General features: G+C 46.3%; 2 protein-coding genes and 1 pseudogene across 2 annotated transcripts; 1 reads left to right on the top strand and 2 right to left on the bottom strand.

Moving 5' to 3' along the window:
* Nucleotides 1-7,809: 7,809 nt before the first annotated feature.
* On the bottom strand, nt 7,810-11,133 carry LOC146194394 (uncharacterized; annotated as a pseudogene).
* A 21,479-nt stretch (nt 11,134-32,612) lies between these two features.
* On the top strand, nt 32,613-107,775 carry LOC146194395 (glucose dehydrogenase [FAD, quinone]-like). The gene is made up of 11 exons (XM_084596049.1): nt 32,613-32,736; nt 60,279-60,481; nt 71,269-71,458; nt 72,180-72,311; nt 73,233-73,363; nt 73,728-73,895; nt 89,307-89,451; nt 91,085-91,248; nt 96,290-96,467; nt 101,273-101,489; nt 106,696-107,775. The coding sequence occupies exons 1-11, from the start codon at nt 32,613-32,615 to the stop codon at nt 107,009-107,011; spliced, it is 1,968 nt and encodes a 655-aa protein (XP_084452175.1). The 3' UTR covers nt 107,012-107,775.
* A 7,612-nt stretch (nt 107,776-115,387) lies between these two features.
* On the bottom strand, nt 115,388-120,952 carry LOC146194396 (uncharacterized). The gene has a single exon (XM_084596545.1). It carries the CDS (start codon nt 120,449-120,451, stop codon nt 119,243-119,245), a length of 1,209 nt encoding a protein of 402 aa, XP_084452671.1. The 5' UTR covers nt 120,452-120,952; the 3' UTR covers nt 115,388-119,242.
* Nucleotides 120,953-124,057: the final 3,105 nt, after the last annotated feature.

Genomic DNA, 124,057 nt, shown 5'->3' on the forward strand with positions numbered 1-124,057 from the left:
ACCGACAGAGTTATTTAGAAGCAGCTACTAAGAAGACAGGAAAAAAGGAAGAAGTAATTTGGAATGAAAATCCCAGAGAGAAGGATACAGATAACCGAAAGCAGGAGCTACACAGTTGGGAGAGAGAGAGAGAATGTCCAGGTGCTTATCGCCGGGGATTCCAATATGAGCAGGTGCAGGCGATGTATCATGGAACGTGTAAAGGGAGATAAGCGAGTGTTAGTTGGGACCTTCCCAGGGATGACAATGAGGGCAGTGCTGAAAGAGAATGAAAAAAGGCTGTTGAAAAATTCTGCAGAGCGCGATATGGTGATCGTAGCCGCGGGGCTAAACGATCTCCTAAATGGTGACGCTGCAGGAGTGGTGGAATTAGCTAAAGAAGTTGTTGATATCAGGGAGATAACACAGCAAGCACAGATAGTTGTGTGTACAGTACCGGAGGTGCTAGGATCAAACGGAAAGCTGGAAAAGGACGTTGTGAGAGTTAATCATGGACATAAGCAAGTTCAGCCTAGAGAAGCGTTTCGAAAAGAGAGAGAGAGAAAGAGAGAGAAGGCAGAGAGGTTAACCAGGAAAGCTTCCGGCTTGCTACCCTGCACTGGGGAAGGGGAATGAGGAGTTTATAGGAGAAAGATAGAAGAGAATGATAGGAAAGGTAAGGCGGCGAGGAGCACAGTCACAGTTTCTCAATCAAGTTTGTGTCTCTCATAAAACACATAGGTGCTTTGAAGGCTTTGCCGTTAGACGCCTTCTGTGGCCATGGGCCGAGGCTTTTCTCCTCTGTGAAAGGACGGCTGTCAAGATGGTCAGAGCCGAACGCAGCGCATATATTTCGCTTGAAAAAGCAGGGCACTCGCAAAGGAGATGCTGTGTGGTCTCTTCGCAGCCGCATCTTTCACAGTTAGGGCTATCCGCCATTCTCATCACATAAGCGTATTTTTTGGTGAATGCAACACCGTTTCGAAGTGTTTGAGGTAAACAGGGAGGTGCATAAAGCAGGTTTTGGCAGGGCTTTTCAGCGAGATGGCATCCATTTTAACAGAAGGGTGGGAGCAGAGATCGGCTGGCACCTGGCAGGCAGGGCTGTAGATTTATTAGGGGGTCCGCGAAGGGTCCGTTCACAGGTGTAGTTAGAAGTGAAGTAGAAGAAAGCGTAATAGTGGAGACTGAGCTCCAACAAATTGCAAGGAGGAGTCGAGAAAGTAAAGTAAGAAAAAAGAGATTTAACACTAGGGTCAGCTACATAAGCATGCAAGGAGGTAGAAAAAGAGCGAAATGGCTAGAGATAGAACAGCAGTTGAAGGATGACAAAAAAGGTTTGTACGCTCTATGCGAGGCTCATCTCAGGGATCTAGAAGATCCGCCGTTTAGAGAAGGCTGCGTCTGGGAAGAGTGCAACAGAACGAGAACGGATAAAAAGGGTGGAGGGGAAGGTATGATGGTATACGAGGGGACAAATTGACAAAGAATAAAATCTTCTCGTAAAGAACATATCTGGGTACCAGGAACAATTGCCGGAATAAAGACATCGCTAAGGGTAGTTTATTTAGGAACAGGACACCAATACAGGCAAGAAAACAAGGATGTCATTCTATGTCTCAGTGACGATATAAGGCGATTTGGAGACGGGACCGATATAAATCTGCTGGGGGACATGAACGGCCACATCAACGATATGGATGAATACACGGATAGTTACGGGAAGCGAATGCTAAATTTCTGTGAGCGACACGATCTAGTTATAGTAAATAGAGAAACAAAATGTGAAGACCAAATCACGTGGGAATTCCGCAACAGGCAGACGACCATTGACTATTGTCTAATGTCGGAGGACATTAATAGCAAGGTCAGAAAAATGGAAATAGACGAAAAAGGGGAGTGTAGTCTGGGAAGTGATCATAAACGTATTAGTCTGCAGATGGGGCCCTTGATGAAACGAGAAATGGAACTTAGACAAAATGTAAACGCAAAATTAAATGACGATCGAATAGCGCGGATAGCAGCAGACATAGAAGAAGCAATAGAGAAAAGCCCCATGGAAGACTGGGATTATGAACAGGTAGAACTACACCCAAGAGAGCATATTGGCGGGCTAGGTGGTGCATAATAGAGGTGAAGAAAAACAGCGCGAAAACGAAGAAGAGACCACAAAACACAGGCGCTGACTAGCAACTGACATTTATTCACGAACAGAAGGAATTTATAGTCACAAAACGAGTCAGGTTGTTATCAGAGTGATACAAGGTATCAGAGTGATATAGGGTAGACTCCTTGACGCAGAAAAAGTGCGTGTCAAAAAAGATTTAAAACATCAGCAAAATGAAGTTTGTCTCATTTGGAAACAAAAAAAAAAAAATAACTGGCACATCCCTGTGGCCGTCAAAAGTGACGAAAATGCTGGAATTTTTTTTTTTTTTTCAAATGAGACAAGCTTCATTTTGCTGATGTTTTAAACCTGGCGCTGTCACTGTTCCTGAAGCTCCGAAGTTTAGAGATACCAGTGGCCGGGTGAATAAACCTGCGGTGGAAGCTAGCAAAAAACAATTGGAGGATTGGTGGCTTAAAAACAGAAAACTTGCATAATGTTAGTAATGTAGAAACAATAATTCAATATATAAAATGAAGGTATAGGTAATCCATCTAAAACAATTATTAAGATATCAGGAGAAAAATGGGCATGATAGCAACTGCTACCACACCGTTTCAAAGAGGATGCTCCTATATTCCATCCATCGTTGCAAGGGTGGGAAATTTCTGCACCTAAAAACACTGTCCATCGCTGTCTATCATCCCGCCGTTCTCTTTGTGTGTTGTTTATCAAACACGTACATAGAGGAAAATTTGTAAAGTCTCTATGAATCTATTATATCTATATAATGTCGATGTGTGTGGTATATGAGCAGCATTTAACCTCGAAAAAAAAAGAAAAACTAAATGTTTTGAAAATTGAGGAGAATTAAGGGTTTTTCCTTATTGATCGTGTGGCCATCGATTGCGTCGCTAGTAGGCGGCTTATACCAATGTCAATCAACGATGTGTGAGCGAGCGCACGAAGTGCGAACGTCTTGTGCTAATTTCTGCCGCACTGTGCGATTTTCAATATGACCGATGTTACACTAATGTGTAGGCATGTGTTAAACGCAAGATACTCGCCGACACGCCTGAAATTTTCCATTCTCTCAAGCGATTCAGGATCAGTTTAATGTTCACTGAGGCAAAAAAAGCTTGTACGCCTTTTTGAATAATAATAATAATAATAATATATATAAAAATATAATAATAAGATTAATACAATCAATCAATCAATCAATCAATCAATCAATCAATCAATCAATCAATCAATCAATCTATCTATCTATCTATCTTTATCTAAAGCGCGCAGGAACAACCATGTGGTCTTCGTACTGCCGCTCAAATAAAAAAATAGCAAAAAAATGAAAATGCACGAACAAGTTTACATTGTGCAACACAAAAGACAAAAACACAAAAGAAGAAATAAATAACACATGAAATGAAATAGACGAAAAGTGTCACGGAAAGGAAGCAACCAATGAGTAGCATATCTTATATACACAGTGAGAGAATTGTTGAGCACATCACGAAAGAAAAAGAAAAAAAACGATATATAGAGAGAAAAAACAACAAATAACTGACATTGATTATAGTAATATAGAAATATACATAAAATAAACAACCATTCCAGGCGCCGTTACAAGTGCGTCGTACTTAAAACACAGGCTAGAAATACAGGAAATTACAATAAAAAGAGAATTGAACGCGGGACAGTAAGATTCGAATATCAAGTTTAAAGTTAATATAAGTAAGAAACGGATAAAAAGCAGTTCAAGATAGAGACAGAATTGAACAGGAGAAAAAGCAAAAAAAGTGTAGTAAATACAATATTTTAGGCTAGAAAGTGGGAGTTATATGTGTTAAAGTACTATTTAGAATAGAACGCTACGAACATCCAATATAAATGAACAGAGCGAGTTTTGGAAGATGTCAAGGTGAGGACAAAAAGAGTTAAATAACCACTGCATTCTGTCCAGAGGGGAATGGGAATGAAGAGACGGAGAAACTTAAAATGGTCTGAATTCCCTCATGCTCTTTCGCAGAACGCGAAGTAGGATGTACTCTTAGAGCTGAGGGCACGTAATGTGGCCATGAAGGAGTTTGTACAGAAAAATGATATCAACTCTGACACGAAGGCAGTTAAGAGAAGGAAGATTCAGTGGGGTACTCTTGGTGGAGCGAGAGGAGGAAGTTGCGCAAGGAAAGCGATATCAAAATATCCGTAAAAATTTTTTTTTGTACTCTGTCAACCTTGTCCAAGTTCGATTTGCAAGTGCCATTCCAAACAGCCGACGCGTACTCCAAGAGCGGCAAGCATATGGACAGGTACATTTTTAAGAACGAAGTGGAGTACAGAACTCTCTCGAAAATCTACAAATGAATCCAAGTGTGTGCATAGCCCGCTGAGCAATGCGTTTAGTATGAGAGGAGAAGCTGAGGGTGCCATCAAAAAGTACACCAAGGTCATTAATTTCATCAACCCTGTCCAACAGCACAAAATGCACAGAATAATGGTATAGAAAGCTGTGCGTTTTACGAGTAAATGAGACAACCGTAGTTTTGGAAGAATTGAGGGTAAGTCGATTCTTCAAACACCAATCAGAAAAAGCAGATATGTCCGATTGCAACAACAAGCAATCTTGAAAAGAATGTATTATCCTGAATATTTTTATATTGAAAGGGGGTGTTTACTGTCCTTTAACAGGGATAATAGCCCTCTCCAAGTATATCCTCGTGTAGTTCACTACAATATCACCAGCATAAAGAAGAAACTAGGAGTTCTTTATCGCCGAGGAAACATCATTAATAAAAACGGAGAAGAGAAGCGGGCCTAGTACTGAACCTTGAGGAACTCCACTCGCTGCAGGGTGAATGAAGGAAGTCTGTCCATTGACACTGACAAAGCAGGAGCGATCAAGGAGATAGTTGCGTAGGAGGGCTACGAGTGAGACTTCAACGCCAGATAGTAGAAGGTTTTCAAGAAGTAGTGAGTGAGTAACAACGTCGAAAGCTTTGCTCATATCACAGTACAGTGTCAACCTGACCTTTCTGAAGGACAGCTGCAGAGGCATACGTCATAAACGTGACTAGGCTGATAGAAGTAGAGCGACCCGACATGAAGGCATGTTGACCCGGTACTATGATATGTTTGATATGGAATGAAAGTACGTTGTGCAAAGCTAATTCGAAAAGCTGGGAGGTTGCACATAGAAGAGAAATCGGACGGTAATTAGAAACATCAGATTTGTTTCCTGACTTGAAGACAGGAAACACAAAATAATAATAATAATAATAATAATAATAATAATAATAATAATAATAATAATAATAATAATAATAATAATAATAATAATAATAATAATAATAATAATAATAATAATAATAATAATAATAACTGGTTCATGGCAAAGGAAAGGCACTGTATCTGTCACACATGTTCTGTGGACACATGACCCGCGCTGTAAGAGAAGGGAGGAAGGTGGAAGTGAAAATGAAAATAGAGAAAGGGGAGCTGCAGTTGAGGGCCAAGGAGTAATATCGACAACCTGGGGGTCTTTGACATGCACTTACTGCATTGCCCGGAAAGTTTTGGGAGGAATAAACCTTGTGTCAGAAGGCGTTTTGCTTTGGATACCAGCTAGCCGATATTCATAGCTTTGCTAATGATAGCTTCACGCCAGAATGCTTGCAATTTAACGCGCCCGTATCGAACATTATAGAAATGAGGAAATGAAAAGTTTGTTTCCGCAATATATTGACAATGCATTCTAGCGATGCCGCCAAAGTAGCACGCTGACGCGGCGTACAAACATGTTTCCATAGAAGATTGCACGCCACCTAAGCCGAGGTCCGCGGAAGCTACGTTAATGTCGATTGTAGTGTGTGTTCATCGCATACCTTTCTTCTTTCACTAGCTATCACTTGCTATCATACAAGGCGAACGGTCTGGCTTCCATCTGGTCAATGAAAGTGCGATGTTGCGAAGTGCATAAAGTCTTCGATGGTCGTGCGCACGTAGCAGTCGCGCAAAAATACACTTGGCACAAACATGCGACAGCAGCTTTACGTCTTCATGAATATGAGGAAAGCGCATCCACAGCAAACAGCCTCTCCACCAAAGTGCTGAAGATTTAGGTGAACTTTAAACACGTTTTCCATTTCCAGCGGAGTAATATAAGAAACGCATAATTATGACGAACAGCACGGAATAAACTTTTACAAGGCTGAAAAGACAAATAAAAAGGTAAGGGCGCAGAGGAGGTTAGGGTGGTCTCGGCGGGTAATGAAGAGAACGTGAAACCAGGTCGAAATTTATTGACAAGTTTCACATTATTAGGCAATGCATTCGAGACTTTTGAGCCAGAAAACTTAACTCTGCGTCCCCATCAGTATACCTTACGCAATGCAGGCAGCCTCAAATAGCCATTTAGTGTATGCCTCATGTTAAGCGATGGTAATTCGACGATTCATTTGTAAACGGATATAACCATAACAGTTATTTGCTAGTATATTTTATTCGCATTAAGGCATCGAATCAAAGCGCGGCGCTTAATGTTCCCCCTAGAGAGTAAAAGTGTCCGCCTCCGACACTTTCTCTGCTGCGCTCCGAGTGACCCATAGTAGCGACTAGTGAAGCAGCGCTACAGCACAAAGCCGGGAGGTGACAGAGGGACAAAAACACAAACTGAGAAGAAAAATTCATTCAAGATATTATCATCGTGTATACTCTAGAAGCGCAGAATAACCCTAAAAACTAAAAAGGGCAAAGCAATTACAAGCAGGTCCCATCATGTCATTATGCAGACGCGTATGCTTTGGGGTTTTCGAGGAGCGACATAACACCGGACGATGACAAGCTAATGATCTCGTACGACGTCAAGCCGCTTTTCACATGCGTTCCCGTTGACCTTGCCGTACAAGTGTGTTCTGCTGCTCTCGAAGATGACAAGGCTTTACCTAAAAGAACCCCTATTGACGCTTTGGGCCTCCGCAGGCTTCTACAGTTCTGCTCGAATAACACTCATTTCGTCTTCCAAGGACGCTTTTACCATCAACTCCAGGGAACACCAATAGGTGTCTTTATATCTGGGACTGTCGCTAACTTCAGTATGGAATCCGTCATGTGCCGTGCCCTTGAGACGTTCGCATCACCGCCAAGAATTCTGCTAAGGTATATAGACGACTGGTTTTCCTGATTTCGTAAAGTGGACTTAGCCGCCTCGTCGTCCCATTTGAAGAAGCAATGGACTTCACTACTGAAGAAAAAGCGAATGGTGCTTTGCCCTTTCTGGACATTTAATAAAAAACGGGACAGCAAGAAGCTCAGATTCAGCCTTTACAGAAAACCGACCCCCGCCTCAACTTTATTTCTGTTCACCCGGCCACACAAAATAAATCGGTCGCTACCATCATCATCATAATCATTATTAGCCTGACTATATCCACTGCAGGGAGAATGCCTCTCCCATATTACTCCAATTAACCCGGTTCTGTGCTAGCTGCATCCACTTGACCCCTGCAAAATTCTTAATCTCATCCGCTCACCTAAATTTCTGCCGTCCCCTGCTACGCTTTCCTTTCCTTGGAAATCGGTCGCTATGTCCTTGTTCAAATGATCGGAACGCATCTGCAGCTCCCGTGAAGACCAGGCAGTTGACTTACAAACTACACGACAAGAACGTTCAAGCAACAACTATCCGACCTCATTTGCGCGATCTGTCGAAAAACAGTTACCTCTTAAGGCAAGGGAAACTTCCACGTGCCGTCCTGCCCCATGGCCCCCGAAATAAGGGAGGCCTTGGCGCGCGCTATGCGCACCTTGGAATATGTGTCAAAAACAGCAAGAAAGGCACCAAAGCTGCGGCTATTGCGTAAAAAAAAGGAACAGATCGTCAGCGTAAGCTGATACCACGACCGCTTCCTGCTCCGTCAACGGAAAGCCCCGCATGTGTCGATCACAGGCAACTCTCCTCAAGAGCGGATCCGATGACGGGAAAAAAAGTGCAGGCGACAAGGGGCAACCCTGGCGAACCGAACTCCCCTTGCAAAAGAGCCAAATCGCAGTGCGCGGCTTTTACTGGCGTTCAACTGCGCTCCAGACAAATTGGAATATGTGTCAAAAACAGCAAGAAAGGCGCCGAAGCTGCGACAAAGTCCATATCACCCCGCCGGGGTGGTGCAGTGGTAAGATGCCCGACTACTGTGCCGGAGTACCCGGGTTGTAGTAGTAGTAAAAAACATTTATTTTAACAGAGGATTTCGGGGCGCGCAGGCCCCTGGGCCACCGCACGGCCCCACTACACTCAAACGTTCATGTTCCTACGGTTCATGACGTCGCCAGCTCGGTCTGTGGCGGTCTTTTGCCGGACCGGGTCCTTAGAGCGTAGCAGGGTCTCCCCTTCCTCCCAAGTGGTGAAGTGCTCCAGACCCCGCGGGGGAGGATCCACCGGGCATTGGAATAGAATGCGGGCGAGGGTGGCAGTGGGGTGGTTGCAAAGGGTGCAGGAGGGGTCGGTGAGAGTGGGGTGGTAACGGGACCTAATGTAAGGGGATGGGAGGGTTCGCGTCTGGAGGCGGCGCCATAGTATTTGGTGGTGATTGCTGAAGGAGGAGTGAAGTGGGGGGTAGATCTGTCTCTACCCGGTAGGCCTGAGTCATCTCTTTAAACGTGTGCATGCGCTCCCGGGAAAACTCCGACGTGGGGACCGCCCGTGCCCGGCCTATTAGACCTCGGGATAAGCTGTTGGCGGCCTCGTTGCCAGGGTTCCCCGAGTGCGCAGGCACCCAGATAAGCTCCACGTGGCGGGGCGGGTTGGCAGTGGGCGAGGCGCCCACGTGCGAAATTTAGTAGTGCAGTTTTTGAGTAGGTGAGTATATATTTAGCTTCCGTGTGGGCAATTGCAAGGGCGATTGCTGCCTCCTCGGCCACTTCTGAGGAGGTAACAGAGGGGAGGGGGAGAGTTGCAATGGACTGAAGGGTATTGTTCACCGCGGCTGCCGCCGCCTCATCGCCCGAGCATGCGGCGTCCACCCATATGTCATCCGTCTCGGGGCCGTAATATTTGTGCAGCGCCTTTGCCCGGGCCCGGCGGCGGGGCTCGTAGTGTTGTGGATGGGAGTTTCGGGGAAGGGGTTTGACAAGGTTAGAGGAGATAGGGCGTAGGGTGGAGAGGAGTGTGGGGCCGTTAGATGTGAACATCGAGAGTTCTGAGGATGTGACGTCCTTTGCCCGTCTGTGTCAATCGGATATACTGGGTCTGTTTGTGGGCCTCCACAAGCTCCCCAACAGTATTGTGGAGACCCAGCTGAAGTAATTTCTCTGTTGAAGTGTTGAGGGGTAGGTGGAGGGCGGTTTTGAACGCGGTACGAAGCATCGCGTCGAAGGTGGAGATCTCTTCACCTCTAAGTCTGAGGTAAGGAAGCGTGTATAAGGATCGGCTGATGATAAAGGCATGAATGAGACGACATAGATCGTGCTCCCTCATGCCCCTATGTTGCCCGAAACTCTGCGGATGAGGTGCGAGATTGCACCTGTCACCCGCTTGAGTTCCTTTATATTGAGGCTGTTTCTACCGTTGCTTTGGATATGAAGCCCCAGGACCCGGAGAGTGTCCACCTCTGTAATGGGGCGATCATCCACAGCAACGGTTATGGGGGCGCTGGGAGGGTTACGGGTGGTGGGGCGGAGGATGAGGAGCTCGGACTTTTCTGAAGAGCATGAGAGTCCGATGCTTCGTGCGTGTTCTTGTGTTAATGTGGCGGCTTTTTGTAGTGTGCCGTCTATGTCGCCATCACTGCCGTGGGTGGTCCACAACGTTATGTCGTCGGCATAGAGGGTGCGCCGGAGGTGTGGTGTCGTGGTAAGTTTGCGGGCGAGTGAGATCATTGTCGCGTTGAACAGGAAAAGGGAGGGGACAGAGCCCTGGGGAGTACCGACCCCTTTAAGGGAGTAAGGAGGTGTTGTGTGTGGGCCAAAGTGGACCTCAGCCGTGCGGTTGTTAAGGAAAGCTCTGATAAAGGTGTGCGTACGTACACCCACATCAAGACAGGAGAGGGCTGTCATGATCGCGGTGTGATCAACTCAATCAAATGCTTTAGATAAATCCAAAGCCAGGACGGCCTTTGTATGGCCCGGGATAGCCGGGTCAAAAATGGCGGTGGTGAGCTGCAGCATGGCATCCTGCGCGGACAAACAGGGGCGGAAGCCGACCATGCTGTGGGGGTAGAGGTCATTGTCCATCATGTGCTGAGTGAGTCTCGAAAGCACGACGTGTTTGAAAAGTTTTCCCAGGCACGAAGTGAGGGAGATGGGTCGGAGGTTTGCTAGTGTGAGTGGTTTATTTGGTTTAGGAATAAATATAACTTTGGCATGATGCCAAGACTGGGGAGGGTACCTTCCGCCCAGCATTTGTTAAAGTAGTCCGCAATCTGGGTGATCGATTGATCATCCAGGTTGCGAAGCATGGAGTTGGAGATTTTGTCAACACCAGGAGCGGAAGAGGTGCGGAGAGTCAGGAAGGCTGCTCGGACCTCGGCTTCCGTAATCTCAACATCGAGAGTAGAATTTGGTTGGCCTGTTTAGGGAGGAAGAGGGTCGGATGTGCCGGGTGATGTATGTGTTTGTTTTAGGTTGTCCAAAAGGACGTCCGGGGTTAAGTCCGTGTTGTGTATGAGCCGAGTGGCGTGATGTTGCGCAGCTGTTTTGGACTTTGTAGAGTCGATGAGATGCCGATGGAGTTGCCAGGCTCGCTTGGTGGACAGATTGCCGGCCATGCTGTCACAAACCTGTCCCCAGTTGCACCTGCAGAGCTCCTCTGCATGTTGGGTGATCTGTGACTGCAGTGTGGCCAGCCTCTTTTTCAGCTTGCGGTTAAGTTTGTTCTTTTTCCAGCGCTCTAGGAGGCTGTGATAAGCCTCCAAGAGGTGGGCGAGTCTAGAGTCTAATGTAGGAGTGTCCTGTGTTGTTTCGATGTGTTGGGTGTGTGTGGAGAGATAGGTCATGAGTGAGCTTACCCATTGGTCGATGTCTGTGATGGTTGAATCTAGGTAGTCCATTCGCATTTTGCGGATGGCATCCCGGTTTGTTAGCTTGTGTGTAAGGAATTTCTTACGAGGCTGTGTACACGGTACCGCGAGAAAGATAATGTAGTGATCGCTGCCTAGTGTATGGTGTGTCCTGTTCCAGGTGATGTCCACGAGGTGGCGGCTGAGTGTCAGATCTGGACTGGTGTCCATGCAGATGCTATTGCCGATACGCGTGGGAGTGTGAAAATTATTGTGCATAGTGAGACTACAGTGTTCGTGAGACGGAGCCCACGTACCAAGGACCAGAGGCGTTGCCCTCGGCTCGAGTTGGCCCGATAGCTCCAATCTGTGTGTGCACAATTGAAGTCCCCCCCAATGATCAATGGATGCTTCCCTGCGAGTCGTTCTCGCAGGAGCGTTTTCAGTGAGGACATTGGGCGGGAGGGGGGATGGTATATGTTGGCTATAAAAATAGATGGCACAGTGTGTGTGTGGTGTATAATCTCGGTGATGACGCAATGCACGTCCGATGTTATGTCATGGGTTTGAAATGTGAGCGAGCGGTGTAAGAGGGTAGATGCTCGAGGGGTAAGGGTAGTGTCGGAGTGAACTGAAACATGACTATGGAGCGTGGCGGGTATATTGGTGTCCTGTAGGAGGAGGATTTGGGGTGTGGGGTTGAAGGTGGGGAGGAAAAGTTGAAGGGATGCGCGCTTGTCCCGGAAGCTGCGACAGTTCCATTGCAGGAGAGGTAATATGTTGGAATTAAAGGTCTGCCCCGCCATATTGGAGCGTGGGGGGTTTGAGGATTGGGGGTTGGGGAGGTACTAAGCTCATTTCCAGCGTCTGGAGCATTCGGGTGAATAATTGTTCCATCTGCTGTTCAAATCGGTGGTTGAGCTGATTTATGATGGAGCTAAATTTTGCCTCGAAGCGCGCCTCCATTTATTGGAATTTTGCGTTGAGGCTTTCTTCTAGGTTCCTGTGATCGTCTTGGGTGGTCTGAGGGGATTCTGTTGTGCGTTTCTTTTTGGCGGTTGGGGGGTCGGGTTGAGAGGTTGGTTGGCTAGGGACGGGTGATGAGAGGGCTTTTGTGGGATGGGATGAGTGAAGAGTGGTAGGAGAGTATGGGGGAAGGGGTTGAGGGGATGAGGAAGTTTGTGTGGGAAGGGGTGGGGCAGCAGCGGTTTGAGATGGTGCTGGGATCAGGGATGGGAGGCGGCTTACCTCCATCCTTAGGGCCCGTACGTAGCTCCTCGTCTCTGGAATCCCCATGGGATTCGCTGGATTTCTTGCCTGCAGCTCGGTCGGCCCATGAGAGTTCGTGGGACGCAGTAGATGGCTTTGAGGAGTCCTTTCTCAGATGTGATCGTGATCTTGAGGCACAGGAGCGATCTCTGGCATGGGTTTTCTCGCGTTGCTGTGGAGTGTCCTTGCGGGATGTGTCGGTTGATTGTCCAGCTTGGGTGACTCGGCGACCAGGAGCCTTGCACCCAGCAGTACCCGTCATGTGGGGCCCCTCACAGAGGATGCATACTGGCGTGCACTGAGGTGTGTTTTCTCTGGGGTGTGGAGTGCCGCATCTGGGGCAGTTGCCCGTGCAGGGTAGTGCGCAGACATCTGTTCGAGGTCCTGGCTGTCTACAGTTAGTGCACGCGTCCATATGGCCTCGGTATGGGGTGCACAGGTGCAAACCTCCTCCATATATAATTTTTTGGGGGACTGGCCCTTGTCGAAAGGTGATAAGAATGGAGGTTGTGTTGCCCATTCTTCTGGCATCCACTATAGGGGCCTGTGGGTTTCCTGTGACCAAGTCATCCAGGAGCTCAGTAGGGGACTCTTTCCAGAATGCATTGCTAATTACCTCACGTACAGACCCGTCGGGGGGAGCAATGTATGCCTCTACTGCATAGCTAGCGGCTTGGAATTCAAGATTTGTTATGGTGACCATAGCTATGGCATCTTCTTGGATGGGCGGGCTCGCCGTGCACGTGTTGTTAGTAGGGTGAATGCGTATTTGTACCTTCTCTGGCGCCTGGAGCTCTGGTGCTGCGAGGAGAAGGGTGGACCGTAGTTGGCGGGGGGGGGGGCAGGTTGGTGATTTGGAGACCTCCTCTAGAGCGGAAAACTACCTTGAAGTCAGTAGGTGGGAGTGAAGGCTGCTGTCGTGACCTTTGGGCCATTAGGCGTGCAGCACGCAGTTTTTCTGGTGTTGGAATCTGGGACGGCGCGGGTGGCAATCCGGCTGTCGAGCTAGCGCTCACGGCGGCGTTCGACCCGGCTGTCGCACTAGCGTTCATGGTAAGTACTTCTCTTGACGGCGTTGTCTGGCAGGCAGCCCGTCTGGCCGGGACACTCAAAATATGGGTCCTGTCCCGGGGGTCGTAGTTCCGCTGATCCAGGGTTTCACCTGGCACATGCACCTTCATGTTTGCGGCTCCAAGCACAGGCGACGATTACAGATCAGAGACGGCGGCAGCCGCCGGGCGGAGGAGGCAGCAGGCCTGCCTTCACAGCCACGGCAGCGCGAGTTTCGCCAGACGCAGACGCTTTTCCAGGAAACTGTCGCGCGCGTTGCGCAGGGGCCCGGTGGCAAACGCCGGACGCTAGGCTTAGCGCGTCGGTGGCGTGGCAGAGCACAAAACGTTGTCCAGAAAGTTCAGAGATGGACGGAATCAAGCACCGAAGGTGACCAACGGATCCTCTCACCTTCACAGATTCATCGGTGGAGATTCGAGTGGAAAGGTTGGGGAGAACCGGTAGAACAGGTCAAAAGTCCTGGAGCCCATACAAAGTACGTCCGTTCAGCTCCGCGTCTGGCGATTATCTCCTACCCGGGTTCGAACCCGACCTCGGTGGCTGCGTTTCGATGGAGGGGAAACGAAGAGGCATCCGTGTGCTGTGCGATGTCAGCGCATGTTAAAGATCTCCAGGTGGTTGAAATTACTCCGTAGCCCTCCACTGCGGCACCTCTTTCTCTCTTTCCACTTTCACTCCCACATTCCTCTCTTCCCTTACGGTGCGGTTGAGGTGTCCGCAGAAAACGAGTGAGACAGTTACCGCTCCTTTCCCTTCCCATAAGTAAATAAGTTTTTTTTTTCAAAGTCCATATCGGCCAAGTTCCGACAAGAGAACTGCGACATGCGTTGGTAAACTTCCATTCCCAAGGGAAAATACTCTGGCGTAGTGTAGAAAATTCCTCGTTCTGACTGTGACTATATACATTGGCGAAACCACGTTAACTTCGAGAGGCGCTTAAAACAACATAGTAACGACATAAAAAATAAAAAGCGAATTCAAATGCTATCGCAGCTCGCCGTATCTACAGACCTCCCTAAAGCTATCGCTGATTTCTGTTTCAATTAATAATGTACTTATCTCTTCAGCTGATCAACCTGCATGTTTAAGTACCAATTTCTAAGAGCTGCGCCTTGAATGTCGTGGCCTTCATGAACATCCGCTCATACGCAATGCATCCAAACACACCGCTCTCGCATTGCCCTCGTTAGATGTTTTAAGCGGTCCCAAAATGTCTACAGTGGTCTACAACCCCAGTCGCCCATTCCACCTATCTTTGTAAGACGCCTGAACTTGAAACAGTAGTTTAGAAAAACAAAACATAAAACAAAATTAAACATCAAGTCAGCTAAATCAGATGCAGTTTTTGTTACCTTAACAGTTCTGCAGTCGAAACAATTTTTCTTTCGAAATAAACCGCGCCAAAGGACACAGCGCCTATACAGCCTTCTACTAAACGAGAATGCACAGGTTCTCTGAGACGCTATTCAAACAAAGGTCAAGGCGAACGCGGCTAGAGAATCCAATTCGAGAGGTATAGTGGTAGCGCAGAGAACGTGCGTGCACTCGTTGCGACAGTTTGCCAAGGTAACGTGCGTTTGAATGGCCCAAAGAAATTGTGCGCAGCCGTCGCATGCGACATTTCATTGCATCTCTGTAGGCTTCCGTTGCTGTTGGATGGGCAACGCGTGCGAGGGAAAGCAGGGTGGCGAATGAAAGCTCCGCGGCGCTTCCTCCACGTTTCGTATATTGCGCATGCCGCTCCATCCGGGTTATAATTGCGTCGCCAGGCCATCTTTACGTGGTGTAAGCTTCCAGCAACGGCGCAGTTGAAACAAGCATTGTTGCTGGCAGTTGCCGATGACTTACTTGAACGCGTTAGGCTAAACACGCGCAGTGTCAGCAGTTTTCTACTGTCAGGCTTCGCAGGGCTTTTTTTTTAAAGTGTTCACCGGACTTCAAATGCGGCCGTACAGAAAAGGATGCTGAAGACTGCCTTGCATTCACAAGGCGCTGTGTTTCACTTAACGCTGTGGAAGGGACCACTGCCGCGAGTGAACAACCTATTTAGATTGCAAAGCTATTAGCACCTAATCGTTGTGTACAGGACAACGTCACAGCAGTTGCGTACCCTGAGCCATCAGCATTACCGAGGTAGCTGACTGCGAAGGTGGCACGTTCTACCCCATCACGATTTTTATTGCGACAGGGAGGATGCATCACATCTAGTTTTGGAAGACCGCAGATGTGCTGAAATTAGACGATTGAAACGTGAACACAATTGTAAGGTGGCGAGTAAATATGACACCCTGTGTTTACGAAATTCAGGAGGAAAATTAGGTCCTCTCCACGGGCATGAACCATTGGGGATTTTAAGGATTGTGTCACAGTGTTTTGGTACATGAATATTAACTGAAGCGAGACTTCTTCAGAGCGACTATTCGCATGAGGGCGCTATGAAGAAGGCATTCTTTTACACATTCTTCCGCAGTGTTAAACTGTATTCACCTCTTTGCCCTCCTCATCATTACAATTATGTTCGGAATAGCTACTTGTATATTTCTCCTATAAACCTTCTCCTGCATCAGCTGCGGACACACTAGCCTAGCAAATGTTCCACCTGACTTGCAGCTCTAGCTTCACTTGGTTGTTCTGGAACCTTTCAGGAAGGAACTGTAGATTACCTTTCCTTCGAAATACACGCACTTCAATAAGTACATTTCTTCTGCAGTCCAGCTGCGGTACCTATCACACGGGTTTCTTCCCTACACCACTCTGTGCTTTTGCATCTTATAACAATCCGACCGCAAGGCGCCCGTGTACTTCGTAATATCAGCGCATGTTACCGAACCCCGCGTGGTCAGAGCCACCCGGATCCTTCCACTGCGGTGACTGTCATAGTCTGAGTTGCTTTGGAAAGTTAGGCCTCATCACGCAAACCAAATAAAACCACGCAACTCCTTCTAGCTTTCCCATCTTCATCAGTTGTCGCGTTTCCAGCAAAATAATCCGAAGTATATTCTTTGTATTTAATGTTCAATCTTGCCCTTCGTTCTGCGAAATCTGCCTTTGCCTAAACTGTTTTGCTAGGCAGCCACCGACTTCATAGAATAGCAATTCGAAAGCAAAAGTTATGCAGTTTGAATGTGTATCTGAACTGAACGGAAGCTTGGTTACGGCGGCAACGAGTGACATTGGAGCTTTGCAGTCGCAGTCAAAATTCTAGGGCCCTGGAATCGGGATAGTCATCAATCTCGCGAAATCCGCTTTCTCAGTTCTTGTGTTGTTCTCCGTCCTGCGTGAAGAACGCAAGAGCAAAAAAAAAAAAAAATTCTCGCACTGGAGGCAAAGGATGTGTTTAAAATATTGGGCGAAAATCAAGAGAGCAAATCGTCACGACAGTACTTATTAATGAAATGTTGGTGTTTTCTTTGTTATCCTTCTTCAATATTGGGGCAGAAAGCACCTTCAAGTTTCGAACGCATGGCGAGACAATGAAATTAAAAAGGAATCTTTTAATGCGAGTACAGGTTTTTGATGAAATGGGATCGTTGATTGGGACCTTTAGATGTCGAAAAATGGTTATTTTACGTTAAGCGCTATAATTGTTTTCTACGCACAGCATGAATAACACGAGGATACCAAACTAAAACGTCATGTGTTGCGAAGTCCGATAACTTCAACTAAACTAAGAATCCGTACTTCTAAATTCGACGCCACGCTAGAGCAAACACTTCCTCTACAATGAAATATGCAGAACTGAAGGCAGCTCACAGAGAAAAGCCAGAGTGTCAACACGTGATCAGTTTGTGAATGAAGGCGGCCAGCAGCGCGTTCAGGACATTGCGAACAATACTGCGAACAACTCGGCGCTGGTCGCACTGCCTCTCCTGGAAGAAATGAAAAAAAAAAAAAGGACGCTCAAGAAATAGGTGCTCAAGAGTCAGTCCTGACGGTGGCGAAGGTCTATAGTGACCTGTAAAGCTTAGCTTTTGTGTTGGGGGGGGGGGGTTCCGGCCGAGAAAGACATGCATGCCATGTTTTGCCAGGATGCGCTATTGTCCAAGTAAGTTCATTGGGATTGTCATTTTATGCCCACTAGCTTCCCATCACTATTCCATGTTTGTTAGCTTCACGCGGTAAGTATAGCGGCGATATCTTGCGCCATTTATTGGCCAGCTGCTGCGCTCTCGTGATGCTGGGAAGTCACGGTCAGTGAGTCTGATGCCGCGTCGATGCACAGAAAAGTGAGTGTAAGGTGGACGGTCCGTATTGGCAATCGTGGAGATGTAGCGCCGCCGCAGCACCTGTAACTAAGATTTATGATATACCTTGGCATACACTAGTGAACTACTCCCAACAGGAGCGGATGTAAACATGTTTAAGGAATACGAGTCCGTTCAAAGCTCCTTCCTCAGGGCCAATGATAATGATGAATCGACATTTATTTCGCCCGAGATAAATCAGTGGTGCATGCAGGCACCAGACGGGATGGTTCCCTAGTTACGGCACCCATATGTTTCCAGCACCTCCTAGCCCCTGTCCATCAGGGCGAGCTGATCAATAGGGCGGGCCTGGATAACAAATCGCTCAAGCGGTTGGAGAGGGGGGGGTATTGGCGGAAAGAGAAGAGCGGGGTCTTCAGTTTTGTGCAATCTGCCAAAACGTACGGCAGGGCGCCCTTTTCTTTTTTACAAAAAGGACAGAGCATATTGTGTTCCGCAGGGTATATGCGGTTCAACAGTACGCGATGCGCAAGCGATCCCGCCTGCGCTCGACGCAGGATCGCCGGTTGTCGCCTGGTGAGTTTGAGGTGCGGTTCTGGCAGTCTGCACCTTTCCTCTCGGTACATCCGGATAATCTCCTGAAGCGGATGACCGGATAAGGTAGCTCTTCCGGCTCGTGCTCGGCCCGAATTGACATTTCTCGGGCATGGTAATCAGCGATGTTGTCTGCTACCGGCGAGTGAGCCGGGACCCACACGAGCTCTATGGCTCTTCCCGGAGGCTTGCACTTGGATAGAATGGCTCTGGCCGCGGAGAGGATTACCCCTCTGCGGAAGCTTCCATAGGCTGTCTTTGAGTCGGTAAACACGGTGTCCACGCTCAGTTGTGCGAGTGCGAAGGCCACGGCCGCTTCTTGGCAACTGCGGGGTCTGTTGCCTCGATCAGCCCGTCGTTTGGCGTAACCACCACTGCTGCACGGTCACTGTGTTTTTGAAGCGAGGAATCCACGTAGGGGATCATGGGTTTTCCTTCAAGCTTCCGGGCTATGGCTTTGGCCATGCACCTCTTGTCGTCCTTGCCCGGCATCATGTTCTGGGGAAGGGGTTCGGTCTGAACTGTCGTCTTCCAGTCTCCCGGAAGGGCCGCCTTGAAGGGTGCTGTCTCGATCTGCCGTCCTATCTTGCGTAGGATAGCTGGTCCGTGCTGTACCTTATGTAAGAAACAAAATCAATTTTGAGGAGGAATAAGAACAAGTTGACGAGAGAGATTTTGGAAGCCTTGGTGATATTTTTGGCTGGTGAGGATCGTGTCAGCACGCCTTCTGTTCTCTCATCGAAGAGAAAGACTTTTTAGATCGTGTAACTGAGCCGGATTCTCTGAATAAAAGGTGGGCTTCAATGAGCTCCCCCTCCGTGTTGTGAGCGTCCATGTCTAGCAGTGTTTCCGTGGACGAGTATATGAGCATGCCCAGTGCTTGCTTCGTTGCCTTGCGAAACATCGTGCTTGGGGTGTCTCTATTCGCCTTTGTCATCTGGAGATAGGCGGCGGAGTAGGCAACCCGCAACACGACGAATGCGGGTATTAGGCGCATGGAATCGTTTTCTTCAAGGCCACGGTTTCTGTTAGATACCCTTCGAATCATACTAAGTATCTGTTCTTTTGTAGTCTTGATCTTTGTGACGGCGGTATGTGCCTTCCCGTCTCTCTGAAGTATCACGATATGGGTCAACCGTAGCAGCGATGGCCAGCTCTAAGTTTCGCTGCAAGAAGTGATAGGTGTCGTAGAAAAATACCTGAGTAATACGGGGCTCCACTGCTCGCCCAAGAAGTCCGAGCGCCTGCTGTACCGCCCCACGCAGAAGGGACGACCACCCAGCGGACCAAAGAAGAGAGAATATGAAGAAATCAAGTTAAACACGAGTGACGGCGGAACCATCCCCATCGTAAAAAAAAACAAAGTTCTAAGCATGATCATAGAATCCAACGGTGTAAATGGCGAGACAGTGAGTACTCTTATACACAAGACTGCCAATGCAATGAGATTACTAAAAAGAGTCACCAGTATGAGAAGTGGCATGAGGGAGGAGAGCCTGATACGGCTCGTGTACTCCTTTGTCATAGGCCATATAACGTATGTGGCTACCTTTCACAATTGGTAAAAGGCGAAGAAGAACAAAATAGACGTAATTATAAGCAGGGTATATAAGACGGCGCTTAGACTGCAAAATTCGACTAGCACCGAGCTCCTCCTACAATTAGGAAATCACAACAGTTTGGACGAACTCGCAGATGCGTAGCACATAGCGCAGCTAGAAAGACTGACGACCACCGCAGCTAGACGACACATACTCGAGCGGCTTGGTATTGGCTACCATCGTCAACACGGAGAGAAAGAAGAAATCCCCGCAGAACGTCAAGGACGTCATCCGAGTCGCACAAGTTCCAAGAAACGTACATCCGACGTATTATCAAGGCTGAACACAGGCCAGAGCCGCGGCCCTGCTGTGGAACTACGGAAAAGCGAGGGAAGAGGGCTTCGTGGATGCTGCCGAGTATCAAGACGATCGACGATACGCTGTCGCGGTTGTGGATACCGCCGAAACGTTTGGCCACTCCGCCAGCATAAAGTCCCGACATGCTGAAGTGGCCGAAGAATTAGCCATCGCATTTGCTATATCTGATCCCGATTGCGGGGTCGTTGTCAGCGACTCGCGCACGGCAATAAAGAATTACGTCCAGTGGAGAATATCCGTGGAAGCCTGCCAAATACTCAAGCACTTGAAACCCTCACCGGACAACAAGGTCGAGTAGTTTGGTTCCCGGCCCATATGGGGAATGTCTCTCCGCATATCACCAACCTCAATGATGTCGCTAACGCCGTAGCACGAGGTCTTGCTTACTGTGCCGGAGAGAGTCATGGCGAAGAAGGGGGAGAGAGAGGATGACAGCTTTAATGACTTAACCAAAGCATTTTACCTGGCCCGCCGGACCTTCCTTCCGCCTAGCAGCAAACTATGCAGAGCTCGGGCAGCCGCGTGGTGGCAATTACAAACAAATACATACCCGAACCCACTGCAGTACAACAGGATTTACCCTGAAATATATGACACCAACATATGCAAGGTCTGCAAGGCAAACATAGCAACACTTAAGTACATACTCTGGGAGTGCAAAGCACAATTGAAAGGCGTTAATGCCGAAACCGTCTCGTCGAGGTGGTTATCACTCTGCGCAGCTCCAGCCTCAACGACCAACTCCAGGCCGTCCAGCAGGCACTCATGGCGGCGAAGAGACAAGATCTCGACGTTCCCACATAGGAGACCTAGGCCCGGTCAGGTTAAGCCCAGCCGGACATCAAAAAAAGTTATTCCTCCTCGTTAAAGTTTTTCAAGCTCAAATTGTCTTCCACGCTGACGGCTTGAGCAAAGTTTTCGCTTCAAAAAAAAAAAAAATGCATCGACCGCCGATAGGCGTTGAAATTAAAGCACGTAATCTGTTATTCATCGCAATTTTATTTCATATAGATCTCACCGGGCCGAATCGTTTGATACCACCCGCATGTATCTATGACCAGTGGATCGCGAGATACGCATCCTCCTGCAAACGTGAATTTTGACCATTTTTGGCTCCCAAAGGTGGATGGTACGACTCCCTCATCAAAATAAAATTACATTTAGAATTGCATTTTACATGTACGAAACAAAGTAATCGTTGGACACCATGCCGGTATCTCCGCCACCATCCATGGGGTCACAATTGTAGCGTAATGACATATCTATACTAGTATATAAATTTGAGTGCGCCACCGGTCGGCGTTCTATTGAAGAACATTAGCTGTACAGAGCGGTTCTCCACTGAGAGGTAGGCACGTTTAAATTTCACACCTAGATTCCAGCTTCGGGTAGCAACATTATGAGCGTGTAACGACGACTCTTCTACCATCCGCGTCTTCACGCCGCGGTGGATCTGTGCTTAAGACAATGAGTTACTGAACCGGGCTACTCGGGTTTGATCACGATTGCGGTGGCCGCGTTTCGATGCACACAAATCGGCTTCGGCCAGTCCGGGAGCACTGTCCAATAACCCTGCGGCATATGAACAGCTGCCTACGTGGTGCGTAACGGCCCTCGAGCGGGCGCGAAGAGCGGAGTGCATGAAAACACGTCCGTCTTCTACGGCAGCTGAGCGAAGAATCCAGGCAAAGCACAGAGGCGTTCGTTTGCATTACGATGTCAGTATCACTTTAAATATCCCCTTTATGCATCGCCTAATGAGTGCTTCTAATTTTCTTTTTTCATCTGCTCTAAGGTTTAGAGGGCCCTGGGCCTACCAATGAGTACATCCACAGAGATGTTGCTCGCTATGGGGGTGCACAATACGTGGGAAGAAATAGCAGAAGCAGTCAGTGTCGCAACTCGAAAGGCTAAGGAAGACAGCAACAGGGAGAGCCATTTTAGTCAGGTTGTTAGTCAGCGCCTGTGTCTGTCTCTCTTTCTTCGTGTTTCGTCCCGTTCGTTGCGCTGTTTTATTTCATTATGCAGTACCAACTAGCCCGGCATCTTGCACTTCTGAGCCATTTTAAATATGATAGGCCTGCAGATAGACAGAGGGATGCAACAAAAGTCGAGCATCTCACAGATATACCGAGATAAGCTAACCATCTCCCTTCTTCCTCGACACATGCACTCCATATACAACAAGGAAAGGAGGCAAAAGAGAGAAGAAGCATTCAGAAAACGCTTCGAGCCAATGGACAGTAAGACAGTTGCATACGTAGATGCGGAGAGTGGGAAGTCGGGTGCGGTGGTAGCCTCGGTAGTCGACGGCCGAGGCGCCCCAGTATCAGCAGCCACTATCCGAAGCTGCAACTCCGAAACAGCTGAAGAAGTTGCGATAGCGCTCGCTTGCGTAGGAACGGAAGCAAAATTCATAATTAGTGACAACAAAACAGCCATCTACAACTACGCAAAGGGCAGGATCGCACCAGAAGCGGTGAGAATCCGGATCGGGATCCGGAACAGCTGAATAGAAAAGTCAGTTTAATAGGGACTCCAGCGCACGCGTCTGTTCCTAGTACCGAAGCGGCAGAGGAATTAGCCCGAGATCTCTACTTTCGGGTGACCGTGGAGCCGCTTGATTGCCTGAACATAGATGAACGTCTATTAAATTACACAGAAATAGTCGAAAATTGTAGACAAAGCAGAAAACTGGTGCCACCACCAGATAAGCATCTGAACAATAAAGAGACGATCGCATGGCGGCGTCTGCAGGCAGGAAATTACATTCACCCGGTCTGGGCCTATCACGTCCAGAAAGATGAGCGACAGGATGATAAATGCAAGCAATGTGGGGAGAGAGGGACCCTCAATCACGTAATTTGGGAATGCGCTAGCTCCCTAGGGGCTAAGACAAAATACTTAGTAGAGAAGACTGGCAAACCTTTCTACGGAGCGAGGACCCAACTCTTCAGGCGAAAAGCAAGACGCCTGTATGCTGTGCGATGTCCGTGCACGTTAACAAACCCTAGCTGGTCGAAATTTCCGGAGTCCTCCACTACGGCGTCTCTCATAGCCTGAGTCGCTTTGGGACGTTAAACCCCACAAACCAAACCAAACCAATCTTCAGAAGCAAGCCGTCCGCCTGGCGGAAGAGGCCGCAAGGAATCAAGACCTCTCTGCCTGCCTCTAATCGCGGATGTCCCGGCCCCTGTGTGCTGGAGGCGGGGAGTAGGGGGCCTCCATTCTGGTGGAAATAAAAGTTGTTCACACACACACACACACACACACACACACACACACACACACACACACACACACACACACACACACACACACACACACACACACACACACACACACACACACACACACACACACACACACACACACACACACACACACACACACACACACACACACACACACACACACACACACACACACACACACACACACACACACACGCGCGCACGCACGCACGCACGCACACACACACACACACACACACACACACACACACACACACACACACACACACACACACACACACACACACACACACACACACACACACACACACACACACACACACACACACACACACACACACACACACACACACACACACACACACACACACACACACACACACACACACACACACACACACACACACACACACACACACACACACACACACACACACACACACACACACACACACACACACACACACACACACACACACACACACACACACACACACACACACACACACACACACACACACACACACACACACACACACACACACACACACACACACACACACACACACACACACACACACACACACACACACACACACACACACACACACACACACACACACACACACACACACACACACACACACACACACACACACACACACACACACACACACACACACACACACACATCAAATATCCCCAGGTGGTCGAAATTACTCCGCAGCCCTCCACTATGGCACCTCTTTCTCTCTTTCCGCTTTGACGCCCAACCTCCTCCCTTCCCTTACGGCGAGTGTCAGGTATTCACAGAACAATTGGCCTTTTGCGGGAAGATGTGGCGCCGTTATGCGGGAGCGGCGAGAAACACATTGCACGACAATATAGCAGACGACGCGAAAGCGCACCATACGAAATGGCCACGCCAACGCAGGTAGAAAGCGAATGCTCCCAATTTTTTGCCTTCGGAGCGGCAAGTATAGTGACAGTGATTGCAATATCATGTTCACGCAGTATGGGGGAATGCTGCTGAGGAAGAGTCCATTAAGTTTTCGAAACATCGCATGATATACAATGACTATTTTAAGTACATATAAGTAAATATTTTATGCCGGAGCTGTCAGTTGGCACCAAGAAATACTAAGCCTCCCCTGCCTTGCATCAGCTAAGGATTCCCACTTGTAGAGAAAAACTTTCTAGGGGCTAATTGTAAAACAGTGACCAAGTGTAATGGCATGTCACGTAGTTGCCAGGCCAGCATGCAGGCTTGATAGAATTTTCAAAGGACAGAAACCAATTGTAGTGGCATGTAAACACAGTGCAGTTCTCCAAAAGAGTCATGATAAAACTGCACCTTCTGATATCAAATAAAATATCTCCTGTGAGAATTCAATATTCCTTTGAGAAAGAAAACTGTGCTTCGAACTCTGAACTGTCAAATAAAAGAAAAAACGGAAGAAAGCGAGTGTGTGTGGATGTCAGGAGCCTTGCCCCGGGAGGCTAAATGCCTTGCAAACCCAGATGATTCGCACTCAGTAGCTCGTGTAACAAGTAACAAATGCTAGGACACAGAGGCAAACAAAGCAGCACTGAATGGCAAGAGGTTTACTAGCTCAATATTGTAATTGCATATAATAAGCAAGCTACTGGATAATCTTGTAAGTCCAAGAAAAATGCTTTTATTGACGGTTTAAAATTACCTGGCCTGTTTGAGACTGATTAACAAATGCTGGCGATGCCCACCGTCGAATTGAAATTATGGTTGAATTTTGTACTTACACGGAAGGATCTACGGGATGGCGGGACAAGCAGTCAGCGTCTTGGCCGGACTTGTATACCACAATAAATTCGTACTCTTGTATTCGCAAGGCCCAGTGACCTAAGCGGCCAGTAGGGTCATTAAGGGAGGACAGCCAACAAACTGAAACTGGCAGTGCGTTTTTTCCTCAATGCCACCTATGCTTTAAAAAACCTTCTAATGAAGCTTTGTGTTTTGGATTGCTCATCTCACTAGATGTTCTGTATTTAATGGCACATGGAGGCTTCTGGGTCATTTTACAATATCACCAAGCTGTAGGTGTATCGTAAAGAACCCATTGCATGCTTTGGCCACCCGCTGCAGGATCCTTCGTCAGGGAGTCTGTCGCTACAAAAGCATTCAATGTAAATGTAAGGACAAGTGAGGCTTTACATAATTTCCAGAGGACGCATGCATATGTAATAGTCATTTGCAACTCATCCATATGTGTCATTTAGTAACTCAAATAGCATCTGCCTTGCAATGAAAACATGCCGCTAGGATGCTACATGTGCTGACCATCTTATGCTTGTAGAAGTACTTGCTGTAGGGCCAATGGAGCGGCGCAAGGACATGATAACAGGAAAAGAAGATGGAAAGAAAGGGCGCCTTTAAATCCCTCTTTTTTTCCTTTGATCGCGTTCTTGTGCTGTTTTATTGATCATGTTATGCTGGGTTACTATTTCTTGAATGCGTAACGGCGCCCTCGCTTCACTGCCACTGGAAGGTTCTAGTCTGTGCCTGGTTCAATAGCCCTTAGTTTAGATCGCCCCACCTGATTCTGCTCGCCAGTAGAGGTCATGCTGCATGATATGTCACCCTGTCACGTGTTAGATGCGTGTAGGTTTCTATATGCATTCCTGATTGTATTCTTTTGTATTTTTTTCTTTTTCCTGTGTTCCAAAGCTTCTTTTTAGATGTTTTCAGGATCATGCAGAAATTCTTGATAGGCTTCATGGATGCGTTAATACCTACGCTGCAATGTGTTCGTTTCCTTCTCTGTCATTGTCATTTTTGTACTTGTCATTTCCCCTCATTCACTTTCCAGGCCTTTGGGTTGCATTAAATAACAAAGGCCAGCACTACTGCTTCTTGTGCGCCTTGTTTTTTGCTTTTCGTTTCAACTTTGTTCCTCTTAAAACTGGATAGAGACTAGTCCATGCAGTTTCACGCTTGGCAGAGCCTGTCTGCTTTACTGTATAGTCCCCAGGGGGACTGTTGCAATGTAGCAGTGATACATAGTATTACGCACAACATATAATAGTGATAGTCGTACCGTGTAAACTAGCTGTTTCCCCTTTGAGCAGTGTGGATGGCCATTTTGCTGGGTTCTTGTCTGTCATAAATTGAATAAATAGATAAGTTGGCAAAACACTACTCTTGCTCACTCATTGCAATTATGTTTTCGTCATGCATGCAGCCTTGTACTGTAGTCTCACTTCTTCACACTTGTGCAGTGTTGCATGTGCAGACAGGCTCTGTAGAATTTCCTATACAAAGGGGTCCCTGCCATGGGTGTATACAGTGAGAGCTTCATTTAGAGGGACATTATAAAATTAGGCCAGTGAGCTCAACAGGGAAAGATAAGTACATTGCTCTGAAAGGACACATAACATGCTGTAAGGGGCTGTGTTCCAGAGTCATGAAGTGCACTAAGCTTTCGGTCAGTCCGAGATTGCTAATTAGGTACATGGTGTCGCAACTGCATGAATGGTCACTTGACAACCATATCTGTGGAGTACTTAGAAGCACTGCAGTGATTTTAAACGTGTGTAACATGGCTTTTTTGAGATCTCAGGCTCTTTGTGTTGCCTGATAGTAATACTGCGCTGCTCTGGTTTAAGCCAGGAAATTCAAATGGGCAAAAGATATTTTATCCATATTTCTGCATGTCATACCATGAACAAAACATCAATTTTGCCTTCTGTAGGAGCAAGCTTAAGGTGTTATATGCATATCCCTAGTTGTAGCATCTCGCATCTGTGCTACCGGTATAGTGAACATTGAAGCCAGAAAAAAAATGTTCATCCTCCCAATTTTGGTTTTCCTCAACATGTGGTTCTTGCGAAGTAATTTCCATTTTTTTTTGCTACACTAAGCAGCATCATTTAACCTTCTCAAAAATAATCTGTTCATGCAGGTCAAGGCTATGAAAGGTAATGTGGTTGTGCGACAGGACCTCACCCGAATTATCATGCTCATCATGCTCTACAGGGTTGACGCTATCGAACCTTCATGGTTTATTCTCAAGGAAACTTGTTTTAAAATTCATCTTGCTCAGTTGCAACTCATTATTTGAATTCATCTTCCCCTCAGTGTGATCAAGGGCCCTGCCCTGATAAAAGTGTGCAAGTACCTGTACATAGTTGTATCATTGCAAATGGGAGAATGTTGCAGCGATCTTTGACTGACATCGATAGTATATTCCAATTTGGGCTGTCTGCTCATTATTGGAAAGTTTGTGGAGGTATAATGAACCTTCTTTTCATAGATTTTGTTAGGATCGATATTACAGAGTGGCAACCTATGGTATAGAAGTACGAGAAACGTGAATGACGAATGAAGGTAGGAATATTTTCCAAAAGACACCGAAACTGCTGCACATATAACCAATTTCTAGGAAATGTGCACGTCACGTTACGCACAAGGTGGGATAACAATGCCGACTCGCCTCGAATGGTTTAAGACGGTGGCGAGACACGCTTGCTTTTTCGTTTGAAGCGCACGTCAGCGACACTTCTCACGCACTGGGCTGAGACAGTCAAAGCTTTTGTGTCGGCGGGGAAATTCCCAGCGGCTTGTTGTTTCACTCTCTGCTTCTAAAACAGCGCTATGAAGGACCTGTCTAAAATGTGCCTCACCATTTGAGGACTTCTTCGCCGATGGAAACCTTTTTTTGGTTACGAATCAAACAATCCTTCCGTTCTCTTTTAGCGGTGCGCAATTTCGTGTGAGCTATTCTCAATCGTATCCTTTACACAATAGCAAACGCAAGGGGGCGCCCCATATGGGATACCGTATTGAATAATACATATTGCAGCATACAACCAGGCCGCAAGTAATATCGAACTGCGGCTGGCTGTGCCAGTGTTTCACTTGCCTACGGTCTTGCTAAACATTTTGCGATGCTTCTTCTCTCAACGGTAGGTTATATTTCGGGCTTTTTTTTAATAGAGATGTTTTTGCCGCAGCCCGAATTCATCTGTCAAAAAAAAAGGAGTCGTGACAGAAACAGTGTTTTGTTTTACTAGCGGAGAAAGTGAGCGCAATGACCACTGAGAACAACAAGCCAAATTTCAAAGGCGGATAAAATGGTACATTAACCTTGACATATTGCTCTGAATGCTTCTTATCCATGTCCTAAGGTATATGAGCGCTTCGTTTTAACGGGAAACGAGTAAACAATTCGCAGGAGTTGATTATGGAACAAACGCTTCGGAGAGAGCCAGTGTAAGTATATGAAATCAAAACAGTAAGGCTTGATCTGTTTCTATCCCGTCCTGATTTTCATTAACTTTGCGCTAACAGGTTGATGCAAGGACGTATTTCTCCAACTCTGGAAAACGGCTGCCGCGGTGAATGAGGTCACTGCCGCGGTTCCGCATTCAGCAGCTTAATTCCGTTGGCAAACTGAGCAAACGCGTCAGAGCTGCAGCCCAAAGTGCGTCTGTGAGAGGAGTTTCAGAGACTGCAGTTATCACTCTTCCGTGGCTGCAGAGGTATATGACGAAACAGGGGGTGTGCATAAAAATGTACGAATAAGCACTATCCAAATTCATAGGAGTATATTTTCAATTTCCGTCGTCGAATTACATAACATATTACAATACTTAAACGATAAACGATGCCGAAATAATAGCATCATAAAGCTAGTGTCTGACGCGCTCTAAGCCTACTAGTTCAAATTCATAGGCTTTCATGCTTTTTTTATGCTTTGAATGTTGACTGTATCCAGCGGGTTCCGTTGGCTGACGGCGGTTGTTTTTGATGCCTCGGTGGGCTTAGAATTCTACATTTTGTAGGCAGCACATTTTTTGTTCTACTTGGTCTGGTGAAACCATCCAACAACTTTATTTATTTCACAGGTTTGGCCGTACATCCTCACTGAACTGCGTCAATGTTGCGTCAAGAGCAAACATTTTATGCTTCGGGACGGCGCTTGCGTTATGCGTTTCTGTGCGATAGGAGCCGATACCCTTGGCTGTGATTTGTATAATTACGCCTCAGAAATTGTTGGCACCGATGTTATGTTTCATCCGCGTGGTTGATATATTGCGAAATTTCGAGAAAGTCTCCCCACGTCGAGCCTTGCCTCGTATCCTCCGTAATGAATGCGGAGTGTCACAGCACGCGTGGTGGCTGCACGTGAGCCACATTTATTTCAACGCTTTCCCACCACTGAGGTGTTAACAACCTTGGCCTTCAATGCTGTAACTTGGTTAACGTGCTACGCGTCGCTTCATTGTGAGTTCTTGCTATGTCTTACCTTGGCCGCGTCTAAGCTCTAACGCCGTACGGTGGACTAAGTGTCGTATCATACGCACTTTTCGCTTTGGGCCCTCGTTTACGTCTGACGATAGTTGGTACAAACTTGTAAAATTATTTAGCGAGACGACCTTGGCAACGTTTCTGGTTGCGTCTTTGTTATTGTCTCTTGTCCTTCTGTCCTCTGAGGGCAGTTTCAATGTAGGGACACCGCTAAAGGGTTGTAGATTTTATGCGAATCGTATATAGCTTGTACGGCCAAAAAGCCGTCGTCGTTAGAGTGGACGAAACCGAAATTGAGCAAAACGGTGTCCGAGAAATATCACCTGATTTGACCACGGGACGCCACCGTTATTTGTGCAGCGTTCAGGGTGGTGTCATTAGATTACGTTTTCCGTTTATCGTCCACCTGCTAGTTAAGTTCGAGGATTTCGTTGTGACAGAGGTTCGAATCGACGACACCTTCACCCCTGACAAGTGTAGAAGTCGCTTGAGAGGGGAGAGAGACACTTTGCCTTTACTTCGTCAAAAGTCAACTTAAACAGGAAATATTTAAATAATCGCTCAATTAAGAGAGGGTGTTAAAGGCCCTATCTCGTGTATTCTTAAGACGAAGCCTGAGTGTCCCCCTGATTCAAACCACCAAACCGTGTACAACTTGATAAAGCAAGCAAATCATGCTTAACAGGTATTTTGCTTTTATAACTACTTGCAAGCCATTTTTGCTCAAATGTAGAGTTCTGAAGCTTGTCATGGAGCTCCGCGAACGTTTTACCGTTTTGTGAACCGGTAAAAAAAGATCAATTTCATCAAAATAAAGAGTGAAGGATGAATTTGCTCCTGGACTACAACAGTCAAGGGGGAATCCTTTTTTCCTTGGCTTTATGGCGAGCCTAATTCTTGCTCAAGTCAAAGTTTAAAACAGACAGCTTTTTGTTTGCTACAGCTACACAATGGCAACGCCAAAGAAAAGAGCTGAGGCAAGGGACAGAGCCCAGATATCTGTTTTTCAGTTGAAGCTAGAATGACAGCGACTTGTTCTTATATGATGAGGCCTATCATGATAGTGAAATAGCTTATTCGCGGCAAGATTATTTATCATATTTTTGAGTCTTTGTTTATAGTTTTGACTGAAAGAAACAAGAAAGGAAAATTCTTCGGGACTCGTGTCTGTAACTCTTGTCATAACCCAGTGCAATAAATGCAGTTGGTTATTTTTATACGCATAATAGTTGCTTCTAATTGGGGTTGTGTTAACGGAGCTTCAAGACCGTTTGTACTAAAGCATTCCAAAATGAGCAAAACAGATTAGCCCGTTTTATTTTGTTCGCTCTCTGTACGTAAGCACACTATCATCACAGGTACAGGAACAAGTAGACCGTCATTTTGCACAGCTGTGGCCGCACCTGCATGCACGTAAAAAATGAGTGAAGAGCGGGAGGCGTTAGAAATGAGAGATGTGGTGAAAGAAAAACTATCTGCGTTGTACATCTCCCGTATTCATTAGCAATGAGGGCGCATGCCTAATGAAGGATTCTCTGAAAATGTCGATTTTCCTGATGTAGATATACGATTCTTTGAAACTCCTCCGAACACAGGCATGGGCATCGATTGGTATTGCGGGCGGCACCTGCTGGACGTCGGAGATAATAGTCGGGCTCGAGTTTGCACAACAATGAATTGAGCAGTGGGTCGACATTCACGCCTGAAGATTGGCATTCAAACCTCAAGCGGTCTATATCCGCTCGGCTGTCGGCGGGAGCCTCCTTTGCTCCTCTGTATATTTCATAGCCGCGAACGGTGACAAGAGTGGACGCAAAGATCTTTATCAAAGGCGGGCGTGACGCCGTTTGCCGCTCTTTGGGACACCCGCTTTTCCTGCTCCGCATCAGCGAGTTGGGAGTCGGGCAAAGAATAGAGAGGAAGGATATCATTTATGGCCTTCTTAGGCCGACCACATTACGCGTGTCCGCGGACGGAATGCTGCTCAAGGATTGCCCCGACAGCGGGCGGAGGCTCATTGTCCGCGGGCCGCAGCTCCGTGACTGCTGCTGCGTCCACGAAGCAGGGAAGGGAGGATGCTCAAATGAGGGGGATAGCGAGAGAGAGGAATACAGTGAAAGCTTAGATGTGGGCACATTTCTCGGGAAGAGAATAATTGAGGATTGTCTAGCCACGTAAGAGACTGCGAGAACTCGCGGGAGAGAAGACGAATGCTCGCACAGAGAGAAAGAGATGGAAAGGGAAAATAAAAAAGGGCAAGCGCGAGAGGTTCACTTCAATGAAAGAAGGCCAACTTTTTACTTAAAAAGCGGGGAACGGAGTAGGGGTGAGAGAGAGAGAGAGAAGAGGGCAGCGCGTGCATAAGTGTTTGTTTAGTGAAGGGAAGGGCAGTGATCATGTTATATAGGCTGCCATGGCTCGCTGGCCCGCGGTCCGTTGCCCACCACGTGCGTCCCGAAGCTGGCTCAATAGCCGGCGCTAAAGCGTTTGAGCGTGCGGGACCTTCGCCGCACGAAAGGACTTCGATTCAGAAGCTGTGACCGCGACATCGGTCTTCTCGACCAGCTGACGCTACCTCCTCCATCCCCAGGAAACGTGGGAATATCGCCGCTTTTTCTCTCTCTCTCTCCGTAGTGGCGCTGTATTGCTCTCTGTGTTTAAATTTCTGCGAAGGGTGCGCATCGGAGAGAGAAGTAGACCTTGAGGGCACAACAGTCGGCGCGACTTCAACACCCGCAGACATATTCGGGTGGCTGTGGCCTGTGTGAACACTTCAAGGCTCTAGGATTAGAAGACGCGTAACCCTGGAATAAGTGCTTGTGTGCCGCAAACACATATTCGAACATATCGTAACCGCACTATCGCTTCGGGCTGGTTCTTCTGCTTCCTACGTCTTTCTGAGCCTGGCGAGTACGCATCACTGTTAGTGAGCGGCACCATGCTGACCAAGGCGGACATCCTGGCCGTGACGCTGCTCTTCACGCATCTCAAGGTGGAGCAGCAGCCGGAATACTTCGACATCTCACCGCCGGGCATGTACAAGGAATACGATTACATCATAGGCAAGTAGAACCTTTCATCCCTACTCGAGGCCGACAAACCGAAGAAGCAGGATTTCGTTTCTTTGCGCATTCGAAATTTGGCTTGGGCTTATTAGCTGCGGCAGATGCTTCTTCAGCGGAGCAATTGCGATCGGCTGGTATTTACATTGGCGCGGTGGCCAATGTGATATTAGTTGAGCACAAAGTAATGCAAATTGAATCTGTACGCATTCCCTCACTGAAAATGTGGAAGAAAGGAATAGTCGACAATGTCGCTTATACTCCCAGATTTCTTATCATATAGAAAACACCTTTTCTGGGCGGCGTCTTTCCAAGAGAGAAAAGTGCAGATTTTTGTTTCATAGCTAGCCTAGAAAAACACTCCACTATGGATTGCATAATACGGAAGTAACAGTCAACTAAACCGGCTATTGTTAATTAGCCTCTCAGGAAAGGGCATTGCTAAACAGAGAGGCATCTAGGGGTGAAGGAACAAATGGAATTTTGGCAGGCCATTATGAAATATCGTGGTGGGACTTAGTTTAATTGAGCGGTTTGGTGGCCTAAAGCCAGAGCTACTATGAGCAGCGCTCTGGTGGCGGGCTCGGTAAATTTCGACCACCCCAGATTTTTTAACGCGCATTGCAATCGTACAGAGCGCGGGCACACTGCTATTTGCCTCTATCTAAACGCGGCCGCCGCAGTGGGACCCAGACCGCATTCTTAGGATCAACAGCCGACCATCATAACAAATGAGCCACCTCGGCTGAGCTGAACACGATGAAAACATCCCAGAATATCTATATGGCGCGCTCACTAGCTAACAACACGCCGCCTTGTGCAAAAGCGTCATTACAAGAAATAGAAAACGACTGAGTTTTGCTGCGCTTGGTAACAATCAAAGAGACTCCTGTTTATTCATAACAACTGGCGTTTTAAAGTAGGACTGCCAAAAAGGCAGGCTTTCTTTAGAGTTTCAAGAAAGTCACGCGGCCGTTGTTTAATTCCTTTCTTAGCTCACAATTTTTGTGTACAAAATTGAGACCGAACGCCACCTGGGAAACGACACTTAAACATTTATATAGGACAAAGTGGTCTCATCGGTAACTGATAGAGAGGCCAGCTATAGCTTGATGCTTTAATAGTATTAGGCAATTTCTTATCACTAATAATTTGGTTTCTTTCCTGTTCATATGAAAGCGATAACTGAAGGGCGGCTTCCTTGTGCATATGCCCGTTGAACGCCCACAATTTAATGTAAAGACTTTTGACTTCACAAAAACGCGAAAGCGAATTCGACCACACGCTCCGAGCATAAAGATACTCCTTACTCTTAGCACGTTTATTTCTACGGTGTGCCGCGACGTGCTCAAAGCCTCATTCCGTGTCTGTGCGATGCTCTTGGAGGGCTCTTGTTATCCACAAAACAACGTAGTGGTCTTTTTTCGCCGCGAGCAGCACCGGAAAAAAGAAAACATGCAGGACTAACTAACGTCTTATGAAGGAGATCTGTTTCCTGCGTGAATTCTGCCGGCTAGAGCTGGATCGTTTTCAAGGAAAGTGCGCGAGCACTGATGAGGAGAGCTGAAGTTTTGTATATTGTTTCATAAAATTTTCATAGAACAGTCCTAATAAAAGCCATAACTATGAAACTTGGTTTCAGCCTTCGCTATAAATGCAACCTTTGCTCACTGATAGTAAGGAGAATTACAGTTTGCAATATATTGTATATATTTGTTTTAATTTCTCGTACTCATACATATTTTTCTCGAAGTACACTGGGTCACGTGTTCTGAAATTTTATGATAGAATAGAAGCAGTTATGCTGTACTAAGGCTGCTATAGAATTGATAGCGTTTTGCAAGAAAACACATATTTTTTCCTCCTATAAAAGATTTAACTGATATGAACAAAAACTAACTCAACCCATTGATTTTACTTGCAAACATGCAAAACATATTTATTGCCATCTCATCAACATTTCTTGCCCCGCAGGTGCTGCGAGAAAAGTGCTAAAATATTTAATTATTCTTTTCTGAGAAATTCAGATTACACCTCTGAGAAAACTCTCACATTTACACTCGACATGACCATTTACAAGAATGCAAAAAGCTTTTCACTATTTCACAAGTGTAATTTTCTTAAGGCTAAATAAGTTCTCCTGGTGGTGAAATACAAAACGCGATTTTTTTTTTTACATAAAAGAAAATAAGAAGAAATGCTATCAGTATGCAACCTTTTCGCCCAACGTCACCATAAAAAACGATCCCAAAACATGTTTTAGATTGCAATCACCTTAATGTGAAAGATAAAGGAATGCTTTTTGAAAGGTGGCAACTTGTAACAGTCTCAACTTTATCAAAACAAATTCTCAGCGCACCTTCAGAATAGGGAAACACAGTACTAGATGCTTCAATTATTTGAGAATATCGATGCCGACGTAGCCATATGGGCATTCCTCCTATTTTCAGCAGACTGCACTGTCTGCCCATTCTATTTATTTTTGGCACTTCTTTACTAACTGCAGAGGCGCATCATTGCGCGAAATGTGTTCTACGTAAGTAACTAACTAATATGGCCTAACTGGCGCCGTTAATCGGTAACTAGACCGAGGCACGGGCTGTTGATGCTGCATTGTTCTCTCTTGGCCTTCTTTGAGGTGCTTCGTCCATTTTGTCCGTGACCATGAAGAGTCTTGGTGTCTGGAGAGAGCGCGTATCACGCACCCGGGAAAGTAAGGAGGGCGAGCATAAAGCAGTTTTCCTAGGCCTTGTTTAGCTTGTTTTGCATAGTTACGCAAGAAAATCGACGTTAACCTGGAGGGGAGTACGTTTGTTCTGCTACAGCGTGTGTCTGGCAACCATGCAGATTCTGTGGCGCTTCGTCATATACTGTACACCGTCCAATAAGAACATCTAGAGTGTGTAAAAGAATGAGCTTACATTCTTGTTCTGAGAAAAGCGGAAACGAAACTTTATAATTGATGGTAACTGAAGGCACCTGCCTTGTCTCCTCGGTTGTTGCGTTAAATGCGCGCCTCTTACTTATTTTCGTTTTACTTTTCGTAAGACACTGCAAAGACTGAAGGTGTGGCTAGGAATGCTTTATAATTCTCCGCCTCGATTAGAACAATATTGCTGGGTCTTATTTAATTTATCTACGTTGTGAACGTTGTTGAACTCGCATTTTAGAACGCTACTTGCCGTGTTCAGTACCCTAACGGAAACGCTGGACGCACTATTTGGCCTGCAAATATTTTTCTATTTTTCTTCAGCCAATTTTACTTCATACGCCGCGGACAAATATAAAACTCTTGTTCTTCTGTTCAAACCCGAGCAGTTACTGCGTAGTTGAGAAACGGGCAGCTAGTCAGGCGGGGGCAGCTGTACACTGTGCCTTGTCTGCTTCGTGGAGAAGTTTTTTTCGCCGTGCATACTGAAGCGATGCTCTACTGCGCCCAATGCGCTATCGTTCTAAAACTTTGCACATGTATGGCGGAATGGCGAAGCACGAAAGCAAAATGCATATGGTTGCGTAGTCAAGGCTGAGATGTGGCGGACCTTGTCGGAGTGTTTTTGGCCCTCGTGGTTCGACATTCTGAGAGATGCGACACAACTTAGTATTCCCCGGCCTTGCTTTCACGTTCCTTAATGGCCATCTTTTGAGTAAATCTGTCCGCCTAATGAGTATCATGAGCAGGAGATCCAGAGGAGCAACAGAGTTAGCCCCATTATATGCGCTGACTGCCATTCTCGGTCGTGCATAAGTACATGGCTTTCCGAGCTGCCAAGGGCACAGCTGCCCATGGTGATCGTCTCTGGCATCGGCAGGGTTGAAAGCTGCGCAGGACTGACAAAAGACTTTCGCATCAGGAAACCAGGCGCAAGTAAGGGTTAAAGCAAGCTGCACTAACTGAGAACCGGCGTTGTATCCGTGCCATAATGCCTTGACGACGTTGCACGTTGTGTACTGTTACGCCAAATATATCCTTCGCTCTTGCTTCGGGTTCAATAAATGTTGAGAGAACTAGACGTACATGCAGTTTCTAAAAAAAAAAATGCTCACTTTCGGGAACGGCGAGAGAGTTAAACATATGTCAGTGTTGAAAAAAAAAAAAACAGGAGTAAAAGTGTCCAGCCCATTCCGCTGGTTGGCACAAGAAGGTACCAGAACCAACGCTGGCTCTCTCTCACGCGTTACGCGCCCCTCTCACAATTGTTACAGTGGTCGTAAGGACTTCAGAGCCAGTATAACGAGTCCATCAGCGCCCACTGGAGCGTCTCTCGTGCGCTTCCCTCCCACCGCTCACAAAGACCGTCGCGAAATTCATTCGGGGGATAAGGCGCCGCATCCTCTTTAATGAGCGTCACGTGAGGCAAGCTTTCTATGTGTGCGCAACTGCGCTCGTTTACCTGCGGTGGTTTAATCGTTGTGTGTGTGATACAGAGAGAATGATTTGCCTAGTACGGTCGCAACGAATGCGTCGATGTTTTTTTTCTTATTTCTTTTCCGGACGCAGTCATTTCACGGGAAAGTGACAGTGAGGGGTGTGCCTTCGTTCATCAGTTCGTTTTGAGCAAGCGGAGCAGTGGGCAGATATTAAAGGAGGCTTATGTCCACATAGCCGTCACTTTGAACTGGACTGAGTACTGCGAGCTGCTTCCAGATACAGGCACAGCCTTTGTCAGAGATACACATTCTGCAGCCTTTTTTTACCTTGCTGCGCGGCGCATAATGCTTCGCCGCAGTTCCAAACCGACAACAGATCTCTTCCTCTTTCACATGCGACTACAATGGATGCGGTACAGTCTCTCTTATGGTCGTTTTAAGTAAGGTTCTTGGACAGCATATTTTATAAGAGTAAAGCGTATATGCATTTTCAGGCTTTCTATGTTTCTCCGCATTTTGCAGTTTCAAGCCTGCTTTCCTTCCCTTATTTCGGGTTGTATGATAAGAAATATTTTATGTGAATGTAGGAAATGAGGCAGTGATTGCTGCTGTATAAGATTGCAGTTGCTGAGAGGAGTTCGATCTGTAACTTCTCTTTGATGAAAAAAAAAAACAACGCAAAGCTACTTTCATGCGTCTGTCCGTATAATGCGAAAGAAAGTCTTTACTGAATATCGAGGAATCAAAATTTTTATTTTAATTTTGTTCTTCCTAAAGTACTGGTTAGTTGAAAAAAGGAGACGTATGAATGTTTTCTATCTTTCAAATTCAATTATCGGTTCTCATAAATAAAGTTACAAAGACCTGCATCAGAAATATTTTAGGCATGCTAGAAGGCTTTTATGCATACAAATCTTATCTTGCTGCTTTATCGGCAATATATAGGTTCATTTCACATTACTTCATCGCACGAAAGGGGAAGTATCGTCAGCCATTTTTTGTTAGTCATGGGGGCGACGCTGCCCGCTCGTCGCATACCTAGCTGACGTGTGGTGGATTCACACGACGGACAAAATCGCGAAGCGCTATCGCGGTCTGTCATAACGTGACTATAATGAGCTTGAATATTCTAGCACTCTGTAGACGTGACCCTTATGTCAGCGATTTCCATTGCTTTGCTTCCGTCCGCGAGCAGCGTTTTTGCAGTTCCGATTGGTGCACGAACGACACTTTCATTTTGTTTTTATTTTTTGTAGCGGAAAGCTTTCCAGCCAAACCCAAGCATGTAGCGTAACATATATTGTACTAAAACGTCGGCTTTGAGGGACTGACTTGTATGGCCGCAAAGCAGGCATGATTGGGCGTACCGTTCATCTTTGCCCGACGCTTGTTTGTTGCGCAGCGGTATGTCTGGTCCCCACAGTCACAAAAAAAAGATAGCGAGAGAGCTAATTAGTCACGTGCAACCGCTTGGTGGTATTCGTCGCTTACCTCTAGCGCTTTAGCGTGCTTGCAGTTACGCTGCATAAGCTTCGGCTTTTAACACGTGCGGGAAACACAGGGGCAGCAGTCCAAAAGGTTCTCCCCCAATTGGGTTGAAAGTAGCATTTTTGTGAAGTTGTCATTGAGTAAGCACGATCACTGCACATACACAACCGCGTGTATATCATATTGAGCGGGACAGTCAGCACGGGCTTCGTAAGCAAAACGACACAGCAGAAGCAACAGTGCAAGACTCGCCACAGCAGGCGTCTCTCCCGAAAAAGTTGACAGCTGTACTGTTCTCGGCGATTTTACACCAGGACCTATTGCCGAATCCGTAGACAGCGCAGTTAGCCGCTATTGTAGCAGATTACAGGTTCACAGCACCTTGGATCTTCCGAACTACCCACATAAAATAACCTCAACAGACGACGACGATGATCAAGGCTATGGTGGACCAGAAGCGGAAAACGGCTTCATTTTTCCCGTCGTCCCCTGCGTGGTAGCCGACAATGAATACTACCTATACCTCATTCGCGGCGAAGCAGACAAATCGATTGCCTTTTATAAAACGGCTTATCTAAAATGGGAAAGTCACGACACCAAATAGAAAAAAAAAGCAATTTGTAGTTTTCGTGACTCGGAAGGTAACCTTCTCTCCCACAAATGAATGGATATGGTTTCAAAGGGATGCAAATATCAACCTGGTTTCTTCACTACGCAGGTGAGAGCCGAGCTTCGCGCGAGCCAAACTGGTGAGTTATGCGGGTGCACGAAATCGAGTGACGTCACGCAGGTGGTCGCTCCTCGCCATTATAAATTGGGACGTAGATTGGTACCCCCGCCAGATGTTAGCCTAAATAATAGAGAAGCTGTCGCGTGGCGACGGCTAATACGTTCATGAACCTGGTCTGGGTGTTTCAAGCGCTACCAGACCTTAGGGATAATGATCTGTGCAAGCACTGTGGGGTGAGAGGGACCAATCTGGGAGTGCCCACAATCTCCAGGGATAGGACAAAATATTACAAGTAGCCTGCGATACCCTGCTGCGAAGCGCGGGCCCTGCGATCCAGCACCGCACCGTCCATCTGGCGGAAGAGGCCGCAACAAGCCAAGGGCTACCTGCCAGCTTCTAATCCGCGGCGCAAGACTCCCCGTCTTCCCCGGCACGCGTGCCGGGGGCGGGTAATAGGACGCCCATTTCCGATGGAATTAAAAGTTGTGCAACCACCCAACCAATCGCCGCAGCCGTCGCCTGACCTTTCGGCGCGTCGCGCGCTACTGCGCATGTGCGTCGCCTTCGCCTCCTGGCCCACCGCTTGACTTTTCGTTGCAGCCGCATGTTTACCACAGATGCCCTGCGCGCTACTACGCATATGTAAGGAGACTATATAATGCGCTTGCCAGAGAATAGGCGTGCGCACTCGATATGGAAATGAAGGATGATGATGATGATGAAGAACATTTATTTTTAATATACAGGGAGGTTACGAGAGCGCTCCTTAAGGTGCCGCCCCTTACAATTACTTGATGGGTTCCCTCTTAAGCGAGCCCATTGGCGTCGGCCGCGGCCAGAGCCCGTTCGACCAAGGCTCGTTGCGCCGTCAGGTCAGAGCAGCCGAGCAGGGCCGCCTGCCAGTCTTCCCGAGAACTGTTGGCTAGAGGGGGGGGGGGGTTAGATTGGGGTTTTTTACATGCCCACGCCATGTGGAAAATGTACGAGGACATTTCCTCACAGTCCGGGCATTTCCCCGTGCAAGCAGAAATATTTTAATACTGCCGGGCACAGTATAGTTTCAGTGTAAATGTGATGGAGAATGCGCTCCTCCGTCTTTTTGAGGTGCTTGCAGAGCTTAGGATAGATTGCATGGTTGGATTGATAGAATTGACTTAATTCTTTGAAAGTGTAGGCGGGATTGGGTTCGGAGTCCGGATCGGTGGAAGATGAGGTTGGTGCCTGGAAAGTGAGCACGCCGGTGGCGGCATCGGCCGTTTCGTTTCCTTAGTGCCCCAAACGTGCGATTCAAAATTATTCGAAAAGCCTTATCCGCCCAACCGCCGCGCGCATACTCCGCGGCCGCACTCCAGATCACAAAATCCACCTAGTCTGGGTACCCACCCATGCGGGGAACTCTGGGAACAAAGGGGTCGACCGACTAGCGCGAGGTCTAACAAACCAGGCTGGAGGCTCCGCGGATCTATAGGCCTTCGCCGAGGCCTCCTTGACTTCTGCAGAAATCACTAACCTACACAGAGAGACGAAACGACGCTTCCCGCCTCCCCATCCTGACGTTAACAGAGCACAGGCCCCCATGCTGCGTAAACTTCAAATCCTATTCTCAGCTATTCGAGACTGGCACTGATTACGGACGGGGACTAAGACCCTATTTGCCGCGATTGCGGCAGTGCAGTAACGGCCATTTTGACACACATCCTTTGGAAATTTAGGGGAAGACCATCCGCTCGTATTTTACTGCCAGCTCCCTCCCAGGAGAGCTGGGACCACCTTCTTACGTGCTCAGACAGGAGTACGCAGCTGGCGTTTGTCTCGTGGGCCCAGAGCGTCGATCGGCCCCACCTGGGGGCCACGCAAGGCCGACATGCCTTAATGATTGCCCTTTTGGCAATAAAAGCTGTTTCTCTTTCTCTCGTTTCCCTCGAGGTCAGTGTGGAAGGGAAGAAGAGTGCGGCTGCTGCTACACTACGCAGAAAAGCTGAGAAACTGAATTCGTCCGATCCAGAAGTACTCGCTTGGGAGGTGGCTGCACAACAGCGAAAAAAATGATAAAAAGCCAAAGCTAAACTCCTAAACATATGTCATTGAATAATCATGTGCTAAGCTACAAAGCATAATCATGGCGTCAAACCAAGCATAACTGAAGTTTTTCGCTTTTATATCCAGGCTTAACCGGGCTATGCCACTGCCTAATTGTTTTAATGCTACAAAGGCCTTTCTAAAAAAATTGCCAGGCTTAGCTCAGCTTTGCCGGCATATACGTAGCGAGAAGTACGTTTCCCTGGATGAGCTTGTTGTGGTCATTCAAGTTTAACAATGAGAGCCAACTTTATTTAGGCCATAGGAGCCACTTTGTACCACTGAAGAGCGATGAGGCGAAAGCGTCTGTTCCGAGGTGTTCTGAAGCCCTCCACTACGGCACTTCTTTCTCTCTATATTCACTCCCACCTTCCTCCTTTTCCTTACGACTCGGTTAGGGTTTCTATCGGAGAATTGTGACAGATACTTTGCCTTTTCTGTAAACTGATTTTAAACGCCGCTGATGTGCGCTGGCTGCACTGAGTCTGCTTCTATATGCTGTGTGGTGCAACGTTCGAGGAAGCGCCAAATGAATGGCGCCACACGGACACCTGGATCGAATCACCTGGTGACATCATCACCAGTCTTACGTCATTACCAAATGTGACGTCATTAAGACGTCACTTCTAGTTTTTGGACATGACCGAATGTGACGGCATGATGACGTCACCGTGTGATAACGTTCTAGCCAGTCATTTTCATTACTCGTGACTACTTAGTCATGTCTAGTGCCGAATCAGTACTAGTTAGTCATTAGTTAGCACTGGTTAGTGACTAGTTAGTCATTAATTAGCACTGGTTAGTGACCACTTAGCCATCAGTGATTAGCACTGCACCCCTGATGCAGCTTGCCACATATGATGGAGTGGTGCAATCACGGCTCGGCCACTGCCACAGCGAAAAGGCGACTTTGCGGCCAATGTAGCTCTCGTTACAAAAAAGAAAAAATCCTCCAAATACGTAGCTATCGTGCCCAAGGGTCTTTTATTCAAAATATTATTGGCACTTAGGATTAATACCGATTCGGCTACTAGTAAAAACAGGTTATTTAGATGCCCGGTCACTATCAAGTGAGGGGAACGATGCTGCTCACGCGATTGCTCGAGCGCTTCTCCCCGGAGGTATCACTGAATCGTCCGATTCTGCGGCGCCAGGCCTACAATTCCGTTTTTCTCTTATGCGGAGATCATGAATCATTTACGCCTCGGCAGGAGGGCACACCCGGGACCCGCCAAAGGTCTCGACAGATCTGAGGAGGGCAACCTTAGACTGCTCCAAACCGGTTCTTTCCTAAATCCCGCTATAGTAAACTACGTGGATGCGACATTCAGGGGTAGGTGCGAAATCTGCGGACAGTACGTCGATGTATAGCTTTTGGTGTTGGCCTCTCAGCGTAAGTAAAATACAGAAATTATGTCAGCCAACCGAGGAGGGCTGAGGGGCAGTTCTTTCCGACTCGGACCTGGAGGCCCTTCTGCAGAGAGCGCGGGCAGCTTCGGCAGCCAATGGTGACCTGGAACAAGGACTGCCGCATAGTGAGAGAGCAGTTCTTGATGAGTGTCTTCTACGCCTGATAGTGATTATCCTGATGCAGGCACATTCAATATTGAACCTGCAAAACTCGGGCATTTTTTTTTTTTGCAAATCTGTCGAAGGCTGCAAATACTATTCCGTTATAGAGTGCACGACTCCCACCATCTTCATGAGCATAGGCGTTAACACAGGTGGTGACGTTTTTTATTTTTGTTTTGCCGAATTTCTAGCAACACATTCACCTTCGAAGCAGAACGTCATGGTTTCATAAATATTCCCGTGCCTTCCTTACGGATCGCCGTGTTTCGTTGTAAAAATTGCTAAGCGTTCACTTTGATTTTGCACATCAGCGTTTTGGCACTTTAAATCAAATAAAAAAACCGTATTGATGTTTTGCATGGGAAATTTATATTTGCATCTTTTGGCAGGCAAAACAAATTTCAACAGGATAAATAGGTGATTTGCCTTAGCATTCGAGACAAGCCGATGGACTCAATTGAATCGTATGAGTCCTTGCTTTTACTAGATGCGTCTTATAGTATACGCAGTCTCAATGCAGATAAAAGAACAACTCTTTCCAGGCATTATTCTCAGTAAAATTTCATTTTCTGGTCTTCTTTTTGTCGAGTTCCACTGTTTATCTGAAAGCAAACAAAACGCGTAAGATTTAATACATCCCAACATACAAGGACAGCTTTTAAGTGCATGGCGGGGCAGCATATCCTCTCTGATGCGCGCAACGCCGGACGTCGACGCACAAGGTGCCCTTCCGAAATTATCCTGTTTTGTCTTTACCTGAAATCTTGTTTGCGTTCGCTTCTAGTTTATAATAGATTTATTTTCATCAACAGTGGTCCTTTGGTCGCTAGGATCCCGTACAAGCTGTTATCAACGTCCCTTCAAGAAAGTGGCCAAAATGCGGTGCAGTGCCGCTAGTACCACGGCCGCTCGATGTGCGCTGCCATCGAGCGGCCGTGCTAATGCATTCGTTTGACTGGTGGCATTCAAGTGTCTAAATATAGAATTCTTTCTCATCACGTTGTTGAAACTCAGATATCTACTATGGTGCACTGGAACTCCTCGTTTGTACTCTTGGTTTGAATGTAAACTAGAGTACGAGGAGAATTCTCGGAAAAATGGAATAGATGCCGTGAATTTTTGGAGATTATTTTTCTGGCTGTTTCTTTGGTGTGCAGCAATTCTTGGATTTCTTGACCGCTGCCATTAGCCGCAAGCACATTTATATTTTTCGCTAGTATCATATTCCTAATGATAATCCTGGTATTGAAAAGTCTATGTGATTGGAAGAGAAATAATGCGCTCCAAAAATTAATTCGTTTCTTGTGCGCAAAGTTTGATAACGTTTCTATGAATTGAGTCATATTTTAAAATTCTGAATGAAGTGTAAATCTTGAACCTCTAAGAAGTGGAAACATTATGAAACCCCTGTCACTGTCGCCGACTTGAGACTTCGTAAATGAGCTATGTTGTATTTTTATTGCACTCGAAAGTTCAGTTAGTTCGTTTGTGCGGTGTGCAGTTTGAAACGACATCGTAGCTATTACAAAATGATCAGCTTAATGTTTGCCACGGACGTTAATAGCTCCTTTGTAACTTTACATGTAGAATTCATGCAGTAACAATTGGAACAATTTTATATATTGAAAGCGATAAAGCCCAACCTACAAAACTAAAAAAAATATGTTATTGTCACAACATTCAGAACTTCTGTGCAGGTTTTGACGGTGAAAACGTTGTGATAACCGCAAACCTTTTTCTAATCCTATCAACATTTCGTGTAGTTTCAACAGAAACTACAGAAAAATAGTAGGTTTCAAAAAAACTACTGAATATTTCGTGAAATTTTAGACAAAGTTTTGTAGTTTTTCCGACTAGAAAGGATTGACCATGGCAGCAAAGTTAGCTAACTTGGACCTGTTGGTTGGTTACTTATGCTAATTTCAGTGCAAAAATTTAGTTCTTATAGCAATTCTGACAAAGTATGTCTTACTAAGCCTAACAAAATCTACTCTTGTACGCATCGATGCATTGAAGTAAGTAAATGACACCATTTTCGCATTTTACCTTCTAACAAAAGTTGTTGTAGCTGTTATGACTATTATCTGAATGCATGATGCATACCTCACTAGGTTCTTATGTCGTGTATGCGTCTGTGTATATACGTATGTGTATTAGTTTTGGTATGTTAACAGACTGAAAAGCTACACATTTAGAGTGATCATGTCCAGTTCATTTCAAGCGACCAAGGGGGCACATGCACACAAGAAAAATTCTCTGTTTGAAGCATGATGCCTTATTAAGCATGAAACGCATACACAACAACAATATAGATTAAGTAGCCTCACTCAGTGAGCGAAAAGCTGTAAAAAACAAAAAAAGAAAATAAGAAGCGCGAAAGTTAGAGGTCCCCTAGGCACACGCTTACTGCATACACCCGCGATAACCATTTCCTCCTTCTTTTGCGTGTCATGTGGTAGCTGCGATTGGTTAATGGAACCCTACCCAATCCCCTTAAGAACATTTTCAATTCTAAACATGTTATTCCAGAAACGGTTAACGTTTACCTGTTCTCGCGGTTATGAAGACATTTCGATAATCATGCTGATCACACCCCTCGGGCCTACGTCGTGCCACTGCCTTTGCTGGAAAAAATTTCTTTTAGTACGCTAGTGTGGTTGAATCGCACACACAAAATATGAATGAAAGTGGTAGTTACAACCGTTGAACAGCATCTACTCGGAAGCACCTCGTGCGTAAATCTACTGCACGTGAAATTTATGGGCAGTCCCCGTGAACAAACAGGTTGCGCTTACCACACTGATACTGGCTCTCTTGACGAAACATTCCTTCACCAGAGGTACATACTTCGGTGAAATGCTCGTTTTAGAAACTCGCAGATCGCCTGGTTTTGTCCATCGCAAGTCTATAGTGCGCTTTTAGGTTTCACGTGTTGTGGCCCTAAGGCGCTTTTCTGTTGCCCGAGAACTCTCACTGCTCGTCACAACACACGCGCTCTGTGAACACGCTCGTCCGCAGCGACGCAACGGGGCACCTCCCCTTCCAGGATTACTGGCCAGTGCGCACTCGGATCCCGGCAGCTCCGGCAGCGCAGGTCCGAGTGGCCGTGTGCCCTTTCCCGCCAAGCGGCGCAGCAAGGAACGCTGGCGCTTTCGCGCGGTCGGCCTCTCGCCCCCCTCCCGAATGAATGGGGTGCTCGAATGGGTCCCCGTTTATCGGCCAAGGACGCCCTTTCCTCCCTCCGCTCTGAGGAAGTCCCCGCAGTCGCTGTAAGGAGCCAAGTGTGTACGCCAGCTGCGAAGCGCTCGCGTGCCAATTAGGCAGGGGCTTAATCTTGTTCTTTTAATGCGTAGCATTCTTTGGCCCATGCGCGCCGTGCACGGAATGTAGGTAGACAATGTGTCCGCAGTTACATTGTAGGTTATGTCGAGCATAATAGCCGAATTTTGAATACCAGCAACTGATATATCGTCCTGCTTATCTCGAGTATAATTCCACTAGACTAATTATGGCTCTCAGTGAATTGCCGTTAATTATTTCTGATAAAGTCAGTATCGCTGGGCAGCTTATGTTTACTGTAATGGCAGTGGAATAATTGCGATTATTATCATTTTTCGCAATTTTTTTATTTTCAGTAGAAATTTAACTTTGTGCTATAGCATCGAATCATGTGCCATTGAATAGCCTTTCATCTTATACCAGGCAAAAAGACAGGACACAGAGAAGAGAAGCAAACAGGCTATGACGACATCATATGTTTTGTTAAAGGTGTGAATGAGTCGAATCTACAATGAGACGCTAAACCAAGCAACAACCATGTAAAACCTTATGTGCTCATAACATCCTTGAAGTATCATCCATGTTTCATTATTCTATTGGCATCCTCGTATTTAAATTCATGAATGGGTCACTTCCCATCTCAATAATTAATAGTACCCAGCTCCCGAGACATAGCTTCACTCGGTTTTCATGCCAAAATAATATTTTACTGCCAAAACCCAGAACTAATTACGGCAAATCCACAGTTAATTTCTCTGGCTCATTTCTGTGGAATTCATTACCATTCAGAATTAAGCAATCATCTAATATTCATGCCTTCAAGCGTAATTTTCGTACTTTTCTGCTATCGGGCTCAAAAAATTAAAAAAAAAATTTAATTGATAAAAATACTTATGCCACATACAATTGTTTTCCACTGCTTTGCATTTATATAACATGTTCTCAATTTATATTCTGTTTATATTACGCTATCATGTATTTCTGCGTGTTCCACATTTATATTATATAACAGTTACAGTTTTCATCCGCTGTTGTTTGCACTTAATTATTTTTGTTTTGTATACTTGTAACAGGAGGTCCCCTGTGCAGCCATTGGCTTTGGGACCTCCTCCTGTACTTACCAATATTTGTATTCATTCGTTGCATTGAACCAATAAATTCAGATTCTAGCTAGGCTCGTGTAACTCGGTCAAAAAAGGATCGCAGAAGCGAAACAGTAGCACTTAATACTTGCGCAGCCACAGGCCGTAATGATTCTAAAGAGCCCCCGGCATTTTAATTAAGCAAGTTACCCCTAGGGCAGGTGCTTTCTTTTATTCTTTTTCTTTTTTAACGCGTTCCCTGTAATACCGGAGTGAGTCCTGTGCCGCATCTCGCGTCCCATGCGCAGCTCAGTGATGTGTAGCCATTACACGATACCTGCATCACTTCGGAGCACACTGCTATAATAAACTTAGCAACATGCACAGTGTTTAAAACATTATATGCTCATTTCCTCAGTTGAACGTGTCGTATTTTCGTGACTGGTATAGTGTGATGTTACGAAACATATAATGTCTACAGTAAGAATCTAAATTCTATAAGGATGCCATTAAACAGCCATAGATGAAACTAAAGCTTTAAGCGATGTACTACAATTCGGTGTGCAGTGCACATGAACTACAAGTAAGCGTTACCACAGACAACCGTTCTAGGCCCCGCCCCTTTTTACTCCGTGGACCGAATGTAGCCGGGGAATTAAGCACTGCTGCTACAGCTCACTTCGCAGGAGCAACTGCATAACGGGCGCAGAAAAAAGCGGCTCAGTTCATTTGTAATAATTTCTCCTGCGTCTCAGAAAGCGAGCTCATAAAGTAATCCAGTTTGCCGGAATAACACGATCTAACCAGGTTTCCCGCTGAAATTTTTGTATTGGTTTGTAAACGGACATATGTTAACCTATTTTATACAATCACGTTTGCTTCTTGATATCCCACCATGAACGAATCATCAAATAAAAATAATACCATTCCATGTAAAAAGGAGTTATTCTCTTTTTCACAGGGTTGCAATTTAATGGAATGCCTACACAATTATAAAAGTAGCTGAAGCCTTCTTGGCATCATAAGCACCCTTCTTTATTTACCCTTAACGGCCCTAGGTTTAGGGCAGTAGATAAGAGAGAGGGGGGGGGGGGGGAGGAAGCAGCAGCGACATAGTACCGTGGACAGTAACATCAATTAGAAATACAATGTATACATGTTCCACAGGGTAAATGTACACAAAGAGAGTACATGTTACAAAAATGATTAAAGAAAATAAAACAACCAACTGAATTCATTGGTATATTTTGCAAACTAGTTTCCACTCGTTTCTTAATTTTTATTCGCTGCCTTGTGCTGTGGAAGATGCTTCTTTTTATTTTCAATATAACCAAATTACTTTTTGTTTGCAGTGCCTTGTTTTCTGATATTACTTTTATTTCATTTATTGCATCCTTAAGGGCCCGAGGGCATTACATAAGGAGGGGCTACAGTTGGGGTAAATACAATCTTGATGAAGGCAGGCACAATTAACACAAACACTACAAATTGTAAAAGGCAGGAAAAATAAAATAAATAAAGAGCATCAAGGTATCCTTGGGATCATGCAGAAAAGCAACAAATGCACGTGCGGCGGCAAGTAAAGTTGAAAGCCAATGAATGATTGATGGTAACACAGATGAAATCCTTACACATCTTGAAAATGACTAGCGAGGTTTGTGCAAAATGATTTGCGATCGTCGCATGTAACTATGTCGTTAGGTAGGGCATTCCAGACAGTAATCGCGTTGGGGAAAAAAGAACTTTTCATAGCTGAAGCTCCGCTCCTGATACCTGCTATGGGGAGGCTGTGGCTTAGGCGATTGGACGTTCTGAGTGGTGGTTGCAGCAAAGGGTGTCTGGAAGCAGGGTGGTAAAAGAACTGTGCAGTAGCAAAGACGGGAGATGATGCGGCGCGACTTTAGAGTGGGCAGGGAGATAGAGCGTTTAAGTGCAGTAATGCTGATTTCTTTGGAGTATTCAAAAGTGATGAAGCTGGTTGCACGATTTTGGATGGCTTCGAGTTCGGCGGTGAGGTAGGCTTGAGATGGGTGCCAGATTGATGATACAAATTCTAGCTTGGGACGGACGAAAGTTTGATAAGCCAGTTTTTTCACTTCCGGGGATGCTGATTTGAGGTTTTGCCGTAAATAACCTAGAACACATGAGGCATCAGAGCATATTGTTCGGACGTGATTGACCCAAGATAACGAAGATGAGAGATGTAATCCAAGTTACTTGTAGGATGATGTTTCGGCAACCAGGGTAGCGTTGATGGTGTATGAATGCTGAATTACTGTTCGTTTGCGAGAGAACGACAAGAGTTGGCATTTGTCGAGGTTCAAAGGCATGAGCGAAGTGTCACACCATGTGGCTACTGCATCAATGTCTTTTTGTAGTAGGTGGCTATCGGTGAGGTGACGAATGGGACTGTAGATGACACAGTCGTCCGCAAATAGTCTTAGTTTATTATCTATATTAGCTGGGAGATCATTGATGTAAATGAGGAAGAGTAGCGGGGATAAGCCGGCGCCCTGGCGGACACCTGATGTAACGTCAGAAAGGGATGAGCGGTAGCCATTGCTTGATGTGAATTGTCTGCGTCCAAGAAGGAACTGATTGATCCAGGTTATTATGTTATCAGGGATACCTAGAGAGGGAAGTTTTGCGAGCAAGTATGAGTGCGGAACACGGTCGAAGGCCTTGGAGAAATCTAAAAATATGGCGTCAATTTGAAAGTTTTCGTCCATAAAGTGAAGGATGTCATGATTGAATTCAGCCAGTTGAGTTTCGCAGAAGTAGTGTTTTAGAAAACCGTGTTGATGGGGATAAAAGAAGTTTATGGAATCAAGGTGGCTCAATAGGCTGGATGATATAACATGTTCAAGTGATTTGGAAGGGATGCTGGTTAAAGAAATAGGGCGGTAGTTGGAAGGATTTGTGCGGTCACCTTTTTTGAAGACCGGGACAATTTCTGCTATTTCCCAGTCGTCAGGGACGTCTCCGGATTCTAATGATTGGGCAAATATCAAATGCAGTATCTGGCATGATACTGCACAGGTGTTTTTTAGTACTTTACTGTTGATCTGGTCGCAACCAGCCGATGAAGAAGTCTTGAGTGAACTGATTAGATTAGCTATGCCTTCCGGAGTGACTGTAATTTGGGGCATGGCTACTGTTGAGATGGCTGGAAAAGGATTTGGACTGCCAGCTGCTGGGGAGAACACTGAACAGAAATAGTCATTTAAGATTGTCGCGCTCTTATCACTGTCTATTCAATTCTATTGGATCGTGTTTTAGGGGAGAGAATGCGCCAAAATTTACTGGGGTTTGTTAAAAGGATTGAATGTAAATTGGAGGAAAAAAACCTTTTCCTTGGCGGAGGTCAATTTTTCGTTATATATTTTTGCGCACTGATGATACCGTTTCCATGCTTCGGGATGCTTATGCAAGTTAGCTGTTCGATACAGTCGTTTTTTCCTATTAAGAAGCCTTTTTTCCTTAAGTTCTCTATTGAACCATTCGTTGTTAGAATCGGATTTTACAATGAAGGACGGAATGTGCATGTTTTTCGGGTTAGCATAGTGGTCTTAAAATATTCCCAGTTGGCATTGACCGTGTGAGAATGATAAAAATTCTGGAAAGAGCTGTAGAATTCTAATAGTGCACGGTTGATAGCGTCAAAATTAGCCCTTTTTTGTAGTCGGTTATTACCTTTTGCATTGGGGATCGTTTTTTAATGGGTAATGAGAGGCGGATGTGAAGTAAGTTATGTTCGATAACGCTTGGTAACGTGGTTATACCTTTTACGTCGTCGGGGGAAGCAGTAAGGAGTAGGTCGAGAATGTTGTTTCCTCTTTTTGGCTTGTGGTGACTTGTCCAGGTTAAAGTCAAGTGTTAGGTGGAGGAAATGTTTTATGTCGGTGGAAGGTGTCCTATTAAGCACTGAGAGTAGGGGCCAGCTAATGTTCGGGAAGTTGAAATCGCCAAATAAATATATGGGGGAGTTTGAAAAATTATTTCTGATACTGGTTAAAGAGCAATACAGAGCATCACAGAATGTTGAATCGCTATCCGGTGGCCTGTAGCAAATGCCAAGAACAATTTTTCTAGCCCTGTCGTTCAAGCTTGCCCACGTGAGTTCAAGAGTGTCGTCGCTATTAATGTGAGATGATGATAGGGTGTTCTTGATAGCTATGAGGACGCCCCCACCTTTCTTGTTTTTCCTGTCATGCCGGTATATAGTGTAGTTAAGATTAGGCGAAAAAAATTCGGAATCTCTGATATCTGCGTTCAGCCAAGTTTCTGTTAATAGCACAGCATCAGCATCAACATCCGTTATGAAACTTTCAAGCTGCTCATGTTTTGGGATTACGCTTCGGATGTTCGTGAACGCGATATTTAGGTCAAGGCATGGCGAAGGGCGCCGGATGGTGAGAGAAGATAGTACCTGCTTTTTGGAGCGTCATGTTTTGCTTTCAGAAATGCTTGCGGATGAAGGTTCTGCGCTTCTTCGCGTGCTGGTTGCCGAGTTGGTGTTTTCTATTACGCTTTCACTGCCGGGGTCTTAAATATAGCATTTATTGCCTACGTAAAGGTTGTCGAAAGCCAGTTTAAAGGCACATTTCCGTGGGCGAATGAACTGAAGCAGTTTGGATCGTGCCTGCCGGGTTGGAAATTCAAAATCTTCTCTTATTGCGTAGCTGGTCCCTTAAGTTTCCGCCCACAGGACAGAATGCTTTCTTTGGTCTTAAACTGCATGAATTTTACAATTATGGGGCGCTTTCTGTCATTGCAGTAATTCCCAATGCGGTGGGCACGTTCAATGCTGTTTTGGTCAAGATGAAAGTCGAGGTGATCGGCACAAAGTGCCACAATTTTGTTTTCTGATTCAGACCATGATTCTGTGCTTGTGTCATCGAGGCCTAAAAAAAGCAAGTTGTTACGGTGCATTCGATTTTTTTTTGTATCAATGCTGGCAGCTTTTAGGACTGCTATTTCTCGTTGAATGTGGTTTGTTTCGCTGGGGGGTGTATCGATGTTGGGTATTGACTCTGATGACTCTAATTGGGCTATACGATTACTTAAGGACTGTATTTCTTTTTCCTGTGAAGCTTGAGTGGCGTTGAGGTAATCTATTTCAGCACGCAGTGCTCAAGACTTTCTTCTAGCCGCTGCACGCGCGTTTCAACGGGGCCAGGGTTCAGTTCAACATCGCCTGATATCAACAGCAGCAGTTGCGACAAGTAGTTGAATGCTAGCACATCAATTAATACGCGAAAAGCACTACGCCACTCAAAGTCGTAGGGGCACTTGGTTCTTGGTTTTATTTGCAGTCCGCTCAAATTTTCTTCATCTGCAAATAAATAATAAGTGAAAACGCGTAATTTACACTTGGCAGACGACGATAATCACATGGGTTTATTTCCTGTATTACATTCTGTTAGTGATTATCACCTTTTGTGCACAATACACGGCAAATAGATATAAATAACCCCCTTCCAGTAATTAAAAATGAAGGTAAGGCTTAGGCTCATAACTCCTCTTAGGTACTGTAGACACTCATGAGGGAGAACTGAGCTGGGGAATGCTCGTAAGTATGCATGTTTCTGAGCGGAAAGAAAAGCGACCTCCGCTACCAAAGGTACGGTCGCCGCTTGCAGCGCAACAGAGTAAACTCCCTTCATAATTAACGTATTTTTTTCGTCCCGCATTAGCAAAGTAGCACGTAGTGTGTAATGCATTTATCACGCAGCCTGCACGTGACCAACAGGTACCGTCTTTGCCAAACGTAACCAGGCTGCGTGTTCCTCTGCTCAGTCGGGTAGTAGAGAGTTCGTACCCCTTTTTAAGCTTTAAATCTGAGCAAACTAAAGACGAGCTCCTGTTCTTAACGAGTTGTGATCCTCTGGGAATCCATGCTGGCTTTAGAATACAAGCGAGAAGCAAAACATGCGGCCTTGTTACTTTTGGCAAAGACGTAGGTGACCAACTAGGCCTAAAGAAAGTGTATTTTGAAAATATTTGTCAACGTGGTCACTAGTGCCAACGGAATTCAATTTGTCTCATATTTCTCTGAAATGAGAGACATTGCTAAAATAAACTGAAGCCCTTCGTAATTAATAACTCAATTACTTCCGCTGGCCAATCGCTGCACAAACAAGAAAGATTGCACAAATCGATGGAAAAGCAGGCGTTAGGTCAAATTAAGTGTTAGAACGAATGCACATTTCAGCACTCGTTCTTCGGCCATGAAGATGAGCTTTGTGCTTATATAAGTAGGTCGATCACTAATCCAGTAGACAAAGATTGGATTCGGGAGGCAGTGACAGCGTTTCGATGAAGGCTGCTCGTGTAATGTCGATGCGCACCATAAAGCCCCCCAGGTGGCCGACATTAGACGCAGCCCTCCATTGTCTCTCTAGTGTACGTCGCTTCGGGATGTTATATCCCAGAAACCGTTTACAATTTTTTGCTTTCGTTTTATCGTTTCGTTGTGTCTTGCCCTAGTGTTTTGGGTTCCGCATTACTACATGCCATCAGCTCAATGTTCGTCCAACTTTAACTGTCTCTCGGGGGCCACTATGGATATTCTATGATGTGGTATGGACAGATTCTGGATGCAATTCCTTCCGATTCAGAAATGACCAGGCGGGTGCTAACAGTCCAGTCGGACGTGACCTCGACGCCGTGTGCGTAGCTGCTTCCTGTAGCTATTCGATGCGGCGTGGAGGGCACTTGATATTGTCCGTTTGCAGCCTCGCGTGGCGTGCGATGATCAGTCGAGGATGACGGGTGTAAACAAAGGCCTCCGCCGCGTGCAAGGCGCAGCAGATTGTCCGGATGGGGTTGCAGAGTGAACGTCTCACCGTAAACGTCCTTGAGCGGACGCGGCCCAGGGATAAAATTGTAGTGCCGATACTGGCTTGCTTCATGAACGAATGCCGGACTATCAGCGGTGCAACTGTCCATTTCGAACTAACGAAGGCGAGAATGCTTTGTTTACATAGATATGTGCAGCCAATGGACGAGGTGTTTATTAATTTATTGATACTGCGGAGTCGCTTGACTGCTAGCAGGGGTGGGCACAAAATGGCACAAAAATTCAAAACTATACAAAGATAACTACAAACACAGAGATGTGATATCCTTATTCACATGTTACGTTTTACACATACATATGACGGCATAATGAGCAACATATATACGTATGAATTTTAACGGACACCTGCGGCCGAAAACCTTCCTTTACAGAGCTGGGGATCAAAGGAAGAAAAACCACGTGACGAAACGTGAAAACAAATGTCAAATAAGTTCTTTGTTTTCCTACTGGAAACTTTTGATATGCTTCTAAGAAGCAGGTATATCCAATGTTCTAACCGATATTCGTCTAATTGATCCAACATTTCCTATTTCAAGCCCCGTGCAAAGCCAGGTTACACTTTGCTGCAAGCTATGAGAAAGTACGTGCGCAAGAATTTGCAATGCGCATTAGGCTGAGCCCCTGGAGTGAAGTATCGCTGTCTTTCAGTGCCAGCGACTTTCGCTGAGTTCCTTACTGCGCCCAAATAGCACGAACTCGAGCACATTTGAGTGGCATTCACTGAAAAGCAACACAGATCAAGGGGGTGTCCTCTTATATGCGGTGCGGCGAATCTTAAGCAAGAAGTAATGTTATAACTTGTGCTAATTATTAAAAACAAAGCAATTAAGCAGCCATTGATGTCCAGAAGCTCTAGTGGACCCAAGAACCATCAAGTTTGAACTTATGGGCGTTTGTGTACAGGTCGTTATCCACTTACATATGGGTAGAGAATTGGACGAGTTGTTAAGGATTCTTGTTGTTTCGGCAACGCTAGGACAAGGACAGATGCGAAGGAAGAGAGAAGAAGTACTCACTATCAACTGGCGAAATGTATTGGAGTACGAAGTATACAGAAACATGAATAAAGACCAAAATCAAACATATACCTTTCTCCAGCTGTGGACGACACGGCTGAGAAAATGCGGTACGCTCAAGTACAGGTGCACACGTAATCCTTTGCTAGCTGATATGGGCTGAAACTTGGAGGCTAAATAAGAGGGTTCTACTTAAGTTGAGGACAACGCAGAGGGCTATGAAACGAAAAATGGTACGGGTAACATTAAGAGATAGAAAGCGTGTAGAGCGGGTCAGAGATATAACTCAAGTTACCGACATTCTAGTGAAAATTAAGAAGAAATGGGCGTGGGCAGGGCATGTAGTGCAAGGAGAGGATAACCGATGGTCGCTTAGGGTAACAAACTGGATTCCAAGGGAAAGAAAGCGTAGCAGGGGGCGGCAGAAATTTAGGTGGGCGGATGAGATTAAGAAATTCGCAGGGGTCAAGTGGATGCATGGAGCTAGCACAAAACCGGGTTAATTGGAGAAATATGGCAGAGGCCTTCGCCCTGCATTGAAGGCCGATGGTGATGATGATGATGGAATGAACAGTCCTTTCTCTAGTGTTCTGCAAGTTCTTAAGCGGAGGCTTTGCTAGCCTCGTCGAGCTACGCTCTCCAGCGATGAGAATTTCACTTCAGATGTGGCACGAGGAGACGGCGACGTGCTTTTTTTTTGCGAAGTTTTTTATGCCTCGATCGGGGCATAAAAGGAGCGTTATGACGGATGAAGGGTGTGGTCAAATGAATGCAAAAAGGTTAGCTGATGGAATGAAATCGAGGAGTGAACGATGATGCGATCCCAGCTTCCAAACGGCATATGACTGCGGATTATGGGGGAAAGGCCAGCTGCCACCAGGTGCCGGATCCGCGTCGGCTTCAACGCTGGACATTCTCACAGCAGGTGATGGATGTCAGCTTCTATATTTCTAGACTTGCAAACTGGGAACCCAGGGTGTGGCTATAAATACCGAAATTGTGGCCACTTTCGGATCACTGCTGGTGTTAGGGCCACCCCAACTCTAATCCTCCGAAGCGCCACCTCCTCTGCACGGGTTAGACCGTGGGGGAGGCTCGCCGTACACGGAGGTATAAAAGCGCGTGTACGGCGCCGGAGATGCTCCTTTCTTGCTAACAGCAGGGTAGCGTTGTCCAATTTTATGAAGTTTGGTGATGTCGAGGTCGAGGGCGAAAGGCGAGTTGCAGAATCCGCGTGGCTTTGAGCACTTAAAAGGTCACGCGGAGTCCATTCAATACGAATTAGATGGGGTATGCGAGCCGCTAGACTGTATATTTTTGCAGATTTCCGGGCTGCTTCTAACGCATCTAAGTAGCTTTGTCACCTGGAGGGCATCAGTACTTATGATAATACGGGCCGTGGGAAGCATGGGAATGGCGGTCACAGAGCGAAGCGCCTCTTGCACTGCAAGCAATTCCGCAGAAAAAGAATATGGAGGTTCCGGTAACTGAAATGTTCATGTCTTGTTTAGTGAAGCCTTGCTAGGACAGTAAACTGCTGTTATCACTTCGCAGGCGTGAATGCTTGCGTCCACGTAAATTATAATGGGACAATGTGGCAAGCGGGCGTCCTGTTCCATGATTCGGTCGCGGAGTGACGACGCCGTTTCTTGTGTTCTCGGTCGTCGTAAATCAGTTGGCTTGTTATCGCTATGCTGTACAAAGCGCCAATGAAGAAGAACTGGCAGTGGCGGTAGTAGTAGTGAATGTGTCGAAGCATAAGCCCTCAGAGCGCACGTTGCGTGAGAGAGTGTGGCCTTAAGCCTGCGTGCATCACGTCGTTGCTGCACTAGTTCGTCTAATGTCTTTAGCTGTGCGTTTTCTTGGATTGCCATGATTGGTGCAATGCGAGGAAGGCAGGTGATGACCCTCATTGCCTCTCGATTTATCGTCTCAAGTTAATCCCATTGTGTCATTCTCAAATGCTGAAATTGGGCTTGATAAACAAGACGCGGTTGCACAACTGCCCGCACCAACTGTCTTGCAACATCTGAGCGAGCGCCGCCCGTTTTTGGAGCAATGCGTCTAATCAGACCCAAAGTATATAAAGCCTGTTTTTTAGCGCCAGACAGCCATGAAGTTCCAGTTCCTGACTCATGAATTGTTAAGGCCAATATTCTTGCTGTTGAACTTTCCTGAAGTGGGGTTCCGGACAGAAGTAGACGAATAGGTGTTGCCGATAGTTTATGGCGGCCCCAGCGGTTGGCGACTGATATGAAGGTAGTTTTACTGGCGGAAAGTTCAAGCCCAATGGAAGATGCATATGTACACGTAATGCCTAAAGCTAATTGCAGGGCAGAGGATTGAATCATTAGGTCGTTGTGCATGCTCTACACCGTGATGTCATCTGCGTATATTAAAAAAGTTTGCAGCGGAAATTTCATGTAACCGCCATGCAAGAGAGATAAACGCAATATTAAATAAGGTTGGTGATAACACAGATCCCAGGGGTACGCCGAAAAAAGGGACAAATAATCATAGCGCCGCGCCACTGAGGTGTATTGCAAATTGTCTACCTTCAATGAAAGATTTTACAAACTTGCTTACTCTTAAGTGGTAAGTGGAGCATGTCAATTGAATCCAGAATGGCAGCATGACTGATATTATCATAAGCCTTTTCTACATCCATGTCGAGGACGGTGCGTACATTGTGGGTGCGGGAGGATTATATTACTGAAGGCTTGGCCAAGACAGCCAATCCGTCTTCTGTGCCTATAGATGGTCCGAATCTAATTTGGGCCGGGTGGTAGAAACCGTGATGTTCAAGCCACCACGAGATTCGTGTAGCGAGAATTTTCTCGGCAAACTTGCAAATTGTTGGCGTTAAGGTAATAGATTGAAAGTTGCTTAGGTCTGTTGGTGTTTTCGCTGGCTTTGGAATAGGGATCACATAAGCTGATTTCCAACTGTTCGGTAAATCGCGCTCTAGCCATACCTTGTTAATGGTGTCAAGGAGTTGAGGCAGTGCCTTACCACTGAGGTTGTTATAAACATCTTACGTAATGGAGTCCGGACCGGGCGCTGTCTTTCGGTTGGCTTCATCTATCAGTTCAGTTCAGTCGTTAAGTCGTGTCCGACTCTTCGTGACCCTATGGAACATGTCACGCCACGCTTTCCGGTCTCTCACTATGTTCTTATAGCTGCAATTAATTCGGGCATGGAAAATGGGCGCGCGATTCCCTCGATGTCGGCAGCAAATGGCAGCTTATCGACATGGGCTGGCATGCCCCACAAGGAAGTTCTTTTAACTGGTGCAGGCAACACGTCTTAATTGGGGAAAAACTTGCGGGCTGTTTGCCTTGCAAAATCATCCGAAGACACGTTTGCTGCAAGGTATGCTGTGGCCGCTGCATCAAGACGATGACAACCGTGCTCCCTGGCATGGAAGGTTAGGCAAAGATAAACACTCGATGAATGTATGGAGAACTCATATCGCACCACATATGCCATAGTCGTCGTGAGAGATCACGCTCAGAATTTCGAGCCCTAGCAGTAATGTAATTGAATCTTGTACGTGCTTGCGCAGACGCTGGGTCTCTATGCAGTCAATTCCGCTTGTCGACGAGCAGCCCACTAGTTGAGCTGAGGCACATCCGGTGTTGGTCGACCAACATCCACCCAGGTAATGGTTGTAGCCTCATTTGTGCGCTTTTTATGCGGTCTAGAAGCGATGGTGTCGACTGCACAGAATGAGTTTGAAGAATGGCGCGAAAATTGTCCCAATGGAAAAATGAACACTTGCGGCGTAATCGTCGGGCCTGTAATGGATAGAGACCGATGACGATAGGATGAGGGTCACTCCCCCAGGAGTCCGGCTCTGAGTGCCACGAGGGAGTGCCGGGTCCTGACCAGCACGTAAAATCTGGAGCGTATGTTCCACTGCGAGTATGAAGCACAGTCCTCGTTGGTGTATGTGGATGGTTCAGGAGAATAAACAATTCATCCGTAAAGGCGTCCCGCACTCGCCTGCTGCGAGGAGTTAAGGTGGGGTATCCCGAGTTCGGGTGAGGTGCATTGAAGTCACCACCAAATAAATCTGGACATAGCGGGTATTGTTGCCTAAGATTCAGTAACCATCCCAGGTTTATGCGGGGGGAAGAGCCACGGCCAGGTCTGACACAGACTGACACAACTACAACAGTTGCCTTACTAAGTTTGACTGCCACTGCAACTACCTCCTGATATGGGGTACACCAGTGTTGCTTCGCTTGCTCTTCTGTTTCGCACACCTGCTTCTTCTTCTTCTTCTTCTTCGCACACCTGGAAAACTTCATTAGTATACGTATCTGCACAAATATACATCATTCAGGTAGGCGCGCTAAACTTTAACATAAAGGCGACTCACTTATATACAATATACAACAAATATACAACATTGCTGACGTAATGCCACACAGCCTTCCAATCTTGATAACAGCGCTGCGACAGGACACAGGGAACAAGCAGAGACGAACGGACCCTTGTTCCCTGTCTCCTGTTGCAGCGCTGGTGAAAGTGATGAAGCTGAACCACTTCAGCTTCATCACTTGGAAGGCTCACATATCCATGTTAGCCTTCCAATCCCCTGCCTCTCCTTTCCTTCCATAGTGGTACCACAACTGCCCCACTGGCTCATCTCCTTGGACCCCCTCCTCCTTCCGCCTTTCTACATTAAAAATGCTCTAGGTATATATTTGTGTCGGCTAGACCCGACTGTGGTGTCTTTGAGGTTCCACAGGCAGCCATGGAGAAGTCACGCGCTCGAACTGTGCAGTGTTTCGGCGTTTCCTTGACGTTTGCAGACAGCAATGGGGGAGTTAAACAGCAAACCGTGTCTGACGGTGCTTAAGCAAGCTTAGCAACACAGCATAACCAATCATAACAAAGCTTTCACTTGCATATCAGGGAATTTTTTATTGATGCTATCTGCATTTTTGATATTCCCTCCACCCTCTAGTGTGCTGCGCACTTTGAAGTTAAAATAAGAAAAACGTGAGGAAAAAACTGCTAAGTCACTACATGCTACCTTCCTGGGCGGTGATTTGCAGTGGGTGGCGGATCGGCGGGTTCAGTACTGGCCAATCGGCTCTCCAAGGACCCATCGACGAGGGTACTTCTGCTGGAGGCTGGCGGCCTGGAGGACACAGTGACTGACGTGCCGTTCTTCACCACCGTGAGCCAGCACTCGGAAATCGACTGGGCCTTCTACACTGAGACGCAGGAGAACTGCGCCTTTGCCACTGTCAAACAGGTGCGCGTCAGTTGTTTTGCTTACCAATGTAAATTTTAAAAAATCAAACAGGTTGATTTTATGCAACTTTGCCATACCTGTGCGGAATCCCGCACGCACCACATGTGCCGGGATAACTTTTCTGTGTGTCTCTTCTTGACAGACAAGTTCCGGTTTGGCTCAGGATGCACTCGAAGTTCATTAGTTGATGAGTTGTAAACCTTTGCCGCATTTCTGGTTCAGGTTCCTTTCGCGCAGTTAAGCATAATTCAGAGCGCTACTCAGAGCGAACAAATCTTGAAGTCTCACATGCATAAACTGCACAGAAATGGAGCTGGAGCGTCACGGCGCCTGTGTTTTCGCGCTGTATTTCATGTATAGCTGTAAAATGCTCTGTAAGCGTGAAAAGGCTTCTAACGCCTAACTACGCGATTGCATACGTTGATGCCAACGGTCCTACTGGCGAATAAAACGCGCTTTGTTGTTTACGGAGCTACGCAGCTACTGCAAGAACAGCCACAGGACATGAGAAATGACTCATCACCGCCAACCAAGAATCATGTTGCTTCTTGTTTTTGACGTCTCTCTGATTGGCTAAGCTGTTTTGTGAGATCATATCTACCTGTCCTCGCGCGGGTAATTCAAATTCAGTTCTATATAGCGACTACTAGGTGACGAAATAAACGTTTTGCAACCCAATTCTACGCGAGAGTCTAGCCGACAGTCCGTTAAGTTTGGCAGAGAGCAGTGGAGCATATATATATGACTAACAAATTACTAACCATGGCCTCTTGTAGTGCTCTCACTAACAAAAATGGCAAAAAAAAAACATCGAAGCAGATTGCAGCCAGTCGGGTACTCTTGTTTAGTAGCCGAGGCTCAGGACCTCTGAGCCACCGCGGCGGGTGCTTTCGTTTGTTATAACCTTGTTCGACTAAATGTAAATAACCGTCATTACAATGGCGCTACATTTACTGCTGAAACTGCAGCATACAAAGGCTATAGCCACAGAAAGTTTGTATCAGTAAGTATCGCGTAAAAAAGAGTAATTACATCGAGTTAAAATAAGTAAGATGAATAACAAATAGCTCTGGTATTTTTTTTTTCTCGAAGCCTGTGAGAAACATCTGGGCGACACTTGAGCTAAGTGTGTGACGCGGCAGTTCTAACGGCTCCTCTTTTCCGGCTCCCATTCCAGATCGCCAATCGTGCACACACGATTTTCAACTCGCTTAATCGCTAATCCCTTAATATGTCTGTTCTATTTAGCACAGAGGCCTGATCTATTCCGTAATGCGAAATACCGCTTAACATAGATTAAAAGGCCAGCTTTAACAGATGCTTACCAACGTGTCTGCGTGACATTCACACTGAAGTCTTTCATAATCGTTCACAATCTTTAATCAGCCATTTTTCCGCCATTTAGAAAATTAATACCAGGAGAAGAACAAAGAGCGGCTGCGAGAACCTTGACGAGGTTCTTGCCTGCTTTTAACTTGGCTGCGCGGAGGTTATATGCACGCAAATAATACACGGTATTTTAAAAAAAATGTCACATTCTTCAATCTGTGAATATCGTTCTCCATAAAATATTATTTCAGTCTCGATCAATGTGTTTCTTTTCCAGGCTATTTAGCGGATACGACATAAGCTATGTCAACCTGTTAAACCGATGTTCAACAGAAAAGCAGCTCCCCCATTTCTCTTTTTTTCAATGAGGACGGTAGTTGTAATGTTCCTTTTTGAAGTTGCACATGTGAATGAAATACTCATTGCTGGGTATTGAACTTTATGTTTACTTTATAAACATTTGAAAACGCATACTTGCCTAACAGAAACAAAATTCAGTAATTGAGATAAATCCAGCGCGTGAGCATCGAAAGGTGTATTTGCATAATGGCCAAATGCTTTTTTTTCTGCAATACATGTCATTTAAATGTTTATCACTGCTGATAACTAGTGACAACTGATCACTAATGGCTGTTGTGTCGTTAATATAAAGATTGAATAAGACCAACCCCAGTATACTGTGCTGGCAAAGTCTGGCTTTCATAGGAACGAAAGCTGAATTTCACATATTTTAAGGCTGAACCCCTTTATTCGTAGTATATTTTTTATCAATTCAAGAGGAATCGCACGAAATTCATAAGAGGTAGCATGCTTGTGTTGGTGCCGAAGAGTCCCGGGTTCGATTCCGTAACTCCTGAAAACTCTATCACGTCTCGTAGTCTGGTGACGACGGAGAACCCGCCGACCAATCAGTGCTTTGCAAATAACCTGCGAACTGGCTTCTGCCAGAGGCATGCTGGGGAAGTTTTCGCTCCCGGCGACGTGAACTACTTAGTACAACGACGCCGTGTCTTCCACTGTGGCTTAATGTGGCCGTGTTGCAAGATGACTGCGCTGAAGTGATTTTAAAAAAGGCGGTATGCTTGGGAAGTCTGTGAAGTTGCAGAAGGTAAAAGAAGGAAATAAGCTCAGAGATCGTATCTGTCAACGGTATTCTTGTAATGATTGATGCCGGAGAGATTTTTAAGTCGTAAAGGGGTTCAAATCTAAAGAAAGACGCATACAACGAGGAAATTACTCGGCGGAACACATCGACAGTGACGTCAAGTGGCTGCTTTCCTCAATCCGTTTCGCGCTCACCGCAGGAACCAGCGCGAGAAGCAAATCCCCTATTAACATTCGCGACACCCACAAAACAGTATAGCTAGAAGGCCGCTTTATAAGTCGTTCTCCAAAATGTAATGCCTTTGTTTTCTTAAGGAAGTATATTATTTTGCCATCTGTATGGCTGCAACCTTTACGTGTGTCGGTTGTTTCCCTTATGTGAAGTGTCCACCTGAAGTTCAGCCTCTCAAGGACAGAAGATCATGCGTGTTTTGGCGCCTTAGGGGAGCGGTTTGCGTTGGTTCTCGCAGCGTCCCAATGTTTTGACCGCGATAATGTCAGGCAACAAATAATCTGCTACTTCCTGTTGGGCTATTGTCCTGCAGATTAGAACCGAGAATAATGTCTTTTATGCATAGTGTGGCACTCAGGGAACATTTGGAAAGCTGCTTGTGCTCGGCCACTGCCAAGTGCTTACGCTATACTCGTGATTATGTGTCCAGTAATGCTGGGCAATTTTCCCCGCTGATGAGAGCGAAGAATATTGCCCTGTTGAGGGCCTTTACATTTTATGAGCGGTATTAGCGAGAATGGAGGGGTGAGTAGTGGTCACATTTACCCCACCCACTGTAACATTAGTTATTCCTTTCACCGGGAAGAATAAACTCATGTGCCCTTGCATCTGCAACGACCAGGTCTCTCATCCTGCGTAAGCCGTGGATGGTCCATAAGGTACACCGCAGCTATTGCTCTGGCCAGTTCGCTTTGTTTACAAGAACCGCTGAATGAGAAACTTCCCGAGTTGCAGAAAATGCGTCACCTTCACTCTCGGCACTCAGACGGGAGCAGAAATCCCTTGCCTCCACTTTTCTGACTGCTCTTATATTTGAGGTACGAAGAGCACCGACGTTTAGGAAACTAACACAATGACCAGTTCACCCCAGTAACCTAAATCCGGTTATAAACGCACCCCGGACATCAAAGTAGACAGAACAAACCCTGGTGGAACAATGCCCTTTCTTTTCGCAAGTGTGTGTTCCATTTAGCCGATTGGTTTCGCGGAAACAGTGTACAAAAAAGTGGTCTGTCAATGAGATCAAGTTGACTCACCAGGTCATCAGAAGAGAAGTTTTGCTGTCATGAGAGGCCTCAGGACGGGGAGGAAGCAGGCGCTATAGAAAGCGGTTAATATCATTTCTTCAATGCTGCATAAAGCTGAATACTGCGATAACTTGGTATTAGTTCAAACATGCCTTTATCACCGCAGCAAAACAGGACACATGCCTTCGCACCGTTAATGCATTAGCAGATGCACCGAGGCTGATGGGGAAGCATCAGTGTGAGAATGAGAAATGTTATGTCGACTACACCAAGTACAGTGATAATGCTGTTTTATTACAGTCCACCTGCTAACCGGCCGAAGTAATAATCCTGGGGACATGTTGAATACCTGTCGATAAATATGCCAGATATGCTAAGAACCACTGCACGGAAGAAAAAACAATATAAAAATTCCTAAAAGAAGGTCGCAAACAGCTTGAACAAGCGGGACAAGTGAGTAGATAGCGAATGTCTGGGACGAGGCCCGTGCGTCTAGCAGCGACCGCTGCATCTGGAATAGAAACCAAGAGTAACTCTGTGTTTGCTGGAGTTATGGAACGAATGCTACTTTCTAGGCTATCGGAATGAAGGCCGTGTGCGAGAGTTGTCCGCGGGATCTGTGCGTCGGATTTGTGCTTGGGACCTGCTCATCTCATCTGTGCGCTGATGTGTCATTTGCTAATAACAGATATAAGAAGAGGAAACTCAGGAATGAAAACGGCTAATGGTGATTAGTAATGAATTAAAGTTACACATTAGATATCGATAGAGTTAATGAATGAATAGTACTAACAAAATTATCATAAAATTACGAAAATGACTATGGAACGACCAATATGTTAAACGACGGCTTGCAATGACTGCAACTGACTGGAAATGAGTAAACATGCTTAGCTATGCGTGCTAATGACTACAATGACTACGCTTGACTAAGCGTGACTACGGAACGACCAATATGTAAAACGACGACTTGTAATGTCCGCAACCCACTGGAAATGAGCACATATGGTTAGCGATGAATGGTAATGGCTAGGCACGACTGAGTATGACTACGGAACAACCCGTATGTCAAACGACGACTTGTAATGGCCACCACTGATTGGAAATAATCAAAATTCTTAGCCATCAGTGGTAATGACTACAATGACTATGTATGACTCTGCATGAATACGGAACGACCAATATGTCAAACGACTGCTTAATGGGCCGCAACTGACTGGAAATGAGCTATGAGCACAAGCTGGTCCAAGTAGCTCAGGCAATCAATGCGAGGCAAATGATAGGAGAGGTAGAGCAGGCTTTAGCGATTCTACTTTTAAGAGACATCAAAGGACACTCTATTTTTTTTTGAGCAACACCTTGGACTGGAGGTTTCCGAACCTTATATATTGTTACGGTGCGCAGTATCGAGATGACGACGGGCTGGTGTGGTGTTGTGAAGAAGACAACGCTCAGGCTAAGCTGGGTTCGTTCTGGTGGTGTGTGCATCTGACAGTTAACTAGCGTTTACCGCTGTGTATGTTTCCCTTAACATTTGGTGGAGGATTGCTGAGACTGCGTCCGTAGCAAACCTGGATCTCCGTAGTGGCCGCCAGATTAGTACAATCACTATGTTAACCGACGCGATGTCATCCTCAGCTGCACCACCGGCTTCCACAGTCGTCATGACGCAGCCTCGAAACCCGGGCACCTTTTGCGGCACCATGCCGACGTCGAAGACTGGATCGGTATGTACGAGCGCGTCAGCAAGCACAATCATTGGGGCGCGACCCTCATACTCGCCAACGTCATCTTCTATCTGGCAGGTACGGCGCGCGTCTAGTTTGAGACGCATGAAGGCGATATCACATCCTGGGATATGTGCAAGGAGAAGCTTCGAGATCTATTCGGCAAGCCGATTGGACGCAAGCTCTGCGCACAAAAAGACCTCGCATCTCGTGCCCAGTCTTCGACGGAATCATATTTGTCTTATATTCAAGATATTCTAGCCTTATACCGAAAAGTGGACAGTGCCATGTCCGAGTCAGACGAAGTGGGCCACATGTTAAAGGGAATTGCAAACGATGTTTACAATCTGCTGCTTTGCAAAGACTGTCCGATGGTCGACTCAGTCATCCAAGTTTGCCGGCAGTTTGAGCAAGCAAAACACCGTCACATTACTCCACGCTTCGACCTCTTGCCAAACACAGCTGCTACGTCTTCGTGTGAAGATGGTCCAACACTGCAGCAGCCATCTCATACCTCCAACTTGACCAGGATTGTTCGCCGAGAGATAGAAGCTATGGCGCCGGTTGCGCTCGCTCCTTAGCCGGCAGATGCTACTATAGCCTTAATACAATCTGTCGTTCGCCAGGAGTTCACAAATGTAGGCCTCAACGCGAATGTGGGCTTCAACTCTGGCCATTCGTCTGCACAGCCCTCATTCCAAACTAACGCACAGCCATCTGTCCAGCCCACCGTTCCGGTGGTAGCTGCTGCGGCTCCGACGGCGCCCTTCCCTACGCGGTTCCGCTACCGCAACCCGGACGAATGGCGAACCTCGGATGACCGACCCATCTGCTTCAACTGTTCACGTGTCGGCCACATTTCTCGTCATTGCCGCAGCCGTTGGATCCCGCCACCTCGACCCCGCTACTTTCCTGATCGCAGCGCCGAATATGGTCCACACCCAAACCATTTTCGTGGTACGCGCTTTCGTGACTTCAACTCTCCTGCCCAGCGCATGTCCAGCCGCTCACCGTCTCCTCAGACCCGGAGGTCCCACTCGCCCCAACTTCGCCGTGCATCATCTCCCAACTTCACTGGCTCTCTTCCGGAAAACTAACCAATGCAGCTCCCGGAGGTGACGCTGCATTGACAACCCGGCCCGAAAATCCTCTGCTGACCCTCGCTCATCGTCGGAACCTTCTAAACATCTGTGTGGATAGTACCCCTGTTACTGTCCTCATTGACACTGGTGCCCAAATTTCAATCCTCAGGTCATCCTTTCGCCGCCGTCTCTAAAAGGTTGTCACACCTGCCACTTCATCCGCCGTTCGTGTCGCCGATGGAAGCGTCGCTGCCGTCGTGGGACTGTGCACTCTGCGCGCGAGTATTTGCGGTCGCACTACCCCTGTCCTTTTCACTGTTATCTACCGCTGCCCTCACGATGCGATCTTCGGCGTCGACGTTTTAACGGCCCATTCTGCCATGATTGATTGCTCAACTGGCCTTCTTCGCTTAGCCCTGCTCTACTGCTCCGAAAAAAACGATGTCAATCCCCGCCTCCGATCCGCCGAGTTTGTTCGTCTACCGCCCGAAGCTGCTATTTATGTTCCACTGGCCCCGTTCCCCGCAGTCCCTGACGGCACATACGTCACTGGCCCAATTACTGATGGTCTCCGTCGCAACGTCCCTCATACCGTTGTGACCGTCACTGCTAACCGCACCTATCTTCCCGTCCCTAACTTCAGCCGCTCGACCCAAGTTTTACCCCATGGCATCGCACTTGCTGATCTGGTTCCTTTGGCGGACTGCGAAGTTGCTGCTCTAACGCCTCAGCATCTGTCGGAGCAGCATATATCAGCTTCTTCACATTCGAACCTCTTTTCAAGCATGATATCTGCGGATCTGCCAGATGACCAAGCCAGAGCTCTCTTCGACCTTTTACTGTCGTACAGGGATATATTTGATTTCGGGGACCGACCATTGGGCCAAACATCCGTTTTGACCCATCGAATCAATACGGCTGACGCCAGCCACATCCCCAGACGGCCTTATGGTGTTTCCCTCACTGAGCGGCATGCGATACAGAAAGAAGTTGACAAGATGCTGGCGCAAAACATTATTGAGCCTTCCTGTAGTCCCTGGGCGTCCCCTGTCGTATTGGTCAAAAATAAAGACCAAAGTTGGAGATTTTGTGTCGAAACAAAGAAAGATGTTTACCCTCTTCCGCGAATTGACGACGCGCTTGACTGCTTGCATGGTGCCAGCAACTTTTCTTCCATCGACATGCGTTCAGGCTACTGGCAAATTTCTGTCGACGAACGCGATAACGAGAAAACCGCATTTGACACCCCCGACGGACTCTATCAATTCAAGGTGATGCCATGTGGACTCTGTAACGCAGCTGCGACATCCGAGCGCAGGATGGACTCGCTCCTCCGTGGCTTCAAGTGGACAACATGTTTATGCTGATGATGTCGTCGTTTTCTCTTTCACGTTCGCAACTCACATTGATCGACTTTTTACAGTCCTGGCCGTTTTTCGCCGCGCCGGTCTTCAACTGAACATCAAAAAATGCAACTTTGGTCGGCGCCAAATCAAAGTCCTGGATCATTTGGCTGATTCAAATGGTGTTCAGCCCGACCCTGACAAAGTTCGAGCCGTGCGCAAGTTCCCTACCCCGAGTAGCTCAAATGATGTGCGAAGCTTCCTTGGCCTTTGCTCCTACTTCCGTCGCTTCATTTGGAAATTCGCAGACATCGCTCGTCCGCTTACCTCTCCTTTGAAACAAAATGTACTTTTCTTATGGAGTTGTGACCAACCCTATGCCTTCATGACGCTTATTTCCGCCCTCACTACTCCACCTGCTCTGGCGCACTTCGATCCTTCTGCACTTACCGAACTGCGCAGCGACGCTAGCGGCCATGGTATTGGTATATCCTTGCCCAGTCCCAGCATGGGTCCTCCCGTGTTATTGTTTATGCCAGCCGGCTGCTTTCGTCCTCTGAGCGCAATTATTCAATTACAGAGCGGGAATGCCTTGCAGTTGTTTGGGCGCTGATAGAATTTCGCCCTTATTTGTTTGGGCGGTCCTTCTGTGTAGTGACAGACCATCATGCTTTGTGTTGGCTGTCCTCACTTAAGGACACCACTGGCCGCTTAGGTCACTGGGCCTTGCGAATACAAGAGTACGAATTTAATCTGGTATACTAGTCCGGCCACTTACACCTAGACGCTGACTGCTTGTCCCGCCATCCCGTAGATCCTCCCGATTTGTCCGACCATACTGCTGACGACTACATTTTGTCCATCTCGGACTTTATAAATATCGCCTCCGAACAGCGTCGCGATCCTGCCCTGCAACCAATTATAGACCAGCTGCGCAACAACCGTGATTCTTCCGCCAGCATGTTTGTGCTCCATAACAAGACATTATACAGACGCAATATGCGTCCAGATGGCGCGGACCTTTTACTGGTTGTTCCGGCTAATCTACGCTCTATTGTCCTCTCCCAACTTCACGATGTCTCTACAGCAGGACACTTGGGAGTATCACGCACGCACGACCGTGTGCGGCGGCGATTTTTCTGGCCTGGTCTCTACCGCTCTGTGCGTCGCTACGTCGCCGCTTGTGAGCTATGTCAGCTCCGTAAGACACCCTCGCTTCCGTCTAGTGGGCTCCTGCAACCAATCTCAGTGCCAACTGAGCCGTTTTCTCGTGTGGGCCTCTATCTTCTTGAGCCTTTTCCGACGTCGACTTCTGGAAACAAACGGATTGCTGTGGCGACTGATTATAATACCCGATATGCTGTAAACAGGGCCATGCCCACCAGCGGCGCCTCCGACGTTGCCGACTTTCTTCTGCATGACGTAATCTTGATTCATGGCGCTCCGCGTCAACTGCTCACAGATCGTGGCCGCTGTTTTCTTTTCTAAAATGGTTCATGACCTCCGCTAATGTGCTACTCGTCACCAATTCACCACGGCCTACCATCCGCAAACGAACGGGCTTACTGAGCGCCTTAATCGCACAATGACCGACATGCTATCTATGCATGTGTCCGATCACCATCGTGACTGGGACATCTTACCTTTCGTCACGTTCGCCTATAACTCCTCACGCCATGATACCGCCGGATACTCTACCTTTTATCTACTTTTCGGCTGCAACCCTTTACTCCCCTTCGACACCTTGCTGCCCCTTGACAACTCTTCCTGTAGTTAAGCTTCGGACGCCATCGCCCGCGCTGATGCCGCCCGCCACATTGCTCGAGACCGGCTTGGCGCGTTTCAGTGCTCACAAAAGCGTCGTTATGACCTACATCACCGAGACGTCCACTGCCCTCCTGGTTCCCTCGTGCTTCTTTGGCTTCCAGCCCGCCATGTGGGGATGTGCGAGAAACTTCTGCCTCGTTACATGGGTCCTTACTGCTTCCTGCGACAAGTCACCGATGTGGCCTATGAGATCGCCCCTCTACAGCGCAAGTATCCTTCCACAACCCCTCATCCAGAAATCGCGCACGGCGCCAGTCTGAAACCGTACCATTCAAGTTCTCCTGTGTAGGCAGCACCGGGACGGTGCTTCTCCCGCGCGGGAAATACGCTTACAGTGCGCAGTATCGAAATGACGACGACGCGCTGGTGTGGTGTTGTGAAGAAGGCGATGCTCAGGCTAAGCTGGGTTCGTTCTGGTGGTGTGTGCATCTGACAGTTACCTAGCGTTTACCGCTGTGTACGTTTCCTTTAATATTATCATCAGTTCCTTCCTTCGTTTCGTGCTATACTCGTCGGTATCCGAAGCGCGCCTGCCACTGTTGGCAGGTAGTAATGTGCCGCTGTGCTACTTTTGAAACTGGCTACATTTTTCAGTTGCCTTCTACTGAAGAATTTTGGCTTATGGTCGCCCGAATTTACAAGTTTTATTGTTGCGATGCCATGGCTATCTGCCGTTCATAGTAGCTCAAGATCAATGGAGTTTACGTTCCGAAGGTTACATTTACCGAGATTTACCGAGCAAGGCGCCCGTGTGCTGTACGATGTCAGTGCACGTTAAAACACCCCAGTTGGCCGAACTTTCCGGAGTCCTCCACTACGGCGTCTCTCATATCCTGAGTCGCTTTGGGACGTTAAACCCCACAAACCAACCAACCAACCATCATTTAAACTCTTGGATTATGAATGTAGTTTAAATGTGTTTACTCCTTCTATCTAAGGTTGCTTTCGAACTGCAGAACTTTATTTTGAGACTGGGTAAAGGGTCGGCGCCCTGAGCATTGGCCATCATCGCAAATCATTGCAGGAATTAAGGAAACTCCTCTTGCTCACCAGCATGAACTGGTACCCAATGCGCTAGTGCCGCGACTATTGAATCTCCCTTCCTTCCTGTGCAGAGGGATCTGTGGATTCAAGGCAAGGTGCTAGGTGGCGGAAGTGTGCTCAACTACATGATCTATAACCGGGGTAATCGGCGCGACTACGACAACTGGGCCAGAGGTGGCGCCACCGGTTGGTCCTACGACGAGGTGCTGCCCTACTTCAAAAAGTCTGAGGACAACACCAACGCAAGCCTCGCCGAAGAAGGTGAGAGCTTGCTCGCTTCGCCGCCTTACGATGTCATACCGGGTAGAAACAATGTCAACAACGGGAACGTGGTTTAGACGTCTGGTAGTGTCTATACATATACATTACTGGCTTTCGTGTGATGCAGCGTCACGCTTTTGCCAGACTGCCTAACTGGCCGCATTAGCAGTTTTGAATTGAGGATAAGGTACTAGATGAATAACGTGCTCAAGTTGAGGACAAAGTGGAGACGAAAAATCTTAGGTGTAACGTTAAGAGATAGGAAGCGCGCATAGTAGGTCAGAGAAATAACACGAGTTAATGACATTCTAGTGGAAATCAAGAAGAAGAAATGGGCATGAGCAGGGTATATAGTACGTACAGAGGACAGCCGATGGTCGTTCAGAGTAAAAAATTGGATTCCAAGGGAAGGAAAGCGTAGTAGGGGGCGGCAGGAAGTTAGGTTGACGAATGAGGTCAAGACATTCGCAGGGAGGGGTCAAGTGGATGCAGCTAGCACAGGACGGGGTTAATTAGAGGAATATGAGAGAGAGGCCTTTGCCCTGCATTTGGGTATATTTTGGCTGATGAAGAATGGCTAACGTGCGATGTATGCTTTATTACTGCTCATGAATGTTTCGGGGGGGGTGTTTTCCGAAAAGGCGCAATTTGTTAGCGGAGAAGCGTGAAAGACGTTTTTGTGAGATTAAACTTTTGCTGTAATCGTTCCGCTATGTCCCAGGCTACCATGGCACCGGTGGTGAGCTGACCGTTAGCTCGACAAAGTTCCAGACAAAAGCCCTACATGCCTTCCTGAAGGCTGGGGAGGAGCTGGGGTACGAGATCAACGACCACAACGGAGCGCGGCAAACGGGTAAGCAAGTCAGAAATATCGCGAATGCATGCGTGGATTAGCTCGGAAGATGATTCAAGTTTTGTAGAAAATTTGAGAGCAGAATATTTTTTACGATGACAGGAATAAAACAGAACGAGAAAAACTGCATAATTTAGGCAGAGGACTATGCCTGGTTTACACGCTTCTGGGCGAGAAGGATGGCGGAGATAGAACTAAAAACACGAAAATATAGTTGAATAGAAAAGAGAGTGTGGGATGTGTGAACGGTCCCTGGGTAACCTGGAGAAAGCGAAAGGCACCCTGAGGAAGCGCCTTGAACAAGCGGAATAAAACAAGTGTGTGCTTAAAGGCAATTAAAAAAATTAAGCACGACTATTTCCCCCTTTGCGGTTGAACTGATCGCCTGATCTTGTGCTGTTTTATTATTTTAAGAGTAATCTTGTAATAATAGTGCTTTCCTGCATTAGTACGAGTGTTGGTCGGTATTACTGCGCAGGTTTTACTTCGCGAACCTCAGCTTGTTCAAAGACTTGACCGATTCGTTAAGGCGATGCTTACGCATTCTTCTGATTTAGTTGTTGCGATGTCGGACGCTTGCATCTCGCAATTACACCGCTGCTGTAGCAGCGTCCTCTATGAAAAATGAGAGCGGCAGAAAAGGAGACACGAGCTGCGTGCCATGAACGATCGGGGATCAGCTTGGAAGAAGAAAATAAAAACATTTGGTGGAATCCACATTTGACTTGTTCGGATCCTGCTACCCAACGGCGCTCTACAGATGGCGACGCCGATGTGATGGAACTAGCAACTTTCCTAGTTTCCTGAACATGACCATTTGACCATGTTATGATTTTGTCACCTTCCTCTCCTGCGTTTGCTAATGAGTACGAGTATCCCCCCGCACATAATCTTATCGTAGTCGTCATCGCACTTGGGCAGGCTTCATGGCGAACCAGTTCACGGTACGAGGCAAGGAGCGCTGGTCTACGTCAAAGGCGTTCGTGCTGCCTGTTGCGGGGAAAAACGGACGCAAGAACCTGCACGTGTCGTTATATTCGAAGGCGACTAAGGTTGGTGAATTCATGTTGCTATACTTCAGAGGGGAAGCCATTCGCAGCAATCCTAAGCTTATAAAACAACTGAACCCTCGTTTGGTTTTCTCTTTTTTCTAGCAATTCATTTTTGGGAGAATACCAACTTAGAATTTGTTGTAAAATGGATAAGGATCTTTTTTATTATAGCATTTTGCTTTTCGGGCCTATGCCAGATGTACACTAGAAGAAAGCTGGTTGAATGTCCAATGGTTTTCCTAAAAATGATGCAAGATGTAAAGGGTGCATAACATGTGGATTTAGGAGACTAAAGCAGGCTTCGACCCTAAAAAGAAGTCTGGAGACTTTAATTTCCCACAGTCACGGGTGCCTATCTTTACAGATACTGTTTGAAGGCAAGAGGGCGGTGGCCGTCTCCTTCAAGAAAGATCAGCGAAAGCACACGGTTCGCGCATCCAAGGAAATTATCATCTCTGCAGGAGTAATCAACTCGCCTAAGCTTCTCATGCTCTCCGGAATAGGGCCGAAGGAACATCTTGAAGAGATGAACGTGAGTTTTCCTCCACCTCTATCCTCATGCGTGGACTGCCGAGACACGTGCCTTTCAAAGGGTCAGTCCGTGTATTAGTATCACAGTTCCAACAAAATTAACTCAGTCTGCTACGATGACGCTGCTCATTTTGAGCTATGTGCCCTATGGGGCTTTGCAATTTGCGTGAAATAAGGTTTAAACACATCTAGAAAAAGTTCTTAGTTAGGCCTGCTTTCCTATGTCTTCGCCTAATTGAACTGTATGACGACTGTACCCGAGAAAGCTGACTGAAGTAGTACAATTGCCGTGGCTCGGTTAGAAGAAGTGCTGGAAAGATCACATTGCGATCTGGACAGGATAGGAAATGCGTTAATTTCTCTAGGAGGGTCTTGTGCTAGTAGCAGGAGGTCCATCTTCCTCCTTCTCACAGTGTCGGTGCCCCTATTCCAGGGTTCTGCTGAGCTTCGCTGCTCGCTGGGCGTGCTGGATCAGACCTAGTTGGCAACCCAGATCAACGCTGGGCAGCTGGCTCTCCCACTGCTCCGCATTAGGGTTTTTACGAAAGCTATCGTTATTTCTACATTCCCACGTGATGTGGTATAACGAAGATTTGCTACCACACCATGGGCAGGTGTCCCGATATTGCGACGGGTAACTCGTGCTAAGGATATACAGGTTAGGGAAGGTACCTGTCTGCAGTCTTCGCCAGTAGACTGCGTCTTGTTGTTTTAGATCCCGATGAGGCGGCAGATAGTGGATCCGTACCCCCTTATAGTAGTTCAGAATGTCTGAGTACGTAGGGCCGACTCGCTCGGTTAGATCGTCCTATTGGGAGGAAGCTCGGCTCGGGTATCCTCAAGCTACCTCGTCAGCACGTTCGTTCCCTGCTATGTCCGTGTATCCTGGCATCCAGTAGATGTTGTGTGTGCCTTTTGATGGGGTCGCGCTCTGAAGGAGCCTGAGCGCGGCGCGACCTATGCGGTCGATCATGTAGTCACGGCACGCTTCTCTCGAATCTGCAAGAACGGTAAGGGACGTGTTCCTTCCATACCCGGCTACCACCACTAGAGCAACGGCCAGCTCCTCTCCTTTGGTTACCGTGCAATCCCTGACGGAGGCTCTAGCTAATTCCTTTAGTTTGGAATCAATAGCTACCGCCACTGCGCTGTTATGCGAGCTTCCTGTATACGGAGCCGCGTCCGTGTATACCGTTGTGGATTTGTAGCTCAATTTTGTTGTACATACTTCGCTCGGGCTGCCATACGGACCACATGCAAGTCGGGGTCCATGTTCCGGGGAAGGGAGCTAACCTTTAGCGTCTGGCGAATTACGTCCGGTGCTCTCGCAGTACAATTCTCAATTTCCGCAGTTCCACCTAGCCCCAGTCGCCTAAGAAGCGAGCGCCCCGTAGGAGTCTGCTGGAGCCTGGCTATCTGCGTGACCAGTTGGGCTTCTTTGATCTCTTCGAAGGTGTTGTCAACACCAAGAGCTAGTAGTTTTGTGTTGAAGGTGTTCATTGGTAGGTGCAGGGCTGTCTTGTAAGTTTTGCGGATGATCATATCTGCACTTTCCACTTCTCCTTTGTTGAGGTTGAAATATGGGAGGGCGTAGCCCATGCGACCGAGCACCAGGCTCTGAACCAGGCGCAGGGTATCCCCCTCTCGCATGCCGCTCTGCTTCTGCGACACGCGCGTGATCATCCTGGCGACCTGAGTAGTGGATTGCTTGAGAAGGCCGAGCGTATGGCCTGGGTTGCGATTCACAATGAAGTTGGATCAGGGCCCGTGAAATAGCCCTTCGAGGCCTTCTCGACGAGTGGAGAAAGAGAAAAAAGTGTGCATACTGTGATATTTGCAACAAGCACAGAAATGCGTCTTCACGTTAGGAAGAGATAGAGCAAGAACCCACGTTATGAGACCAGAAGGGCGCGACCGACGAGTCTAGGCAGCTTACATCACGTGCAAGTGTTGTGTTACTGTGCCATCTTCGAAAGGCGCAGTAACAGTATCCAGTGCCCGCGCCACTATGACGTGCTGACACTGGATACAACACTATGCCACTGGCACGCGCTGTGGATACGTCCGAAGGCAGGCTCATCACGAAAAAAACAAACAAATTGCGGCCTAGCCCGTTCTGCATTCAGATTTACGTCATGTAGGAACGCTTGCATGTTGTTCAAAGATCTGACACTATACATACGCAAGGAGGCTGCCACTAACGTCTTTGCGCTTGCTTTTTACTGCGGCATTTGTAAGCATCAATGTGGCTGCAGCGATCACGTAATGGAGTATACAGCATGGAGCCTTCGCTTGCTATCAGTGAGTCGGCGCAATAATTTATTTCTGATATTTTCACGTGTCCCAGATTAAGTATTGGTCTGGCCGATGCCAACCGTGAAGATCCTATAGCATTGGCACAGTCATATTTATCTACATTGTATGCAAGCGTGAGCCAATCAGATGAACATAATTATTGACAGAGAAACTTAAGCCTGCCGACCGTCTGATTTTGTATTTGCTTGTTTGTTGCACACCGAAGCTACAACGTGTCACGAGTTTCCCATTGGGCTTGTCTTGGTTGCCAGACCTAATTGAAATAACGGAGGCAAATATTTAGTACGTTGAGACCTGTCATCACCAATTACTGCATGGCACAGCCTCCGCGCTTCCCATTTGCATTCTACGATTATCACTGTAGCATCAATACGCATTCCAAATATACATCAGTAATTTATACGTACAACAACGTTTTTTCTGTGTGTCCCTGACACACGCTTGGTACCAAACACCCTTCGCCGCCTGTACAGCTCAGGTCTTGCTCTGGAAACATCCCGCACATACCTTACACTGCCCATGAGCTCCTCACGCCCGAATGGCTGAGCCTGTTTGATAAATTGACTGCATTGAGGAAGTTTTAGTGTGATTTGAAAAGCATGTTTCGCATGTCCAGGGTTCTTCCCTAGTTGTACTGCATTTGTGATAAAGCAGGCATTAAAATAAATATCCTTTGTGGCCTCTGCGTTCCGTGTCCGCCTCGTGCGCAGAGAGCCTGCTTTGAAATTCGCTGGATGTTTGAGCTTCGCCTTCGAGCGTATGACACGGCAGCGTTAATGCTCCTATCTCCTACTCCCATTGCCGATCTTCGCTTCTCACTTGACAACCGGGCCCTTAAATTGTGCACCTGCGTGAGCGCAGCTTTTAAGCGCTCTTTCCTGGATTACGTATTGTAGTCGTAGTCGTCGGCTTTACACACCACCTTGGCAGGTGGTAGCAGAGCGAAAGACCACCTGCCACTGCTAGCAGATAGTAGGATGGGGAGATCTCTCCCCACATTTCAGGGGGCGGAAAGTGAGAAACGGTCGGAGCCAACGGGTGGTTTAATGGCTCGGCCTGTTGGATTGGGGCTAAAAGATCGGTTCAGCCAGACTGTAGAAACGGGCCTAGAACTGCCGTGCCTGCTTCAGGATTCGATGTTCGTGGTGGTTTAAAATTACATATTCTCCAATCTGATAGCACAAACAGGAGGTTGCAGCGTCTCCTGAAATGGCCGTGTTATGCGGCTTTGTGACATCGCAGAGCCAGCGTACATAAGTGGTCAGCCATGCCACGAGTCAACTGTCGCGTGCCCGAGGCACTCTCGTTATTTTTTGATGACGATGCCAAAAAGGAATTTGTGTTATGTCGGTGTTGATATATCCGGCTAAATAAAGTTATTTCTCTCTCTCTCTCTCATGGAGGAAAAAGAAAAAATACGAGGAACATTAGCGACTAAGAGCGAAAGGCGAAAGCCCGAGTGCCGCATTCTGCTACGCAATTGGCACTAATTATCAAATATTTTCTTTATTAGACAATATTAAATAATTATTAGTGGATAATGAGACAACTGAATAATTACTGATTGATTCGCCGTTCAGTTCAGTTCAGTTCAGGCGTTCAGTCGTGTCCGACTCTTCGTGACCCTATGGACCATGTCACGCCACGCTTTCCGGTCTCTCACTATCTTCTTAACATCACATAGCTTCATCTGCAAGGCCTCGAGAATGCCATCTAACCATCGCGTTCGCTGCCTGCCCCTTCTCCGGCGACCCTCAACCTTTCCCAACATCAAATCTTTCTCCAGCGACTCCTCTCTTCTCATCAGATGACCAAAGTAGCTGAGCTTTAACTTTAGAATTTGACCCTCCAATGAGCAGTCAGGGTTTATGGTCGACAATATCGACTGATTTGATCTTCTGGCAGTCCAAGGAACTCTTAAGAGTCTTTGCCAGCACCACAATTCAAACGCGTCAATTCTTCGGTGGTCAGCCTTTTTCACAGTCCAACTCTCGCATCCATACATCACAACTGGAAAGACCATAGCATGGGTTATACGGATCTTGGTTGGCAGACTAATGTCTCTGCTCTTTACTAGGCGGTCAAGGCTAACCATTGCTCTCTTTCCGGGATTCGCCGTTAATAGTAATTATTTATCAAATAATTAGTTACTAATTAGTAACTGATCATTTATTGGCAAACGGCCCTATAAGGCACGTATTCCCGCATACAGTGGTGGTGCTTTGCGATTGGTTGAGACCACTAGACGTCATCCCGCCTCGGCCAATCACAGCCACCGCAAAAGCGGGACACGTTTTGTCCACGACAGCATCATCATCATCATCAGCCTGACTATACTCACCACAGGGCGAAGGCCTCTCCCACATTTCTCCACTTAGCACGGTTCTGTGCTAGCTGCATCCACTTGACCCCTGCGAACTTCTTAACCTCGTCTGCCCACCTAACTTTCTGATTTAGGCTAATATGGGACCTCACCATCCTGTGGTCACTGCATCGCACTTTTCCGATTACCCCTACATCTTGCGTAATGGCGAGGGTTGAACACATTATGAAGCCAATTTCATTTTTAGTCACCCCGTTCGGACTTTTCCATGTCCATTTCCGGTTCTTCCGTTTGCTGAACAAGGTATTCATGATTCTTCAGTTATTGCGCTCTGCAAACTCAACTAGTAACTCCCCCCTGCTATTTCTAGAACGAATGCCATAGTCACCTACTGCCTGGTCTCCCGCCTGCTTTTTCCCTACCTTGGCATTGAAGTCGCCCATTAGCACAGTGTACTGCGTCTTTACTCTCCGGATTGTCGATTCTACATCTTCGTAGAAGGTTTGAACTGTCTGGTCGTCATAACTACATGTAGGAAAAACCTTCTGTTTATGCCGCTTATTAAGCCTTATTACGATGTTTGACACCTTCTTAGTAATACTATAGAGTTCATCTATATTACTCGCTATATACTTATTGACAAGGAAACCTACTCTTAGTTGTCGCCTCTCTGGTAAACCTCGATAACACAGTACATGCCCATCCTTCAGTACAGTATATGCCTCAATCGGCCTCCTAACCTTACTAAGCCCTATGATATCCCATTTCATACCCTCTTGTTCCTCTAACAGCACTGCTAAACTAGCTTCACTAGCTAGGGTTCTAGCGTTAAACGTTGCCAGGGTCAGTTTCCAATGGCGGCCTGTCCAACGGAGCCAGGTATTCTTAGCACCGCCTGCTGCGTCACAGGTCTGACCGCCGCCGTGATCAGTTGTTCCGCAGCCGGTGGTGACTGAGGGCCGGGGTTTTATGGAGCTTATCTTAGGAGGTTGTGGCCAATTACTGCACCAGGGTGGCCAACTCCTGTTCTGGTGAGGGAGTGCGATGCCGGAGGTGTTCACCGGTATCAGGTCGCGCCTCAAACCTGTTTATGCAATTCCATCGACACGCGGATTTTTTTTTTATTTACATCCGGTGGAGAATTGCGCGGCACCGGGATTTGAACCCCGGTCCTCTTGCATGCGAGGCGAATGTTCTACCGCTACGCCACCGCTACGACACGACAGCATGAGCCAATAAAAGCTTTCGCCTTAGTATCAGTAGGTTGCGTCCGGCAATACGATAGAAGCCTAATCGTATAATGCAAGAAGAAGCCAGTCTATATCCCACGTTATCACAACACGTGATAGCGTACGGTGGTATTCCTTTTCTTGGTGCAGGCGCAGACTGTGCAAAAAAATAAAAATAAACGGCTTTGCTTGCCACCGCGGAAGCCCAGGCCATTGGCCGTGCAGACGCGTGCGCTAATGTTATTGTTGTGGCTGTAGAAAGAAGGGGAAAATATGTACGGGCCTGCTACTGGCTCTGTAGCTGAGCCACTTCCTCTTCCTCCTGCGGACAGAAGAAAAAAAATTGAGTAGGAAAAGAAGAGGGAAAGAAAGACGCGCGCAGCAACAGCCGTCGTCCATCACCGCAGCGGTGGCTGCTGCAATGACGGCCTACAACAGATAAAAATTCGGTGGCAGGCTACCTGTCCCGGCCCTATGAGGGCCAGGAGCAGCCACCGTCCATCCACAACACCAAAGCGTCATGATAGACCAAATAGCATTATTATTATTATTATTTGTAGAGAGAAAAATTGTAGAGGGCACTTTGGATCACTAAAGTGCGATGATAGCGAAAGCCATTATAGAGCCGTGGATCGTAGCCCTCAAATGCGGCACCTCTATCTCCCTCCCGTGGATCGTAGTCCTCAAATGCGGCACCTCTATCTCCCTCTCTTCTTCCACTCCCACCTTCCGCCCTTCCTTTATGGCGTGGTAGATGTGTCCGTGGAGAATTGTGACAGATAGTGCGCCATTTCTACCCTCTAAATCAACTTCAAACGCCGCTGATGCCTGCTGTACTAATGCCTCCAGACATCTGGGTCTGTTTCTGTTTGCTGTGTGGTGTGGCGTTCGAGGAAGCGGCAAATGAAAGGGCGTACGGACGCCTGGATCGAACGCCCGGTGGGGGTCAGCATCGTATTGAATTGGTTGGTTGGTTGCACAACTTTTATTTCCATTGAAAATGGGCGTCCTTTTCCCCGCCACCGGCACGCGTGCCGGGGAAGACGGGGAGTCGTGCTATAGTCGTGCGCCCACGGATTAGAGACTGGCAGGTAGCCCTTGGCTTGTTGCGGCCTCTTCCGCCAGATGGACGGAGCGGTGCTGGATGGCAGGGTCCGCGCTTCGCAGAAGAGTATCCCAGGTTTCTCTACCAGTTATATTTAATCCTATCCTCGGGGATTATGGGCACTCCCAAATTATGTGGTCAAGTGTCCCTCTCGCCCCACAGTATTTGCACAGATCATTGTCCCTAAGGTTGGGTAGCGCGTAAAACGCCCAGCCTAGGTACATGAAGGTATTAGATTGTAGCCGCCTCCATGCTACAACTTCTTTCATTATTTAGGCTAACATCTGGGGGGGGGGGGGGGTACCAGTCTACGTCCCAATTTATAATGGTCGATGATTTGCAGATGCCCGTCGTACGCCCAATGTTCAGGGGGCTCGACGGCTACCTGGAAGTAGAGAGCTCGGGCTAGCTCATTATTTACCTTGTCGCGTCATGACCTGTCGTGACAGTAAATTGCGCGCCCCTTGTCGAACACAATCAGCATTTCACTGAACGCATCAAAGTTCACCGGCGTTCTATCTGTCACTCGTAGAATCCCGCAATCATTTTCACTGTAGACAAGGGCAATTATGAAGAGCGTGTCACGATCCGGGGCGTGGCTCCTCAGACGTGTGGCTTCAGGGGCCGATCTATATAAAAGAACATACATATTCCACGTAAAATAGAGAGTTTACAAAAGTAAGCCTGCCAACCGTGAGCGCCTTGCTGATCCAAAGGAGAAGTTGGATGGTCGTCATTCGTGGCGAGAGAGGCGGGGGCCAAAACAAGCTTTGAGGAGAGGCTAATGCGCCTTCTGGCCAATAGCCTGGCTTATCAGATGTGGACACACCTGATCTATACAGGGATATCTACAGGGTGGACTAGGCGCAGAGCTAAGCTGCAGCGACGGTACAAGTTGCAAGCGGTGTGCCTGGCGAATGCAATGGGGACCCACAGACCGGCCGGGAGTCGGGCGAAGAAATTAAAGGAGGAAGTGAAAGCAGCTGAAAGAGCGGAATGAATGCGTTCGGTGCAAAGTCATCCCTGGCCTTCTATAGTTCTCAGAAGTTGGAGATTCGCCCGGAGCCGTGGTACGAGAATTCTCTGGGAAGTGGCCTGCTGGCTGAAGCTCGCTGCGGTGCCCTGAAAACGCGACAGTGGAGAGCAAAGTTCACTGAGGGCCAGACAGCATGCGTCATCTGCGGAGCGGAGGACGAATCCTTGGAGCACGTGGTCCTCCGATGTAGAGACATCATCCCAGTTCCGAGCGCGGCGTCGCTGCCAGAGGCACTGGGCTTCTCCGTCGGCGCGGGCACGGCAGCAGACGGTGGAGGTTATAAAGAGACGTCTGGAATGTTAGTGGGCGCAGCGGCTGGAGCGGCAAGGGACGCATGAACGAGTAGCGTAAATCCGGTAGTGACGGACGGAAGTTGAGTGTGCGGACAGCCCGGAAACCCTTTGTGTCTTTTCTTTTTTTTTCTTTCTATTTTTATGTGCCAGATTCAGCTCGGACAGAGATGCTGTGATCGCCCGTTCCAAAGGGTGCGGCTCCATCGCCATCGCCGCGCTGCCCGCCATATTTTGATCCCTTTATCCGCCACCCCCGTCTCCGTCCGTCAGTGCCCGCCGTTCTTTCCCCGCTTGCCACGTTGTAACCTAGTGTACTGTGCTTGGACCGACCTTTCGATGTCAAGAGAAGATACTACCTGGTCGAGGGACCTCTCCTCTGTCCTTGGCGGTTTTTGTCAGCGATGCCTAAATGCATATTGTGACAGCCAAAGCGTGGCTGGGCCCACCGGACGGGCTGCTGAGCGCAGTTACAAACTGTCGTGCACGGACCCCTCGTTGATCCGCGTAGCGTCATCCTTATCCTGATACATCATCCAAAGTTTTATAATATGTAGATTGTTATTTCGTTTTTTTTTGCCTGTGTTCCCTTGCTGTTTACTTGGAAGCCATGAGAGACGATCGCCAGATTGCTTGGTTTGCGCATCAGCGTCGCTTCGGAGAAGAAAGCGAAACTTATCAGTGGATGCCTGTTGGCTTTCCGGGCCGGTTTGGCGCTCTTTGACTGTCCGTGCTAAACTCTGACGAACCGCAATTATCTTCTGAATAATTGAATTATAGAAATAATTGAACAAGGTGTTCAGGTGTCAAATGGCTCAGAATGGAAAGGCACTGTTTGCTGGTGCTGAGTATATGTGTATATAAATGTAAAATAATAAATGAAGTAAAATATAGAAAATAATTGATTGAATGAATAAAATAAATAAATGAAAGAAAACTAAAACAAAATTTAGAACGTGAATAAGGAAAACATCGTCCGCGCGCACGTGTGCGCGCGTGTGTGCGTGTGTGCGCGTGCGTGCGTGCGCGCGTTTGGAGTGAGAATCTTTCGCGTCATACCTTTAGCGGCCTTACGAAAATCTGATTTTATGAACAGAGCCAGTTACAGCAACCACAAACACTGCGCAGTAATGTGAATTGACTATTCAAATTTCTTTTCGTTTCATCTGAGGTCCTCTTTACCGAACCTTCCCATGTCAGCGCTTGCATATGAGATTAAGTCATCAGATGTCTACTATCTGACAGAAGAAATAAACAAGAAATCGGCATATTTACAAAATCAACTAAATTTCAGGTGGCTGTCAATTAGCGGATCATCGGGCGACTCAATAAAACACACAAAAGTGAAACGCAAGCTTCGTTATTTTATTGGCCGCGCTGGCAGGTATTTATAGGCACAGAATAGAAACCTGAGCTGCGCGTTCTGGACACGTACCGGATTTCGCACGCATCATAAGGCGATAACGCTTTTCGAAACGGGCTGGAAGTGAGCATATTACGGCACATTAGTGAGATGTCATCTTTTCCTGCTTTACAAGACGCCGCGGGTTTGGCAGTCGATTTTACAGCGTGAAACACGCAGCTCGGGCGCCCTTGACAACCGTTTTGCTCTCTGCACTAAGCACTAGCACTTCGTACGACGGTGAAAAGTAGTTTCGATAATCATGCCCTTGTCGTAAGTCAGATACAGAATGGAGAATGCAATCTACATACAAAAGCTTTCCAACGGACCTATTTGCATTATACGTTCGTTATATATTCATTGCTCCTTCTCCCGTGTCCTCTATCGCAGCATAAGATTATCCTTCAAGTTCACACAGCTCCATAGCACTATAGTGCCTAGAATATACTAGCACGCAAAACAACCTCGCTGGTTTAGGTCCTATTACATTCTGTGAGCTAGCTTCCAGTCAGAGGGACGTGCAGTAATGCTTGACATGATGCAAGTGACACCTGTAAAGACGATTAGGATTGCAAACGAGCTGTCGCATACACACGTATACCTTCATTCCGTGCGCGTCTACTACAGTGCGCTGGCTGCAGAAGGGCACGCAGCAACATGCTAGCATTCCGAATAGAGCTTGGCGCTAGAAGCGACTACTGTGTTGTTAAAAAAGGAAACAATCGTTTGTGAGCATTCCAACGCAGCTTGCGGTGCATCACGGCTTCCACGAAGGCGCATGTTAGCAGCACTCTATGGGAGGCGCGGGCTGACGGATCAAAACATGGCCGCCACGCACAGTTTGTGTTTCTTTCACTAGACGGCGCTAGAGATACCAGTGGCCGGGTGAATAAACCGGCGGTAGAAACTAGCAAAAAGCGACTAGAAGATTGGTGGTTTAAAAGCAGAGAAGTGACATAATGTTAGTACTGTAGAAACAAAAATTTAAGAAATAGGATGATGGTTTAGTTAACCAATCTATATCAATAATTAGAATTTAGGGAGAAAAATGAGCATGATAGCTACTGCTACCACCCCGTTTTAAAGGTGACGCTCCTATATTCCATCCATCCATCCATCCATCCATCCATCCATCTATCCATCCATCCATCCATCCATCCATCCATCCTCTATTCTCGAACCTTGCTCTGGCTCTTATGAGCAGCTTGCTCTACTCCAGATTGACCTTGCGAAGGCATTTGATCATGTTAGGCATTCGTTTCTGTTTTCTCTTTTCGAGTGTGCAAATGTTGGATTAACTGTACTTAAAGGAGTGTAGCTTTATTACGACAACTGTTCCACTCGCTTGATAGCTAATGATCGCCTCTCAGAACCTGTGCCAGTTCGGTCATCCGTGAAGCACTGCTCTTTGCCCTCTACATAGAGCAACTTTGAGTGTACTGCGAAATAGAAATATCTGTGGTTATGTTGCCTTCAGTAATGAAGTCAAAGTGATTGCGTACGTCGATGATTTGGCGTTTTTCTACACTGATCAACTCAGCGTTGACAAAATTGCGACCACCATTGAGCGGTTTGGCATTGTACCTGGCGCTCAAATGAATAGGCCTAAAAGTTAGCTTCTGTGGTTCGGTTCATGGGGAGCAAGGCGACTCATTATGCTGGAATTGAACAGTCTCGTGTTCCTCCAATTACCTTGGAGTTCCCCTTCATTCATTCAAGTCTAGTGGGCGCTACTGGAATAAGCCGGTCCTGGCACTCCAAAGCTTTGCTCAAACTTTTGTTCCGCACCATCTATCATTTTATGGTCGAGCACAGGCCTGTAACATGTTTCGGGCTACAAAAATATATTATGTTTTGCAGGTACTCCATTGCGCGAGGCATTGCATCCAAAGCTTTCACCGAACGTTTGCGACTTTCATATGGTCCTCCAGTTTTGAGACTATGCGGCGCAATAACTTATTCAGACCTGTCTCTGCTGGTGGACTAGGCAGTTCGCTTCTCTTATGAGTACTTATTCTCTGTTTTATAAAAAAAGTTATACAAAGAATTGATATATATGTGGTTCTCGCCTTCCTTATATCGTTCACTCTATTCTAATTGTATGGGGCATAATTTGTTAAAAAGGCTACTCAAAATGCAAATCTCGCCTTCTACTAAAACGTTTTTCTTTAAAATTCATGCTGAAGTTCTGGCTGTGAAAGTGTGGCTTCACAGAAACATATTTTCGTTTTTTCCGTTAATTGTTGGCTATGTGATACACCTGAAACCATCGAACACTGTTTTGTTGCCTGCAAAGTTGCAATATTACTTTGGGAAGTTCTGCAAAGAACACAGAAGAAAGTCTTTATTTTGAATTCCCACAGTGTGTTACTTAATGGCCACTGAACATGAGCATGAACCCTTTGACATGAGGTTCCTCCTTGGACTGCAGAGCCTGTGGAAAGCGCGTATGTTGGATCGGAATGCTGAGCTTCCCGTCTTCCCCGCTACTCATTTCGGCCAGATGGTGCACCAGCTTAGAGACACTTACGAAGATAGTGGCTATCAACCGGACTGGCTGCAATTGTTGATGTCTTGCCTTTCCTTGCCACCGTTTTAGGGACGTTGTGCTAAGTTGTGTGATCTGGTGTTGTATTTTTCAATTGAACTTTTCGCTTGCAGGCTGATTACTTTGTAAATAATGTATATAGCTCTTTCCTGCATTTGAACGCATGTAATAAATACCATACCGAAAGAAGAAACTCCAGGGCTTGGCGCAGTGGTAAAGCGCTGGGATCCAAAGGATGGAGGTTCGATTCCCCGGTGAACGACAAGGTTGATAATTGATCTTTAACTCTCGCTCTCGATACGCGGACACATTTGCCGACATGGTTGCTAATGACAGTATGAGGCAATAAAGGCTTTTAGAGGCCGACATCGTGAGCGCTTGGCTTGAGAAGGGCGCGTTTCCCCTCCTTTTATGATGATAAAACTTTCAGAATCCCTTGTTAGAGCGCCGCTGATGACAACTCCGTCATTTGTCGTCCGTTTCTTTGTCTACGAGCGACAGCAAGGATATATTTATTAGCGAGAATACAGAATTTAGAAAACTTTTCCTGCACTAGATTGAAATCCACTGCGGGCATACCGAAATGAAGCACTCCCTATCGTTTCGAAGTAAAGTGCACTACAGAGTTGATACTGAGATGAACAACCGAATAGAACTTCCGTGAACACGTTTTTGCTGCGAATTCATCCTGGGATGGCGACACGTGTATTTCTTTTGTTGTTTTCTTTATCCATCTATAAAGGCTCTGATTTAGGGACAGTGGCCCGTCTATAGATAAACTCCGTACTGTATCGGCAGAGGCAACTCATCTTGTGGCTCCTTGTACATGGGTGCGACTAAAACATGGAACAGCATTCATGCATGTCTGCACTGGGGTAATCTGTACGTAGCTTGGGCTGCAACGCACTTTTTTGTTTCAAGCATATTTTTTGCTTCTGCTCAAGACAGCTGGGGATGTAGGCCAAGAGTTCAGCACCACTGCGCAGGCGCAGAAGCTTTGAATGCGCTACTGAGCGCGTACATAGAGGTCATGGTTCTTTACCTCGGTCGTGTTAACACCTCTGTCATACTACACCTCGTCATTCTACTCAGTACGACTGCGAATACTATTTCTGCAAGTCGCCTACTATGAATTTAGCAGCGTCAACTGTCGCGCTGTAACGCGCAATCTAGTGAGAAACAAAAAAGGCAGACTTTTTTTCTCCGCCAACTGACACCGTTTCGTGTGAAGGTGTCCAAATCTCGACTTTAAGTCCGCACTTGACGATTTTCTAACCTAATTTCGAGGGTGGGTCGAGTCGGTTCTGAACACGGGTAAACTTTGTTTTAGAATTGTGCAAAAAAAAAATTGGGGTTTGGCGAAGTCCATCGATCTTCTGTGTTTACCGCGCCTTAAGAGGCCATGTGATAGCGGTGTGTTCGAATCCATTGTCCAAGGATGAATGGGGACGATCACGACGACGTGTAACGCATAGCGCGAGAAAGTGTTACTAACACGCGCGGGATGATTGGATGGTTAAAAAGTGGTTACCAAAGAAGGGTGAAATTGATAACGTGGGAAGTCCATGATGTTCTAGGAAACAAGAATGTAACAATTCAGATTGTTTTCTTGGACTGCTGGGGCGCAGTATTTTTTTTTTCTGGGATGTTCTACAAATGCCTCCTTAAACAAAAGTTTTCGCTTGACTACCACGGCATCAGGCCATTTTCCATTCAATATTGGTGAGGTAATGTGAACTTGTGACGACGCTGTGTCACGCAGATCTAGGCGCATAGTTAACGAGATAGATTTTTCAGGAATTTAATGCAAGCTATAATCATTATTCCGAATTGTGTATCTGTCTGGCTTCCGCAAACTCAGTCCTCAATTGCAGTAACAAAATAACAGAATTTTCGCAATGTTACGTCACTAAATGCGGCTCAAGGTTCTTGGGTTATTACTGTTTAGATTCGTCTGGCGTGTTAAAAACGATGTCTGTATTCAGCGCCCGTGTTTGCGCCCTTGTCTTTTGTTCTGTCCGTGTTGGTAGACCTCACAATTACTGTTTTTTTTTTGTGATTGCAATAAAGAGAAAAAAAGAGCGGCTATGACTAGCTATCGGTAATCCCTTCTCATGAGGACCCGCTCATTTCCGATGAACTGCTTTTTCCCCTTCAGACTTGATATAGTTGCGTGAAAAAGGAGACGACAAAGACAGAGCACAGGACTGGCGCAATGATTCGTCCTGTACCCTGTCTTGTGTCCTTTTTCGCGCAGCTATATCATGTCTGAACTATTGCCCCAGCTAGCCAGACAACGCATCCTACTGTTTTTTACCCCTTGAGTTTGGCAGAGGTTGCAGAACAAAACCGGATTCGTCGCTCGATTTCGCCTTATGGCATAGAGTTTTGTCATTAGACAGGTTTCAGACGGACCCGTGGCGCTTATACGCGCCGACTGCCTGCGGTCGTAAGCAAGAGCTTCCGTGCTCAGTTGAAGTCAGTTAACTAAGCTTGGTAAACATCCACCAGCAAGGAATGCTGGCCATACTAATGCGTGGTTTAAATAATTCATGATGTGGATTCAGGTTCATGGCAGCCGGTTAGTACAATAGCAGCAGGTTCTTTAGGAGCTCATCTTACACCTGCCGAGCGCTTGCGGACTGCTGATTGCCCATTACATGCTGCTTGGTGTCAGAGCTTGAAGTGTGACTGTGAGGATAAAAATATTTTCCCGCCAGTTGGACGTGACCCTCCATTATATACATGCACGCCCCGTATCCTAAGAGAAACAGTCATCGACTGATTGCCATAGGACAGTCCGTGTAATATGTCGTCATTTACATTACGTAAGAAATGAGTAAATGTGTTTTTTGATGTACCAAATTTTTATTGTACCTACCTTATGTGTGCACTCCGGTATTTTGCAAGGGTTTAGGGTAGGTTGGCTGTCGCGCTACTGTAACTGCAGCTTTCTGCCCATGAATTATTTCGCTATGCATACTAAATGAGCTAACGAGATGTCGTTTCGTTAAGTGGCCGCATAAAAGCGCGCCATCAGGCGTGAATTCCGCTCACGTAGCAGTGGCCTTTAAGGAGTTTGTAGCGTACGAGAAGACATTGACACAGACAGAAGTGGACAGTGCTCTGGTTTCGAGCCCATCCGATAATCTTCCTGGTGCAGATCCCAGTGGTCGCTGACCTGCCGGTCGGTAAGAACTTGCAAGACCATGCTCTGGCAGCTGGCTCGTTGGTGCACCTCAATGACAGCTTGGGCGAGGGATTCACCGGCGTCAGGGGAGCCATCGAGTACTACCGTTACAACACCGGTAAGAGTTCACGTACTGGCACTATCTCAGTAACGCTGTACTGCAGTAACGCGTATACACTGCTGCGCGTGGCCTCGCTAACAAGTAGCATGTCCTGACGATGTCACAGAGCAACAGCTCGTAGACCGTATAAGGCGTGCGCCTTTATAGGTTCATGAGTGTGGACAGGCCTTGCGCATCCACAGAGGGTGTCATACCGTCATTTTCGAAAAATGAATTGATTGATAAGTAAACGAATGACTGCATGAGATAGAGGTTGAAAAAATATGCCTATGTACAAATTGTGATTGAGGTTGGAGAAATTAAGTATTTGAGACAAAGATGTCAATTTGACGTCTAAAGTAGGGAAGAACATTGATTTAGTGTGCAGATTTCAAAACAGCCACGAACGTCGAAATTGTGCAAAATACATCAAAATTGTGCAAAAAACATGCAGAAACATTGCAAATTTTTGATGTCAGGCTTGGTTATTGGTTACGACATCGAATAGGCTAAGTAAAAAAGAATAGATGTATTAAAAAAGAAAAAACGAGTGAGAACAGCAATAAGAACAAACAACCAAGAGAGAAAAAATAGAAAAAATAGAAAAAAAGGCAAGAAAGAAAAAAGAACAAAGAGAAAACAGGGGTGAGAAAGAAGTAAATCAGGCAAAGAGTCGCAGGAAAGGTGCCTCCAACAAATTTTCTTCGGGCGATCGAGTTGTCAGAATGTCTCCTGTGTAGACTGTAGATATCGATTAGAGCAATGCTAGTCCAGCGAACAATACGGCAGCTTCTAAAGAACCTTATTGTAAAGACTTCAAAGCAGAAAATGTTTGAAGTGCCTACGCATTTTTCTCACGAGCCCATTAAGATGTGCTGATATTACGCGATGTCAAGCATCCCGTGTTCACGATAAATTCGATGCGGTAATACGTTCGCAAAAATGCAGTACGTTGCTTTGCCCAAGTTCCACAGATATTGATAATGACCTTGTGTGATTTTTGAACCATTGAGGCACATGATCGTAACATTTTATTTGAGAAACTGGCAAAGCAACGGCAGGTAGCTAGTAATATCTTCATAGAAAGCCCCCAGTGTGACTGAATGTACAGGCGACACTACGACAAGAAATATTTCTACTATATCTAAGACAGCTGCATAAGTTACTCTGGCCCTTTTTTGGTGCACTGGTGATTTGATAGCGTCGACCAATATTTTTGCTCCGATTAATTTCAGCAGATGTGTTTTCGCGGCAATTCTCAATCGGCAGTGTAACCTTACGTCATACGGCAGAATCCTGTGGATGACAACGAGGGTTGCAGACATAAGCTTCGCTCGTCTGCTCCAAGGATCCTTGAACGAAGGATAAAGCACTAAGCCTCGAACGACAGGTAGTTGCTGGAATATTTGTACTCATAAAAAAAGGTTTTGAAATGAAAGATAATTTTGTTGTATGAGCCAGATAATAAACGTAAGCTGTGTTGTTATTTGTATGTTCCCGGCATGGGATATGTTCAGCACGAGTAGTGCTGGGTGATACGTACGAACTCACTTCTTATACAAAAAAAAAAAAAAAAAAAAAAACTTATCAGCGGTGGTTTTCCCGCAGTATTCTCACGAAATTCTGTTTAACTACGTTTTCGTGTACTCAGGACCTTGGACGATTCCTGGAGGCATCGAGGGCATCGCCTTCGTGAAGACGAAGTACGCCGACCAAAACGACGACTTTCCGGACATTGAGATCATGCTGAACACGGGTCCACCGGCTTCCAGCTACACAGAACCTTTCCTCATCGGCTTGGGTCTGAAACAAGAGGTAAAGCGACTGCTCATTGGAGGGTCAAATTCTAGAGTTAAAGCTCAGCTACTTTGGCCATCTGATGAGAAGAGAGGAGTCGCTGGAGAAAGATTTGATGTTGAGAAAGGTAGAGCGTCGCCGGAGAAGGGGTAGGCAGCGAACGCGATGGTTAGATGGCATTCTCGAGGCATTGCAGATGAAGCTATGTGATGTTAGGAAGATAGTGAGAGACCGCAAAGCGTGGCGTGACATGGTCGATAGGGTCACGAAGAGTCGGACACGACTGAACGAATGAACTGAACTGAACTGAAAGTGAGATCACTATGAAAATGCAGGGAGGAATGCGAAAGATCTTAGTAATGGGCACATACAACTTGTGATTATTTGTCAGGTGCGTAGTAATATTCAATGGTAAAGTATCCGGTGCCTTGCTGCTGTGCCCACAGTAGCTGGAATTGGAATGAAGTGAATAAGCCTACTTAGGACAGGTAGTAACCGCACATCCAGACCATGAAAAGGAAATAACAAGAAGAATAAGTTTGGGATGGAGCGCATTTGGCAAGCACTCGCAGATTATGACTAGCAGCTTACCGGTATCGCTCAAGAGGAAAGTATACAACAGTTGCATCTTGCCTGTACTCACCTATGGGGCTGAAACGTGGAGGCTAACCAAGAGAGTTCTACTTAAGTTGAGGACAACCCAGAGGGGTATGGAACGAAAAATGGTAGGGGTAACATTAAGAGATAGGAAGCGTGCAGAGTGGGTAAGAGAAATAACTCACGTTACTGACATTCTAGTGGAAATTAAGAAGAAGAAATGGTCATGGGCAGGACATGTAGTGCGAAGAGAGGATAACCGATGGTCTTGTAGGGTAACAAACTGGATTCCAAGGGAAGGAAAGCGTAGCAGGGGGCGGCAGAAAGTTAGGTGGGCGGATGAGGTTAAGAAGTTCACAGCGATTAAGTGGATGCAGATAGCGCAGAACCGGGATAGTTGGAGATATATGGGAGAGGCCTTCGCCCTGCAGTGGCTATAGTCAGGCTGATGATGATGAATTCCAAAGCAGGGCATCATATCGGAGCATTTTGCTCGTCTCACATGGCCGTTATTTCTGTGCTGCTGGTCGAGTCAGGTGGTGTCGTTGCTTACCGCAGCTTACAGTATGTAAGCATTGAATGACGATTGATTTCCCTAGATAACGACAAATGGGGGTATAGTAATAACACGCCATTTAAACTCAGATGCCTAGAGGCGTATTTTGAATAGGAATAGACGTAATTATTGATTTCATTTTGGAGAAGGCCGCATCTACGAACCTGAAATACACGAAATACACGGATATTCATTGAAAAGAGTATGAGCCAAGACTCGCTAAGTTTTGTATGTTTAGAAGGCGTTCTTCCAAAGGGCGACCCGTCACCGGTCACAGGTGGATGAGCAAGGAAACGTGTGCGTCATGGTCGAGCAGGGACTCGAATTCATCGTCTTGAGCACACGTACTTTACTTGCTTTGAAAATCAATAAATAACAGGGTCGATTTTCGTTAGCTTTCCATTACTACTGGGTAATGGGAAGACTAAAGAGAAATTCGCAACAAATAAAAAATTCTATTGGCTGACATTGCGCCATGTGAGGCCCTACACTGCTACTCAAATTAAAAAAAATACGAGGGTGTATTTAGTAGTGGTGTTTAAATTTAGTTGCTACGATATAAATCTTATTATCTATGCGTTTACATGAATTCTAGAGCCCTGTTCGATAGCTTTCCGTAATGACAGAATTAATAATAATGTATGCACTCTGAAGTTAGCATTCAGAAAGCCAATAGAAAACATTGAAAACTCTCGCATCATCAGAACGTATATCGGTGTACGTAGGGCTCACAGAGCCGTGAGTTGCTCACATTGGCTGACTGCCTTACTTCGCGGTAAACGAACTTCAGCGTGCACCATATTACGCAGCAACATCCGTAGGTGGTCAGACCAGGGTGTAAGGAAGCAAGCGCCCATGTTGTGCGAGATAGGCTTTGCTAACGATATTATCGCGTAGCCTCGCATAGGGTTTTTACGGTGACCTTGCATAATCTTGAGCATTGTAAAAACGCTACGGCAAATTGGAAACATTCATCGAGTCAGAGGTATGTGTAGTAAAATTTGCTTGCCCCAGATATAGGAGGTTAAAATGTAATGCATCTAGAAACCTGAAAGGACAAGACCGGGAAGTAAATAATCCTTTCTAAGAAGCAACAGCGAGATAAGCACAGGAAAGAAAACTGAAAATTACCTGATAAATTCAGAAGGAACTAAGAAAAAGCAGCAACTTGAAGCTGATGACAAGGCTACTGTATAAACCTGAAGCAGTAAAAGTATGCCCTGAGTCGGTTCCTGCTATCATAACTGGTTAATGAAGCACTATTTAATACTCTGGTGACCTAGCAATTCAGCCCTGTAATATTGTGCAGTAGAAGTAATGCGGCGTCCCATTTTACGTTAAATTTTGACAAATGTAAGTTCTGCAGGCATAATGCTGCTATCTCATATACGTAGTACAGAGATTATGGCTTAAATATTTGAGCCCCTGTTGATTCTTGCTCAATGTCTCTATTTAAAAGTTCAGCAGTTCAACCAAAGAGTTAAACTAAAACTCAACAGCGCAGTCGCCAAGGCCGAAAGGCGTACAGGGGTCCGTGCTTTCTTTCGGCATTTGCCAGAGTGTTCCTCTTTTAGAAATCTAGCTCGTCTTCCAGTTTTACTTCAGGTATTTTCAAAATGCCTCGAGCTCAATACTAGCATATTAACATGTTGGTTCTGCAGCAGTATACCAAGGTAAATTATTTAAATAATAATTGTGAGACAGAGAAACGTTGTGCAGGAATCACTCGGACCATATGACGGTCTGTTTTCGCATACTGTGTGAGAAAACGCGTCGAGAGTACATCCTCCCGCTAGTCTCTGAAAAGCAATGATAGAAAATGGTTTGTGACTATGGCATACATTCCGCTCAACTATAACACTGTCCTCACGGCGCATTTCGCTAGGACACTTTAATCCTTGCATAAAGAAGTGGGCAGGCAATTTACAACACACTGCTGACACATTCTCAATTTAATCTGTGACGAATGCTTGCTTACAGCTGAAAGAGAGAATTCGCGCTGTCGGCCGCCGAAGCGGTGTTGTGATCCTGTGACATTTTTCACCCAGAATGAGTAGCAATACTCCGAAAATTTTAATTGAAACCGGTGTTAGTACAAAACTAAAGGCTTAAAGTAGCCCTTCTTCAAGTGTCAGGTGATGTCGAGCGCATTGATAACAATAAAACGTATACCTGATGTCGACGTCGAGTACCGACTGGCCTTTGAAAATTTCGCCCACGGAGTTAACGCTTGCTCGTCTCGGACAAATAGCGAAAGAAAAGATATTTGCGAATTTGAGAGGGCAAAGAAAGGACTAGAACTAATAAAGAAATTTGCCATTCCGTGCTATGCTGCAACGCTTGCTTATAATGTGTGAATGGTTGCCATATTGTAATATTAGAGTACGTTGCTATTTGGAGTCTTCCGAGTTTCTTTTGGGCCAAACATAAACTATTATTGTTGCCTCTTCTTACTACCGCTTTACAACTAACAGTTCAGGATGGGAGAAGCAAACCTCAAGTTCAGTTTAAGTGCCGCTCTGAGCCTTCTAGTGTAGATAAACTGCGCCAGAATAATTTGACACAAGGTGCATAATTTTAAAACGAAAACCGTCACAGTTTCCTTCCCCTGGATAAAAATGGCTAATTTAGAAGTACTCGAAACAAATATTCACACAGGTAGCTGACATAGCTCGTTCAAGATATATCAGAATTTATAATGTTAGCTTGTTTTTCACTTATATCAAATTCACTAAAATATATAAATTTCAAAGCATTTCTGAATCTCAGGTTTTATAACAGAAAGTAAAAGATGGAAAATTGTGTGAAAGGGAACAAATAATGAATAAACTTGGAATAAACAAAACTCTACTTAGACTGTAAGCTATCAAAATGAAAAGTGGGGATGTTTCAGCTGTAAGCCTTTTTTGATTGCGGCCAGCGAGTTGTCATCAGTTCGCTTTTCGATTTTGACACCAGCTCACAATAGTTAGCTGCCATGACCCTCAATACTTATGTGTCGTTACAAAGTTGAAAGTCTGAATAAGAAAGGCCCTCTGAACATATAATAAATAAATATTGACAGCCTCCAAAAACTCCTTTGAATATAGAAACGCTGCTCATCTTGTAGCTCCTGTTCAAGGACTTTGTTAATTTAGCAAAAAGTAGCGGTCCAAATCAAACTCGGATCTTCCTGCATCACTACGGAACACGTTAATGGCACTTAAAAATAAATATAATGTTTAGGCACCAGGAAACCTAATCAAAACACAATTTTAGTTTAGAGACCGCGCGTGAGCAACATGTTTGTTAAGAAAAATATCCGAGGCGGAACGAAGATTTGCCTGTACTAAACTGCCTTCTAAGAAAAAAAGCACAATGAAATCAAAATTTCTAGTTGTTCAGCAACTCTCTAGATGACACCACGTGTCCATATATGCGGCCTATGAACTCGACTGGAGTTTATGATTGTCGGGCGGCCATAGTCGTAGCGATCAAAGCGTGATGTCGCGTCAGACAGTACTAATTAACCTGCCTTCCTGTCTCATAATCGATTTTAGCACTAAGAAACCTTTGCGCAGAATTTAGGCCCATTGCAATCCTGATCTCAATCTACAGGAAACCTTGGTGTCAAAAGGAAAATGAGAGGCACAGGATACAATGAAGGCGTATTTGGTTATTTTTATAACAATTTGATTATTTGCTTCTGTTTCATTTCTTGCATCTGGCAATATTGCACTTTGGGATGCGTATCAATGGTAGCGAGGAAGAAGGGTCAATATAGCTGGATAAGCATACCTGACAAAGCAAATGCCCCAAAATTTGCTAATTTTTCATTCTTTCTTTGCATAAGCTATACAGGTAGCTGCGAAAAACTGCGAAAAGAAAAAAAAAGTGTGTGTATTACTTTGCATTCCACGCTTGCAGGTCTACGACAAATACTTCCTTCCTCACCGTGGGGAGCCGGCCATCAACATGATCCCATTCGTGACTCGACCCAAATCGCGAGGCTACGTAAAGCTGCGCTCCACGAACCCCGAGGATCCTCCGGTCATCAAGTCCGGCTACTACACGCACCCTGACGACGTCAAGGTCATTGTCGAAGGTACGCATATACACCTCGCTGCAGTGCCGGTTTAAAAATGGTGTGCCAATAAGTGTCAAAAATTGGGACGTTTAAGCTGTGCCTTAAGAACAGACACGAGAGCGCCTTTTCTTTCCGCAACTTGAACTTTTTTTCTTGTTTAAATAACTTAAATAAAAACAATTGTTCATATAATATCAGTACAGTCTGAAAAACATGTTTGTAATTAAGTCACACGCACCATGACGCTTCGCTAGCGCCCCGCTAACACCGACCCCTCGTAGCCAATGCTTTACTTGCACCCCCGTCAGTTAGAGGACCTGGGTTGAAGCTGTGATGCAGCAAATATATTTAATTGAATTGCGTATTTTTTCAACATGATTTTCTCAATTAAGGCAACGCATTCCAATCAAACGAACATATACACTCTCCCGTAAAATGCGCAGTTGCAAAAAGAACATGCCAGTTCAAGGAAGAAACTGGACAAGACAATTCCCACAGAAAGAGTGGCTACTCCGGTCGCTCTCCGGTTGGAGCTGGCATAAGCGGTCGCGATGTTAGAAAGAATTTATTTTTCTGCACTTCGAAGGTGCTAGAAAGTATATTAAAGTTCGCGCTGCTGTTGTCGAGACATCAAATGTATTATACTGTTACAGTCTGACTTTCCTGTATCGAGCATCCTGCCTGCATCCCTTTTTTTCGACCCCTTCTTTCTTTCTGTGTGCGCGAGTGCTCATACGTAAAAGCATGCCATATATGCACACGTCAGACTGAACAATATCTTACGTACGATATTTCATCTGCAGTTGTGATCGAGAAGCCTTTCAATATTTTTTGGCATTCTTTCACACCGTCGCATTTTATTATCAGAGAATTGCTGACATCTTTTTTGCGGCGTTTACATTGCGAAGCTAGATTACCATATCGGGTAAGTAATTCCAACCTTCCAGCAGTTCACTCTTACGCATCTGCAAGATCCATTCCGGAAATCTTGCTCAGCATGGTTAACGGTGGAATGTAAAATACTAGCCCCTGTTTGACAAATACAGCAAGGCGCGAACGTCAGTAAGTTGGAAACGTTGTGGAAGCTTTGTTCACTGCAACTATTAATGCGAAATGATTACATGGCTATGTCCTGCTGGTAAAAACAGATTCTTACTGTTTTTGACTCACGTGGCTTCGGATTGCAATATTATGCGTTTACATAATAATAGTGTATATAATTGCGCCTCAGCACGCTGCACCATTCTAGCTCGCGCGGCCATAAGCGCACGCTCTGAAATATCCCAGAGATGTCCTCCGGAGAGCATATGTGCCACTGGATGCACCTTAAGTTTATAGCGCTTCATGTTCATGTTCGACCGCGCCTGTGCACGTGCGCGCTGCTCTTGTCCAAGCATGCAATTGGTGAAATTACTTTCTAACTGTGAATTGCATAATACAATCTGGCTAACAATCTGGCGCTATAAAACCCACAACTACAGCCTAAAACTATTACCAGGCGGCATTACTGAGCAGGAAATCATGATGGAAAAAACGTGGGATAAAGCATAAAAAGCTGTGGAAGCTTCTCGGCTCTTAGTTTGCGTCTTGGTGTTTTAATTACGCTGTTAATTTCGAGTTGAACAAAACAGACTGGTTAAAATCCCGCCCTGATGATTACATGCGGTATTGTCATAGTTGACATAACCTGATGAAATGTGAATTGCTTTCAGCGCGTGTAGTAGAGCGAGCGAGTCGATTGCAGGCTAGCAAGCTTGTGTTCGAGGAGGCCAGCTTTGTAATCAGCCAAAGAGGTACGGCTGCGATTACCAGCGCTGTTGTATGGCAGAAACCACTTGATGTCTGCCACAGAGCAGACGCTAGATTCTGCGTATTCCTGCTATACACGCTTCGCGCCTCTGCTTGTCATGTCACTTGCCTGAGAAGCGACAAAATATAAACGGGAATTGCTGTTTTCCGGTTTGCACAAACCTTTCAGGGTTACCGCAACACAAAAGTAATTTTTCCCGATTTGCGAAAAGACGAAGGAACAGATGCCGTGGCGAAAGCATGAACAATATTGAACGCGGCAAGCGCTTTTCGCACTGCTCAATGCGTCGACGCATCGGGCTTCACTTCGTTGGCGGCTCCCTACGAGCTCGCCTCGCGCCAATGCTGCGCTGCTGTTGCGCCTCAACCGCGTTAGGTTTAGGGCCCTATATTTTTATTACTCAAGAAGAGCCTAGTTGGGAGACTGAAGGCCCGTTCACACTTGCGACTAGCAGCGGTCGGGCGACTGTTTTGGTCGAAAAGCGACAGTCGCAAATGGTCGCATCGGTCGAAAAGCGACTGTCGTGGGCCGATCGGGCACTGCTCGAATTTTCAGTCGCGCGACTACTAGTCGCAAACCATTTCACCAATCAGCGAGGCCCCGGAGTACTCGATCGCGCACCTTCTCAATGCAATTAAAGAATACCCCTACTTTTTCAACAAACGGCACCGCGGAATTCAAAGGCAGGGAGCAGGATATGGCCTGGGAGGAGTTTGAGAAATGGGTTTTTCAAGCAGGCGCAACATTTTACATTGACACGTCGGCGTTCTCCGGGAAACACGAGAGCGCGGCATCCGCGCGGGCTCGCCTAAAAAAGCTGAAGTGTCTGGCAAGCGGCTGTATACCGACGTTCGCTGTCATCGCTCAGCAGCTCTCCTACTCCCAGCTCGTTCGGAACCAGAACAGAACGAGAAGGCGACAGTCGCAAGTGTGAACATCGGTAGTGGCGAGCTCCTCTTCTCTGTCGCGCGGCCTCATCTAGTCGCAAGTGTGAATAGATCTTGAATGTCCTTTGCATGAGAGGTACTTTATTCCGAACGGCCCCACCTGTCTCGGAGGAAGAAGTGCGCAATAGGAATAATTCACAGGAGTTGAATCCTAGTTTCACCTAATATCAAGCGAGGGCTGTGCGGTGAAATATATTTTTGGATTCTGCTCGCCCAGACGTTTTAACCGAGTATGCAAGAAGGATACATTCTAGCGTTAAGGGCACTCTCTAGTGACATTTCTTGAATCCTTATCCAACTTGACAGTGTATAGTGGTGACCACCGTACCCGCAACTGTGATAAGTGGTTTATTCCTCATAGGCGCACTGACTACATGTTGCAGTCCCTAAAACACGGTTTGCCTTTCTTTACTAAATTCTTAAACCAAGGCGTCTATTGACGACTGCCACCCGGAGACAAATAAGCGAATTCTTTGTTACGGCTGCTTTTTCGATACTGATTTTTTCACCGTGAAATTTTCTTGGTGCTGACTTTTCTTTGTTGCTTTTCCCTTTAGCGCTATTTGTGACCTGTGTACGTTTTGCTTGTAATCTTGACATGTGCACTAAAAAAATTGTGATTTTTGTCTTAGATGCTAATGCACAGACATGCTTTGTATGCTGCTGCCTTGTAAGGGTCCCATGCACCCTCAAGCTGTTTCTCAACAGCTTTTCGTCTGGGGACCCGCAACGACACGTTTGAAATAAATGATTATAATGATGATAATGATGATAATGATGATGATGATGATTTTGCTAATTAGCGGCAATAAGATAGGACATGCAAATATAAAAAGGCGATTGCACTCGACATAAGGTATCGAATGACATATTAATACGGGGCGGCAAGCCGATGAGCACAGAACACAGAAAGGATGGGTGATGACTGTGAGATGATTCAATTAATCGTGGTGTGCCTAGCTAGAGCGCTTCTGCCCACGTCATTACGCGCTTCTTCCTTTTTCGTAATATTACCTGGGGCCACGGGGCGATCGTCCCGAATGTGGTCGAGGAAGTTTGTCGATGTCGATAAGATCCATGGCATGACGATCGGCGTGACTGGATGGAGAACAGGATGAAAGAAGTAGACAAAGGCTTGCCGCTATGATGATTCCCCGATGAATCCTTGTCCAGGACGCTTTCGGGCTACAGGTCGTCATGAGCCGATAGCCGAAGCCCAGGCAGGCACCGCATGACATGGTGAGGGGAAGTCCTCATATGCGTTGTCGTCTTAGTCGGTGCGGTCTTCTGGTCAGCGTCTCGGCAGTGGGGTCAGCAGGTCAGTCGGGTCTCTCGCAGTGTACTGTGCTCGGGGCGAGGGAATGGCGGAAAAAAGGCAAGGTTGCGTCGGGTCTGGCAAGCTGGGGAACAGCCAGGCAATGCACTCCATGGAACCCGCTTCCGAAAGCGCAAAAAGGCACAAGGCGCCAAGGTGATGATGAGGGCTGATGACGTGCCCAGCACCTCCAACCAAAATGTTGCGGGGTGGTAAGCCGATTTACATAGGAGAAGAGAGAAAAGATGGCCGATTACTGTGAGAGTATTTGATGAATTCCGGCGGGCGTACTGCGAGCGCTCCTGCCCACGCCACTGCCCGCTTCTTCCTAGTCCGTAACAATATCACTCGAAATTTTAGCGTGAAATATTTTTAGTCACACAGCTAATTCATGGTAAAATTTAAGACGCTTATTTCCACATTGCAATTGTGCACTATATCCTATTCAAGGATATATGACGAAATTGCTGCGTAGACTTCAAATTTTAGTTACAATGAAATACCTGTAATTACGCGCAAATAAAACAGGTCAATTGTACTCGACATATGCTATCCACCGATATAACACTTGTGTGGCCATGCCTTGCCTTTGAAGCTATGTTTGACAATCAGAAGGCAAAATGTAAACACGCAAAGATGCTAGACTTCTGCTATGATTAAATCTGCACTCTAAAATACTTGCTTCTGTCAGCTAAACATTGCCGTCTTTGTGTGGTGACATTTGTTTTCTTTTCTCGCCGGTATCATGCAGGTCTGAAGATCGTACACAACATCACCAAAACCAAGGCGTTTGCAGAGATCGGCGGTCGTGTGTGGACCGAGGTGTTCCCGGGCTGTGAAGAGCACGAGCAGTACAGCGACGAGTACTGGGCCTGCGTGGCGCTTTCGTTTCCCAAGACGGCATACCACCCGGCCGGCACTTGCCGCATGGGCAGCGACCACCGGGCTGTGGTCGACCCCAGGATGAGGTAGTTTGTCACACAAGTGAACAAGACAATACGGGAAGTTGAGACTACGGACTAAAAGCAAGCGGGAAAGAGAGCTAAACTGCGCAGCAAAAGATGCTTTTGGGCGACTGCGTAGTTATCCTCTTTCTTTGCGCTTTTACACAGCGTTTTGAGTGCGAAACTTTTTACTGCTCGCACATCCTATTCATTTTTTGTGTACTTCATTCCTAGATACATCGGTACAGAAACAACTGATCTTACATGCAACAACCTGTTCGGGTCAATTTACCTGATATTTTGCCACTTACAAGTGTGTTTAAAATAAGTGCAGTTTTGTTGTTTATTGTTGTTCTTTCCTCCATTTTCTTTCCTTCAATTCAATTCTACTGTACCATTTGTACCACCTTTGAGCCTATCCTCTACAATGCTTTTGTTAGCACTTTGGGTAAAATAAATAAATAAATGAATAACCGCTGAGTGACAAGTTAACCCATGGTGCATGAAGACCGAGTTCTGAGTGGCTACGAATACGCAAATTCGGTATACTGGCCTTGGCTTAGCATCACAGCTTAGCCACGCATAGCAAAGCTTTCGCTTGGATATCCTACCTTAGCCTAGCTAAGCTGGAACCTGCGTTGAGCTCAAACCTGGCTTGATAACGTGGCGAAAGTGTAGGCTGCTGGCACTTCCTGTACTACGGTGTAACGGCACTATACCGGAAGTTGCTGCCGTCGCGGGAAAAACGTCAGCACTCTGTGCACACAAGTCTATGAGGGACATCATCGTAATCACCGTCAGCTGAGCTTTACCCACTGCAGGGAGAAGGCCACCCAATACTCCTCCAATCAGCCCGGCCCTGTGCTATAGCTGCATCCACTTGACCCCTGCGAATTTCTTAACCTCATCCGATACCTACCTTTCTGCCAACCCCATTAGAAAATTATGTAGGACATAGCTTTACCTGTTCCCGTTAGGGGCAATATACAAGATATTAGTAAAGTTGAAAGTTCGGCTAGTTTAATCTTATTCATAATGAAGGTAGCGCAAAAAACGAGGAACGAAGGAGTAGGACAAAACACGAGCGCTTTTTAGCAACTAAAATTTTCATTACGGATAAATACCCCTTCCATGAAACTAAAAACTGAAGACAGCAAATGTGTTAGCAGCAAGAAAAGTAGTGTGTCAGCGGTTGGTGCATAAAGAGTAATGACAAGGATATTCAAAGAGTGAGAAACTAGCACTGAAAACATAGAAGGCAGGAACAAAGCTTTTGAAGTGCAAAACTCTAAACCATCAACAATTTAATTCATAACGGCAAATTGTGGGGGTTTAAGCATGGCTTGAACCTAGTCATAGAGCGAAAGCTGTGTGTGTTGCAGCGATAGCATCTTGAACACCTGCTTTTCAATCCGCGGTTTTCTTATACTTTTATTTAAGTTAGGTTTTGGGGAAGTTTTGAGTCGACGCTACGGAATTGTGGATACCTACAACCTAACCAGGTCAAGATCATGTTATCATATTTTTTTTTCTGGTAAATTGTATATTAATGTATAAGGAAGGAAAGGCGTAGTATCTCCCAGACTTGGGAGAAGGAAGACGGGAGTGGAAGCGGAGAAAAAGAGGTCCGATAGTGCAATGCTACCGAGCAATTTGGCTACTCCCGAGCCTTTAACGTGTGCGGTCATCGCGCAATCCAAGGCTATAGTGCTCTAGAAGATTGTAACAATAATTGGTTCATAGGAAAGGAAAGGCTCCGTATTTTCCACACTGGCTCTGTGGACACCTGTACCGTTCCGTAAGGGACGGGAAGAAGATGATGGAGAAAGAGGAGCCGAGTGGAGTTCTCCGGGATTAATTTTGACCACCTGGGGATTGTTAACGTGCGCCGACATCGCACAGCGCACGGACGCCACCTCGTTTCTCCTCAATCGAAACGCAGCCACCGCCGATCGGGATCTAACCCGGGTACTCCAGCACAGTAGTGGGGCCTCTCACCACTGCACCACCGCGGTGGGACTGCCTCTCCGTTTATAATAATAATAATAATAATAATAATAATAATAATAATAATAATAATAATAATAATAATAATAATAATAATAATAATAATAATAATAATAATAATAATAATAATAATAATAATAATAATAAATTATTATTATTATTATTATTTGCATTTTTTATTTGCGCTGCAGCACGAAGACCACATGGTTGTTCCTGCGCACATTAAATAAAAATTGAGTGATTAATAATCACTCAATTTTTATTTAATGTGCGCAGGAACAACCATGTGGTCTTCGTGCTGCAGCGCAAATAAAAAAATGAAAATGCACAAACATGTTTACACACACAGAGAGAACACAAAAGAAGAAATAAATAACAGATGAAATGAAACTGAGACGAAAAGTGTCACGGAAAGAAAGCAACCAATGAGTAGCATCTCTTATATATACAATGAGAGAATTGTTGAGCACATCACGAAAGAAAAAAAGAAGAACGGTAGATAGAGAAAAAACAACAACAAATAACTGACATTGATTATAGTAATATAGAAATATGTGCAAAATTAACCACCATTCCAGGCGCAACAAGTGCGCCGTACTTCTAACACAGGTTAGAAATACAGGAAATTACAATAAAAATAGAATTGAACGCGGGACAGTAAGATTCGAATATAAAGTTTAAAGTTAAAATATAAGTAAGAAACGGATAAAAAGCAGTTCAAGATACAGTCAGCATTGAACGGGAGAAAAAGCAAAAAGTGAAGTAAATACAATATTAAGGCTAGAAAGTGGCAGTTATATGTGATAAAGTACTATTTACAATACAACGCTAGGAACATCCAATATAAATGAACAGAGTGAGTTTTGGAACAGAACAAAATGTAGCGCACCAAGGCGCTACATTTTGTTCCCTTCGATCATGTATCAACAAGCCCAAGTATCTACCCTTCTGAGTTTTGGAAGATGTCAAGGTGAGGACAAAAAGAGTTAAATAACCACTGCCTTCTGTCCAGAGGGGAATGGGAAGGAAGAGACGGAGAAACTTGAAATGGTCTGAATTCCCTCATGCTCTTTCGCGGAACGCGAAGTAGGATGTTAAGAGCTGAGGGCACATTATGTGGCCATGAAGGAGTTTGTACAGAAAAAGGATATCAACTCTGATGCGACGGCTGTGAAGCTTTCTAGCAAGCAAGCAAGCTGTGAAGAGAAGGAGGATTCAGTTGGGCGCTCCTGGTGGAGCGAGAGGAGGAAGTTGCGCAAGGAAAGCGATAACGAAATATTCGGAAAAATTTTTGTTGCACGGATATTTCGTTATCGCTTTCCTTGCGCAACTTCATCCTCTCGCTCCACCCGGAGCACCCAACTGAATATAATAAATCTAATGAAAATAATGACTATGATGATGATAATAATAATAATTTTCATAATATTAATAATGTTATTATTAATAAAAATAAAAATAATAATATTGTCACGCACTTCTCGCGGTCCTGTATTGGAAGAGGAGGAGGTCGAGAGTGCTCGCTGTTGTAGGCGTTGATGGTGAGAGGTTGGATGTTCGGGCGATGAGCTGCAGAGCATCGGATGTCCGAAGGAGTTGTAACAGAGGGAGCATAACCGGTAGAAGATTGGCTATTGTCTGCCGAAGAGGTGCCACTGTAGACGGGTCTGACGCGGCCCCCAACATCTTGATGCCTCCGAAGCTCCTCGCGGACGACCTGTCGAATTGTATCTGCCATGCTCGTCGCTTTAGACACATCCACACTGGCGACGGTTGTGTCATTAGGCAACCGACCAAACTTCGGAATGTTACGGCGTCGCTTTAAACCTTCAAACGAGCGGCAGTGTCGTGTTACATCAGCGGTGGTATTAAAATCCTCCTTGCAGATGAGAAAGTTGTACACATCTTGCGCTATTCCTTTGAGGAGGTAGCCCACTTTGTCTTCCTCTGTCATCCGAGCATCAACTATTCTGCATAGCTTGAGGACTTCTTCTATGTAAGTTGTGCAGGTCTCCCCCGGTACTTGCGCTCGCTGAGCCAGAGTCTGTTCGGCGCTCTTTTTTCGAGCATCGGCATCTCCGAATCCCGCTCTCATTTCTTCCATTAAGCGATCCCAGGTGGTAAGGGATGCTTCATGATTGTTAAACCATGTTAGTGCAGTTTCTTCAACAATACCGCATTCGCCAGCTTGGTATTCGCATCCCAGTGGTTTTATTTACTCACCCGACTGTAGTGGGTGAGCCAGTCATCCACGTCTTCCCCAGATTTGCCATAAAAGTGTCGGGGTTCCCGATAAGTCTGTGGGATGGTCGGTTGTGCTGCTGGCATGGGCGGCGTTGAAACATCTGCTTGCGCCATATCCGTCCGTAGGGGGAGGGGGGGGGGGGGGGGGTAGCCCAGCAATTCTTCTGCCTCGGCGGTGTGGGAGAGGTTCCTTGGTGATCTTTAGCCCGCAAACTCCACCACACTTGTTACGAGGTTTATTTAGACAGATCTTAGGATGCGCCGGCGATTAGCACACCAGAGCGGGCAGGACCAGCTTCCTCTTCTTCTTCTGCTTATCCCGCCAAGCCTCCTCCTCTTCCAATACAGGACCGCGGGAAGTGCGCGACAATATTATTAATTGGCTCATAGGAAAGGAAAGGTGCCGTATCTGTCACACGTTCTGTGAACACCACAACGAAATGCATACTGCGTGTTCCTTTCCCCAAAACCTAACTGCCTCTCTGTTTAGGTTAGGTTTTGGGGAAAGGAAGGCGCTTTGGTTGAACACCACGAAATCGTGGACAGATGGCTTCCGTATGCTGTGCGATGTCAGCGCACGTCAAAATCCCCAGGCGGCCGAAATTACTCTGCAGCCCTCCACTATGGCTCCCCTTTCTCTCTTTACAATTTCAATCCCACCTTCCTCCCTTCCCTTACGGCCGGTTCAGGTGTCCACAGAGCAAGTGTGACAGATATTGTGCCATTCCCTCCCTGTGAACCAAATATTATTAATATTATTATTATTATTCACATTTAATTAGGTCAAGGTCATTTGAAGGGCAAATTTACTGTCACACGAAAACCTAGCGTAGCCTTCGCCTCCTTGTAAATTGGTTTATAAGAAATGACAGACGTGGCATCTGTAAAGGCTACATCGCGGTTACGTTGACTATTCGGAAAGCTGGCGTAGTGATCCGTTCGCTTCAAAACACTGATATCGTCTGCATATCACGTCTAGGGTGCGGGGAGGAGTGACCAACCTTCGTGTGGTGGACACATCGACTTTTCCGGAGATGGTGACCGGCCATCTCAACGCCCCTGTCATCATGATGGCTGAGAAGGCCTCCGACATGATCCTCCAGGACAACGGCAACCTGGTGCCGGATTCTCCCAGGCTCAACTATCGAGTGCGGGGCCGTTCTCCCTCGGGCTCCCACGGGGGCTCCAATGATGGAGCGCACTCGGCAGCGACGTCTACTCGGCAGTCGGGGCTATTCTGGCCTTTGTCGAGGGTGATCGTGCCCGTCCTGCTTGCCTACTTCACGGTGTCGTGACACATCGGGACACTACAGCTCAGCAGATCATCTTCATAGGATCTTGGTGCGAAAGAGAAGGAATTTTAGCCAACGTGGTAGCCTTATAGGTGTCTAAATGCTGGATGCGCTTTGCTCGAGGTCAGCTGATAGAAATAGTACGTTCCGCAGAATGTCTCACAATTGCACTTTCACAATTGCCCGTTTTACAGTCGTAGCGTGCAATTTTGTGTTGTTTGCGAAAAAGTCGATGACATTAAGATGAGGCGGCGAGTGCAGGAAGAAGGGGCATTCCAAAGTTTAGTCACGCTCGAAGCTACCGTAATTTTGTTTTCATTTTCAAGGTTACATCTTCGTAAGTGCGTATTATTGGCACTTGTTCTCCTTAGTTGTTTAGGCTTCATCATTTAGTAGTCCACGTCACCTCTTATTGCTGAATGTAATGACTGATTGCTAAACTGTGCAAAAACAAACTTGCGAGCAGTGAGAAACAATGCCTAGGCACGAACAGGCGAGTCATTCAGACCTTCTATTGGGGTATGGCATTGTCTGTGACACAGAAATTGGGTCATGACTGTTAATGTGTTACAACCCTCTTTGCAACTGAAGCTGTACAGGTGCTTTAAAAGTTTGTTGTCCCCTAACGGAATATATTTTAGACTGCATGAAAAAAACCGGTGGTGCAAACCGAGTGACTTATGCAGTGTCTTGTGTATGCGAAGAAATCTGTGAGCGCGTTGGCAGCCGTTTTCTTTCATGGCAGGAGCAATGCTTTGCACTGCCGCCCTGAGCGCCTACTTATCAAGAGCACGTCAGTATATATATATATATATATATATATATATATATATATATATATATATATATATATATATATATATATATATATATATATATATATACTGACAATTGAACAAACTATTGAATCGCCCTCGTGTATTTCGACAGTTAATAATAACAAGTGACTAGAGGCACACTTAGTGTCCCCTAGCTGCTACTGATTACCCTGATAGGTAAATAAAACCATTTCATGTCAATAACATGGGTTCTCTGTGGGCACCGTTGCTCCTACTTGGCACTGTGCAGGAGCAGTCTGTGTCTGACAGATCTGGGAAGATCTCATGATGTTGACTTATGATCCTTTGTTATAGTTTCTTTGTTACAAATTTTCAACGTATTGTTTCCGTATGGCGTAAGCGTTGAGGTAGATGCTGAATAAAGTTGCCATTTTCAGTGTGCCCGTTTTGTTTCTTGGCGAAAGGCATAGTAAACAGGGCCACCGTAGACAAGCATAACATTGCCCTGTTCAGCACATTGTGTTGCTCGGCCAGTGTTGGCGACGTGACAGTACCGTCCTCATGTCCGCCCCCTCAACTCTGCTCAGTGCTCTTTCATACTCTGTAGCCATTTTCTCTCTCTCTTTCTACCGTGGATCCTCAGCAACTGAAGATGACAGAACAAGGTAAGCCTTCTCTTCTTTCAGTGACACACATAGTGCTTATCGGTGACAGTGAGCAGAAGTACATAACAAATCAGTAAGTACTCTTATGGAGGTTTCAAAGCGGCGCCACGACTAATGACATAAGGAAACTCATAGCATCAGCAACTCGGTACATCACCTACTTCTTCATTCACTGCGGTACTAGTGATTTGAAACACAGCACCGGAGAACGGACGATTCAAGTCAAGCAAGCGCTCGTACCTGATGTTTATGCCAATAGACTAGAAGCGAAATTCACACTGAAAAACATCCTACCTAGACTCACAAACACCAAATGCGTATGTACCAGTCACGAACACTAAGCGCGTATCCAGAGAAAGTATTTAAAGTCTTACTAGACATAGATCGCAATCATGAACACCCTGCTGTGCCCCCTCGGGGGCTTAGTTTCGAACAACCATGGCCTGCAAAGGCCGTGCTGAGGCTCTAAGGGAGCACTTCAGGTGAGGGTCAAAGGAAGTACCTTTGAAAGACAAACAGAACCACCTTTGCAGGCTGCGAGGTTCGAAACTGGGTTTGGGCCCACTGCGGAGGAGGGGCGCGCAGAGGGATTTACGGAGCTTCTCCCAAACGCACACCCCTGGAAAAGCCGAGCGCCAGGCCGGGGGATGCTTGTACCCATTTTTACCGGTGGGTGTCCGGCGGTGGGTTTCGAACTAACCACATCCCGCAGCCGAGACGGGCGCTCTAATCCAACATGACCCTTAGGCACACCTGGCCAGCGATGGATTCCACTTCAGCTTTCGAGACGCCCGACTAATCAGCACATTCACTTATAGAATGAGGACTTGACTGAAGTGGACACAACCATATCGACCTATTGCACACATCCCTCTGACCAGCACGCAACCAGTGATGACACACGAAAATGACAATGAACTGGAGTGCCCACATCTCCCATCTGCAGGCCTCGCGACACGTGCACTCAAATGGAGGCCGTGGAACCAACATCAGCGGAACGACACGCAACCACGGACCGGAAGACACACCGCAGTACCTTCAGACAGACACTCATGGATTAAAGGAAAGACACCAGGCGGACACCAACATGGGCTTCACCATGAACACCAGCCCTAAGTCAGCCACCACTAAACACGATGCCCTTATCAGGAAGTCCACTCGCAATAAGAGTGAGTTTCCCAGCAAAACCTTCCTCCTTTTCTTGGTCGGAAACTCAATAACTCACGTCACATTTACATATTTACAAGCGGTATTTAACAAAAGCAATCATTTAACGAAATGACTTGAGATTAATGCAATCTCACCACGCTTCCGCCTAAACTGATCATTCGCCGGAAAGGAATTTTAGATTACGCTTTTCTAGCTTTGATAGCCATTTATCTTTTGCACTCACCGCGAGCATTCCGGGGGCCCTGTTTTCGAGAATTTGCCATTTTGTTCAAGCTGTGACGTCCGCGTGACGTATGCAGCAGGACGGTGCCAAGTTACGTAAGCACACAATCGGATCGCGCATTCGGAAGAAAGAGAAAAAAAAGTGATAGAAAAAAAGCGCTGTCGTCTGCTCTATATATTGGCGCCAAGTATGAAAAACGACGATGCTTCATGAACCGAGCTGCTGCGGTGCATTCCACGATTCGAATGTATCAGGTTGCAGTGAGGGCGAGTCAAATATGTTGTGGCGCTGCGCTCGCACTCTGTCATGACGTGCGTGCGGTCGGGCATTCGGCAGCAGCTACGCGAGGAAAGGCTGCCCGAGTTTCGACTGAAGAGCAAGAACGGCAACGCAATATTCGCCGTGGTTGGTTCAGAATGGGAGCGGAAAGTAGCATTGCTCTTCATAAGCGCCGAGACATCTCACGTTCACTTATCAGCGGCTTTTAAAAGCAGGGACTTAAGTGTTTAAGGACCTCGTAGTAAACAGAAGGTATCGGTAGATTTCCAAAGTAGCCCCAGCACTGATGAAGAGGCGCCCGCACAGCCGGCATGATTCATGTCCGAGGACAAAGATCGCATTTTCAAAATATCGATTACTGTTTTGTGCTGGCTGTGCTACCCACCTTTTTCGAACAGCCGCGTTATGAACAGCTGCCGTCAGGTCAGCACGTCTGCTTACGTTTTTCACATCTTGTGTCGGCTTGAGTTGTGTAGAGCGCGGAAAACTGCGCAGAGAGATGGAGAAAGGAAGAAAGAATGTGTGTGTGTGTGTGTGTGTGTGTGTGTGTGTGTGTGTGTGTGTGTGTGTGTGTGTGTGTGTGTGTGTGTGTGTGTGTGTGTGTGTGTGTGTGTGTGTGTGTGTGTGTGTGTGTGTGTGTGTGTGTGTGTGTGTGTGTGGGCGTGTTTTCTACACACGCACTAGTGTGTGAGAAAGAGAGACAGAGAAACAGCAGAGCAGAATATCGAGAAGATTAACTAGGCGATGCCAAGACTACCGTACACGTGCAGAGGGGGATGAACGGAGAATAAAAAAGAAGCGAAAGGGGACTGAGGAAATCGTGGTATGAAGCTGGGGCTGCGCCACGCACGACTCTTCCTTACTGTCGAAACGGTAAATTGCAAATCAATAAAGGTAGATTATTTTCTGGCTGTATAAAGAAAGCAATCAACACAAAATGCCAATTAACATCATATGATTAGAGTGTATCGTCATAACGTGCTCTGTAGTACTCATTTGTTTTCTGAAGAATAAGCACATTGTGGTAATATAAACAGCGCAAACAGGAAGACCTAGGACAACGTAAAAGAATATTTACCAACTCGCCCAACAAAGTGTCTTGGTAAGCACATGGTTAGCCTGCATGCGTATCAAAACAAGACTTTACATGAAATAGAACACATATGTGGCAAGCAAACATGTGCCAAGTACATGGTATATACTTTTCTTTATTAAAATAGAAGCGGTCACTATTTTGCTTGCTTTTTCCCATAGTGGGAAGGTTCTTCAATTAATTAACATTGCAGTCAGTGCCTAGTGCTGGACAAAAAAGGCAACGTGTACATGGTCGACGTTTTAGGCACTCTTTGATACCTCTCTATAGGCCATATTCTTTGTGAGTGCCCGATATACGGTGAGGAAAGGCAGTGTCTGTGCCGTTCGCTGGAGCATCTAGATGGACGCCCATTGAGTGAAACTAAGATTTTGGGTCGCTGGCCACGGCGATCGTCTGCGGTGAAGGCCTCCCAGGCACTGCTCCGCTTTATGAGGAGCACAGGCCAAATCGAAAGACTGAGTTTGCTATGACATGACTGTAACATGATGTGATGTGGCGTGTCTGTTATGTGACTGTATTAACTTCAACTATCCCTCTATCACAACTTTTATATCCATTCATCCCCTTCCCCTAGTGCAGGGTAGCAAACCGGTTGCTTTTACTGGTTAACCTCCCTGCCTTTCCTCCTCATCTTCCTCCTCCTCCTTTGATTCTTCGCTGCTTGTTGCGCGAAGTTCTTGCACAGCCACTGCACCATAAGCCCCCTCAGGTTAAACTCACAAACCGTTCAGACAGATAATAAGAAAGCATCACGGTACTCGCTGAAATGCCTCGTATTGCGCTGATTAACCGCTGGAGTCGACAGGCCGCCATGTCTGCGCTTGGCAACAACGGCGCGGATCGATGGTTTTTCTATGAGGGGAAATCGTTTGCAATGACAGGGCAGTTAGGACCCTCGTGCGGCGATAAATATGCGTCTTCATTATTAATCCTCTAAAAGGTTGCGCTGCTGAAAACTACCCTTATGCATCGTTTCAGCGCTTTCTGTAAGTCCAACAAGATGTCTCAGCTTACTTAATCACCCACCAAACTCTCTACCAAACTGCGGTGAGTTAACATCCGCCTATATTTCACGTCGAATTCTACAAGCTTTTTACACTGTCGCCTCAAGTGGTCCGAAATGTGCCGTCCAACTTTGGTCATTTACAGCATTGGCAGCACATCCTCTGCGCAATGAAACGTCATTTTGACATCATCATATTGTGTTTGTGCATGACGTATTTCCCGCCGCGCAACGTCAGCCAATCAGATCTGAGGAGGCCGCTCTCGACAGTGGGCAGTTCATTTCACCCCATTCTTAATACAAGCGTAAGTGCTTTCCTCTCTACCATCTATATTTTCATTTTCGCCCCACAATTGCTTATATACCCCACCAGGCATCATGAATAGCGCTGCTAAATATCCGTTTTCACGCTGACGTCATTTTTACGTCACCGCAATAAGCCATTTCGACAGACCGCAATTTCGCATCCCAAATTTGAAACACGTGACTTTTTTGACAACCAATCAGAGAAACAACATGGCGCCAAACAGCGGCCATGTCTGTCGAAAATAGGGTCCCGGGCCTATGCTACATCGCACATCGTACTGTCGTCGCCATTGCCAATTCGTTCTTTATGAAAACAAACCTACTGATCTTCATCGACCAAGGACATCTTAACATCTTATGCGGCATCATCCCTTCGTGAAAGGATCAACGAAATAGATACCAAGCTGCTCCAAGGCTCGATAATTATGTATGTAGATTTCAGCATTGACGGACGTGTTTTTTTTTTCCAAAACGTTTGCCACAAGGCATAAGTTGAGAAAGGAGGAATGGGATGCAGGAGATAGAAAGTTAAAAGAAGGAGTGAAGTCCAGTCGCGCTTAGGTATTCGCAGAGGTTGGCGGTGTAGTGATTGTCCACTCTTTTTAACAATAATGAGCTCACCGAAAACCTCTCAACATTCTAAATCACCACCTAGCAATCTCCCCACTCAGCTTCGGTCGTTCGTGCAGGACATCCCTATTGCAAAAACCAGCGTCTCCAGTGCGAAACAAGTAAGATTTTCGCCCTGGTTTTGCACTGGATCTGCTGGGCACGCTGGAGGTCTGCGATATTCACTGGAGCAGTAACGGGAAGACACTGGCTGCACTGGTGCGATGGGAGAAAAACGCTGGAATTAGCCTTTTGACGCTGGGTGTGTCGCTGGCATCCGCAATGCACTGGGAGAAGCACTGTATGTGCTCTGGCACCGCACTGGTCCTAGTGCCCCAGTATAGCCGGTGCGGCCTGCGGCGCCAGCCGGAGTAGCATCCCTCAGGGGCCAACAGGGCAACAGAGTGCTCGCAATTGACCATCGGGACGCAAATGAAAAATATGGTTCAAGCAAGCGCTTTTTGCTGCGAAGTCGTTGCGCATTTGTAAAAAAACAAAGGCAGTATATTTTTTCTAGAGTTTCCATGTTGCGATAGGTCGTTTCGAGAGAGACTACGACCGCCGCGCCTCTATCTCATGACACACTGACGATTAACGCACAACTAAAGCTGGAATTGAATAATGTGGGCTACCATGCATAACCAACTTCAGACCTGATCTTAAGGGCACTCTAACACAATGATTACTGCCATAAATGTTCAATGCGGGCTCAATCGCAGGCGAGCGTAGCCTACACCACGGCCCAGTATAAACAGCACAAAGAAAAAATAAAACGAGGAAGAGAGTAGCTTACCGAGCGATGGGCTCATGAGAGAAAAAACAACAATATACAGCGCTTGTAATGCATAATATTGGGCGTGTTTCTAAATCTTTTGTGCTCCTTCTTACTCTGCGTATGAAGCAGCCGAGCCCTCGGTCATCGCAATGCTTCCCGAAATGTTTACCTACAAATAAGGTTTAGTTACACGAAATATAGGGTCATCGCTGCTGCGCTTGCCGGTATAGAAGCTTGGTCGCACTTTTTTCCTTGAAGGTTTTGTACTAAAGCTCCGTGTTTACGAAAATTACGCCCACGGTAGCAGAGCACCACCGAAGAGTCGGCGTTGGTAAATTTGCCAGCGATGTCAAACTCCACATGTTAAAATGATTCCAGTGCTCAAAATAGCGCGCATAGGCATCCAGAACATTAGTTGCAAGTCGTGAGAGCAGACAGCAAGCTCCAATGATCAAGAAGTTGTAATATTTAGAGCAGTAGCAATGGGGCCTATAAACTGCGAAACATGAAGTCCCAACCTTATAAATGCGGGTCATGGCATAAAACGCAGAAATGTTTCAAAGAATTCCAGCCCTCGGCGTGGTCAAGTAGGCGTGGTCAATAATAAAGAAAAAAAAAAAAGTAGGCGTGGTCAAGTGGTTAGCGTCGTGAGGTAGTGATTGATATGTGCCTAGGGACTGAGTTCAAAGCGAGCTTGGTGCACTCATTTTTGTTATTTTTTTATTTTGTTTAGGTTTTTTTATGTACCTAACTTGTCTCGTTACTTTTTACTTTTTAATTTTTATCCAACGCATTTTTTTCTCCGGGCGAACAGTGCCGCCAGTGCGGAGCGTCCAAGTATGCCGCGTCCCAGTGCCCCGAGTTTCCAGCGTCATACTAGGGACCATAATCAGGTATGGCGCTGGGGCGCTGAGACCCAGTGGCACTGGTTTTTGCATTTTGCAATAGGGATACCTCATTTCCGTTGTCAGATGGGGAGTGGGATTGACACCAGGAAGTGTCGTGCCCCAGAGTCACACATAACTCATCAGCCCATCATCATCTATTCAACACCTTCGGCAGGTCCCCCCCCCCCCCCCCCATGGCCAAGTGGGGTCTGGGAGAGCTTTTTAGTTCGAGGTGAGGGCTCTACCCGGACAAGGGGGCCGCCGCGTTGCCCCCACAAACGTCAGTGGCATCTTAGGCAAAGACGGCCTGCAGCGCCATCGTGGCATTGAGCCAATGAGGCGGACCTTCATGACAACGCAGCGAGTGCCAGTAAGGACGACCATTTCCTGTAGTAGGATCATAGCGACACAGCGTGTGTTCCACCCTTAACCGAGAAAATCACAGACGGCCCGCACCAAATCTTCGAGAACCTCCGCTCGCCAAGAATGCGACGTTGCCGCTGCAGGCAGAACCAGACCTCTTTCCGTACCTTTGCAGTTACTTCATGGAGGCCCGGAACTCTGCTGTTGTATGCATTGTATTGTATTGTATTGGGGTTTTTTGGCGCATAAGCAACTCAGGCTATCATGCGCCAAGAGCAAGGTTAAAATCTGTGCTTATTTAAAAAGGGGAAAAAGGTTCGTTAAAGTTTACAGTTTATTCAGAACGTCTGCTTCTTTTAAAAAACTAAGAACACATGTTAAGTTTATTATTGCTCTTTCTCCTAAAAGTAATTTGGGATGGAAAGGGATGGCACGATCATAAAAAATAGTGAAATGCTTTCTCCGTAGTGTCTCTAGTTTTGGGCATGTAATCAGGATGTGGTTGACGGTGAGCACTTCTCCGCATTCTCCACACGTAGGCTTATCTTGTTTCATTAGTAAAAAGTTATGTGTGAGATGTGTGTGCCCGATACGCAGACGGCATACTGTAACCTCCATGAAGCGTTCTTGATGAGTGCTTGTTTCCCATTCTTCTATTTTGGGCTTTACGAGGTGCAATTTATTACTTTCTTGGTTATTCCATATAGACTGCCATATATCCTTTTGTTTTCGTTTAATTAACTTTATGCAATCCTTATAAGGTATGTTTACTTTCTCTATTTCTTTCCTGCCTGCTTGAGCAGCACACACGTCTGCTCTCTCATTTCCTTCAATGCCCATGTGGCTTGGAACCCAACAGAATATTATGTTATGTCCTTGGGTTGAGATCTTTATTACATCGTGTATTATGTTACCGAGTAATGGCATGACTGCATTTCTGGAGTTTAGAGCTGTGAGCACACTCAGTGAATCTGTATAAATAACACTGTTCTCGATGCCCTCGTACACAATTTTTGCTACAGCTACCAGGACAGCATAACACTCGGCTGCAAATATTGATGCACATTGAGGAAGTCGAATAATTTTTTCGGAGTTCCGATCCACTACAGCGCAGCCCACATAGGAGGCAGTTTTTGATCCATCCGTGTAAAACTCTGTGCATTTGCTATATTTCTCTTTTAGTGCGTGATATTCTTGTAATATATGTTCTGTAGGAGTTTCGCTCTTTTTGAACTGTGTAAGAGTGAGGTCACAGACTGTTGGAAAGTTGTACCATGGGGCCAGGGGCCTATTTTCTTGAGCGACATCAGGCAAGGTGTCCAGAATATGGAGCTCACGGCAAATGTCTTCAAATCGCATAATCAATGGTCTTGTTGTCTGAGGCTTATTTGTGAATATTGTTCGGGAGGGGCAAGTTGTGACAACCGGGTAACAGATGTGTTTTTTTCGTGTCCTTATTTTGAGAACGTAAGCGCATGTGAGTGCATTTCGTCTGTCTTTCAGTGAAGGCTCGTTCGTTTCCACATAAAGACTATTTATTGGGGATGTTCTGTACGCTCCGCACGCAAGGCGAAGGCCTAAGTTATGTACCGGGTCTAATTTTTTAAGGTATGAAGGTCTAGCTGAACCATATACTATGCTCCCATAGTCTAAGCGTGAGCGTATAACAGAGCGGTATATATGTAGAAGACATGCCCTGTCGGATCCCCAACGTTTCCGCGAAAGAACTTTCAGTATGTTAAGAGATTTGGAAGCTTTCTTTTTCAGTATATTTATGTGTGGTAGAAACGTAAGTTTTTTGTCGAACGTAATGCCTAGAAATTTGTGTTCAGTTTTCACCGGTAATTCTTTTTTATTTAAGTGGAGGACAGGGCTGTTCTGAATGCCTCGCTTGAGCGAAAACATAACTGCCACCGTCTTCTGAGGAGAAAACTGAAATCCATTTTTGTCGGCCCATTTCGCTAGTTTATTAATTGTTATTTGTATTTGCCTCTCACATGTTTGTATGTTTGAGGATGTGCAGGCTATCTGAAGGTCATCTACATAGAGCGAAAACATAACAGAATTTGGGATTTCTCTGCAAATGGAATTCATTTTTACAACGAACAGGGTTGTGCTTAGAATGCACCCTTGTGGCACCCCGTTTTCCTGAACAAAGCTTCTAGACAGGGTGGCGCCGAGACGGACTTGGAAAAAACGGTGTGAGAGAAAGTTATTTAAAACATTTAGCATTCGGCCTTGGATGCCTAGATCTGCTAAATCCCGCAGGATCCCGTACCTCCACGTTGTATCATAGGCTTTCTCTAGATCGAAGAAAACTGCGAGGCAATGCTGTTTATGTATAAAAGCCTCTCGGACAGTGTTTTCAAGGCGTACTATGTGGTCAGTTGTTGAGCACCCTTTCTTAAAACCGCACTGATGAATATCAATAAGTTCATGAGATTCTAAAACAAAGGTTAATCTAGTATTTAAAATAGTTTCAAAAGATTTCGCTAGACAACTGGTGAGAGCAATAGGTCTATAACTGTTAGGAGAAGTTGGCAGTTTTCCTGGTTTTAAGAATGGTACAATAATGGCCCTTTTCCAAGCTTCCGGCAATTTCCCTAGAACCCAAACTTTGTTAAAAAATTTCAGAAGTGCCTCTACAGAGGCTTCGGATAGATGAGCAAGCATCTCGTAATGAATTTGATCAGGACCTGGTGCAGTTTGTTTACCTCTAGCTAGGACTTTCTTTAATTCTTGCAGTGTAATTAAACTATTGTATGGTTTGGTCGTGCTGCCACTTGTTGGAAGCTTTTGTTTTTCAGCTGTGCTCTTATATTTTAGGAATGTTTCTGTGTAGTGTGTAGAATTTGAAACCTTATGAAAATGTTCCCCTAATATATTTGCCTGCTCTTCGATGCTCGTTTGCATACCAGGTGCTGTGAGAATCGGAATTGTATATGAGGAGAAGCTGCCATTTAGTTTGTGGACTTGTTCCCACATTCTTTTAGATGGTGTTGAGCTGTTTATAGATGTCACGAATTTCTGCCATGATTGTTTTTCGGCGTTGCGACGAATATAACGAGCTTTAGCTTTAACTTTTTTATAAGCTGTCAAATTTTCATATGTTGGGTATCTTCGAAACTTACCCCAGGCTTTATTTTGTTGTTTTTTTGCCTCCCTACATTCCCGTGTCCACCAGATTTTGCTGTTTTGTTGTACCATTGCTGAGGTTTGTGGAATGGCAAGGCGCGCGGCATTTATAATGCAATCTGTGATGAGTTTATTCATTTTATCTACGCTATGCTCCTCTGAAAAAATTGTTTCCAAGTCTGCTTCTGTTCTAAAAAAATCCCAGTCTGCTAAATGGAGTTTCCAACGTCGTGGTTTGGTTGGTATGACAGATGTTGAAGATGAAGATGATAAACTGATTAGTGCAGGTAGGTGATCACTCCCATATGGATTATTTAAAACATTCCATTTAAAATCGTTAAAAATAGAGGGCGAGCAAAAGGACAAATCTAAAACGCTCATCTTTCCTGTGTTTGGAGAACAGAAAGTAGGTTTTCCGGAGTTTAACAAACATGTGTTACTGCAAAGAATAAGGTTCTCTATAACTTGGCCTCGCGCGTCAGTTTTCTCACTACCCCACAGGGGTGAGTGCCCATTAAAATCGCCTACTACCACGTATGGCTCTGGAAGCTGGCTAAAAAGATGTTCTAAATCATGGAGAGTTATTTTTAGGTGAGGTTGAATATACACGCAACACACAGTAATGGTTTTATATGTAAGTAATGTGGCTGCCACAGCTTCTAATCTGGTGTTTAATTGGTGTTCTCGGGCTGCAATACCATTTTGCACTATAATGGCCACTCCACCGGAAAGTCTGCTGGCTTGTTGTCGGTCTCGGCGGAAGACTTGATATTTCTTTAGTATTTTTGTGTGCTTGGGACCTAGATTTGTTTCTTGCAAGCAAAGCGCAACAGGTGAGAGTGTGGTTAGGATATCTTTTATGTCGTTTATGTTGGTTAAAAGTCCCCTGCAGTTCCATTGCACTAGGAACACCATCTTATTCTTTTGTGAGTTTAGAAGTAGAGTTATTTTTCAGGGCCCGTGATGCGGGCCCTGTCTTTCTTGGATCGTTCCAAGGAGCTTCGCCGTCTGTGTGACGACGAAGGCACATGGCCATCTTGGCTGGATGTGTCCATCACCTCTTCAGAGGAGGCGGACAGTTGTGCCGGAGGCGCGTGTTCATTGTTTTTAGACCCCGCCTCAAGGGCAGAGGTCTTGTGGGCCACCGCCCCTGAGGAACGGGTGGCCTGTTTTTGGGGTGGAGTGGTACTAACCACTTCCACCAGGGGCGCAGAAGGCCCTACCTCAAGCTCACTTTGTGTGGCCTGGGCAGGTGTTGAAGGCCGGTGTGGTGCCTCGCCCCGTCGCACCACTTCGGCGAGATTTGGCTTTGCCGTGAACTGGAATGCTGTGCGTTTTGTCTGGTAGTATTTGGTTCGTGCTTCTTTGTAAGTTATATTCTCAGTTGTTTTGATGGTAATGATTTGCTTTTCATCTTTCCAAGTTGGACAAGCTCTTGAGTAAGCGGGGTGCTCCCCGTCACAGTTTGCACAGTGCGGTGCTGCAGCACAGTTGTCTGCATTATGTTCGCTTGATGCACATTTGGCACATGTGGTACGGCCGCGGCAGCTCTGTGATCCATGACCATACCTCTGACATTTGAAACATCTTCTTGGATTTGGTATATATGGCCTGACATTTACTTTTATGTATCCCACTTCAATTGATTCTGGGAGCGTGCTGCTGTTGAAAGTCAAAACAAGATGTTTGGTGGGGATTTCCTTGTCATCCTTTCGGATCTTGATTCTGTAGACACCTATGACATTTTGGTCAGCAAGTCCTTCTGCCATTTCTTCCTCAGTCAGGGACAAAAAGTCACTTTCTGATATAACACCTCGGACAGTATTGAGAGATCGGTGGGGTGTGATGGAGATGGGTATGTCCCCAAGTGCCACAATATTTTTCAGATTAGAGAACTGATGTTTGGTCCTGACTTCAAGCAAGAGGTCACCATTTGTTAGTTTGGTTACCTTGTAACCGGGGCCTAGGCTTCCTGTGAGACATTTTGACACCGTAAATGGAGAGATTTTTCTAGCTGGGATTTCTGACTGTTCACTATGAACAATGTGGTATTTCGGAAAGGTTTCTTTTTGTTTTTGCACGAACTGGCCTGTTACATCGGTCCGCCCTCTTTTGTTTGGAGGGCGATCATGTGTTGAAGATAGAGAGTCCATGAAAGGGTTTGCTTTTTCGGTAGTTGTGCCAGCCACCCACCACGGAGCCCAACAAGGGGGCGAGACAGGAAACTTGCAACAAGCCCTGCCGACGCCAGCTGTACACCTCTACTATAACCGAATATGGGTAACTCAGGGTAGCTACTCCACACAAGGTTAACCCTTGCCGCCAGGAAAAAGGAAAAAGCAAGAAAGGAGGAGGAGACAGGACAGTGCCAAGAAAAGAGATAGGAAAGTGAAAGATAAGGGGGAGGACAGGAAAAGGCGACTGCCGATTTCCCCCGGGTGGGTCAGCCCGGAGGTGCCGTCTGTGGGAAGCGTGGGCCAAAGTGGTGTGTTGCCTCCGCCGAGGGGCCTTAAGGGTCCAAACACTCGGCATCGGCTCAACCACCAGGATCCCCTTTTCCCCAGACACGGCAATGCCACGCACGGCTAAGCGTGGGTGCTGGGGTCCGTGGTGTCGCACAGTACACGCAAACACCTGCTTTAACAGGTGCCCCCTGCGGGGGCTGTTGTATGCGGCCGTGCAGCGTGCCGGCCATACATGGTACGCACACGCCACGAGCAGGAGGACTAACTGGTTAACGGCTACGCCTGGCAACGAATTAAGGTATTGCACAGTCTGGTACGGTATACCCAGAAGCCGAAAGAGGTTAGCTACACGACGGAGAAGCGCTTCAGCAAGAAGACACTGCGAAAATATGTGCACAGTGTCCTCTCTACCACCACAAGTCGAACAAGTTGGCCGCAAGCTGGCCTGTGTAAACGCCGGAGCCTTGATGAGGAGGACTGCTCTGGCGAAGCGGTCCATAAAGGACGCTCTGCTTGCTTCCAAAGCGTCCGCTGTGATATACCGCCAGCTGTGCCTAACATTGACAAGGTCTTACTGGCGGTGGTGAGGAGGGAGACCTGTAAACAAATGACCTGACACCGCTGTTGCAAAAGCCAGCGCCACTGGTTCCCAGCGCCTCAGCGCCTTACCTGATTATGGGCCCAGTATGACTCTGGGGACTGGGCGTACTAGGATGCGGCATACTGGCACGCTCCGCTCGCACTGATGGCAGTGGTCGCGCGGAGAAAAAAAATGGCTTCGGATAAAACGTAACAGCTGAAAAGTAACTAAGTACCTCAAGTACATAAAAAAACGGCACCCCTAGCGTGCTTCGCACCGCTACCTTTTACCTCGTAGCTGTCTACGCTAGCGAATCGGCCACGCCGACAACTGGGAACCTTTGAAGCATTTTTGCATCTTGTGTGATTACCGCATTTTAAAATGGTGGGGCTTCATGTTTCGAGGTGTACAGGCCATTGCTGCCGCTCTCAAAATTGCAACTTCTTGTACATTCGAGCTTACTGCCTGTTCTCGCGACTTGCAACTAATATTCTGGATGCCTATGTGCAGTACTTTATGCACTGGAATCCTTTTAACATGCCGAGTTTGGCATCGCTGGCAAATATACCAGATCCGGCTCTTCGGTGGTGCTCTGCTACCATGGGCGTAATTTTCGCTGAACGCGGAGCTGTAGCACAAACGTTCAAGGAAAAAAGGGGCGACCAAGCTTCAACACCAGCAAGCGCAACAGCGACGACACTAATTTGCTGGTAACTAAATCTTATTTGTATGTAAACATGATTGAGGGCTCGGCTGGTTTATACGCAGAGCAAGAAGGAGCGCAATGACTTGACATGGAACGTGGAAGAAAACCATCAAACAGATTGTATTTTTTTAGATTTCTCAAAAGTGTTTGACAGAGTTGCTCACTGCCGGCTTATTTCTAAATTATCTGTCCTAATTTTCTTGATCGTCTAACATTACTTAGGGTTCGTAACGTTCTCTCATTTTATCAACAATTCACAGTTGTCAACGGCTCTTACTCACCACAATGGGACGTAACCTCAGGCGTACCACAGGGAAGTGTACTTGAACCCTTACTTTTTCTCATTTACATCAATGACCTTCCCAAAAACATTTCATCTCATCTACATCTTTTCGCAGATGGCTGTGTTGTGTACCGTGAGATCACTTTAGAGACTAACCACCTAATACTTCAAGATCTTCATACTATTGTTGGTTGGGGTAAAAAAGCTGCCACATGATTCTAAACACCACTAAATGTAAATCTATGACCTTTAGCCGTAAGCATGTCATTCCTAACTTAAACTACTCTATGAATATCACTTTCCTGTCCAACGTTATCTCGTATAAATACCTTGGAATTCAGTTCACATCAAATCTTTCACAGTCTTCTTATTTTTCAGCAGTCGGCAGCAAAGCATGAAGGACTTTAGGTTTCATACGCCGAAAGCTGCGAAACTCGCCCAGCTCCATTGCGCTTAACCTCGGCGTTTGTCCAGTTCCTTTTTCCGTGTACAACTAAGCAGCGCAGCATTTATGAGATGTTCCAACTAGCCCAGTCTAAAGCACTTCTTAAATCCACTCGCAGACTCGCCTATTTAACACAATTTCGCCCAGAGCTGGAATTTGTCTCGTTTGTATGGTCTCCCCATCAAACATGCCTCATGGAAATTCTTTAATCCATTCTAAACAGACTGCTCGGTACATCTGCCCTGTTTATAGTCCCCTCGCCAGTATCTCCAGCTTAAAAACCTTACGGATATTCAGCTACTCGAAATCCGTCGTTCAGTTTCCCTTCTGTGTTTATTTCACCAATATGTTTACAACCGCCCTTCGTTTTTGCCTCTAGAATCACCTTCCTGCTCTTCACAGCGCTTACGTAATCATTTTAGCTTCAACCGCATATATGGCCAAACTCTGCCATTTAATTCATCTGCTTTACCTACAGCAATTAGTCTCTGGAATATCTTTCTGACAACATAGTTTCTATCTATATTTTTCCTGGTGAATATTAAAAGCACTTGCGTATGCATTTATCACTATAGTATTGTTGGAAATATTGCATCAGTTTCAGTTGTTTCCATCGTTGTTTTCGGATGTACCACTGTTTTAGTTATATCCGTGTTTCTTTTTTTCTTCTTTTTTTCAGGTACGCATTCCATTCTTTGCATTTTCTGTGATCGTGTACGGTTTTATTCTTACCCTATTTTGAATCTACACTGTGCTCCTTTCATGTATTTGGTGTGTACCGCGTCCGATGTATCGTTGTACTGGATTAATATTTCTGTATATTCAAATTATTTATATGCCCCCCCCCCCCCTCACCCAATGCTTTTCGAGGCCTGTGAGGCACAAATAAACAAATAAATAAATAAGCAGGCGAATTATTATGCAATACAAGCATTTCATGTTGCTTTTTCTTCTCTCATGGGCCCATTGCTCGGTAAACTACTCTTCTTCTTGTTTTATATTTTCGTTCTCCAGTTTATACTGGGCCGTGGTGCAGGCTACGCTCAGTAATGCGTAGGCCATGTTTGGAGCCTGCGACTGAGCCCACATTGAACATTTGGTAGTAATCATTGAGTTAGAGTGTCCCCAAGATAAGCTGAGAAGTTTTTTATAGCTGTACGTTAATCGTCTGTGCCACCAGATATCAGATGCACGGTCGAAACAACCTATTGAAACATGGAAACTCTAGAAATAAGATACTGTCTTTGTTTTCTTACAGGCACGCAACGACTTCATAGCAA

This window comes from Amblyomma maculatum, chromosome 3, assembly GCF_055883805.1.
Source record: "Amblyomma maculatum isolate TAMU_Amacu chromosome 3, ASM5588380v1, whole genome shotgun sequence".
NCBI classification, from domain to species: domain Eukaryota; kingdom Metazoa; phylum Arthropoda; class Arachnida; order Ixodida; family Ixodidae; genus Amblyomma; species Amblyomma maculatum.

Excerpts from the sequence above, each read along its gene's own strand:
- LOC146194396 (XM_084596545.1), bottom strand. The coding sequence starts at position 120,451 with ATGGACTCTCTATCTTCAACACATGATCGCCCTCCAAACAAAAGAGGG.
- LOC146194395 (XM_084596049.1), top strand. The coding sequence starts at position 32,613 with ATGCTGACCAAGGCGGACATCCTGGCCGTGACGCTGCTCTTCACGCAT. Across the intron at positions 60,482-71,268 it reads CCTTTGCCACTGTCAAACAG|AGGGATCTGTGGATTCAAGG; the intron begins GTGCGCGTCAGT and ends CTTCCTGTGCAG. Across the intron at positions 73,364-73,727 it reads TATATTCGAAGGCGACTAAG|ATACTGTTTGAAGGCAAGAG; the intron begins GTTGGTGAATTC and ends CTATCTTTACAG.